The sequence below is a fragment of the Ambystoma mexicanum genome, chromosome 1p (assembly GCF_040938575.1).
Source record: "Ambystoma mexicanum isolate Mex_15411 chromosome 1p, UKY_AmexF1_1, whole genome shotgun sequence".
Lineage (NCBI taxonomy): Eukaryota > Metazoa > Chordata > Amphibia > Caudata > Ambystomatidae > Ambystoma > Ambystoma mexicanum.
The window spans coordinates 1,485,289,950-1,485,434,128 of record NC_090921.1 but is presented as its reverse complement, the minus strand read 5'-3'; positions in this window follow the sequence as shown (position 1 = coordinate 1,485,434,128).

The window sequence follows — 144,179 nt, the reverse complement described above, 5'->3', positions numbered from 1 at the left end:
AAAGTTTGTATAATCTGATATTTGGTGATTAAAAAGAGATATACAGGTGGTAGGAATATATTGCATGGAGCCTGCACCAGCTCAGCCTTTCCAGATATGCAACATGACTATCTATCCGATAAAGCTGAATACTGTACATATTGAGCAGTGACTTTTGCAAGGCCATTGGTTAACCTATGCACGTGCATCTTTGCACTTCTTGCAAACCATCAAAATGAAGTTTTGCACTAATCTGTAGTAAAGCCTCTGGACTCAGCCTCAGATCCAACGTCAGTTCCCCGGAACAAGAAGTTGCATCGGCTTGGCGAATACTCCGATGTACCCATTTTATGATCAGTAAAGCCTGATGTTTGTTGCCGTATTCCGGATATCCCTCTGGGAATGTCCTAGTGGAATGTGTAGAGACTGGGAGACATACTAGGAACAGACTTAGCGATTTTTAAAAGAATAGGAACTCGCATCCTCATCCACCTGGGGGATCTTTGCAGTGCCTAGAGGGGGCTGCACAGAGCAGGCGTTGCACTCCATACCATGGAGCCTGGGATGCGCCTAGAGAACACAAGCACTGCCCCGTTGATGGGAAGGCAGGAGACCCTCATGACCCTTATTCAATACAAGGCTCATAGTTGCAAGATTTCCAGCAGAAAGTTCATTTAAGTACTCCCAGCCCCCGTCCGCACCCCCAGCTTCACTGGAATTAAAACTATTTAAACAATTTCTTCACTGGTGAAAGTTCACTTTTTGGGAAAAAAAACCATGCCGAGTGCAATATTAAAGTGATGCAGTTCTCGCTCAGCCCACGTGACTGCATACATGGTCATCTTCCCTCTAAATAATGTGGTCTCTCCTGCGCTCATCCTTCACTCGGAGGATGTGCTGGCGAGTCAGTCCGTTAGTGTCTTTCTCTAGGTCACAAGTGAAATATACTGCTGAGTGAGCAATGGTAAACCAGCTGTTGGGAGAACAGGACTGATAGGTTTGAGATTATGATGAATGGGCTTCATTCTCTATATTGGCGCTTCCTGGTTCTGGGGACGTCACGTTTCCTACTACACAACAATGACTGGTATGTTTTATGGAACCTGGCAACATGTAGCCTAGACTTGAATTTTAGACTTCGTGATTTTGGGCATGTACATTTTTGGGCGCCATTTACCTGTTTGGTTTGGTGAAAGAGGGACGTGTCCGGGGCGGGGCACTACTCAGATCTCTGCATTCAGTAGTGGAGGGATGGCAACTAAAGACCCTCCTTATGAGCCTGGTACGCTGACAGGTTTTTACTGACCGCCGGATTATAGGTCCTGAGGTATTTATCGCGGTACATATTGCATTATTTGGACATTTGCATCGGCTACTACCATCTTAAACTTAACTGCAGGGGTGGGCAAAAAAATGAAGATTTGACCTTCCAAATCATTTCACAAACGGATCTTAACAGGATTGGACAATTTGGTAGCATTGTTAAATGACAATCAAGCATTCTTCTGCTTCACAAACGACAACATCGATGACACGCTGTGCAACCAACCAGGCAATCATGGCATGAGCTTTCAGCCTGCAATATGCGAATACCCTGGGCATCCACGGAATGGCCTTCATTTAATTGCAGAATGTCTTTTGAACCAAAATGCATCGCACCTAGCTCTTCATTGCTCTGGAAATTCGGTAGTAAGTTGTCAGTGACGCATACAGTAACATAAGTTATCACACATGAGTGGGTGCCAATGGGTGCTACCAGCCATCTGGTTTTCCTAATCAAAACTGGCTTATTTTTTACAAAGGTAACAAGCGATATATAATGCTATATCAAACATGGCTCTTCATTTATTGCATATTTGTATGACTCAACATCACAATATCGGTGGGGTTTCTCATTTATTTGGTCATTTATGCGCTCCCCAGGAGCTTATTACCGAAGCTGCCCAGTGGCTGTTGTACAAGGACGCCATTTTAAGACTTGGATGGAAGTTCTGGATGTGGGCCAGGTTGACTAAGGCACAGCACTCCAGTCGCCTCCTCCCCAACAGGGAACATTCCCCTTTTGTTTCTATTCAGCGGCTCTTATTAGTGTGGGAGGAGTGGGAACGTGTGTGTCTTCATGCAGACAGTGTGACATCTGTGGTTCCCAGGAAGGGGTGGTGCACTTCACAGCATACCAAACAGAGGGTAATACGATGTGCACAGATGCAAATATGATACATATACAAATGATAGTGTATGGCAGAACATGAAATGCACAACTATGTACTGCATGCAACACCATACAGTATCATCTGTAGGAGAAAATCTATCCCTTTCTCTAGAACCAAATTAGTTTACTCACCGCTGAACTGTTATATGGAAGAACGCTTTAACCCATTGAAGGAGTTCTTACGGTAGTTTCCAGTTTGGCATAGGGCACTCACAGTTTTACGTTTTGCTAAAGGAATAGTTACTTGTGACATTAGATTAAATAATGTGTACACAGAACTGTGACACTGAATACAGGACCCTGTATAATATTAAAATGTAAGAGTGTAAGAGGATATATAGGTCGGCGATAGCTGTTGTATAGTTAAGGTGATCTGGAGACACATAGGAACCCCTCAAAATTCTATTGTTAATACATTTTGATTCGAGTAACGAATTTGGCCAAAATTTCGAAAGTGATTAAGAGTCTGCGGCCCCTCAGACTGCAAAGTTTCATAAAGATTTGTTAATAAATCAAAAAGTTGTTTAGCATCCCCAAATTCTTTTTTTTTAAAGTGCAAATTTTCCCACAGACAAAAAAGGTAAATTTTTGCGAAAGTGCAAAACAACTTGGCCATGAAGCGTTGACTCTCACGCCTTGTGTGTTTTACGGTTATTTCATGCTGTGGTTATTTTAAATTTGATGGAGAAGGGGGTTGACCCTTCTCCAAAAATTATAGTTATATCTCCCATGGTGCATTGCAGGATCATGGTTTTAAGAAATGAAACAACCACCATCTTGTTTTTCTCTCGATGCGAGAGATAGTCGAGGCTGGGGTTTTGGGAAAATGAAACACAGTAAAAAGCTATTTGCAGGTCAAAAAAACATACAACTGCCTTCAGGGTAGAGGTGGGGGTGGCTAGAAAACACTGAGTGAAATTTGGGAGTTGGAGGGAGGTCCAGAGACCGAGTTTGCAACACAAAGCTTTCTGTAGCCTCAGCTTTAGCTGCCATCTGAAAGCAAACTGCATCACTGAAGCAGCATGATCTCTGTGGGTGAAAGGGATAGGGCAGGAGGCTTTCTGGGAAGTTGGCACAGATGTGGGGGGCACATTCTGTTTCCAATATTCTTGGGAAATCAGGGTGAAAATCAATGGCTACTCAACTGCCATCCATGTCTCCCATTCATGCAGTAACCAAGACAGACTCTGCTTAGCTTCAAGGTGAGGAAAGGGCCAGCCCCCGCAGACCATGGGCCTCATTACGACCCAGGCGGTAAGGGGTTTACGGCAGCGTAAACAGCGCCGACCCTTACCGCCTGAGTACGAGGTCCCTTAGCGCCATGGCAGATTTAACACCTGCTTTTAGCAGGTGTTAAAATCCATGGCGCTAAGGGACCATGGAGTTAATTACGCCACCGTAATTTACGGTGGCGTAATTAACGCCTTCCCCACTCCCATTATGCCCTATGGGGCAAAAATGGGAATGGGGAAGGGTAAATGGGGATTGGGGACTTACCGCCCCGCCAAGGTCGGAATGGGGCGGTAAGTCCGCCAACCACCATGGCGTAAACTACGTTTACGCCGTGGTGGTAAAGTCACGGCCCAGGAGGTAACTTACCTCCTGGGTCGTAATGAGGCCCCATGTTGCCTAATAAATGAGCCAAGCTTACAAGAACACTTAGAGGAATGGGCCAGCCCTTTTATTGCTCTGAAGCTGAGTAGGGTCAGCCCCGCTTTGAAGCTAAGCAGCATTCAAAGCTGTAATCAGTGGCCATGGCTGAAGGCCATAGCTAGTGCCCATTGGTATGTTAGAATATACCGTCTGCGTAGCTCAACACTGTGGCCACTGGCGAGTATTGTGTTGAAGATCATGGCTAGTGGCTGGTTAGTGTATATAATATACATTGGGCACGACAGAAGGCCATAGCTAGTGGCTGGTTAGTATTGTATAATATACAGTGGGCATGGCTGAAGGCCATCGCTTATTGCATTTTATTATTGTAAAATATATAGTGGACATGGCCAAAAGATGTACAAACTGCTGAAGGTCAAAGGCCATGGCTAGTGACCCATTTATATGTTATAATATATAGTGGGCACAGCCAAAGATAGTGTCCACTTGCGTGTATTGTGTTAATGTCCATGGCTAGTGCCTGACCATTGTATATAACATACAGTGGACACGGTTGAAAGCTGTACCACTGATAAAGGCCAAAATCTATGGTTGGTAGACTGTTAGCGTTTTAAAATATTTAGTGCACATGGGTGAAGGTTGTCACCACTGTCCATAACTGAAGGCTATGACTAGCACCCATTCATGTGTTAAAATATATTTGGACATGCACACTGACCATGGCTCAAGGCCATGCTTAAGGCCAGTTATTGTTGTAATGAAATTATTGTTTTCACCAGTGATGGCATCAGTGACAGCATAGGCAGTGTTCTCTTTGTTTTGTGCAGTTGAAGATGGATGTGTCTATGGCTATTGAGAAGCAGAGCATGTGGATTTTGTAAGATTATTCCATTTAATCATTGAAAGTGTATGCTGAAAATCATGGCATCTTTGGAAGTATTGGATTGGTAGAAGTGGTATTTTTGTGGCATGCAGTTTGTGGCTTAAACTGGGCAAGCTTGTTCTCATACTGTCAGAGTATGGCTCACTTTAAATGTCCAGACATTGTAATTGTGCATTGTGGAGGGGACAGTTTGGGGTATGTGACTCCAATGTATTTGCAGGTTACCCTGAAGTATTTTGTGAAAAGCCTAATGGAACTGTTTCCTGCTGCAGTGATATTTTATTCTGAAAACTTTTGATTCCACAAATGGAAGATTCGAGGCAGCTTGCCAATAAAGCTGTATCTGCTTTTTTATATGCTGCATATTTGTAATCTTTTAAGAATGACAATATAAGGTCTGATGGTGTGAATCGTTTTTTGTGAAGAAGGAGTTCATTTTACCTATTTCGGAAATACGATTTATCTTTACAATGTTAGGAATGCATTGAAAAAGTTCCTGTAAGAAAATTGGGAAAGGGAAGATGTACATTGTATAGTATGAGTGGACATAAAAGAAAAAAAAGAAAAAAAAGGTGTTTGTTAACAAACCCAAAACAACTAAAAACAAGTTATTTCCAGAGCCACCACTAAAGAATAAATAACTGAAATTTAGTTCAAAATCACCCCTCCACCCCTTTGAGTGGCTGCAAAGTCAGCAGACACTGTGGTAGTCCACGGATGGCACGTGCACATCCAGGTCTTTTAAGGATGCCTGACATGGAAAGGGGACTGTGGGGATTAACCAATCAGGTTTATTGGGTGTGGTGTACAGGAAGAGAGGGTAGCAGAAGTTTTGTTTGCAGGAGTTCTGAGAGCACTGAAAAGGGCTATGGCTATGTCTTTGAGGTGGCAGAGTGTATGAATTTTGGGGGACTCTTGTATTCATTGACTTAAGGTCTATGTTGAGCACTGTGGATTCAGTGAAAAGCTTGGATTCCACCAATTCGAAGTGTCATGGTAATGTAGTACGAGGGATGAAGTCAGCGGACGTGCTCCCATTTTGTGAGTATATGGTTCACTTAAAACATCCAGACATCATTGTTCTTCATTGAGGAGGGAACAGTTTGGGGTACGTTACTGGAATTTCATTGCAGTTTGCAATGAAGGAGACATTTGTAAAGTTGATGGAAATGTTTCCAAATTGCCAAATTATTTTTTCTCTAATTCTTCAGAGACAAATGTGGATGCGGTCAAATTTATTTTCTCCACAAATGAAAAAAGAAAGGCACAATGTGAATAAAAGCTGTGTGTGCTTTTTTGCGAGATGTTGGCCCGACATCTTTTCATAATGTGAACATCAAATTTGATGTTGTCAGCATTTTTCAGAGAGATGGGGTGCATTTAACTGATGTGGGCAACCAGAGTTTTCTGCAAAAAGTTCAGAATGCATTGAATCAGTTTTTGTGAACAGATAATAATTACGTTATGTAGACGCTTTGTTAGTTTAGTATATAAAACAAAATCTAAACATATTTAAAAGTCAAAAAGACAAAAAAGATTTGTTTAAGAGCAAAAATGTTAGTGTGAAAAGCAATTAAAATGATTTTCATGCCCATACCCTAAACCTGGAATTTTGTAGGTGTCCGCAGTCTACCACACTACCCACGGGCTATGCATGCTGCAAAGGGGCCGGTGACTTTTTTCTCACTTCTATTTTTTAACTGGGAAAGGTGGCTCCTAAATGAACCTTTTTTAGAAATGTTTTGGTTTAGTATTTTTTGGGAGAGGCAAGGTAAGGTATGGGAGGGAAGGGGCACCAACCACAGAGATGAAGGGGCCCGTGGACAGAGGATGATGTTGGATAGCAGTGTTTCTCGTGTTCCTTGACCACAACCTCGAAGGCACTTGAAACTTCTCCCCCTACAGATTGGTGTTTCAATATACAAACATAGCACTGTGACCCTCAAAAGATAAGGGTCAACAGCATTCTGAATTACCTCTGAGGCTGCCGCTGGGATCCTCTTCCCCAAAGGAGTATCATTTGTGATAACAAGAGAATTTCAATAAGATGACATCAACCTACTTTTAACTGATAAAGGTACTGCCTTCCTCAGATCACCTGGGTGGTTGGACTTGGTGTGGCGCTGCATGGAGGTGGTGGCATAGGAATACAGCTAGTTTTCCGAGGCAGGAGGAATGGCCATAGCAGATGCCATAATAAAAGGTTTCCAAGGTGGTCTGCAAAGCAGTTGTCACTCTTGCTGCTCTCTGCCGGATAGCTAGGTTGAGAATGAGGAAAAGTAATGGGAGGGTCCCTTCTGTGGAACTGTCCACGGCAGGCGTGCTGTTCACTGGACTACAGAGTAACAAATAGGCCTTGAAAAGTGGTAAAAGAAAAGTGGTAAAGAATTGCCAGATCAATCGAGAATGGGTCTGGGAACTGTGGAAGGGTAAAGCTTCTGCTTGAAACACAGTAGATTGGCTGAAAATGCACTTTTTAACTGTCAGTGGAGCGTGGACAATGTTCGTGAACAGGACATCACGCTGCATGGGTGCATTCACATGATGATGTCTGGCAACATATGCGGCCCTGGCGGCTGTCCCCGGACACTCTTTGGGCAGAATTCAGAGGGTGCATGCACTTGGGTGTCCGTAGAACAGGTGTGGTGTCCGCTGACTAATTATAAGTGTGTGATGCTTAACTGGACATGTCCGGACATCGCGCCTGTCCGGGGGCACTTCCATTTTGAGTGCGGACACCCCAAACAGTAGTAGTGTCCATAGACTCATAATTGGGCTTTAAAAAAAGAAGAAAACATATCACACAACAATATACAACACATTTATGGTAAATAAATGCATTTATTCATGAAAGAGATGGGGGCATTGGAATGGGAAACATAAATTGGAAGATTAGGAATTTCTGTACAATATTGATCAGGGAGGAAGGGAGTGAGGTTTCATTAATGCGTCTTTGGGAATTTGATGGGGAAATTGCTGGGGACAAGAGAGACAGGTGCAAGAAGGACAGTGATACGGAACATTTTTAATGACATGATGTTTGACATATTGCAAAAGTTCCTCAAAATCATTATTTAGTTAATACAATTTTGAAGACAAGTTCATGACTTGATTATGGACAGTTGTGGATAGGGCTTCTCTTTGTGATTCTTGGGATTGTGTATAATTAATTTGTGGCATGGTTTCTTCATGAATACTATATAATGTAAGAACATTCTTTTTTATTATTTTAGTAAGGTATTTACAAATTACATTATTTGTTTACAGTAAAATATGTCTTGTATACCATAAGAGATATTGTAGTCACTCATTTCTTCTTTTGGGAAGTTCTCCACTAACCACTCAAGTGTGTTTGCCTTTTCTGTCAAAATAAAAAAATGGTGGTTTTTTTGTAATAATACATGTTTACATAATGAATGCTAATAAAGAAATAAATACAGTGTACTCACTGTTTGGTGAGAGATTGTTTTAGAAAAAGCACTTGTCTATGTTACGCTCTATGAACAGTTGTATTGAAGTGATAATATGAGTGCACACTTATGGTTTATGCTTGGTGCATTTCATTGTATTGTGTGTTATAAATCAACAATGATTTGTAGATTTTCAAGTAATTATTTGTACAAAAACGTATATTTTGGTGCAGTAAACATAAGTAAGGTTGCTTTATGTATATGTATTGGTTGGTTGATGGGTAGAACATTTTCTAGTCTCCCCTGTCATGTCATCTTTGATGTACGGGGTGTTAGCAGTGCACGGTGGTGGCTCAAATTATGGTTGCTTAGATTACCATGACTGATGAATTTCAATTGTTTTTCGGTTTTACTTGTAACCGTAACAACCCTTGACAACGTTATTTCACTGAATTTGATCGGTTTTGTGCAACTGAACTATAACGTCCCTTTAACAACATTTTTTTCACATATTGTTAAAGGGCCGTCGTTATGGTTAAGTTGCACTAATAAAACCATTTGTGATATCATCTTTGATTTCCTGGGTCCTTGGTGTTAGACTTTGCAGTGTATGGTGTTGGCGCTAGTTATGGGTGCATAGCAAACCATATCTGGTGCATTTCTGGGGGTTTTCGATTTTACTTTGTAACCATAAGATTATCTTAACAAAAGTTTTTTCACTGAACATGATAGCTTTTTATTAGTGCAACTTAACCACAATGTCCCTTTATCCCTTTAACGATCAAGGTATCGGCAAGACAACTCAATGATCATTCATGCTATGCAAAATTGGAAGAAGATCCCACTGCAGGTATGAATATGAAACTTTTTGACTTGCTTAATACATACAAAGACAAAGGATTTCTTGAGGATGATATGTGCAAGTATTTACACCCGAAGTTCCCCGTTATGCCCAAAATCTACTTTCTACCCAAAGTGCACAAGAGTATGAGGAAACCCCCGGGACGTTCCATTGTGACACTTTATGGGGCATTATATGAGAATACCTCTAAGTTTGTAGATGAGACTCTGGTGTCTTTTGTGACTACACTTCCATCTTACCTGAGAGACACCAAAGACTTTTTGAATAAAATTAATGGCATCACGTGGGAACGTACATACTTGCTCACCACCGTAGATGTGGTATCCTTGTATACCTCCATCAAGCATAATGATGGCCTGCGGGTGTGTGAATATTTTCTACATACAAGGTCTATGAACATTTTATCACACAGTCAAATGATACTAGACATGATCCACCTTTGTCTGACTAACAATTGCTTCCTGTTTAACAGAGAATTTTATGTACATCTCCAGAGCACAGCCATGGGGACCACATTTGCCCCTCCTTACACCAATTTGTTTATGGGTTGGTGGGAAAAGTTTGTTGTTTGGAGCACAGAGAACAATTGCGATACAGCCAAATACTACTCTGGTTGCGGCATATAGATGACTTATTCATTATTTGGGACGGAACAAGCTCAGAGTGGCTGGATTTCGTCAAGAAATTGAATACCAATTAATTAAATCTCCAGTTCACAGAGAGCCATAACAAGACTGCTATCGTGAATCTAGATATTCTTGTTAAAGTGGCTCAGGAAGAACTTGTCACAGAACTGTACAGGAAGCCGACAAGCTCGAATATACCGCTACACGCTAAAAGCAATCCTCCCACCTCCCTTAAATGGTGTATACCATATGGCAAATTTATTAAAGCAACAATACAAACAATACAAGTAAAATGTACATTTATCTACTATTATATATTTACAAATGTAAAATCAAATTTTTCAGACATTACAGAATATTATGATTATGGAGTATACCAAATACTGAATATAACTGTTGTGATGAATCCGATGATGCCATCACCTCTATCCTGGCAGTGACCTCTCCCCATGTGGCCAGGAACGGCAGCTGCTATCTGATCTTGAATCTGGTGGTGGCTATATGAGGGAGGATCACATGGGGGGAGACAGCCTCTGGGGGAGTGGCAAGGCACCATCGGACAAGGCATGATATTCCCCTTCCTCTCTTGAGGATACCCCATCCATACCCAATTTAACTTAATGACATATTGTTACCCTCCCCTCAACTCCCTAGGAAGGGTACTGAAGAACTTCTATCAAGAGCCATATGTGAGCCATTAAGATCTGACTTACTCTGTAAAAGTCATGAAAATTACTTCTCAGACTCTACCTACATGTTATTCAAAGCTAACTTGCACTTAAAGACTTCTGAGAACACTTACCCAGACTTTACATGTAAAACATCAAGATTGGACTTCCATTCCAATAACTGCAAGAATACTGGGACAAGGAAAATGAGCCAAGTAATGTAGAGAGGACAAGAGCAAGAACACAAACCAGGCTCTAGTTCTTGGGAGAGCATACCTATGGCAGTGACATTTAAACAGCAGAAGCAGCTGACTATGGCACGCTGCTGGTGGGAGAAAGCTGCTTCTTTCAGTAAGGGCCAAGAGACTGTCGGGCTACAAGACGTTCCATGGAAGAAGAGGAAAGCTGACTGCAAGAGAGAACACACTGCGGGAACGCCAGAAGACAACACAGGGCTCCTTGTCGTTTGCAGGTGTGGATCAGCAGTGTTTGCCTTACCGAGACCTGGCACGAAGCAAAAGAGCCCTGCAAGAAACACAAGAGGCACAGAAGCCGAGGAACGAAGGCGGCAAGATGGGGAGAAATGCTGACTGACTGCCCTGGCTTACAGAGAGAGGAGCAAGGTACGCCAGCAAGAACCGGTGAGTCCACGGAAGGGAAGCAGGGACAACGGGGCATATTGGCAGATAGGCCAATGGCAAATAATTGTAAAGGAAGCAAATTAAGTCCTTGAAATTGAAGGAATCAGTGACAATTTCGTTAAAAGGTAAAACATATGAAAAATAAGAGATTTTCAAGAATGTGAAAGTATGTAATATACATTTAAGAAAAGCCCAGGCAAGATAGTGTACCAGGCATACACAGTATTAGATAAAGCAAACACAAGAAGATATTAATTTTGAAAGTGTGTGCATAGCCCACATGAAGACAGTCCTGGAAGGAAAGTATACCAGACAAAGGAAAGCTGCAACTGTGTGCATTTAAGAAAGTCCTGGCAGGAGAGTAGACCAGGCAGTTACTGGTGTGTTTAAGAAAATCCTTGCAGGAGAGTATACCAGGCAGTTGCAGGTGTGTTGTAACAATATATTAGGAGACCACCCTTAACATGGGAATTTGTTCCCGCCCCCCAGTTAAAGCACCCAACAAGATCTTATTTTTTGTTTGATTCTGCTAGCCATGTCTATGACTCAAATACAGCCATGTAGATCTCTCCCTCTTCACCCCCAATAAGACAAAGAACCAGGCCGGGTTACAAAAAAAAAAATATTTATTAAATAATAGTTCAATGAATATTTGCATCAAATGATTACATATGCCACTTTCTCTGTGGCACAAAGCAAAGCTTCAATACAAAAGCTAACCATTTCCTGATTTCACTTCTGGGTCTTATGTACATGGAACACATGCCAAATAAACAGTTCAACCCTCCTGTCCCACAAAAAACCCATAATGTCAAAATTAAACAATAACTTGGGGGCTCTGTTGAGTAGCCAATTAAAATGGCTGCTTAGCCTTGGAGCTCCGTACTACAGCAGTAAATCTAGAAAGAAGGTGGTGGCCCTGCTTGTTTAAAATCACTGAATCCACGGGCCTGAACAGGTAATGACTGAGGGCACCCGTCCCCCAAACCCACCCACTGATCCACGAGCACTGGAGAGCCCGGGGCACTGAGTCCAACGATCCATGAGAGGCGGAACGGCACTGGAGGACGAACGCTGCTGTGTTATGCTGCTGGAGGGGACTTGGCTGGGTGGATTCCAGTGTGAAACCCTGCGTCCTTCACTGTTTTGGAGTCCCAGACTTGATACTCATGGATGCCCCCACTGACGACAGGGAAGCGCGCAGCACCGAGAATCCGACAACTAAAATCCTTAGCAGATGCTCCTGAGAGGTACACTCCTAGCATATGAAGTACTGCGACGGCAACCCGCCAGCCGCACCATCAGGGGTGAGGAGGCTCGCTCGGACCAGTTTTGATGGTGGAAGGGCACAAACGAGACCAAGCGATCGTGAACAGAAGCGATGTAGTGCCGGAACAAACATTATCCATACACACGATCCGTCAGCAAGGACTGGGACTGATACGCTGCTTCATATTGCATCTGGGCTACGGCCGATCTGAGGAGGTCCCAACCGGGTCGGGATCACTTCTCTGCATACTCCAGTGTGCGCCGAAAATGAGCACTCAACAGGATAAAGGTGAACCTCCCAGAGCTACCCTAATTTACTGCCAGTGCTCTACTGCACTAACATTTACCCCAGCTACCTACCTCCATGTGCGAGGCAGGGAGCCCTGTGAGTCCATCACTGGCTATCGAGATCCCACAGCAATGGCTGTGAATCTCCAACCGTGGGGCGCGCACAATCCTGAACCCTACACTGTGCAGAGACAACTGTGGGGAACCCAGGATCATGGCCCAACTCTGCGCCTCACTGAAATGGACTGGCGTTCTGAGCTATGCATCCTATGTCCGGTAACTCACCAGTCCTCATAATCAGACCAGTCCCATGGCCCCTTTAGGAGTGCCCTAGCCCGGTCAACAGAAGACAAGTTCCCCATGTGACCAACGTAACGGGCTGCTCTATCCCAAGGCCCACAGAGGATATGGGATTTCCTCTCAAATCTTGTCATCCCTGCTGGGCGGAACCTACTCACCACAATATCACAGTGCGCCCCTGGGCAAATAGCTCAATAGACTTAAACATACTCATTCACTTATAACTGGAAACTCTTAATGCCAGACCTATAAATGCGCTCCAGATTGCTGAGCCATAAATGTGCACAACCCTCCCACACACATACCTAGTGTAAGCACTCACTCTCTATAGAGTGCCAAGTCATCTTACTAATAGGAAGCAAGCACGCTCTACATGCAAAGTGAAGCCCGACCCAGCAAATGGTCTCCAGAGGGCACAGTGGACCTGGCCACCTGGCACCGGTCCCCCTATAAGTGATCACGAAACGACTATGCACCCTCTGCAAGGGGACACCATCCTAGTTCACTGAACTACAGTATTGCTGCCTAGTCAATTATGGGATATCCATCTGTAACAGGAAATAACAGGAGCACCAGTTGCGCTATACAGAGGAGAAGTTAGGTGCAAACTATTAAAGCACTGGCGGATGGATGCTGTAGAATGTGGGCTACACCCATCAAGCACACAAGTAAAAATAAGGTAGACATAACAAGATACACCCTCGACCTAACAGATGTCGCAACAGGTAAAGTTCCTAAGCTGGAACATCCCGGGGCTGGGAAACTTTCCTAAGTCCCATAAAATAATTGCCTACGTGCAAAGACAGAAAACTATCATACTATTTCTGCAGGAGACACATGCAAGGGAGAATACATGCCGCAACATAGCCCCCACGTGGGGGGGTGAACAGATACTCCACATCATATTCCACCCAATCTAGAGATATCGCCATAATTATTCATAAATCCCTGAAACTTGCGGAGAAATGGACCCACATTGATCCCAAAGGGCGATATATAATAATACACTGTTTCCTTGAAGGGTTAGAGACCATACTTGTAAACACATATTGCCCAAATACGGACTCCCCGGAATTCTTTGTCAATTTACAGGATATCCTGGCGGTATACCACAGGATACCCAAATCTGGGGAAGCGATATGAACTTAATACTGGATCGCACACTAGATAGGACCCATAAAGCCCTCCGCCCACAAACCAGTTCGGCCCGCCAACTACTCTCTATCATGCAAATGTTCAACCTCCGAGATGCATGGAGGAAAATATACCCCTCGGCCAGAGAATTCACCCATTATTCCTCAGTACACGATATGGCTTCCCGAATAGACCTCTTCTTAATCTCCAGCTCTCTAATTCGGAAAGTACTTAAGGTCGAAACTAAGCCCAGCACATCGTCTGATCATTCCCCAGTCCTGTTAACCCTGAAATACAGAGATGCTCCTGAGAGGCTCACGTGGAGATTCAAATCTGAAGCGCTACATGACATAGTGTTCTGACCTGACGTACAAAATAATACAGACACCTTCTTTACAACCAATAGGCAGATGCCACGTCCCAGGACATTGGATGGCAGGCCTTTAAGGTGTACATTTGTGGCATGTCAATATCAAGGGAGACTGGAGTGCTCAAATGTATCAGGAGGGACCTTGATCTGAAAGTAAACTCAAAAGTCTACAAGAGGAGCACTCCGAACCTCGGACCCCGCACTATTGGCCCAAATCCAGGCTGAGCTAGAGAGATTTAACGCCCATGCGGCTAGAGAAACCCATTATTTTACCCATCCCACTGCTGCTAGAAGATATGGAAAAGGAGATAGACCAGGTAAGACCTTGGTGAGAGTGGTCCAAACCAACCGCGGCCTTGAACAGGTGGACTGCATACTAGACACACAGGGAAACAATAGATGAGCGGACTCTGAGGTGGTGACAGTGTTCAGAGATTTCTACCACAAACTATATACTGCTCCTCCTTCCAAAGGAGACCTAAAGATACAGGCCTTCCTCCAGAAAGTTACGTTGCCCCCTTGAACCTTCAATCCAGAGAAAAACCTGAACTCCCAATCACGATAGAGGAAATAGTAGATGTCATCTTAGCACATTCTAAAAGTAAGGCAACAGGGCCCGATGGCCTGACAGCTGAATTTTAACAGGAGTGTGCAGTTACACTCTCACCAGTTCCCCTGCAGGGGTGAGAGGAATCCCTGGGGCACCACATCCTCCCGGAATCCCTGAGAGAAGCTGTAATTATGGTATTAATGACGCCAGATAAAGAATGAATTTGGCTCATACAGACCCCTCTCCCTTATAAATAAATTATAAATTGTGATACTAAAATATACGCCAAGGTCCTGGCCAATAGGCTGCATCCATTAATTCCTCTTCTGGTACATACCGATCAGGCTGGATTCGTACCTGGAAGTTCCACTTCACTTAATATCAGATGGTTTTTTAATATAATCCCCAGATTAGACCCGGAAGCCCAAGCAGTTGTGTTCACAATTGATGCCCAAAAAGCTTATGATATGGTTGCCTGGGACTACATGTCCCAAACACTAGAAGCGATGGGAATAGGACCCAAGATGCAACAATACATCAAATTATTATACACACAACGTTTGTCTAGGGCCTGGGTTAACTTGCACACATCTTACCTATTCCAGTTGAAAAGAGGAACCCAACAGGGCTGCCACTTTTCCCCTATCCTCTTCGCTCTGGCCATAGAACCAATGGCGGAGTACATTAGGGAATACCATGGACAACGGGGAAAAAGTCTGACGGGTCAACCTGAAATCATCTCATTATATGCAGAAGAGGTTATGGGTTTCGTAAAAGACCCACTGATTAACCTCACCCCGATCATACCAGACATCACCCACATAGGCGAGCTCTCAGGCTTCACAATCTATGCTTCAAAATCAGTAATATTCCCTCACACCAATAACACACCTAGCTGTCAGGAGTTGCTCTCTCTTCGCTGGGCACCCGACCAAATGAAATACCTGGGGTCACGATATTAAGATCACATGACTCGCTAAAGTGGGACAACTACGTCACTCTTAGGACATATACAGAGTCCAAAATGGGTACATGGAAAACTCTCCCAATATACCCGGCCACCAAGCTTTCACTGACCAAAATGATTTTGCTCCCCAAGATGTTTTATGTACATACCACCGTCCCGATCTGGCCTGGGAAAGCTTATTTTACACAACTACATGGGCTGCTCGTCCAATTCCTCTCGCACTCCGTAGAGGTCCGGCATCTCCCCCACTACAGATCAAACTTGAGGCATTGGCAGCAGGGGAATCAGACCTTAAAATGCTAATATTATATCAACACTATCGAGGGGACATCCCATTAGACCTGATTATTTCCACACTGCGGGCATGGAGAATGTTGTTATCGCTCATGGGCACCGAAAAAAACCTTGCTATCGTTGACTACCCATTTGGAAATTCCCTGAACTCAAAGTGACATGGGACAATGCAATCCAGTTAAAATGGGGAAACCTAGGCTATAGGAATCTCGCGGATGTCTTCCCAGAGGGGAAATATATTACTCCTGCTACCTGGAAACCAGGACATGGCAACACTAGTGGGGACCAGCTGAAATACTACAGAATGCACTCGGCCATCTCAACTAGATGGTCATTTTACCCAAATGAGCCCTCAGAGACTGCCAGTTTAGCCTACATCACCAACTCTGGGGACTGCAAAAACACCCTGTCCACACTATACAAGATGGTACAGAGCACTGCCTTGATCCCGGCCTCAAAAGCAAGACTAGGTTGGGCCTTGGGAACTTGACCAAGAACTAACAGATGAGCAATGGATCAGAATGTGTACCCACACTAAGAAAGTTTCCATTAACTTCAGGTTTAAATGTATAAAATTCAAAATCTTGAACAGGCTCTACTGTACACCTGCTAGACTCTCTAAAATGACACACTCTCAGACCCTTTGTTGCCCTAGATGTAGGCATTCTTTGGCAGATCATCTGCATATGTTCTGGGCATGCCCTAATTTAGGGGATGTTTGGTCCTGTGTAATTTGAACAATAGCGGAAAAACAGAAACCCCATTAGAGCACGGCCCAGTGGGCCCACTCTTTGGTATATGGCAGACAATCCATAGTAAGTATTTTCGTACATTCAATAACATCGCCTGTATGATAGCCAAAATAACTATTCTCTTGCACTGGAAAGACAAACTCCCCCGATATGAAGGAATGGTTAACTGCGTTGACCTGGTCCCAAGAATGTAAAGACATGTATACATCCACTCTCCCCCCTAGATCTAGACCTCGTGACACTTGGGTAGGCTTTCGCTCTTTCCTATGTGACAAAACTGTGAATTGAAAACGTATGAATCAGAGTTTTGTATCTCCACAATGTGCTAGTTTGACAATCTGTTATGTATTATGTACCATGAATGAATCTCTGTAACATGTTATTGACTGTACTAATGACTGTATTATGGGACATGGTCCCACTACTGGTGCTGCACCGCTCTGCCAGAATTAAATAAAGGTTTAAAAAATAAAACTAAACAATACCTTGAAACATTATAAGATCATAAGCATTAGCATTCCTTGATAAGGTTTAGATTTAAATCAAATGCAAACGTTTTCTGTTTTCAAAAGCAATTTCACACATGCAGCGCTTTATATGTTCAATTTACCTGCACACCTGAAAATGCTAGCAGTTTTGAAAGCACTACATACTTTTAAGAATATTTTGGATTGATAGAACCCTTCTTCCTTCTTGACCTTGAAGCAATATATAATCTCTCGTCTATTAGGGTCCCATTCCCACTCTCAGGACAGGGTGTACATCTTTCAATTAGAAAATACAATTGGTTTCATTTAACAAATCGCTTCCCCAGCTAGCACCAAAAACCCAGACTTCAGCACTCCTCTGAAAAAAGGGATAGGTCTGATGAATGGTGACAGTTATGTATTTAGTTTGTGGACAAGGACAGCCCTCTCCTTTAGGGAAGTTTGGTATTGGCAAGAAAAACAGGAATACTCACCTATTTTAAATAACTATAACGTGAATTAGTGCTAGGAAAGAGGGCAGAGGTTTCATACTCTCCCAAGCCTCCCCTGTGCTCAGTGACTATATGGGAATTCATTAAATCATTAATCAGTAAAATATGCTAAGGGTCTATTCAGCTCCCCCACCTGATAATCAGGGGGAAGGTATTAAATCAAGCAGATCCCCACACTTGGTGCTGTTGGACAAGATACTTACATTGGAAATCTCTGTGGTTGATGCTCGGGGAAAAAACATCAGCATTTCTGGACCCTCTATTTGACAGATGCTGGGATCCTCCTTGCAAGGATCCCAGCATCTGTCTCTCCCAATGGCTGTCTCCCAGGAAATGTTAACTCTCCATCCTGCTTTCAATAGTTGCACCCAGATTATGTTTATGCAGCAGTCATAGCAAGGTTAAATCCAGCGACCTTCTTTCTGCATTCACCAAGATGATGTTTTGGCAGTTCTTTCTCCTTATTCACTGAGATTGTGTTTAGGCACGTCCCCTTTAGTATTCACACAGATGGTTTTTAGGCAATTCTCCCCAATGTGTGATGCCTTTTTACCCTCTAAGCCTCACCTCCAAAATATTAGAATCAGGAGGTGCCAAGTTATTAGTTTTGAATTTTCATTGGACCCTGATGGTACTCTTCTCCCCAAGACACAACCCCTTCTGTCCATAGACTCTTGGAGTTCTGAAAGTGAAATCCTGGGCAGAAGGAACACACCTACTTATATTAAAACATTTTTACTCATGTAATTTTGCACTGAAAAAGTCCTAAGTGACAAAAACGTGGGTTTTAAACATAAACATAACAACATATATATATTTTGATTCAGCTAATCATACTGGACTTATTAAAATTCCCACTGTATCGGCAGGAGGTTGCAGGCCCAACTAGCAATTTTTCGCAGTTTACTCACAAATAATACAAGGTATTATCACCATCTTTTACAGTTATATGATTCACTAAGCAACCACCTCCCCAACTCTCTGTTTTATGAGATTTCAGAGGAGCTAGAAATACAATTTAGATTGGTATAGAATTCCCAAAAGTCTGATTCTTATGGAAGTGGTTGCATCACAACTGCCTCGGGATAAGCTTTAAAATTATTTAAGTATAATGATACAAAGGTTATGGGGCAGAACTTAATTTCTAATATGAACCAATGGTCATATATCTACATAGATATTATTTTGACCATCAAACAGCCCCCGAGCTATCATTTCTTATCCGGGGTTTCAGTTCTCTTGAAACATATGCTCCAAGCTCTAATGCTTCATTGTCGACTTATGCCTTGGGTAAAGTCATTAGCGTTTGTTCTCTGAAGGCTAATGGGTGACCGGCGGCTTATCTCACAGAACAGGTCCCCATAAAACTCCTTAGTTCCTGCATGAGTGTTCTAAATAGAAACTGACCTTCTCAAGAAATAGAAACGTAACGTCATGCCTCTAGCAACAGCCATATTTGGGAAGGTTACATCTCTTTGGGCAAAGAGGCCTTTTATTTATTTTTAATAAATTTGCATCTTGCCCTCACTGTTCATTTTTATCCTCATAATATGTTCATTTTGGCAAGGGACGTTTTGTTTTCCCAAGTATTCATTTGTAGCTGTAAAATGCACACACAATTAGACATCACAAGTCCTGTGTTTGCAAATGCCATGCTTTACATGTAGAATAAGCCTATAATTGTTCCTGGCTGTGTCAATAACATGCAAGAGCCTTTTGAATAAGCGTATTTCTCTTTCTTTGAACACAGCATTCCTAATGTGGAAGCTTCAAATGAAACCCTGCCTTTTCGCTCTGGCATTCACAATTCCTTGCTTCCATTGCAGAAGTGCATGCATTTACATTCACTAGAAACATTTGGCTGTGTTGCAGTTTTGAGGCTGGCTTTTTGGTCTGCCAGTGGGCCTTCCCATGACAAGAATGTATTTCAGTACATTTGGGCCTACATGGCCTTTCTGTTCATTTTATCTTGGGCTGAAAGTATCCCACAGTGTAAAAAGAGTGCTGTGGCAGGAGAGTATACCAGGAAACTGCATGTGTGTTCACAAAAGATAGCCCTGGTAGGGAAATGGATCAGGCAAGGATACACTGAACAGTGCATAAGAAATATATCACCCAAATAGGTCCTGAGAAGGATATATCAGGACTAGACAAAGGCTGTGGAAACCATAGAGAAGAGGAGTGAAAACCTGGCAGGGGAGTACACCAGGTATACCAATGCAAGTGTGTTCATATGAGAAGGCCCCGGTAGGGAAATATACCAGGCAAGAACAAAATGAACAGTGTATAGAAAATGCATCACCTAAATGGGTCCTGAGAAGAAATATCAGGACTAGCAAAAAGGGCTATGCTGATAAAGAAAAGAGGAGTAAACCATGTATTCTACAATGATACAAAGTCACAACCAAGTTCTTTTGTGTACTAGTTGTAAGAAAAGAAGAGTGAACACCTGGCAGATACAGACTAAGAGCCAAGTTATTTTGTGTACCAGTTGCGTTGTGGATCAAAATAAACTAAAGGAACTGGTTTCTTTGAATGTACAAATAACACACAGGGATTTGCCTCAACTTCACATTACCTCAAAAAGCGGGTATGTGTCCTTTCTGTTACCAAAAAGTACTATAACACACAAAACAGACTTAGGAACAAGAAAAAAACTTCACCAGAGCTATTTATTATGTTGTACAGTTAATGCAACCCTAACTCTTTCCCTGCAGGGGGTGCACTGAACTGCCCCTGCTTGATGTTACTAACCCTAAATGGATACTGATATGCCGACTGTCGGCAACATTTGCATGGAGACTATTCATACCCTATATAACAAACATGAAAAACCATATTCACAGTGAGCTACCACAATAAATTTCATACATCTGAAGTTCGTTAATCCACACAGCTAAAACCAAGACAGTTACGGAAAAAACCTTTTCCCGGCTGCACCCCTGGATGAAACAGACAGGTCACGTGGGACTCGGCGTCACACTCTTCGACAATTTAATTGCCCTCCGTGAGGTGTGTCTGGTTGATCCAGGAGTTATTTATTAAAACATTTTGTAAAAATACATGTATGTGTCGCACAAATTCTCCGCACAAAAATGCACTTTATATTTAATTCATTTCTTTACAAGTGCATGTACCATTCTCTTGTGCATGACTGTTTAACAACTTTGTAAATAAGGAGCATAAACTCTCTGAGATGGATTCAAACAGTTTGTGTTTAAAAGTGCATAAGTCCACTTGTGTCACTCTAAATAGGGTGACATCTATATATCTGGTCGACCGGTTTCAATGATGTCTTGCGTGTATCATATTCTTCAGGACCCAATATTGCTTTTTTAGACCCAATCAGCAAGCCCCTTAGAGGCGAGATTGCGACATATCCTATGGAAAAACGGGAGAATATCAACAATGACTTCTCTCATATGTGGGAAAAGGGATACGACATTTCTTGATGACTCTTATTGAAGGAATCAAGTAATTTTTACTTTCCAAAAAACTCAGCTAGTCAATTTGTGACACTAAAAAGAGGCTGTATTCACCCTGCCCCATCACCAATGAGTGCACGATGTTGTTTATAAACTGATAAACTCATACCTGTCCAATTGTTTTTATATGCAAGGAACAGCACGTTCGGTTTCTGTAATGTTGCCACTTTCAGACAAAAGAGTTGGAAAGCCTGAAAGGGTACTGTATCTGCAACATAAGAGCACTCATGTTGTATTAGCTGTATCTATACTTCCCTATTGTCAGATCGCCTTGTCCCCAGAAAGTATTAATTTTTCTTATCCCCATATTTATAGAACTATCGTTTATTTACCTTTCTACTTGTAAACGTCCCTTCGATAAGGAGAGCTTGTTGTAGTCTCGCAGCTTTGTTCATAACATTTTATGAAGGAAGTCCTGCAAAAAGGCAGGGAGATTGTAAACCATAGATCACAATCCGATCTAACATACCCCCCATTATTATTGATATCTATCTGTCCCGGGGCACTAACACCCAGTGATGAATACAATCACCACGAATGGCCCGCTTGTTAACTGCTCCAACTAGTTAGGTCCTCCTAGTGCCCCATCGAAGGTACTTATTTGAGCCTAGCTGCTCGTGTTTTGGTGCAAGAGTGCATTACGAGAAAAGCCCCAAGCAACCCGTATCCATTTCATTAATGTGGGCATACATGCAGTCTAAATGGCCAGTCCCGCAGGTTCTTACTTGTTGGGATCTCAATTCCTGAACACGATCTCTTCCGTCACGTTGTTTGCTGGTTCCGTGATTATCGCGAATGGCGTTCCTCGCGGTAGACACTAATGGAAAGATCTGCGTCTGCCGTCGGTGTAAACACGGAAGAGTTGTATTGCTGACAGCCAATGGGGGACCGCGACCTGGTCACGTGTTCCGTCGGCCATTTTAGGTCAGGAGACCGGTAACATATCGCGGCCATCTTGAACTAGTCAAGCACATATGGGGAAACCAATTCTCGCGGCACTCAGAAGCTCTGTGGTGATCCCTACACATAATATACAAAAAATGTGAAAACCTTTTTTGAAAATAATAGTAAATAAGACTTCATGATGTAAATGTGTGGAATGCCCAGGATGTGGTGGTGAAAGGAAGGAGAGGTGGGAGCATGGGGGCAAGGGTGCAAACAGAAAGGAGAATTACGGTTGAAAACCGATTGATAAGAATGATGTATGTTTCTTGTTATATCGGAAGGGGAAGGAACAATTGGGGGACGAAGCAGACAGGAGAGGAGACAATCACCCCTTGAGTAAACAATGGGGAGGGGGGAAACGGGGGAAAAAACCAATGGTAGGTGAAGCTGTGGTATTACATCTACTTCATCAGAGCTAGTGTGTTCCACTGAATATCTTCATTGAGCCCATGTCTGACTGTATCCAGGCGGAAAATCCACTGTTGTTCTTTCTTTAAGAGAATGTCACGGAAATTGCCCCCTCTACGGGGTGGCCATATTTTTTCCAAGATTGTCCATTTGAAATCATTCTCTGTATGATGTTTTTCATTAAAGTGGAGTACAAGTGGTGCAGTGATTTTTTTGGTCCTAAGACAGGACTTATGTTCAATGAGACGTTTTTTAATTGGGCGAGTTGTCATCCCAATATATTTTAAATTGCACGGACAAGTGATTAAATAAATAACACCTTGGCTGTTGCAATTAGTTAGATGTCTCTGCATCCATGGTGTCTTCCACCCTATATCTACGGATACACTTCTTGTTGTATGTTTGCACATACTGCACATCCCGCATGGTGTGTGTCCCACCGCAGACGGTGTATTCCAAAGAGTGTTAGTTTTTTCACCACGCTTGGGATCTAGCAGGGTATGGACCAGGCGATCCCGAATATTCCTTCTTCGTTTGATCGCAAAAGTAGGTACTGGCAGTTCCAATTTGCCAGTGTTTAGAATGGGCCACAGTCTCTTAATTTCTCTTTTTAGAGTATTAAAGATTGGAGAGTAACTTAGAACTGCCACTATAGACGTCCCTTGGGCAGGTTTTCCATGTTGTTGCAAGGTGGTGGTCCGTGGTATATTCCTCGCCCGTTTTCGGGTATCTCTAACAATTTTGTTGGGATATCCTCTTTGCAGCAGTTGTGATTTTAAATCTCCCGATTGTTGTTGATAATCGGCAACCTTCGTACATGTTCTTCTGTATCGTAAGAATTGCCCAAAAGGTAAATTATCCCGTAAAGCTCGCGGGTGATAGCTTCCATAGTTTAGTAATGCATTGCGGTCCGTAGATTTTTTATAGACCTTTGAAACTAAACCACCGTCTTCTGCTGATATTTGAAGATCTAGGAAGTGTGTTTCCGTTTTACTGCTATCTAGGGTAAATTTCAGAAAGGGGTTTTGTTCGTTAATCCATTGATGGAACTCCTGTAGTCTCATCTCATCTCCCTCAAAGATGATAAAAATATCATCAATATACCTCCGCCATGTTTTGATGTTATTCAAAAATGGATTGGTGGCGGGATAGATGATTTCTTTCTCGAAATGGTCTACGTAAAGATTCGCCAAGCTAGGAGCAAATGTAGCTCCCATTGCTGTTCCGGAGATTTGTTGATAGAATTGTTCATTGCACAGGAAGAAATTTTTGGTCAATGCTATTTCTGTAAGAGCTGTAATAAATTCAATGTGACCCCTCCTGAGGTTGTCCTTGTCTAGAAGATGTCGTCTAACCATATAAGTCGTCTCCAATTGTGGTATACTTGTATACAAGGATTCCACATCCATGGTTACCAGCCACTGATTAATGCTGTCAAAAGTCAGAGTGTCAATAAGGACAAGCATTGCCGTAGAGTCCTTTATATACGAGGTCATTTTTGGTATATCATCCCGCAAGAACCAGTCCACATATTGGGACAAGGGTTCTAGGATAGATAATATTCCTGATACAATGGGTCTACCAGGAATTGGTAACACACCCTTGTGGACCTTAGGTAGGGCGTAAAATGCAGGAATTCTTGGGTGTGGCTGTGTGAGAAAAGCAGCTTCTTTACTAGTCACTAATTCTTCTGCTAAGGCTTCTTCTATCAAGGGAGCAATCAGGTTGCAGATGGCTTGTGTGGGGTCTCCGGGCAATTTGCGATAACTTCTGCCATCTTTCAGGAGATTATCAACCATGATCTCGTAGTCTTCCTGGTTCATAATCACCGTTCCTCCACCCTTGTCAGCGGGTTTAATTATGATAGCATCATTCTTAGCCAAGTCGTTTAGTGCTAACAATTGTTCCTTAGTACAATTGTTGTTGATAAATGGCAAACTTTGTTCTAATACTTCCAATCTTTTCATTAGGGCTTGCTCAAAAGTTATTGACTCTGGGGTGTTATTATGTGGCGGAGGAATAAACTTGGATGGAGGCCGGAGTCCGGTATCTGCCGACTGTTGTAGCTCCTCGTGATCTGAAAAGAACTGTTTCAACCGAATTTTCCGCATCAGCTGTGTAAGTTCTATGCGGGTCTGGAACGGGTCATACCTGGCTGTGGGGATGAAAGATAAGCCTTTCTGTAGTATTTGTTCTTCAGCAACAGTCAGTTGATGTCGTGAGAAGTTCATAATTAAAGAAGTATTGGCTGTGGAAAGTTCTGCCCCCTGTTGCTCCGCGTCACTCTCGGCGAAAACATCTGCCACCTGGGCCTGCCTCGGTTGCCCCCGCGTGGACCTAAAAAATGGGGCGCTTGTTGTTGTGGTTGCATAAAGCCCCCTCCTTGATTTCCCTGAAATCCCTGTGGGTTGAAGTGCACCTGTTGTCTTTGGCGACCTTGTCCTCTATTATCTTGTCCCTGAGAGCCGCTGTTGGTGGACCCATTACTAGAATTGTTGGAAGAGGCTGAACTATTATACCTCTGGTTTCTATATCCACCTGGTGGATTAGCTAGATAAGCATTCCTTCTCGCTAGTTTAGCCTCTGGTGTATAGTATTCATCAGTTGTATAGGGGTAAATTTTTGCATGTTCAAATACAGAAAGGTCTTTTTTCAGTTTAAGGATTTTCCTTGTCGTATTAATTTCTTTGAATTCTTTAAGAGAGCTATCTAATGCAGCCAATTTAGACTTAAAGGACTCAATGTCAACCTGATCTTTAATTGCAGAAAGTTTGGTTTCCAGATCTTTTACTAGATTATCTGCGATGGATTTTGCAGTGTTGATTATCAAAATAAGCCAATCACGTGTACATTTATTTGCGATAAATGACCAGTCCTTACGGAACTGGAGATGTTCCAAGAAAATCCGTGGTTCGATCCTGATAATGAGGCCATTTGGGGCTGCATGTGCCCGAAGATACTCGGTCATAAGTGCCCCATGTAATTCGGCCCTTATTATTTTTTTCTTCAGGATCTCAACCTCGTTCCATTCATCTGAATCTGTGTTTCTTAATCCTGGTACATTCAACCCCAGGAGTGAAGGATTGGCTAATATTCCTTCGACCAAATCCTCTGCATAGGCCAGATAGTTCATATCGGCCATCTTTAAATATTCAAATGGTATTGAGAGATGTTAAGAACTTGTAGCTCTCACGGGACGGGTGTGGGTGAAAAAAGCCTCTAAATTCTTTAAGAACAATTCTTCAACAGGACTGAGACCCAGCTCGTCCTGCATTAACTAGTATAATTCTAATCCCAGCAATGGAACCATTGCACAAAGGACAAATAACACACAGGGATTTGCCTCAACTTCACATTACCTCAAAAAGCGGGTATGTGTCCTTTCTGTTACCAAAAAGTACTATAACACACAAAACAGACTTAGGAACAAGAAAAAAACTTCACCAGAGCTATTTATTATGTTGTACAGTTAATGCAACCCTAACTCTTTCCCTGCAGGGGGTGCACTGAACTGCCCCTGCTTGATGTTACTAACCCTAAATGGATACTGATATGCCGACTGTCGGCAACATTTGCATGGAGACTATTCATACCCTATATAACAAACATGAAAAACCATATTCACAGTGAGCTACCACAATAAATTTCATACATCTGAAGTTCGTTAATCCACACAGCTAAAACCAAGACAGTTACGGAAAAAACCTTTTCCCGGCTGCACCCCTGGATGAAACAGACAGGTCACGTGGGACTCGGCGTCACACTCTTCGACAATTTAATTGCCCTCCGTGAGGTGTGTCTGGTTGATCCAGGAGTTATTTATTAAAACATTTTGTAAAAATACATGTATGTGTCGCACAAATTCTCCGCACAAAAATGCACTTTATATTTAATTCATTTCTTTACAAGTGCATGTACCATTCTCTTGTGCATGACTGTTTAACAACTTTGTAAATAAGGAGCATAAACTCTCTGAGATGGATTCAAACAGTTTGTGTTTAAAAGTGCATAAGTCCACTTGTGTCACTCTAAATAGGGTGACATCTATATATCTGGTCGACCGGTTTCAATGATGTCTTGCGTGTATCATATTCTTCAGGACCCAATATTGCTTTTTTAGACCCAATCAGCAAGCCCCTTAGAGGCGAGATTGCGACATATCCTATGGAAAAACGGGAGAATATCAACAATGACTTCTCTCATATGTGGGAAAAGGGATACGACATTTCTTGATGACTCTTATTGAAGGAATCAAGTAATTTTTACTTTCCAAAAAACTCAGCTAGTCAATTTGTGACACTAAAAAGAGGCTGTATTCACCCTGCCCCATCACCAATGAGTGCACGATGTTGTTTATAAACTGATAAACTCATACCTGTCCAATTGTTTTTATATGCAAGGAACAGCACGTTCGGTTTCTGTAATGTTGCCACTTTCAGACAAAAGAGTTGGAAAGCCTGAAAGGGTACTGTATCTGCAACATAAGAGCACTCATGTTGTATTAGCTGTATCTATACTTCCCTATTGTCAGATCACCTTGTCCCCAGAAAGTATTAATTTTTCTTATCCCCATATTTATAGAACTATCGTTTATTTACCTTTCTACTTGTAAACGTCCCTTCGATAAGGAGAGCTTGTTGTAGTCTCGCAGCTTTGTTCATAACATTTTATGAAGGAAGTCCTGCAAAAAGGCAGGGAGATTGTAAACCATAGATCACAATCCGATCTAACATACCCCCCATTATTATTGATATCTATCTGTCCCGGGGCACTAACACCCAGTGATGAATACAATCACCACGAATGGCCCGCTTGTTAACTGCTCCAACTAGTTAGGTCCTCCTAGTGCCCCATCGAAGGTACTTATTTGAGCCTAGCTGCTCGTGTTTTGGTGCAAGAGTGCATTACGAGAAAAGCCCCAAGCAACCCGTATCCATTTCATTAATGTGGGCATACATGCAGTCTAAATGGCCAGTCCCGCAGGTTCTTACTTGTTGGGATCTCAATTCCTGAACACGATCTCTTCCGTCACGTTGTTTGCTGGTTCCGTGATTATCGCGAATGGCGTTCCTCGCGGTAGACACTAATGGAAAGATCTGCGTCTGCCGTCGGTGTAAACACGGAAGAGTTGTATTGCTGACAGCCAATGGGGGACCGCGACCTGGTCACGTGTTCCGTCGGCCATTTTAGGTCAGGAGACCGGTAACATATCGCGGCCATCTTGAACTAGTCAAGCACATATGGGGAAACCAATTCTCGCGGCACTCAGAAGCTCTGTGGTGATCCCTACACATAATATACAAAAAATGTGAAAACCTTTTTTGAAAATAATAGTAAATAAGACTTCATGATGTAAATGTGTGGAATGCCCAGGATGTGGTGGTGAAAGGAAGGAGAGGTGGGAGCATGGGGGCAAGGGTGCAAACAGAAAGGAGAATTACGGTTGAAAACCGATTGATAAGAATGATGTATGTTTCTTGTTATATCGGAAGGGGAAGGAACAATTGGGGGACGAAGCAGACAGGAGAGGAGACAATCACCCCTTGAGTAAACAATGGGGAGGGGGGAAACGGGGGAAAAAACCAATGGTAGGTGAAGCTGTGGTATTACATCTACTTCATCAGAGCTAGTGTGTTCCACTGAATATCTTCATTGAGCCCATGTCTGACTGTATCCAGGCGGAAAATCCACTGTTGTTCTTTCTTTAAGAGAATGTCACGGAAATTGCCCCCTCTACGGGGTGGCCATATTTTTTCCAAGATTGTCCATTTGAAATCATTCTCTGTATGATGTTTTTCATTAAAGTGGAGTACAAGTGGTGCAGTGATTTTTTTGGTCCTAAGACAGGACTTATGTTCAATGAGACGTTTTTTAATTGGGCGAGTTGTCATCCCAATATATTTTAAATTGCACGGACAAGTGATTAAATAAATAACACCTTGGCTGTTGCAATTAGTTAGATGTCTCTGCATCCATGGTGTCTTCCACCCTATATCTACGGATACACTTCTTGTTGTATGTTTGCACATACTGCACATCCCGCATGGTGTGTGTCCCACCGCAGACGGTGTATTCCAAAGAGTGTTAGTTTTTTCACCACGCTTGGGATCTAGCAGGGTATGGACCAGGCGATCCCGAATATTCCTTCTTCGTTTGATCGCAAAAGTAGGTACTGGCAGTTCCAATTTGCCAGTGTTTAGAATGGGCCACAGTCTCTTAATTTCTCTTTTCAGAGTATTAAAGATTGGAGAGTAACTTAGAACTGCCACTATAGACGTCCCTTGGGCAGGTTTTCCATGTTGTTGCAAGGTGGTGGTCCGTGGTATATTCCTCGCCCGTTTTCGGGTATCTCTAACAATTTTGTTGGGATATCCTCTTTGCAGCAGTTGTGATTTTAAATCTCCCGATTGTTGTTGATAATCGGCAACCTTCGTACATGTTCTTCTGTATCGTAAGAATTGCCCAAAAGGTAAATTATCCCGTAAAGCTCGCGGGTGATAGCTTCCATAGTTTAGTAATGCATTGCGGTCCGTAGATTTTTTATAGACCTTTGAAACTAAACCACCGTCTTCTGCTGATATTTGAAGATCTAGGAAGTGTGTTTCCGTTTTACTGCTATCTAGGGTAAATTTCAGAAAGGGGTTTTGTTCGTTAATCCATTGATGGAACTCCTGTAGTCTCATCTCATCTCCCTCAAAGATGATAAAAATATCATCAATATACCTCCGCCATGTTTTGATGTTATTCAAAAATGGATTGGTGGCGGGATAGATGATTTCTTTCTCGAAATGGTCTACGTAAAGATTCGCCAAGCTAGGAGCAAATGTAGCTCCCATTGCTGTTCCGGAGATTTGTTGATAGAATTGTTCCTGTGCAATGATCTATCCCGCCACCAATCCATTTTTGAATAACATCAAAACATGGCGGAGGTATATTGATGATATTTTTATCATCTTTGAGGGAGATGAGATGAGACTACAGGAGTTCCATCAATGGATTAACGAACAAAACCCCTTTCTGACGGTGGTTTAGTTTCAAAGGTCTATAAAAAATCTACGGACCGCAATGCATTACTAAACTATGGAAGCTATCACCCGCGAGCTTTACGGGATAATTTACCTTTTGGGCAATTCTTACGATACAGAAGAACATGTACGAAGGTTGCCGATTATCAACAACAATCGGGAGATTTAAAATCACAACTGCTGCAAAGAGGATATCCCAACAAAATTGTTAGAGATACCCGAAAACGGGCGAGGAATATACCACGGACCACCACCTTGCAACAACATGGAAAACCTGCCCAAGGGACGTCTATAGTGGCAGTTCTAAGTTACTCTCCAATCTTTAATACTCTGAAAAGAGAAATTAAGAGACTGTGGCCCATTCTAAACACTGGCAAATTGGAACTGCCAGTACCTACTTTTGCGATCAAACGAAGAAGGAATATTCGGGATCGCCTGGTCCATACCCTGCTAGATCCCAAGCGTGGTGAAAAAACTAACACTCTTTGGAATACACCGTCTGCGGTGGGACACACACCATGCGGGATGTGCAGTATGTGCAAACATACAACAAGAAGTGTATCCGTAGATATAGGGTGGAAGACACCATGGATGCAGAGACATCTAACTAATTGCAACAGCCAAGGTGTTATTTATTTAATCACTTGTCCGTGCAATTTAAAATATATTGGGATGACAACTCGCCCAATTAAAAAACGTCTCATTGAACATAAGTCCTGTCTTAGGACCAAAAAAATCACTGCACCACTTGTACTCCACTTTAATGAAAAACATCATACAGAGAATGATTTCAAATGGACAATCTTGGAAAAAATATGGCCACCCCGTAGAGGGGGCAATTTCCGTGACATTCTCTTAAAGAAAGAACAACAGTGGATTTTCCGCCTGGATACAGTCAGACATGGGCTCAATGAAGATATTCAGTGGAACACACTAGCTCTGATGAAGTAGATGTAATACCACAGCTTCACCTACCATTGGTTTTTTCCCCCGTTCCCCCCTCCCCATTGTTTACTCAAGGGGTGATTGTCTCCTCTCCTGTCTGCTTCGTCCCCCAATTGTTCCTTCCCCTTCCGATATAACAAGAAACATACATCATTCTTATCAATCGGTTTTCAACCGTAATTCTCCTTTCTGTTTGCACCCTTGCCCCCATGCTCCCACCTCTCCTTCCTTTCACCACCACATCCTGGGCATTCCACACATTTACATCATGAAGTCTTATTTACTATTATTTTCAAAAAAGGTTTTCACATTTTTTGTATATTATGTGTAGGGATCACCACAGAGCTTCTGAGTGCCGCGAGAATTGGTTTCCCCATATGTGCTTGACTAGTTCAAGATGGCCGCGATATGTTACCGGTCTCCTGACCTAAAATGGCCGACGGAACACGTGACCAGGTCGCGGTCCCCCATTGGCTGTCAGCAATACAACTCTTCCGTGTTTACACCGACGGCAGACGCAGATCTTTCCATTAGTGTCTACCGCGAGGAACGCCATTCGCGATAATCACGGAACCAGCAAACAACGTGACGGAAGAGATCGTGTTCAGGAATTGAGATCCCAACAAGTAAGAACCTGCGGGACTGGCCATTTAGACTGCATGTATGCCCACATTAATGAAATGGATACGGGTTGCTTGGGGCTTTTCTCGTAATGCACTCTTGCACCAAAACACGAGCAGCTAGGCTCAAATAAGTACCTTCGATGGGGCACTAGGAGGACCTAACTAGTTGGAGCAGTTAACAAGCGGGCCATTCGTGGTGATTGTATTCATCACTGGGTGTTAGTGCCCCGGGACAGATAGATATCAATAATAATGGGGGGTATGTTAGATCGGATTGTGATCTATGGTTTACAATCTCCCTGCCTTTTTGCAGGACTTCCTTCATAAAATGTTATGAACAAAGCTGCGAGACTACAACAAGCTCTCCTTATCGAAGGGACGTTTACAAGTAGAAAGGTAAATAAACGATAGTTCTATAAATATGGGGATAAGAAAAATTAATACTTTCTGGGGACAAGGTGATCTGACAATAGGGAAGTATAGATACAGCTAATACAACATGAGTGCTCTTATGTTGCAGATACAGTACCCTTTCAGGCTTTCCAACTCTTTTGTCTGAAAGTGGCAACATTACAGAAACCGAACGTGCTGTTCCTTGCATATAAAAACAATTGGACAGGTATGAGTTTATCAGTTTATAAACAACATCGTGCACTCATTGGTGATGGGGCAGGGTGAATACAGCCTCTTTTTAGTGTCACAAATTGACTAGCTGAGTTTTTTGGAAAGTAAAAATTACTTGATTCCTTCAATAAGAGTCATCAAGAAATGTCGTATCCCTTTTCCCACATATGAGAGAAGTCATTGTTGATATTCTCCCGTTTTTCCATAGGATATGTCGCAATCTCGCCTCTAAGGGGCTTGCTGATTGGGTCTAAAAAAGCAATATTGGGTCCTGAAGAATATGATACACGCAAGACATCATTGAAACCGGTCGACCAGATATATAGATGTCACCCTATTTAGAGTGACACAAGTGGACTTATGCACTTTTAAACACAAACTGTTTGAATCCATCTCAGAGAGTTTATGCTCCTTATTTACAAAGTTGTTAAACAGTCATGCACAAGAGAATGGTACATGCACTTGTAAAGAAATGAATTAAATATAAAGTGCATTTTTGTGCGGAGAATTTGTGCGACACATACATGTATTTTTACAAAATGTTTTAATAAATAACTCCTGGATCAACCAGACACACCTCACGGAGGGCAATTAAATTGTCGAAGAGTGTGACGCCGAGTCCCACGTGACCTGTCTGTTTCATCCAGGGGTGCAGCCGGGAAAAGGTTTTTTCCGTAACTGTCTTGGTTTTAGCTGTGTGGATTAACGAACTTCAGATGTATGAAATTTATTGTGGTAGCTCACTGTGAATATGGTTTTTCATGTTTGTTATATAGGGTATGAATAGTCTCCATGCAAATGTTGCCGACAGTCGGCATATCAGTATCCATTTAGGGTTAGTAACATCAAGCAGGGGCAGTTCAGTGCACCCCCTGCAGGGAAAGAGTTAGGGTTGCATTAACTGTACAACATAATAAATAGCTCTGGTGAAGTTTTTTTCTTGTTCCTAAGTCTGTTTTCTTTGAATGTACAACAGAGGGATGATAAATCCAGGGGAAGGGGACCATCCACTGGAGCAAGGAACTCTATCCTTCTGGAACTTTCGTGTTGGAGTTACATATTTTCCTTTTTGAAGATTTTCTTAATTATTCAAGGCCAAAGACATTACCCTTTTCACCGTACAGTTCATTTTGTTAGAAAGTGATGTCAAAAATAGTACTTTGGACACAGGACGTTTTACTTTGGACATTTTTACATCTGACTTACACTTAGATTTGTTTTAGGTAGGGAAACACCTCTTAGTGCAGGAATAGAGAGGCATTTTCCAGACCTCTTTTCGTTTGTTAATAAAAGTTTGTGGCCAAAACCATAGGTCTCTGTGGCCGTGTCTAATTCCTGGGTCCTCACACTGTACACCTTAAATAAACAATACACTTCAACACCTGTTAGGCACCGAAGCACAACAAGCCAACAAAGGGAAACATTTTGTCAAAACTTAGTAAGTAAACATTACCTTCTTTTTTATTGTAAACATTTACTATAGACATTTAATATATGTATCCCCCTTTCTGAACAACTAAAAATAGCCATTATATATTTAGATAGGAATGGAAAGCACACTTGAGTGGCTGGAGGAGTACTTCCCAAAAGATTATATGACTGAAGAAGAATGTATTAATGGTAAATACATTCATATATATTACAATGCACTGAAATAATATTAGTTAATCATACATTTTAAATATATCTTTCTCATTTTTCTTATACTTCACAATATACAACATGAGGAAATGCAGTAGAATAGTCCCAATGAGCCTATTGTACATAACAACAACCAAGAAGTAGAAAGTCTTCAAAATCAAATAACCAAATTATGCACACAAATGAATGAACTAACAATCAAGTAACAGAATTATCAAATTATGTCAAGAATAATGTGATACGTTTCTCACTGCCCCACTTGTACATGTGACCCTTCCACTGAACAATCACCCCAATCCTTTCGAGAACATTTTTATAACAAACGTTATGATATAATTTCTATCCCCAATTTACCCAATCATAATAATTGATCACATCCAAATTCACCAATTTCTGTTTCTCACTCTGATTCCCCATACCTTTCTTAAAGTATTTCAATGTAATTTCTATGTGAATATATATAACAAAAATTAAATATCTTTAAATTGTAAATTTGACATCCACGGACTATAAACATGTTTGTTTCTGCACATTTGCATCATGGTGACGTTACTTGGATGTTCGGCATCCGTGGATGCCCTTCTAGCTTGCGGCCCCAACTATGCACTTTAAATTAGTTTGCGAACTTCATTGTAGGGTAGCGAACGTCACATTGTATGCACATTACGTCATTGGTCACATGATGGTTTGCAAGCTTTGCATTGTGGCTGTGGTCACTCACAAACCTCATCATGTGATCGCACCCGTGCTTTGTCTGCGATCATTATCTATGCAGCGTGGACATCTTTAAATCCCATTTTTGGCCACTCTAGAGACTTTGAAGTTGAAACATTGCCCTTCCACACCACCTACTAGTATTGTTAGTCATCCTATACACTTTCTACAACTTTTTGTATGCTTTTTTTTTGTGCCAGAAGTCTGCGGTCTCGTTGCGACAAAGCGGACGTCTCTGGAGATTGGCATTTGGCCGTGCCTGTGCAGCATGATGATGCATACGCGATCGGTGTCTTTGCTCCACAGACATTTTTAAATTGAATTTGACAACACTTTAGGGACTCTCAAATCCAAGCTGTGACCTTCCACAGCTGCTAATATCATTCTACCTTGATCTCTAAACTTTTCACAACTTTTCCAGCTCTTTTAGAGACTATCGGGTTTGCGGAGAAGAGAATAGTCCGCAGACAAATCCTCCAAAGGAACCCACCCACATCTTTTAGTCATTCTCATTCTGGCAGACCATCAGAGAAGAGGCAGTTGTCTGGAGCCTGGCCATCGCTCGTCCACAGGAACTTACACCACCTGAAAGACCTGAAATCTGCTGTCTACAATTCAAATAACTTGGTACTAAGAAATTGTATTTCTACAAAAACAAAAAATTACTGCTGTTTCTTTGGAGAAAAGGACACTCAGCACCATGACACTGTCCACGGATTGCATACTAGTTAGACATAACTTTAAAGGGTGCCCTTCTCCTCTTTCTTTTTTCCATATTTCCAGGTTTTCTGAAGGGTGGAATCTTCAGAATCTGATAGGGTACTGCACCGGGGTGACACATGTCCTGCTTTGGAGTGCCTCACTGTAGGCTACTCTCCCCCTTCCCCCACTATGGGATTGGGTTTGAGATTGTTCCTTGCAAACCTGATGACTACAGCTACCAGAAGTCCTTGCAGCTGAATCATCATTGATTGTCAACACCTGCACTTGCTGTGAGCTGCAAGTTAAGACTGCCTCCCTGACAATGTGAAGAGCACAGAAACTGGTAGGAGGAGAACACCAGTGGCTGAGAAGGTTTACTGTGCAGAGAACTGGAGTGTGCCCCTCTCCTCTTTCTTTCTTGCCATATTTCCAGGATTTCTGAAGGGTGGAATCTTCAGAATCTGATATGGTGCTGCACCGGGATGACACTTGCCCTGCTTTGGAGTGCCTCACTGTAGGCTACCAGAAGTCCTTGCCTCAGAATCATCATTGATTGTCAACACCTGCACTTGCTGTGAGCTGCAAGTTAAGACTGCCTCTCTGACGATGAGAAAAGCACAGAAACCGGTAGGAGGACTGGAGTGCGCCCCTCTCTTCTTTCTTTCTTGCCATATATATATATATATATATATATATATATATCAATATCAAACTCTGATGTTAATCAGGCCAGGCGAGCGGCACTCTCCATGTTAAAAGGACGAAAACAATCCATCCGGATACAGTGTCTTCTTTAGCAAAGTCAATCTTTATTTAAATCCATAAAAACAACACAGCTAAACTGCTATTTAGCAAATATAAGCCATAAAAAGTAAGGCTCCCCAAAGTGTGAAAAAATGTTGACAGGTTTCGCGGCAAAACTCGCCGCTTGTTCACAACCACAGTCCCAGTTGCACAAGTGTGTTGTTCTTAAAAAGACATTCAACCTGCAAACAAAACTGCCAATGATTGGCCATGGTGAGATGAACACAAAAAACGGACCATTTTCTTAAGGTGTTACATTACTAACTGACTGGTAAAAACCATCCCACAATCATGGAATGGTTTTGCCGTCGTCTCCATGCACCATGTTCTAGTAAATTCAATCCAGGAGTTTCGACAGTGACATGTCTGTTTGTGCATTCTGTCGACTGAAATACAAAGTATTGCATCCCGCATCTCGTGATTCATATGGAAGATTAATTTAGTTTATTTATATCTTTCCCATCTCTGTGTAGAAAAATGATGTGAAACTATTTATCCGGACCCACGAGATGCAGATATGCTGTGCAACATGCATTACCTTCAGCCAAATGATTATCGCCCGTTTAGGGTGCACATTACAGAATCATGTGCCATCATTTGTTCTGCACAGTGCAGAAGACGGCTCGAAAGTTATTATCAATGGTATCTAAATTGGTTCTCGTATTTTGACTACAAATAAACTAAAGTAAAATGTTTATCTATGATTTACAATGCATTAAAGCTGGAACTGCATTCATTAGCTGGCATGCAAAGCATTTATTGTTCCCACTCTGTGAGGTCCATATACGGTTCCTTAGAGGTGTCCAATGCTTGACGCATAATGTTACTAAAGTGCATAGTGCCAGAACAGTTGTTATGACTTAATCAACACTCATTATAAATATTACAAAATGTAAAATTTATAAAACAACATTAAAATCCTAAAGTGCAAAGTGTTAATAGCAGCATCATTCTTCTAAAGTGCAAAGTGCAAATCTGGCAGTCATTGCAGAAGCACTAATAATACAACATGTTTTAGTAATCCAACATGTCGAATAACTGTGTCTCAATTAAGTCATCTGCATAAACTCCCCAATAGATGTTGAAGGTTATTAACTCCATTATGTTGAAGTGCCTAGTGCCAATTGTCATCTATTTCAAATAAAGAAGAAAAATCCTTTCTAAAGACCAATATCTGCTCTATTTTGCATTGTCATTTTATCATAGTGCCAATAGCCATCTCACCAATATACTTGGCCAAAAAGCTTTCCACCCTTGTCAACCACAAACTAAAGTGCAATATCCAAGAAAACAACCACCATGTTAAAATGTGAATATAAAAAAGAGAATAAAAACACTGTATATCAAATAATCCCTGTGCAAAACACTGATGCTGGCAACCAATTGTTCTGATGGAAATATGGTCTTAGTATTTCTTAACTTTGTACTCCATGACCACGGTTGTTGAACATGAATTGGGATCAAGTACTGTTCATAAAATGAGCTAAAAATCCTCCTATATGGTCCCATACAGGGTGATAGTGTTGCTTATTGGCCCAAAAATGTGTAGAGTTCCTCATCGATATTGTGACCGTTGGGAGATTTGCTCTCAAAGTCCAAAATGCACCTGGTTTCTTGTTGTCGCAATAATTTTTCTTTGTCACCTCCTCTTGGTCCAGTGTCTATTTTCTGAATGCCAAAGAAACCAAAGCTACCCATGTTCTTGTTATGATATTCAGAAAAATGTTTGGCCATCGGGTAATTCACATTGCTGTTAATGATGCCATGTGCATGTTGTTGGATGCGTATTTTCAATTTATACTTAGTGCTGCCTATGTACCATTTCTGGCAAGAACAGGTGAGTACATAAACTACATATTCTGTTTCACATGTGATGGTCTCTGATATTTCGACCATTTGTCCTGTGACAGGATGTTTAAAGAAATTGCAGTTATTGGCATATTTACAAATGTTGCAACGTGTACATTTGTGAAAACCTTTCTTAGTATTTCTCCAACAATTAGTTTTGCTGCTTTCTTCAACTTTCGGCATATAGCTTTGAACAAGGGTGTCCTTAATAGACCGATTTCTTCTGTATGTTATTTCGGGCCTATTCTTCAAACTGGTGCATAGGTCCCTGTCCACCATGAGGATTTGCCAATACCTATGTATGATTCATTTAATGGATGACACTTCAGTATTAAAGGTGAGAATGAGGCGTGTACTCTGTTTCTGTGCCTACATTTGCTTTCTTGCTTGATCCTGATATGAGGCTTAGTCTCTTTTTTGATCTTACCTATCAATAACATAGAGTGCCATAATACTTGCATGTCCACTCTTTATAGAACTGTGAATGTTAGCATGTCCACTCTCAGACAGAAGCGCCAAATCTAGACAGAAATGTGATTGTTAGCATATACCACACTTAGATGGAATTTCAGAAATGTGACTGTTAGCATGTGCCACACTTAGATGGAATTTCAGAAATGTGACTGTTAGCATGTGCCACACTTAGATGGAATTTCAGAAATGTGACTGTTAGCATGTGCCACACTTAGATGGAATTTCAGAAATGTGACTGTTAGCATGTGCCACACTTAGATGGAATTTCAGAAATGTGACTGTTAGCATGTGCCACACTTAGATGGAATTTCAGAAATGTGACTGTTAGCATGTGCCACACTTAGATGGAATTTCAGAAATGTGACTGTTAGCATTTGCCACACCTAGATGGAATTCTCAAGCTAGGTTTGCGCAAAATCTAGGCAGTAATATGATTGTTGGCATGTGCCACACATTTAGACGGAATTCTCAAACTTAGCCCGCGTTGCATCTAGATAGAAAATATGATTGTTAGCAAATACCACACCTAGATGGAATTTCAGAAATGTGATTGTTAGCATATGTGACTCTTAGCATGCACCTCACTTAGAATTATAAACATGGCTTGCGCGGCATCTAGATAGAAATGTGACTGTTAGCATGTGCCACACCTAGATGGAATTTTCAGAAATGTGACTGTTAGCATATGTGACTCTTAGCATGCACCTCACTTAGAATTATAAACCTGGCCTGCGCGGCATCTAGATAGAAATGTGACTGTTAGCATGTACCGGACCTAGAGGGAATCCCACAATTGCAAGGACAGCAATGCCAACTAACCAACCAGCTAACAATTCCATCCATCTGCATACACCTCTCAAACTATAACCAAACACAACCACAAGCCTTAAACGCAGCAATCCGCACAAACTTCACAACAATGCAACAACAAAACAAACCACACATAGACTTGCACAACAGCACACGACGACTACGGACCATAAAACACCCCAAGCCCAGCCGACGGAACCACCGGGCTGAGGCTGCCAACAGCACATCACTGCTCTCTTGCACTTTTCCAGCTTATTCCTACTAACCCACCCCCTCTCCTCCCCTTTTCAGAGCCGCCAGAGCGCCAGGGGACCACTTCGGTGGTGATAGTGCGCGGTACAAATGACCTTTAACATTAACATTACTATTAACATAGGCCCTCTCTATCACCTTCTTCGGGTACATTTGACGTTTGAAACCTTGAGCTGTAATTTTGCTTTCCGAGTCAAAAACTTCGAATGTGCCTTTGTTTCTTCTGAGTCGTATGAACTCCCCATATGAGACACTCCAAATTAGATTTTTGGGGTGTCCACTTTTTGCATGTAGTGGGGTGTTACATCCAGTGCTCTTTCTGTGTAGCTCGCAAGTTACTTTGTTATTTACAATTCTCACATTTACATCTAAAAAAGTTATTAACGTGCGACTGTGCATTTCCGTAAATCTCAGATTGTTAGAGTTCTGATTCAGAAGTTTCACAAAGTCCAACCATTTCCTTTCTGTGCCTTTCCAAATTATAAACAAATTGTCTATAAATCTTTACCACAGTACCACATTGTCTGTGTACTCGCGGTTGCAATCTGCCCATACCTCAAGTTCCTCCCATGCTCCCATTGTCAAGTTCGCATATGAAGGCGCAAAGGTTGTATATATAATAAAGGGTTTGTGTAAGCGCTGGTGCAAACTATAAATATGCTCAATGGGCTTTTCAATCCAGCTTGGATTTTTTTACCCAATGACCCAATTATTACTACTGAATACAACAACAGCGTATCACACACGTGTTGTACCAAACTTAGTACATACAGTGTACTACTTATGAGGGTGAAATAAAATAAACATGTACAACTGTAACTAATTATAATTTGCAATGTATGTCCTATAACTGATTATATTTTCAGACAGAGAAGTGCAAATGATACCCTTCTCCTCATAGTCAACTAAGTGTCCATACCTAATGTGAGCTTTATTGCAATTTGTAAGCCCAATAATCATATCATTCAATTTAAGCCCAAGAACCACATTATTCAATTTACAATATTCATATTAATTACATAATCACTTTGCACATATTTCTCTGGCCATGGCCACTACTCTTTAGCCGTGCTATAACCATGTTTTACACTTTAGAAACAACCAACATATGTATTTGTATTACATACACATATATATTACTCACACTGACTACTGTGAGGAGTCAGAAATGAGAATCGGACACAAGCTTGCCATGTTTTTGATTAACGACTTTCTGCGGAAGTGCCTGTAGAAGTGTGTCGGCGTGAGCTGTGTGAGCTGCTGCCCCTCTCACCTAGTCTGGAAAAACTTATTTGGATGCCACTGGGTCCTCCCCTTTTTTCGTGCATCCTCAAGTACAGGCGTGCGCACTGCGGAAGTGCCTGGAGAAGTGTTTCGGTGCGAGCTGTGTGAGCTGCTGCCCCTCTCACCTATTCTGGAAAAACGTATTTGGATGCCACTGGTACGTACCTCATGGACTTGGACTTTCATGTAGAATATTACAACTATGCTTAACAATCTGCCATCCAACTGTTTAGTCATTCAATAACACTAACAGTGTTGTTTTATATTCTCCATTGTTAGGCTCTGCCCCTTTTTTCATGCATCCTCAAGTAAAGGCGCGTGCGCGCGAACTGCGGAAGTGCCTGGAGAAGTGTGTCGGTGTCTGTGTCCACGTCTACTTGTGCTGTGCACCGTGCCCAATCTCATGCTTATGCTGCTTTAACTGTTAGTTCTGGTCGTGGTGTCGGCCCTTTAAACAGTATCGCTTAGTTTCCTTTGGCCTGATCTTAAATATACTCTCATTCAGGCATAGCCATGCACATTTGTAGCTGTAACCCTGCAGAAGTTATAGCAGACGGAAAATAGCCGCCAGGTGCTCCCTCGCTCCTCACCTCTACTGGTGTCCCGATTGGTTGTTGTGCTCTATACGAGGTGAAGTGATCCGACGTGAGGTGAGGCGGTAGCTTTATCCATCTGGTAGGCCACCTCGCATTCTGTTTAAAAACATAGAATTTATTTTTTTCGGTCTGTCTGAGCATAGTAATAACATGTGATTGTGCAGTTGCAGATGGTAGAGCACTAGGATTACGAAAATGAGCAGTTGAAAGCACTAGCATCCGTAAGCCCTTTTATTCACTGCACTACTATTCATTTTAGATATTATATTAGACAATCCTTTTACTATCTTGTTTTAACCTTTTAGCTGTTGTATGTTGTATGTTGTATGCTGTATGTTATGTTGTATGAAATATCATTGTTGATATCATTGTCAAATGCCGAGAAGCGGTGTATGTCACCTTCTTAGAAAATATCTTTTAACACTCTAAATACTAGCCTGGATAATGCGATGCACATGAGTTCATTTTGCTATATGTCAGAATATCACAGATCTCTGTGAGTTGATGAGTTATTTGCCTCTGTAGCGTGTTGTCTGTTGCATTTAATGCACCATCCTTTTGCATAGTGTGTAGTTGGCCTTGAATAACCTGCAAATTACTGCAAATTGGTTTGTATTGGTTTGCATATTTAGCAAGGGCTACTAGCATCCCCTCTCCATATATCGCATGCTCGCGTTTTCCAAACTGGGGCGGGTCTGCGTGTCTACTATGGATGCGTATGAGAGGTAGATTCCTCTCCATAAAAATCTTCATAACAGACGGTTATGTAATCCAAAAATGATATCTAATCCAAAGAAGTGATGCCAACATGTAAACAAATCACTGAATAGTACAGTAAATTGCCAGTGGTACCAATGGACACCATCACCCTAAACTCTGTAAAAGATGCGCTTGTCACTGAACTGACTACAGATCTGGGCTGTGTGAGTTCAAAACTGCTAAGTGATGTGTTATATGGTTCAGAACATAAAATGCCTCCTATGAATAATGTAGTATGTGAAGGGAATGTTGAAATTGAACAACTACCTTGTGAAGTGATTGGCTGAAATGGTGTAGTACCCTTCACCCTACAGCTAATATCTTTTTACCTACTCGATGTGCTACCACATCGAATGTCCATGAGTGTAGCACTGGTTGCATTAAAGCTCTAGTCCATGACCACCCAATAGCAGTGGTGAACCATCCTATTGACTTACCTATCTCACCATTGGACGACCCAGATGTCGAATACATGGGTCTTGACCCGGATCGATCGATAATGGAGGCAGTTTCCACCCCCATGTTTTTTACGCAATTAAAAGTGCAGGATGACCTAAGCGGTGTGCCCGGTATTAATGCACCTGCCGATACACCTCACTTAAGTGTTGCTTTAGTTAGTCTATCCCCAGCTCTGACTCCTGTTGTCGGCGATAATGATGTAATCTTGGTCGAAGCCTCATCTGGAGAGTCGACTAATACAAATAAACCCATCAAATCGCAACACCACAAGGCTACCAAATCAAAACTGAGTAAAACAACAATATGTGACAATAAGAGTATTAATACACAACCGACCCTCCCGGCCATTTGGGCTAACATCCCATGCATGCCCGTAGAAAACCATAGTTTGCAAACAAGTTCTAGACCTGAAGTGCCAAAAAAAATGCTACCTGCCCTTCAATTAGTGCAATTGTACCAAGAGTCTTCGCCTACACCTTTGAATAGATCAGCTCTGCTATGTATTTTTAAATCTATAGTACCCCTGAAAGTTATCTCATCCTGTGATATACACTTAGTCAATCAGGTTGAACTAAAAAATCAGTTCATATCAAACATATGCTTTGAAGTAGAAGCCTCCCTAAATTATGTCTTAAGCTTTGAAGCTGATTTCCTTTGACTGTACTATAATATTTGTTGTGTCAAAATCCTGCTGCATAAATCGGAAACTGTAGTATCATCAAGTGCCACAAGTGTTACCAGTGCTGTGAAAAAGTTTCATATTCCTGTTCAATCTGGTTCTATTCCAGCTTCAGATAGGACCAATGTTACTGGTAATAAAATGACTACTAGCTTAAGGCCTGACTTGATCAAAACGGTATGTCCACCAGCTATGTCCGTAGCTAATGACATCCCTGATGGCTATTGGCAGTGGCTACCTGTAGCATTTAAACCTCATGTTGCTGCAAACCATCAGTGATGTGATACAGTGGATATGCTCTACTCTTGGAACACCAGAGGGCATACCCATTTATTTGAGAATGATGGCCTAGTGAGTAAGATGGAAATATTTGGCGTGGTTGCATTGCAGGAAACATGGTTAACAGCCGAAGTGCAATTAGATGGTAGAAGCACAGTCCACCAGACGGCGACCCAAGGTCCAATGGGGAGACCAAAACGAGGCCTTCTTGTATCTGTCCTACCACTGTGGCGGATAGTAAAATTAAATCAGTCCTCTCAATATATTCTATTAACCAAGATATCATTGTCATCATTAGACATCATCTTGATAAATATCTATGATCCACCAAATATGGCCATGACAACTGAGAACATTAACGTTGTAGATACAGTGTTAAAGAAATATAATCAGCTTCTGCCGGTTTGGTTAGTCAGTGACTTAAATGGGTTAATTGGCAATCTTCCATTAGTGAAGGATTTCTCACTTAATTTTAAGTCCTCTGTGTTAGCCCCGAAAATCTCCAGCAGGCAGGGATCAAAATGGCACTCGCTGCTGGCTGCCCATGGGATTGTAAAACTGAACGGTATAACCCCTAGCGATCCTCTAATGGCTTTCACTAGAATTGAGGGTCACTCAGCATCGACTATCGATTATGCTCTCTCTAATTTAAGTGGGCTAAAATATATCAAGGATATGTGCTCGGTCATTAGACATGAAAGCGACCATGTCCCTTTATGTTGGCTACTAGCGTTGCCTACGCTGAGGCATACTGTTAAGGATTTCGATGAAAACGGCCAACTATCGCTTAATGAGGGGCTGAACCGCATCTGTTGGCATCAGCGCAATATTAATCAAGCTAATATTGTAGTATCTGCATCACTACCACGCTTTATACAGACAGGTCCTGGTGGGGCTAACAACGTTGAGGGTATGTTGTCCAACTTTTGCTAAGATCATGCTCGCAATTAGAGAGAAGGTAGTCGAAAGATGATCTTATATCAGCACTGTCAGAAAAATCAAACATGCCTAATAGACGGCGTGACGGTTTCGATAATACAATCAATGATGCCAAAAAGAGGATGCGAATAGAAATACAGGTGATTCTAACAGAGAAGGCTCTCAGCATCTCTCCATCTATGGTAACCTCACTAATTAAAATGGCTAAAAAGAATTATAAAAAATGGCTAGTGCAACATAAGATGGTATGTGGAGCAAGATTATGGCAACAAATTGCTGAAAAGGCCCTCACCGGTGACTCTATTGGTATATGGCAACTGCTCCAATCCTCGAAACCATGTTCTTTGTCCATTAACTGCATCACTGAAGCTGAATGGTACAGTCACATCAGCAGTACCTTAGGATGTAATGTGTTGAATGAGGACATATTCCAAATACCTTCTGAGCCATGGTTCTGTCAAGCAAGCATGCTAGACATATTGATGATCAACATAAACCTAAAAGAATCACGTGCCACAGGGCCCGATGGTGTGTGCAATCTACTAATGAAAAAGTAACCAGAGCTTTGGGCCACTGCACTGCACCAACTATTGGTTCAAATAAGCACGATAGGCACTATCCCAAAATCCTGGCAATCTAGCCATATATTAACTGTCCACAGGAAAGGTGCGTGGGATTGCCTGAGTAACTTCCGTATGTTAGCAATACTTGATACATCATCTAAGATATTTGCTTGTGTCCTTCTGCAGGAATTGAATGTGTGGATTAGAGACAAAAAGATATTACCACCTAATCAAATTGGATTCCGCGAGGGGTCTAGCACTGTGCACGAATTGTTATTGCGTTCCATCCTGGTTGAACATTCCTGGGTGAAACATCATCTCGATGTGTACTGTGCGTATATCGACTTCTCTGCAGCGTTTGATATGGTGTACAGAAACCCTTTATGGAAGAAGTTGCATGTTTGGGGTATCCCTATGGTCTCCTTAGGATGCTTATTTTGCTACATACCGACACCACGGTGCGGATCCGCCTAAACGCAATGGGTAAATTGTTAGCCTCTATGATGACAACCAGTGGTGTAAAGCAGGGTTGCATGGTTGCCGCAGTACTACTCAATCTATATCTGGCGGACATGCAGTTGATCTTATTTTACTGGATTACACGCCTGCTGGTCTCCAGCAAATGCTTGATGCCCTTAGTAAATATTGTGCTGACAATGGATTGTCGATCAATATCGAGAAAAGCAAAGTGATGTCTTTCACAAAAAAGTGTCGACCTAAAAAATAAATGTGGACACTGAATGGTAAAATAATGGAACAAGTGACGACCCACAAATATTTGGGCATAATTGTAGATGACCAATTAACGTGGGTCGCTCACTGGACTTTGCTTCAGGAGCAGTGTCTAACATCAACCAACGCCTTGAGCATATTTATTGGTCGCAATAGTGGATACTCAGTTTCAGCAGTATTGACCATATACTTAGCAAAAAATAGATCGATACTTTTGTATGCCATCATTATATGGGGCCACAATCTAATTAAACAGGTGGAGTGTTTTGAGGCACATTTGTTACATAAACTGCTCTGCTTACCAATGAATGTAAGTGTTGAGTATATTTACTTGGAATTTGATTTACTTGATATTACATATGCATTTATCAACCACTGTGTGATACTTTTTGAGAAGCTAAATAGACTTGAAATAGACACAATCACGACACCATATGTTGCAGCGTTCTTGAGACTGGATGGTAATGTTCAGTTGATATCACGGGCAAATTAAAATTGCTCCACATTTAGTGTGCTGGCGTGCTTAATCATGGACAATTCAGTATATATAACATGAGTTATGCTAAAACGAACATTTAAAGAAGTTAGTTATGAACAACAGTTAACTAACTTAGCTACAAAATCACATAGTAGCATTTATATCCAAGAACAAATCCCTAGATGCTCCACTGTTATGTTATGTTATGTTAATAGATTTATACCGCGTCAAAGCCCATGGGCATCCAGACGCCGAGAGCAAGAATACTGTAGCAGGAGATTGCCACGGGATTACTCTGAAGAAAAGAGATAGGTTTTTAGTTGTTTGCGAAAGGTAAGGAGGTCTGAGGTTTTGCGCAGGGATGTTGGCAGAGCATTCCATGCTTTAGCTCCTTGGAAATGGAAAGCTCTTCCCGTACCTCGGGCGCGTTTCGCTCGATGTTGTGTAAGAAGATTGGCGTCTGCCGACCTGAGATTTCTCTTTGGCCGGTAGATGCCAATGATATCTTTGAGGTATGCCGGAGCGTTGCCAAAGATACATTTGTGGCATGTGGTCATCACCTTAAATTGAATTCTATTTTTTACCGGGAGCCAGTGTAATTTTTTTCTGGCTATCGATATGGATTCGGAATACTTCATTTTAAAAATGATGCGGATGGCCTTATTTTGGATTTTTTGTAACTCTTGGATATCTGCATTGCTTGCTCCACCCAAGAGTGCGTTGCAATAATCAATGCGAGGCAAAATAACGGCTCTCACAAGTTTCGTGCAATTTTCGACCGAGACTAGAGGAGCGATTTGTCTAAGCACTTTAAGGTAATAGTTGGTACTGATAGTAATAGCTGCAACATGGGCTTGGCAGTCGACATTGCTGTTCATATATGTACCCAGAGTTTTCACTTTTTGAACCGTATTGATAAAACTACCATCAATAGTGAAACCTATATACTCTTGTCCCAGCTTCATTTGTGCCTGTCGTGAGCCAAAAATCATAAGCTCTGTCTTCATAGCATTCAGGCATAACCAATTGTTAGACATCCATTGTTTTATCGATTTATAGACTATGTTTATTGCGCATTGGTCTAGGTCATATTCTCCGGTGATATTAAGGACCAGTTGGAAGTCATCTGCATAGTTACAAAAGAAGGTCTGTGAGAGACCTAAGTCGTAACATAGAGGTAATATGTATATATTAAACAGCAATGGAGATAGGCAAGCCCCCTGGGGCACGCCACACGTAATGGTTTGTGGCCCAGAGGAGCTGTTTCCCCAGTGTACACGTGACTGACGACCCTCAAGAAATGCTCTCAGCCAAGTAATAGCATTCTCAGAAAGGCCCCCAACAGACTTCATTCTGTTGAGTAAAATGTTGTGGTCGAGCAAGTCAAAGGCTGCCGATAGGTCTAACAACATCAGCAGCCCTGACTTGCTACTATCTAGTCTAGAGAGCATATGCGTCTGCAAGTCCAGGAGCGCGCTTTCAGTGCCGTGGTTGCTTCTGAATCCAGATTGCTTAGGATGCAAGATGCCAGCCATCTGGACATGAGCTTGAAGCTGGATAGTAGCTATCTTATCGATAAATTTTAAAAAAAACAGGGTATTTGTGATAGGCCTTAGATTGGCTGCATCCGTAGGGTCAAGGCCTGCTTTCTTCAGCAGAGGTGAGACTGCTACGTTTTTTATGGTTTTAGGAATTTCGCCTGTTCTAAAAGAGGCATTTGCGAATCTACAAAGAAAAGGAGCAAAAAGCTCTTTGTATTCTAGGATGAATTTGGACGGAAGTAGTTCGCCGGGGCAGTTGGTGGGATGCATTGACTTCAGAATATTAAGGGTATCAGCCACAGAGGATGCTGTGAAGGAAAATCCCAAAGTGGAACCTAATGAGGCATCTCTGCTAGATGTAAAGCCGAACTGAGTTTGGGATGATTGTGCAGAAGCATAATGTGTCTCGGTGGGCATAGAGGGCGAGGTCACTGATATCTCGGATTTAATTTTATCTTGGGCTTTCAAAAGTTTGGCTGCGAAGGCCTTTTGTACCCGTTCGCAGTCATCATTAGTAGGATTTATAGGGAGGCAGCAGACTTCTGGTTTCTCCCAGGATTTGAAAAGACGAAAAAGTTCCTTCGTCTCATCTCCGGCTGAGCTGATTTGGTCATTGTAAAAGGCTTTTTTTTGCCTCAACAATTTCTGCCTTATATTGTTTCTCTTTTTGTTTCCAGATCGCCAAATTAATGGAGGATCGGTCTTTTTGCCAGGTATGCTCGGCTTGTCTTTTAATCGCCTTAAGTTCCGCTAGCGAGGGAGAGAACCACTTGTGGCGATTTGGAAGATCTCTAACTGACTTATCTTTCATGGGAGCGAATTTGTCGAGCATTTTAGTGATCTCTTGGTTATAGTTGTTTATAAGTGTTTCCGGATCATCGGAGTCCGTAGTATTATTAATTAGAGTCTGCATACATTCGGCCAGAATCGGCTGAGAGATGTTTTTAAAGTTTCGAGCTTTCAATTTGTATGTGGGTACGTGCTTCCTATGTGTTAAGGCGGGAAGTTTTAAAGTGAATGAAATGGTGAAGTGGTCTGACCAGATACATGGTCTGGTCATCACATCTTTAATCTGAATATTATTAGTGCCAATCCAATCCAAAATGTGGCCTTTACTATGGGTAGGTTCCACATTTTGAATAGTGATCTGATTGTTATTTAACATTTTTTCTAAGGCTAGGGCTTTTTTGTCTTTTTTATCATTTTTCCAGCGATTAAAATCTCCTAACACGACCAAACCAGTGTTGGTGGTCGTCATAGGTGCTAGTATGTTGATAATATCTTCGTTGAAGTCCTCGTCAACTTCAGGGGGCCTATAGAGGAGAACTAAGTTCACTCCGGCCTATATTAATGCATACCTTGTCATGAAACCACACTACTGTCCCCTCTGGACATCCTGGTCCATACGGCAATGTACCATAATGACCCCCAAACATGGCGGACACAGCTCTTGGATCTGTGGTCTAGCTCCTGGGTATACCAACTCATCTAGATAAGTGCGGTATGGCGCGTTCCTGAAGTGAAAAAAGGGATTCGCCTTTAACCTTGGTTGGTTTGGAAAAAGTGTTTAGAGTTTCCTCAAGGACAAAGATCTTGGTTCCAGAGGGTAGTTCCCTTCACCCGGATTTGTCCTTACTCCTTGAGATTTCCATAACCCATAGTTCTTCGGGGCCTCTTCTGGCCAAACACAACACTTGTACAATCATCCTTTGACTTTACAGTCTTTGAGCCTCACTTGGCTGAGTACAACACTTGTATGACAACTGTTTCAGAACTTTGGTTTCCTTTCAAGAATAGTTTTGAACCTCTCTTGGCCAATTGTAACACTTGCACACAACACTCTCTGTCTTCATTCAGTCTTCTTCAATTGCCTGGTTTACTTCCCTGCCAGGACTTTCCTATACCCACTTAACTTTGCCTGGTGTACTCCCTTGCCAGGACATTTAATTCACACACTTGAGGTTTGCCTAGTGTACTCCCTTGCCAGGACTTTTTAATTCACACACTTGGGGTTTGCCTGGTGCACTCCCTAGCCAGGACTTTTGCTTCTATTCACATGGGTGTTTTCAAAACGTGTCTGTATTTGATAATGTATCTTTCACGATATATTATCTTTCTTCTGCTTGCTTCGTATTGACACTGTGCACAACCACACAAAAGCAAAGGGTTTCTTTGCAATTCAAATTCCCTTTAACTGGATCCTTCTTTTTTCTCCCTTTCATGCAGGTAATGTTCAGTTACACACACTCAGCATGTTCGCCAATATGCCCTGCGGTCCCAGTTCCTCTCATGAGGACTCATCGCCTTCTGTGGGCATCGATTTCTTCTCTCGCAGTCGGTCAGGGAAAGTTTTCTGCTTCTCTCTCTCTCTCTAGCGGTCTCCTTTTCTTTGCTCGCTGATACTCCGCAGCTTTATCTCGACACAACTGCTGTCCTGTTGGCTTCCGTAAGCAAACTGCTCCTCTCCTGTGAGTTCTCTACTTGCTCCTGGCATTCCCACAGCGCCTCTTGGTTCCACAGTTCCTTTTTCACTCAGCGGCAAGATGATTGACTCCATCATGCCGGTTCTGGCTTTTCGACTCCCTGCTCTGCACAGAGAGTTATGACTCTCTTGCCAGTCGCCACAGCAGCTGCCCTTCATTTTCTGTTTGGGCTGCTTAAATTTCCTGGGCACAGGTGTATGCCGGGAAAGACTAGACCGCTGACTAGGTTCACAGTCGCTCTTGTTCCACATTGCTCGATTGTTCCTCTTCTTCGTCTCAGTATTTTGTGAATTCTGGGAACACAAGTCCATTGTAAATGTAAGACTCATGGAACTTAGAGGAGCACTTCCAAAAGGTGTTGATAGTAAGTCATCCTTGATGGATTGCTAAGTGGAATGAAAAAAGGTGATTTCCACCAGATTGACAAGGGTGGTTCACAGATTTAACTTAGGAGGTTTCCCTGTTCTTCATGCGAAAAGGAGTGCAAACATGGCAATAAGCCATGAGGGTCTCAGGCACAGGAGGGTTATTCGCAAGGAAAAATGGGGGATACCATGTCTCACCCGATGGAGTCATGACAACTCCCTAGAGGCCATCTCCTCCCATGTGGTCCACCCTCATATTGCCACCCCAGTGTCAGGATCAGGATCAGGTAGTGTCTGCTGTCCCCTGGCCACATGAGAGAAGGTTACCGCTGGGAATTCCATGATGACTTCACTGGATACATCACACTACTTTTATGAAATATGTATAAATATACCCAGACCCCGAACACCTCCCAGTCCAAATGCAGACAAATGACTGCAGACTCGGTGACAACCTCACAGCTGTTTTTCACCTATAACAATGGCTCCATATTTATGTTTTTAAACTCCCCCACCCTTCCCAGGCACTGTTTCAGACACAAAATAACCCCAAGTGTATTTTCCAGAGTTTTTTCAACCGTACTGTCTGCGGACTAAGTCATTAGATTGCGGATTGGCTATTTCAAAAACTTTGACGCAGCTCATGTTTACAATAAACAATCAGCGTGTGTGTTTGGTGTCCGCGAACACCACACTGCCCCCTGATTAGTCTAGAGGTGTCCGCAGAGACCGAATCAGGAAGTTTGCACATACATTTTGGCCATTTAAAAAAAATTCTGCCGGACGGATTTGCACTAAATTTGCAAAAGCACGCTTTTGGGACCAGGCCACTACTCCTTGCACAAGTTTGATGCCCCCTACAACTTTGCTGCTGACTCCAGATAAAACATACCATACTTCACAAAATCCTTCAATGGTGGCCATATCATTTTTTTAAAAATGTTAATTGAGGATTCGTTGAATGGCGCAAAAGTTATAAGCCAGACAAAAATGGTTCTTCCTATTGGTTGAGGAACTTAACCATAACTGCACGGTCGCTACCGCAGACCTTGTAATATATTCAGTAAAAAAAGCCTTAGTTAAGAGAGAGTTAAGATGATCAGATTTAGTGCAACAAACCCCCTGAAATTCAGCAATCACGTTTCCAGCAAGCCCATCTTAACTGTGCGCCCGCTGCTGTGCAGCTAATGAGCACAATGGTGACATCACAGATGAAATCACTAATAACATCATACAGGACATCACTGATGAGATGAATAACTACATCAAATGTGACATTAAAGATTAAATAAGTTAGAATATTTTTTTGGCATCGTTTGATACACATTTTGTTTGATTAGACTTAGCAATAATAACAACATAACATGGAACAATGCACTGTTACAGAAGTACGATATGATCACACGTGGCACAAACCTTTGTAGTATTTACACACTTATAAAGTTTGCAATAAAATATGTAACATTATACAACGAGTTTGAATTTCATCTATTCGTAAACAATTCCAATACTTCATTGCAGGGAAAGTACCTGATTCTGGTAAATCTGTTTCAGTTATTTCAAACATAATATAATACGTATATGTAGTAGTAAATCAAAAAAAAGAATAGATAGACGTAGAAATATGTTTAATAGTAATTGTTATGAAAATAGTCAATGTTCGCATTTAAATTTGCAATTCTCCTTACTATAATAACATTACATGAGCATATTCTTTCATAAATTACAGGTTTTATTAAAAAAAGAATCACCTACAAGTTTGTGCCCGTGTGCATCAGTAACATATACTACATAATTACATTCATAGAAAATAAATGAAGATTTGAAAGTAAATATTTTATCATAGACATGGCAATTGGATTACTGATATTTTTAGGCATTTCATTTGAAAATAAATTATTTATTCCAATATCACAGATTACCTTCCAAAGTACATAAATGCTTACATAGTATTCTTCTTTGTAATACTGTCTGTATGCAGTTAGAATTGCATACCGCTTGTTACATTTAAAGAAACAAGGAAAGAATGCATTGTACTTTGTAAGTATGAAATATGTACATATCGATATTAAAATGTATGAGGTGATCGGTTACTGGAGGATATCAGCCATCAGCTTTTGGTATATCTTTAGTCACCGTGAGTGGGATGGCTATACCCAGACGTGGATCCCGAGCCTGGGCCTAGAGATCCAAGCTACTCCTCACTAATGATGCCAAACAAGGTCAACACATATCTGGGGATGCTTGTTGTCTCATGCAGAAGGGATGTGACCTAGCCGTTCGGTCTGGACTGCCCCAGTCACTCCTATAGGAACGCTGAATGTTTTCAACCACAGCTCTTCGATGGAATGGCCGTAGGCGCAATATAAATACCTAGAGCAATAGCTCTGATACGGCTGTTCTGAAAACTGCACTTTTTCTCTGTGGGAAAATGAATATGAGTAGGCTAAACACAGCGTTTTTATGTTTTCTTAATCTTTTCATTTCCTAACAAATTGTTCCCAAAATGTCCAGTTCGGGAGCAGCACTTGACAAACCTTTTGTTTTGAAAATTGAATCTAAATCCATCTAGCAAGGCAAAGGATATTAGCAGTATTCATTTTGGGGAAAATGTCTGCTCTTTTATTTCTGAAACGCCTATCAGCTACCATGATGCATTCTGTGACACATATATAGCTATATTTTGGGAGAAGGAGCCATCCCCTTCTCCGTCAAATATTATAACAACTACTGAATGGATTAGTCATTTTTTTGCTATAGCTGTTCATAAACTGCACTTTTTCTCTACGGGAAAATGATTGGCTTGAAAACAGTGAAACTGTGGTGTATTGTTTTTTTAATAAACTTTTTAATTTTATGACATATTGTTTCCATGTGCAGTTTGGGGTGGCCAATGACAAACCTCTTGTTTTGGGAATGTCGTCCAAAGTCAAAAGTTACTAGCAATAGAATTTTGTTGTGAAATGGCTGCTTTTTCATTTCTGGAAAGCCTGTCAGCCTCTCTTATGCATTCAGGGACACATATATCGCTATAATATTGGGACAAGGGGGCACAGCCTTCTCCGTCATATAGTTTAACAACTACTGAATGGCTTAGCTGCTGACCCCTCCCGGAAATCGAGTCAATGCTTCGTGCACAAGTTGTTTCGTACCTAGTCCAATTCCATCCAGCAGTTTGTGCTGTGCGCTCAAGTAAAAAGTGACATTTTCCGATATGTGAAAATGAATGGGGACTAGCCAGAAACTGTGTTTTTTTTGTTTTCCTTAATTACTTCTTTATTTTTTATGAATCTTTCCGGAAAATGTATGGGTGGGGAGGGGGCTGTAAGTATGGTTTTGTCTGCTAATTCTCAGCCATATCCGTCGTACGAGTCAAACTTCATCAACAATTCATTATTTTGATTTCCAATGAAACACAATACTCAACTTAACTATAGAGCAGTGACGGCCACACTATAATATTCACTGAAAAAACCTTATTGAAGTTGCACAGATTTAACGCAACCAAACCCTTGAAATTTTGCGAATAGGGGAGCCCTTGACCAGCTCAACTCGGCGCGCTCCCCTTGCTGTCCCGCAAAATGCTTTGTCCCACATATTGCCATTTTGTATGTCATTGTGAATCACTTATCTTATAATATATATGTGCTCATGGGCATTGCAATGTGAACACGCCAAGTTAAGCAGGTCATGACTTTCCACAACTTCTGAATTTCAAGGGTTTCATTGTGTTAAATCTGTGCAACATAACAGCAGCTTAACTAAGGTTTTTTTCAAGAGGTTTGTTATTCCATAGCTTTTTTATGGGCCATTAGCCATGGCATTTAGTCATATCCACTGCACAAGTTCCTCCAATATATTTCTTTTGGATCCACTAGGTGGCCATGGCCTTTGGCTGTGGCCACTATAAATGTCTTATGGGTCCATTAGCCATGGTCTTCGACCCTTCCACTTTCCATATTGCACCATTTGGTTCATTAAAGTAACCCAGTAACCATGTCATTTGGCTACACCCATTACCCCCAGCTCACTACAGCTGTAAAATTCCACTTTTTTGTTTTATTCTCATTTTTTAAATCACTCTTTTAATTTTTGTCCCATAACCGCATTTATATTGGCAATGTACTACAAATACCCTGGTTTTCTGAAATGCCCGCAAATAAATGTAGTTATCCGTAAAAAGCGTACAAAATCCAAAGCTATTCCCTGCCCCCTCCTGGGCACTTACCTTGTGCCCCAATCCTCTTGGCATTCTCCCCCCCCACTCTCTTCACGTCCTTTTTCCCTCACTAGCCCTCTACATTCCACCCCAACACTGGTTGTTTTGTGTGACTTACTTTCATTCCCGATCCAGTTTTCTACTATAACCGTTGTTATCCCCAATATAGCCTTCGTTATGCACACATTTGAGCTCTGAACTTGGTCCGCAGCCCCCCTACTCCCCAACTCACCAATTTTTCAAGGTGTCCTCTTTCCCTCTCCCCCACCTCTAGCCTGATGCCATTTCATCCTTTTAACTCCTCCAAATGGCATTTTGTTCACATTATCGTTCTCATCGTATAAGATATTGCAGCTTTGCCATTTCTTTAAGCTTCTCTGATGCAAAGCACCATGGGAGATCTAGCTATAATTTTGGGAGAAGGACCACCCCTTTCTCCGTCAAATATTTTAATAATTACTGGATGAAATCACCCCATATCCCTCCCGGAAATCGAGTCAATACTTTGTGCCCAAGTTGATTCCAATACTATCAAGCGGTTATTGCTGTACACTTTGCAGAAATGTGGCTTTTTCTGTATGGAGAAATAAATGGGAGTAGCCTGAAAACATTTTTTTTTTTTTATTTCTTAATAACTTTTTCATTTTTTGATGAATCTTTCCCAAAAGCTTCAGAAAGATTCTTTGAAGAATAAAAAAGTTATTGGGCCTCATTACGAGTTTGCCAGTACAGTAACAACAGTACCGGTAAGGTTACCGGTACCGTTGTTACCATAGGCAAACTATGAGTTCTGGTCGCTGGTGCCTTTGCAGCCGCCAGGTCTGACCTGGTGGCAGTACTGGCACACGCAAGCAGAACATTAGGGTAGCACCGGTACCGTTATTAATGGTACCGGTGCTACCACCCACCCCATTCCCATTGCGCCCCTATGCGGCTCAATGGGAATGGGGAAGAATTTTTTCCGGCGCCAAGGAATTGGCAAATACCGGGTCCGGTAAGGTCATAATGACCTGGTAATTGCCCATTTTTGGGCACCGGAAAGAAATGTATACCGGTGACAGTCGTGCCTGTAATACAGGCATGGCTACCGCCAGCCTCGTAATGAGGCCCATAATGAAAACAAAAAAAACACAGTTTTGGCCTCTTCCCCATTCATTTTCCATTAGACAAAATAGGTCAATTTTTGCCGGACTGCACAGCCAAAACCGCTGGACAGATTTGGATCAGGTCCAAAATAACTTTTTTTTTTGTTTGGGGTTATTCTGTCTAGAACTGTTTTCAGTATTTGACAGAGAGGGGGGCCTCCATCAAAATAGATAGCTATATCAACGGTAAATTGGGAAGAAATTGGGTGTTTCTAAATGAAACACCTGCCATCTTTCTTTTTGTCGATGCGAAAGATAGACAAGCTTATACCCCAGGTTATAGGTGAGGGTATCATAAAATGCAACACAGAAAAAAAGACTTTGCAGGTCAAAAAACCTGCAAATGCCATCATGTTAGTGGTGTGGTGGGAACCAAGAGGAATTTGGGAGTTGTAAGGCGGTTACGGACCAAGTTTGCAACATGAGGCTCAAACATTTTTCCCATACCCAAGTCTATAACCTCGTAGATAGCCGCAAATAGCCAACATCTCAAAGCAGACTGCATCAATGAAACACCAAGTGTTGTGGGGGAATGGGAGAAGACTGGGGAGGTGAGGAGGCTTCAGGGAAATGGGAGGAACTGGCCCTGATGATAGGGTCACTAAGTGAGGTCCTGGGGGGAAAGGCATATTTCTTTGGCCATTTTTCTGATGTTCACACCTATAAAACTACACATACCCACAGCTACTTGTAGTCCATACCAAAATAGGCATCTGGGACTCCCAGCCATGCAATAACCGGGAGGAAAGGGCCAGCCCCCTCAGGCCATGTTGCCTAATAGCTGAGCACAAGTGATAAGACCACTTGGGAGGATAGCTGAGGGGCAACATGCTCGCCTTGGAAGCAAAATGACACAGAGCAGTGCAGGTTTGATCCCCGGGTCCGCGCTCAGAAACCTCTCGGTATTAAGCGCGCTATAAATAACCAATCATATCATATAACTTAGAGCAACATGGCCAGAGGGGGCCAGCCACTTCCTTGATTTGAAGCTAAGCAGGGTTGCTCCCCAATACTACAAGGATGGGAGAGAGTCCACAGTCCTGGATGCCGTGTGTTTTCTTAGTTTAAAAATCTTGGAACACACTTAGAAAACATTCGGCATCCATATTATTTGTTTTTAAACCATGCTGCTGTCAGTCCTTCAAAGTATTGCATTCTAAAGGTCAAGCTGCCATGAGCCACACATAAAAAGAGCAGCTAACCTTTGGGCAAGGAGCTGCTAATCCAGCCAAAGGGAACTCCTAATATATTCTTACATTTGGAATGTGACCTTCTGCCTATTGAAGACATTATATCTCTCAAACCACTGCTATTCTCGATACGTGTGTGGACTTATCCAGCCTTATCAGATTTCAGATCAATGTTGATAGCTTTTATGTCACTGGAATGCAGTGGCTCAACTCTGTGGCTCAGAAACCTAGAATTTTGGTCACATAAACTTGATCTTATAAACCTGTGGAAACAACCACTGGCTACGATCAAGGGATGTTCGAACCTGACCAAGGCAGCAAGTCTACAGGACTGCAGGAAGACCATGATAGTGTCCTGCCTTAAACTCTCCTGCAGTCTCCAGTATCTAGGCCACAAGGAGGACTTTGGTTTCAAACCCTACTTTGACTTAATACCACCACCCTATGCACGCTCACTTTTTCTGAGCCTGAGAGCAAGAACCCTGAAAATTGTTCCTTATACTATGAATTGCTCCATTAATGACACAGCCATCTGTTTGATTTGTGGTGCCTTAAATGAGACTGTTTCCCACTTTATCTGACTGTTCCCTGGGCACGAAGCTCTGAGATCCAAATACTTACTACCCATGTTTATACTAACGACATATGCAGCACTACATTTCTGCTCAATCACTAGTGGGCCTCTCGTAGTACAAAATGTGGCTAGGTATCTGTGCAGAAATCCAGATGTGGACCCATTTCTCACTATTCTTAGAGAGGCACAGCTCCACCCTACTGATGAGGTCTAACCAGACCGAAACACGTGTCTGGGGCTGCTGTTGGTACTCTTGTTCAGAGCAGAATTGCCTAGCATTTCGGTGCTGGACCGCCCCAGGGCAGGACAAAGACTGATATGTTTTGGATATTTCTCCTCTGTGGAAGATATTGAGCTAAATAATCTGAGTAAGGCTCTTGTACCCGGGACTAATGTCCAGCAGAGGGACTCCCAAGACCCACCTTGTTTTTTACATTCGTATATGTACACAGCATGGCTCAGGAGAACAAGAGTTTGATAAAATAATCGATAGTGATATTTAGCTTCCTGTTTTTTTTATCCCTTTTAATGTTTTTTATCTGCTACATTTAAATGAACAATGTATACATTACAATATGTGCTTTGGGGGTTTTAACAGCTGAATAAAGCTTGTTTTGACTGATTGTTTGATAATACATGTAGAACTTCAAATCCAGCTTGCATGTGTGAGGCAAACTAGAATAACCTTTTGTTTCATATACATATATATGTATCGATGAAACACCTTGTTAAAGGAACGTTATGGTTAAGTTGCACTAATAAAAACATATGAAATTCAATGAAAAACCATTGTTAAATGGACATTATGGTTACAAGTAAAACCAAAAAAAAAACAGAAATGTGGCAGTTTTGGTAAGCTAAGCAACCATAACTCGTGCCACCACTGTGTGCTGCTAAGAGAAACACCCAGTACATGAAGGATGACATCACAAATGTCATTGATGACATCACTGAGGACATCACATATCTGAGTCACTTGTTTTTGTTCACTGGCATGTCTAGGCTAGTTTTAGGTTTTACTGGCCATGAGAATTTAAAAAATTGAGAAGGTGCAGAAAGGCTGTTCTTTTCTCAGGAATGCTGTCTTCCTCTACCTCACCTTCCTCAACCAATACTGTAACCACACAGCCTACTTCTGTGGGACACATAATCCGACCCGCTACCTTGCAAGCAATAAAAAAGGCTTTTGACCCATATCTTTCGAGAAAAAAAAGTACTCTGCATATACTGCAACGTACCACTCTGCAGGGGGAGCAATTTCGAAGTGCTTTTGAAGCTGTCATCAAGGAGCATGAGGAACACCGCCCCATGCCTTAGATTCACCACAGCTGTCCACCTGCCCCTCCATATCTTTGTCGGTGCCCCTTCCCTCATTCCCTCATTTCCCTCCCCACCTTACTTTCTGGCCTTTCCTGCAAAAAAAAGGTTCCTTTAGGAACCATCTTTCACAGTTAAAAATAAAGAGCTATATACTCCATCTACTTTACATGTTTCTGTAAAGTAGTTAGATTCAATAAGATTCTCCAACATTCCCATTAGCATGTTCTACTATGCTAATGGACAATTGTACACTAGAGAAAAAGAAAAAAGCACAGAAACAAATTTCTGTCTGAAATTCTTCTCTCTAGTGTACAATAAACACCATGATACAGTGCTGTTTATAACTATCCACAATCTCTGCATTCCCCTGTCTAGCCCATGCCTTATTAGAAAACCTGGATTGCTCAAGCACACCATCACACAAAACAGCCCTTCTACTCTTTTTACTGTTATGTTTGTAACACCCCCCCATTGCCTGCTTGAAACCATTCCCACATATATCTACCAATCATTTAAAAAGAAATTACATATTACCTATCAACATATTAAACTTCCACCCACCAACAGCCACCTAACATTGTTCTACAAAGCTTTTACATCTACATTTCCAGTACTTATACAAACATTGTTTGCATACTGCTCCTTTAAATGCACATAAGCATTGTGCATTGACAGAAGTGCAAAAATAAAAGGGGGAGTACGGATGGACAAGTGCTCAAGAGAGCCCGGGAGGGAAGTGCCAAGGGATGCCAAGGTGGGAATCCATTAGATAACTGCTCGGGCAGAGGAGTCCCAAGGGTGGGGTACATCTTAACTGTAACATCCCTTTAAAAAAGTTTTTTCTGTCAATTGAATACGTTTTCATAAGTGAAAATGTTTCATAGTGTTACATCACTGTATATAAGTTATTAATAATTTATCTTTTAACATATATGAAAGAACAATAAACCTCCTTTAACAAACATATTTTTTGCAATGCATATTTATGTGAGTCGTTATCAGCAGTGCATATTCCAATAGGCAAATCCGAGGAGACATTGGTACTTGCTGAAGGCCAGTCCCTCTGCCCATAGCAGAAAAGTTAAATCACTATATTTTGTACTTACCTTTCAACAATTTCAAAAAAGTAAAATACAAGACAGATTTCCAAAAGCATCCTTTCAGGTCCTAGTTGATGCTCCTTGAGCAACTTTGCTGCAATACTGTTCAGCACTCCGGGGTGCAGCCGCAAGCAGATTTTTCTTTCCCATTTTAACCTAGAGCTTAAGCCATGCCGCATGCTCCAATAAGTAAAGAGAGTAGGCGTTTGCCCTTGCCGAGGGCCAGGCCCATGGTCTATGCACCAAACATTTATCACCATTTTTTTTGAAAAGTTATATCACTATTTTTTGTTCTTACGTTTTGACACTTTCAAAAAAATAAAACAGGACAGATTTGCTGCAATTCCGTCCAGCAATCCAGGCTGCAGCAGCAAGCAGAATTGTTTTCCCTATTTCAATTGTTGAGGACAAAGTGGTCTGATACCACCCTCCTTTCCATTACCCCTGTGCCTAAAGCCTGTGTGAGCCAAGGGGGGAAAGACCCCCACCCCCACTGTACCTGATCTTGTGATGTAATATAGAAATGTACCTGTAAACCTAACCCACCACCGAGCCCTAGATGCCATTTTGTGTTTCAATAGATGCCATCTTTTTACTAGGCCCAGAAATCATCCCCCTGCAAAATCCATCTCTCCCCATACCCAACACCTCACACAGCACAGAGAGCCCAAACCCCAGCCACCTCCCTTTTCCTCAGCAGCTTCACACAAGCCCTGTTCTCACGGAAGTCCAAACATTTATTATTGCTGTTGACCTGCATCATTTCCCCAGACTGCACTCTCTGCAGATCATGAGATCATTGCAAAAGTCCTAACACGAGTGCGCATCCATCTCCACTAAGCTGCAAGTGGCCTTTCAACTCCCACCTCCCCAGGCCAAACCTCACCATTTCCTGACCCCTCGCCCTCTTTCGTACTGATAACCATCAGACCCCCTCATGTTGGCAATTCCAGAACAACCACCATAGGCCTAATCCTAGCCATCAGTATATCCTCTCAACAGAAACACATGTCCCCATATATCATGAAAGTTCTAAGCAAGGGGCATGGCAGATCCAGTATCTGGGGTGGGCACCTGAGGTCTGGGACAAAGGTATCAAAGAGGACCCCAAGTGGAAAGGTCGGAATGCCAGTATATTACCCATTTTTTCTTAATGCCCTGCTCATGTAAGAATTCTTATGGCAGCCATTTTTCTTATAATTGTTAGTTGTTATTGCTTAGCTTAGATAGAGAGGACTACATAATTGTTGCCCTGACCTTCACACCGCAGAGAGGAGTCAAGTTGAACCACTTGGGCATGCAGCAACTGGAAAAGCCAAAACCAATTAGCATCCTACCTGCCTTATAGTATCAACTGTTCCATAGGGCCCTTTCCAATCAAATGTTCGGATTTGTACCTTATGTGAAACGTGAACGATGATACTGTCTATCCTTTTAATGTGCTGCCCGTGTATTGCTTGACAGAGCACTCTCAGGCAGCAGAGTTCTTTTGTCACAACTGAACTTAAGGGAGGAGGATTTCAATCCCCTCTCCCGAACCACAGAAGCTGAATGGATCGACCCCTCCCACCATGGTTGGCACGGGCACCTGGATGTTTGAATTACAGGTAGCCACGTGGCAGCCAATGGGGGGAAGAAGGAGTTAGGGAAAGGGGATGGACAAATAAAGGGAAGGAAGGGAAGACAACAACACATAAACAACAAAAGACCCCTACAATTCCTGACTAGATAGCTTAATACTCCTGCAACCTGACCTGACTCTATCTTCAGTAATTAGTAAAACATAGCATAACCTTCATACCATACATAACTCATTATACATGACCTCCTGTATGTTAGCAGTCATGACGTAACGCCACACTACACAAATCGTGAGCAAACATGGATTAACACAACACAATGCACATAGAAGAGCGCTTTTCTCCATGTGGAAAAGCTAATAACTGGAAATGCGGATTAGTAGGATGACTTAAAGCCATAATACACTGATCGTGAACAGAGAACATTGAGACATACACATGCCTCACAAACATGGATTAACATAATACACTGCACATAGAAAAAATGAATAACTGGAAATGCGGATTAGTAGAGTTGTTATTTCCCTGGTACTTAGAAGTGAGGAAACAATGTGCCTGCAACCAGACTGGCATTTATCTTGCCCAAAATCAATGATTTATGAGACTTCACTTAACTTATGGTCCGGACGTTTTCCTTATTACGTCCGGACATAAATGCTTGAAGCTTCTGATTTACTCCGAAACCCGGCCAAACAAACAAACAATGAAACACTTAACTGATGGTCCGGGAGCCTACTGTGGCTGACCCGGACCTGTAGCTCTGGAGCAGATTAAGGAGCGTGCACCGCCGCACCCCGGGAAATTGCGACATAGCCGGCGTGACTCCTTCCCGCCGCCAGATTACACCTCAACGTACCTTCTTTTTTCGGCACAAAAAACAATGGGGATGAGACTGGCGATGTGGAATGTCGAATGAATCCTTTCTTTAACATATCATCCAAATACTCTCTCAGATGTTGATTTTCGGTTTCCATTAATGCATAGATGGCAGTTTAGCCCCGGGTTCTAACTCTATAACACAGTCATATGGTCTATGGGGAGGCAATTGTTCCGCTCCTCCTTTGTCAAACACATTTACAAACTCTTGATATTGAGCCGGAACCTGTAACCCCACAGCCCCCACCGTTTGCACTGTCCCTGGCTGATCTGCCAAAAACAATGCAGGACTAGCCTCCTCCTCAATGTGACCAATGCATTTTGGATTCTCAAAACAAATCTCTCTAGCTACCCAATCAATTCTTGGATTATGCTGAATCAGCCAAGGAATTCCTAAAATAAGACCAAATCGGGGAGCTGCAATTAGATCCAGTACAATGTCCTCCACATGTCCAGACTGACACCTCATTTCTATGGGTTAAGTTTACTGACAAATGGGTCCTGAAATTAAAGGCGACCCATCCACCGACTGCACCCCTTCCACCTGAGTCTTTTCTCGCAATGGCAACCCCAGTCTTTTGGCCAAATCAATGTCAATAAAGTTTCCAGTTGCCCCTGAATCTATCATGGCTGACACCATCTGTTTTGCACAAGCAAAAAATAAAGTTACCAAAATATACAAATGAGAATTACCTTTTCGTGAAGTATTTGCTACCCAAGTGGGGAACTTTTCAACCACTGAGCCTGACACCTGTGTTCCCCCTAAGGCCGGCCCAATCCTTTTCCCGACTCGCCTTGGCTCTTATCTCCACCACCTATCTTCTTGGGGGTATTTGGACAAGTACGAATATAATGTCCAGGTTGACCACAGTACAAACACAAATTATTAACCTTCCTCTGCTCCTTTTCTGTAGCCGATAAAGGTCCCCTCACCCCTCCAATCTGCATAGGTTCACCTTCACCGTTTCTGTTCACCCTTCCTCTATCCAATCATACAAAAGGTACCACCTCTGTTTTTTTCCTATCTCCCTTTCGTTCATTCATCCTATGATCCAACCTTAATGCCAAATCAATCATAGCTGTACATGTGTTGGGCTGAGGCTCCACCTGTGCCATAGCGACTTTTAATTCTTCTTTCAATCCCTGATAGAATAAAACTGTCTGTTTATTTTCTGGCCAATCTGTTTCAATTACCAGTCTATTGAAGTGTGTCACATAAGAAACCAAATCTCTGGTACCCTGTTTTAGTGCCAATAACTCCTTGTCTTCTGCCAATGACACTTCCCTTTGGTCAAATATTCGACCAAATTCTGCCAGAAAATTATCCCAATTATACAATAATGGATCATCTTTCTGTACCAATGGCATCGCCCAAGTGGCCGCATCTCCTGTTAGATATGAAATTACAAAGGCAGTTCTTGCTTGAATAGTCTCAAAGGCCGATGGTTTACACAGGAAATGTAACCTACACTGGGTCAAGAACGTCATGTATTTTTTTGGGTCCCCAGAAAATCTTTCGGGCGCAGCCAAGGGCACACTACTGGGAGCTTGAACCACAACAGTGGGCGTTCTTGTTCCTGTTCTACCGGTAGAAGACCCTGCTTCCTCCAAAGGAGTCCTTTGTGCTACCAATCCTTGCACTTGATTCTTCAGAGTACTAGATTCCTGTCTAACATGTATCAATTCCACCTGAATCTCCTGTAGTGCTTTTAGCACTTCTGCTAACGAGGGAGGGTTATCCATTTGGCCTGGGTGGTTCAGTAATCCCGAAATCGGGGGCTGTTGATTCTGTCACAACTGAATTTAAGGGAGGAGGATTTCAATCCCCTCTCCCGAACCACAGAAGCCGAATGGATCGATCCCTCCCACCGTGGTTGGCACGGGCGCCTGGATGTTCGAATTACAGGTAGCCACGTGGCAGCCAATGGGGGGAAGAAGGAGTTAGGGAAAGGGGATGGACAAATAAAGGGAAGGAAGGGAAGACAACAAGACTTAAACAACAAAAAACCCATACAATTCCTGACTAGATAGCTAACTACTCCTGCAACCTGACCTGACTCTATCTTCAGTAATTAGTAAAACATAGCATAACCTTCATACCATACATAACTCATTATACATGACCTCCTGTATGTTAGCAGTCATGACGTAACGCCACACTACACAAATCGTGAGCAAACATGGATTAACACAACACAATGCACATAGAAGAGCGCTTTTCTCCATGTGGAAAAGCTAATAACTGGAAATGCGGATTAGTAGGATGACTTAAAGCCATAATACACTGATCGTGAACAGAGAACATTGAGACATACACATGCCTCACAAACATGGATTAACATAATACACTGCACATAGAAAAAATGAATAACTGGAAATGCGGATTAGTAGAGTTGTTATTTCCCTGGTACTTAGAAGTGAGGAAACAATGTGCCTGCAACCAGACTGGCGTTTATCTTGCCCAAAATCAATGATTTATGAGACTTAACTTAACTTATGGTCCGGACATTTTCCTTATTACGGACATAAATGCGTGAAGCTTCTGATTTACTCCATATCACTGCCGAAACCGGGCCAAACAAACAAACAATGAAACACTTAACTGATGGTCCGGGAGCCTACTGTGGCTGACCCGGACCTGTAGCTCTGGAGCAGATTAAGGAGCGTGCACCGCCGCACCCCGGGAAATTGCGACATAGCCGGCGTGACTCCTTCCCGCCGCCCGATTACACCTCCAGCGTTGCTGCTTCGCTCCTACCGCCGCCGCCGCCCATGCTCTCCAACATTAATCAACAGCACATGAGCACGGGCGGACGGCCGTTAAGAGCCCAATCCCTAATTGCAAAGTGCCGGCAGCTGAGTAACGACAGGCCCAAGGAACTACACATTCCCCCATGCCTGCTGGGAATTGTAGTGGTTTAGATATGCCGTACCTGCTTCCTCCTGCACCACAGGCCCTTATTCCTGACACTTTGTTTGCTTTATTTTATATAAAGTGTTGTTCTTCTTTGCAATGTATCTCTTAGTCTCATTTCCTACTGGGGTGTGTCCGTTATTTTGGTCAATTGGAAATCACATGCTTTTTCCAGGGTGCAAGCCTTCACAACCTAGAACTTTGAGCATGCGTCATGCCCCAATAAGCATCTCAGAGTAGGTATACGTCCTTACCAAGGGCCAGGGCCGTTGTCCATGCACCAAACTTATAGCACTATTTTTGCTGCTTACATTTGGACACTTTGGATAAACAAAACACAAAGCATATTCACCATGCTTTCAGGTACTTGTCAAAGCCCCTTGCACAACTTTCCTGCAAATGCATCTATGTTTTATTTTTTGAAAAGTGTCAAAATGTATGTACTTAAAATAGCCATCTAACTTACCTCCCAGTTGACAAAATCCATTCAGACTCTGCAGGAAAATTACAGGTTAGGTATAAAATATTTCTAAAATCTTTTATGTACATTTGTCAAACAACAACAAAGTTATAAGTCATCTAAAAATGTTGAAACTCCCCCTCTATTTTTTCCCCCTCTTCACAAAGTACCACCAAACTTTGCAAAAACATTCAAATCTGGGTCTTACATCTTTTTGCAAACTGTTGTGCATATTCGTGAAACGGCATCAAATTTATAAGCCTTTTTCAGATATTTTGGGACCCCCATCTAATTTTATTCCCTCTTGGCAAACCAGCACCACACTTTGTAGAACCATTCAAGGTGACGACTAGAATCATATCCCAAAATGTCACGCAGTTTCATTGAGTGGTGCCAAAGTTATATGCCATCCGAAAACTGCTTGCGGTTTGGTTGGCAGTATAAAAATACTATGTGAGTGGAAGTGGACAGAGCTGCAGGAGGCTGTGTTACGTTTGTGGATTTTCCTTACTACCTACATTTTTGAATGCATGGCTATATTATGGTGCAGGGGTTGGGTAGGAGTGCCGGTGGCTGTATTACATTCGGGTTCTGGTACCTGGCCACATGTTTGCATGTATGGCTGCATAAAATTGCGGTGGGTGTGGCCAAGGCCTAGGCTGTAGGCCGTAACCCATGCACTGAAGACGGTAGGCCTTGGCCACACCCACTGCATCGTTATGCTTATATATATACTGGTATATGGATTTTATTTTTCAATTGTATAGAACCGTTACATTTGGTGCAATTCATGCATAACACTGAAGCCTATTTTACAATATTAATAGAGAGGTATGACATGTTTCCATTTCCGGCCACCATGCCGCTACAAAAACAAAATCAGGCGGCACCGTCTTACCATTTCATCGTGCATTTCAAATGCTAAGCACTCAAGTTACGTAGAACATCCTTTTACGTACATCGAGGCAATGAATGTACAGCTAACACAATATATACATGTACCTTCACGGCCCCTATCTACTATTTATATGTGCAGTGAGTTATGAATCAATGGTGTAACTTGGCAGACTCTGTGTGCAATGGCTGCGCATACGTGGGTGTCAGGGCCATCTTATACCCTTTTGTGCCTTTGGGGAAGGACCTTTTTGGGCCTCTCCTTCATGAAAGAAAACAAATTCCTTTACAACTTCTTCAAAGATTGTACATGCTTTCTAATGTACAAAGCACAGTGACCTGAACTGGTTGTGTCGCCTGTGTGGTACATTACGGCTATTGGTGTGAACTTTTTGTTGCCAAATGACACCTGTCCGTGTGTGAAGATAGTAAGGTTACAGTTACTTTTTTCCCCCCATCTTCATTGTACATTGAAAGCATTCATATTATGTATTGCCAATGCGACTCTATTTGTAAGGTCGAACGAATATCGGAATTGGAATTCCTACATAATATGCTATGGTTTGCATTTTGTACCACATGTTGAAATGGAATGGAATCACAGTTAGGTATACATACAGAGAGAAAGCGTTTGTTCGGGACGTCTTGCTGAATAACATGATTGCAGAGAGTGCATGTATGTTTCCACATGTAGGAAATCAGAAAGATTTCATTTATGGGTATGTTTTTGATTTCCAATGCCTGCAGTAAGTACATTACCACTTCCTGTGGATTTACTTGTCTCTTTAACGTGCATTTTCGATTCCAGCACAATAGTCCAATCCCTGCCTCATTTCTGAGCCCATGTAACTGTTTCCAGGATATTGTGCAGCATTTCTGTGCACCTGTATTATTTGTAAACATAACTGGTGTGAGCCGATTTAATAAATGTTTTAAAAAATTAGTGCCATTTGCAATACACCATTGCTTGCTACATTTGCATACTAATTTACAGTACTTGTACAGGAAAATCTGAATGAACCAGGCAGTTTTGTGTGTGAGTACTATTTGCTTAGTACACTTTGTAAACAAGATTTCTTACAGTACTAAGTTGTTTTGCTAACATGTTGAGATGGTGGAAGGTGCTTTTGCTAGCAGGTCCAGAAATGGAGGCTAACGAATGTCCTTATTCTCCTGTGTATTTGTGCACTGGACAGGAGTTCACAATTTGTAGTATTTTGCTTTTTCCGTTGTTGCTGACTTTTACAAGGTGCTTGAGGAACTGCTGCAATGACTTCATAGAGTTGTGGCGACCGTTACAAATTGATGTGCAAGGAGATTTGAAGCTCCGCCACATTGGTTTGGTACCATAGACAGTGGCATCTAACTTAGCTGGGGATATTTCTAAAAGCAGTGTTTCTTATTCCATTATGCTATTGTGTACCTTTTCATACCCTGGTATAGTGCTATGTATGGCAATTTCCTTTCTTTGCTCTTGTTTGTATAATGTATCATTGAAATATGCCACTGTGCTGGTGGTGTGCCTCCACTGACCTGTATTGATGTTGTGAAGTTATCTATGCTAATATTGCGTTTGCTTCTAACTAGTGGTGGTTGTTTACAGAGTCATTTTGTTAGTGTCTTCATTCTCATTGAATTTAATTGAAAGATTATTCATTTTAAGAGCATTGCACTGTCTACAACAGTTTCCAGGATTACTTCTGTGTGGTAAGGTTTAACGGTTGAGCGTGATTTCTCCTTTTCACTTCTGGAGGATCTGAAGGACGCTGTGGTGGAAATATTTTGTAAAAATACTTTTTTGGAATGCTTCCTTGTTGTGGCATTAGCATTTGCACATACTCCATTACCAGTAGTGGCAGTTGCACTCTTTTCAGTACCTTTATTTTCATTTCTACATTTTGATAGAGGCATTACATTCTCCTTATTGGTAGGTGCTTTCGTTTTCCTTTGTGCCTGTATTAGCTGTTCGCTTTCAACTTTGTGTACAAAATCTGCTAGGGGTGCATGGCTACTTTCTGTGCTTTTAGGTACAGCTGGGCTACTTCTGTGTTGTTTTCTACTGAGTTCATTTTTGTTGGGCATTCTGTAGCAGCTGCTGGAGAAAGGAAAACCAATAAGTCTGCACATTTTGTGATGTATATGTGTGCATCTGTGCATGAATAGATGAATATGAGAGTAGGAATACAGATAGACTTTTTTTTGCATTTATAGAAAATTGTTGATCATTGTATGAATTATTGCATCCCCTGATGAAGAGAATTGATCTCGAAACGCATTGGGCATATCCATCATGAAAAATAAATCATCTTTAAGAACAAATTTATTATGAAATTGTACCTGAATTGTTTGGTTTAAAGCCTTCTATAAAAAATAGATATTTTGAATTGTATGTAACCAGTTTACTTAATTTACATTGAATCTCTGTTATTTGATATAAATACAGTGAGCTTTTTTAGCCATATATAGTGCGCAGGGGACGCGAGTTCCCTAAGTGGGAACTTATCTTGTCTTAGTCTGTATGTACAGCCCATATGCCAGGGCTGCCAACTTTCTCCCCTGCACCTTGAATTATCCTAAATACAACTCTCCTTGTTCCAAAGAGAGTTAAAAATTCTGCCTATATTAACTAACGTGCTACAGATAGCTCAGTGTGCTTGGTGTTTTCACTTTTCATTTTGTGCTAGATCTGCACAGGTATGCCCTGGAAAGGGACTTTGATGGCAATTTCGATTTGGAAGGAGGTGAGGCTTTGTGGTGCAGTGCTGATGTGTGCAATTTTGGCATTGTGCTAGCACTTTGCAGAGAAGTGGCCACTTTCGCAACTGTTGATGTCGTGGTGCACTATTGCGACAAGCATTTGGGTTGCATGGCTTGGTCACATTTGTTCCGTCAACTAAAGAGGTTGATGAAAGCAGTGAAGCAGCTTTTTGCCACTGCCAAGGTGGTTTTCTCTTCGATACCACCAAGAAGAGTATGGGACAAGCTTTTTGCCACTGCCAAGGTGGTTTTCTCTCCGATACCACCAAGAAGAGTATGGGACTATCCCAATATACTTTGTCCCCAGCCAGAGGTCAGAAGGTGTCTTATGAAGAAAAGCATGTGTGGTTTTCTGTGCGCTGCTGGGATGTTCTTCTGTAACAATGACATCATTGATTCTCAAAGTCTGAACCTTTTCAATGCAACTGTCATTTTTTTGTCCGCCATTGGAAATGGTATGTTGTTTCACGATCTACAGGATGCGTTGAAGAGGTTATTGTAAGGATGTGAGCAGGAGAAGAAAACACACACCCCTATAAAAAACAAAAAAAGGTGTTTGTTTACAAGCACCAAAAAAAGACTCTTTTCAGAGCCACCACAAAAAATGGGAAATGGGAAATGTCTTCACCCACCTCCGTACACAGCACAAGGTGTCCGCGGATATCGCAATATTTGCAGGATCTCACGTGCCACATCCGGGGCGATTGAGGATGCCAGGCATGGAAGTGGGACTGTGGAGGCTAATGGATTGGCCAATAAGGTTTCTGGGTGTGATGTGTAAGCAGAGAGTGCAGTGTTGTGAACTTGGCGACTTTCTCGCTATATTTAGTGAGAAATCATGCCCCCTAGCGACTTTGTACTGTAAAAGTGGCTAGCGCGAAATCTACCAACTTTCTTCCATCGATTTGGAAACTTACACTTTTGTCTATTGCTTTCCATTCCAATTGAAAAAAGGCGTTACATTTCTTGCTAGCCATGCGGCTAGTAGTTGACCATTGTTTCTGAATAAATACTCTGTAAAGTGCACAGTTTGCATCACATTTCATCAAAAACTCACAGTTGCGTACTAATTAAAAAAGTCTGCCACAAAAAGAAGGAAGAGCCATTTGCAACTGTGGACCCCTTTTTCATTGGTGCCGAGACAATTTTATGCCCCAGTCCAACCATGACACTGATCTAGTAGGGGTTTCTGCACATCAGAAGCAGGGAAGTGAGGTGCTTTGGTGTAGCAGTGAATTGTGTCAGTATTGGAACAGTGAACCTTTGGGCGCTTTGAGGTTCCTACAGTGTTGAAACCTGTAGAAATATTTAGGACTGAAATAGTTTCTGGTTTGGAAGCAGACAAGGGCTCTGCAGAGGAATTTTACATGTGTTTACCTTTTTCCTGAAAATCATAAAGACGCAAAATATAGTTATTACTATTTCTAATAGGTATTTACTTCTGGCTATGACATATCGACATGCATGTTGTACTGCACTTATGCATTATGTTATGTACTGTCATCTGTAGGTCATCAGACCACGCCCCACTTAGCTTAGGCAGCTGGCTGGGGGAAAAATTGAATCAGAGGCTATAACAACATTGCCCTCTGTAATTACCCATCATGCACATTGCCAACTATGCAAATTAGGGGATGATGTTATTTAGATACTTCTAGCTACTTTTAGGACAGCCAATAGCTACTTTCCTTACTGAGGAGTCAGCAACACTGAGAGACTGTGGCAGAAGGTCTGTTTGTAGAGAGGAATGCAGAAGCGTGTGGTTATGGTTGTGTGCTTCAGGAGGCTGAGTGTATGGGTTTTGGGAGACTCTTAGATACATTTGTTGGAAGTGCATGCAAAACCGTGTGCAGTGGCTGCACATTTTGGATTCTATCATATGCATGTGCACTGTTATGGAATACGTGCAATCAAGTGGCTGATTTTAGTTCCTCTTTCTGCCACATTGGTGATGCTCAATCATCCAGCCATTCTTATTCTTCATTGTTGAGGAAATAGTTTAGTACATGTTACCAGAATTTCTGTGCAATTTAGGATGAAGGAGGCACTTGGCTAGCTCATGGGTATGTTTCAGAACTTGTGAGTTATTTTTTTCTCACATTGCGCAGACAGATGTGGCTGCCTTCTTCTTGCTTTGATGCATAAATGGAGAAAGCGAAGTGCAATGTCAAGAAGGCTGTTTGTGCCTTTTTGTGAGATGTTCCATGTCGTACTTCCACAATACCAATATTGCGTTTAGAAGCATGATCATTTTTCCCACATATCTTACTAATGCTGGTAATCAGCTTTGTCTGCAAAAAGTGAGAAATGCATTGCTGCCCTTTTTTGCAAGTACAGCAAGTATTTTTCTAGAAGGTGTGGCTCATTTCAACCCTTCAAAACACACTCAAACACCAGAAAAAGCCTATTTTTAGAGCCAGGACTTTTTCCAGGAAACAACTACTATGTTTTTGACTGAGCTACCACTCCCATTATTCATCATGCTATTTGTCAAACTTATCAGCTGCGTGTCAGCCTGCATCGTTTCATTGGCAATTCTATTTTTGAACTTTGAAAGGTGGCTCTGAAAATAACCTTTTTTAACTTTTTTAATTTTTTGGTTGTTTTGTATATTTCTTGGTCTTGTAGCACATGACACAGAAGGAAAGGAAGGGAAGGGAGGATAGAGAAGGGGCACGGGGCACCAACCACAGAGATAAGATAAGGCACCTGCACAGAGAGGAAGATGTTGGGTGGCCCTTAGTTAGGTAGGGGACACTCATGTGCATGGTCCCTGACCGACCGCTCAAACAAACTTAGAAGTTGCTCCCACTTCATTCTCGTTCTCCTCTGGATGTATATGTATATCACCATGTCTGTTTCCTTGCCCAGGCCCTTCCGAAAGAGGTGGTGGTGGTAAGGGTCAGGGTGCGGGTGCTGGTGACTTAGAGGCATTAGCAGCAGTAATGGTTGCCATTAGTTCCGAAGGTAATATAGCACAGTAGAAATGATGAAAAAGCAATTCCAGCACGAAGCAACGTGTCCCCATACTCTGTTCTGCAACTATACAAACTGAATGCAGCGCACCTCTGGGGTGTGGCTTTTTGTAGGTCTGTTGTGCAGCACTTGAAGTCAGAAAGTGGGCCTAAATGTTTCAAATAAATAGTTACATGCACAGTGGCACAGTGTGAGGCGTTTGGAAGGGTGTACTTTCACACAAACACTCATTATATTGAAGTTATATTGCAGAAAACACTACTTTTCCAATGCCCTGGGGCTCAGAGTGTGTCCCGCATATAAGGGTCTACGCGCCACGTGGATGTGCATACTGATGTTGTGGATGTTCTCCACTTGACAGCTGTTCTCAGGACCTGTATTCAGCGGAATACTTTGTGCGCATGTGCATATGTGTCCTACGAACATGCTTGACCTCCAAGGACTTACTAAAAGTGCCACACATGTCCAGGACCATTTTCGCACAAGCTGGTTGTTTGTAGGCTACAGCCAGTGAAATGTTCGTGTGCACAGCTGTCCATAGGACATGGGAGGATGCTTCGAAGTACTGAAAGTACATCACAACTTTTTCCTACCATGTTGCACAGGGCCGGTGTTACCAGGACACTGAGGATGACATATGCATGCGCATAGCTGTGAGATCCGTTACCGGCTTCCTTGCGTAAGACTAAGGATCTCTTTGCTTTCCGGAAACAACTGAAAACATATCTCTTTAATTAGTATGTATTCCCGATAGTAGCTGGGTCACTATACCTGTCTCTCGGCGCCTGGATGCCTACGGGCTTTGGTGCGGTACAAGCATAAATAACAATAACAAAAAATAAATAACAATAACAATCGACAGTCGTACGCTCCCACAACTAATTAAAGGTGCATCACAAGATGCGGACTTGAAGCCAGTACTGGCGTGCTACGGATACCTGCATTGCGATTGCGCATACGCTGGGCAGGTGCCGTGTCTGTAGGAAACCTCAATTTTGTTTAACTGCAGCCATCCTGGACAGTACTGTGCACTACAGACTTAAAATGGAATTTTAAGACAAAAGGAAAAGCCATTCACACACCCAGCAACACTTTACATCTACACCTTTAATTTCTGACAAGGGGTACCTGAAATGGATACATAAACAGGGGAATTGTGGATTTGTACACGCTCGTCATGAGGGGAGGCAAGGATTGAGGTCTCATCACAACGTCTGTGCTCACAGGGATGTTTTTGGGGATGGTGGGCTGGGAAATGGGGAAGGGGTACATGTGCAGGTGGGGCAGTAGTATTTAATTTTTCCCATAGTATGTCCTTGCATAAAATCATTTAATGCGGCAAAATTGTTTAGCAATTATTCAATTTTGGCAATTGTAACTGCCCCCGCAGGTTTAGCTGCCTACAACATAGGTGATGTTACTTTACACCGATTGCTACTCCTTCGGCTAGAACACCAAACAAATTAGACTACTACAAACTTTCAGCAGAAGCGGCTATGGAGCTACGCCGAATTCTGAAACAAATGAATATGCTCCTAATAGATGAAGTGAGCATGGTCTCCAACATAATAGTGGCTTTGATTCACCTGAGATAGCAAGAGGTTCATCCTTAAAACGAACTACAAAGAACTCTTGGGAGGAAAACACATTATTGTTTTTTGGAGATCTTCTTCAATTAAGGTCGGTGAAAGGTGCACCTATTTTTAAAAATGTAGGACACAATCTGTGCCGTTATACACTTGGCACCATAGGAAATGTAAATCTCTGGCAACATTTCCAATACAGAGAACTTACTCAAAGCATGCGTCAGCATGCAGACCTCACGTATGCTAATGTTTTGAAAAGCAAGGATTGGTGTGCTGTCTAAGGAAGCACAATCTATCTTAAATAGCTGACTCATCCATGAGCTATACAGACATAACACATCTGCTATTGATGTCATGGAACAATTAGCACACAAACATGTAAAATGTACGTTCTTAATACCAACTCTAGCAAGCTGTGCACAATTCAATGAAACAATGATGAAAAAAGAAATGCAACCAATAGTGCAAATTAATACCACAGACAAACTGGACGTGCACGGTATGGCAGTGCCCATGTGTCAACAAGCCACAGCACGACTAAATAGCTTAGAAAACAGCTGATTTGGAGAAAATGTTAACATTGTGTTTAATCTGTAGAGTAATGCTAAAGCGTAACCTTGAAGTGGAGCAAGGTTTAGTTAATGGAGCACTTGGTACAGTTGTTGGCATCCAGACATACCCACGTGACAACAACATTCAGTTTATCAACATCCACGTTGACATACTTTCAAAAGTTAAAAGGATAGGACACTGAACAGACCAATTCCTTCTTTTCAAAGACACTTCTGTACGCAGAGAACAGTTTTGTCTGTCTCTTGCATATGCAGTTAATATTCATAAATCACAAGGTCTAACCTTAGATCAGACATTGATTGACATTGGCAGCATAGTCTTTGAAGAAGGCATGAGTTATGTCGCACTGTCATGCCTATTGTCATGATGCCTGCCTCCAAGGAGCCAAACCAGGCCCGGCACCCTCAGAGACAGACACCATGCATTCAAGGGAAGTCCCAGCAGCCCCAGATGGGGGCCCTTTGGACTCAGTCCTGGCGCCGTTGGCATCAGGCTCATAGGGGACATCAGTCCTGGCGCCATCGGCGCCAGGCTCATATAGAAGTAGGTTGGGAGTAGTGCTTGGTGTAAACTTACCTGTGCAGACCATGCTGCAACTTCCAAGACTGGAAGGAACTATTTTTCTAGGGACTACTTGATCTCTAGGGTGTGACCGGTGGAGGAATACATATTTCTGGGGGAAGAATACATACCTGGAACTACTTGAAAGGCTATTTAAGCCACACGCAAGCAGCAGACCACGCTTCGCGTTGTTCTGCACTTAGCAGCTGGACGCTCACCGTGCCTGCACCTGCCTTGGTCCTTCATCACGCCTGCCAGCATCCTGGAAACACCTAAAGAAGGAAAGGGAAGAGAACAGGTGAAAACAAGAACCTTACCTGATACATCTGCACTCCGGATTCTGCACGCCGACGATCCTGCAAAGAAGGCAAACATTTTAAAAGTGCATCGCGTCGCGCGCAGCACGCTGCATTTCACTCACCTGCATGTGGTGTTTTCGAGTCTTGCGACGTCCATCCGGAGCTTCCACCCCCATCCAGCACCTATTGGAAGGAAGGAGAAAGAGAGGTGAGGAGGGAAACACGAATCTAAGTAGAACTTACCTGTGGTTCAATTCCCTCTCCGCCTTCGGGTTTGTGCCATACCTTCGGCATCTCAGCACCCCGACCCCTAAGGGGAAAAGAAACAGACATTGTACTAGTGAGAACATGTGAGAACATTAGCAATACGCTCACTCAAGACTTACCCATTTGCAAGAGAGACACAGCAGCTCTTTTCGGGTCAGCGCCTTACCTCCGGCATTGCCGTACCCCGGCCCCTATGGGGAAAAAGACATTGGACATTAAAGGAGATACTTAAAACTGCAAAGGAATCTCTCATCGGAATTCTTACCAGAATTTGGCTTCATCCAAATCGCCTGCAGCCCGGAATCTTCTCCAGCACCTGCGAAAGAAAAGAACAGATGAGTGAATATAAACCCAAACTTGCCATAAACATTTGCGGTACGACGGGAATGGACAAACTAGTTTAAACTCATCAATCCAGTGAAGTAACTGGAATCACAACGCGCCCCTGCATTAGAAGCAGGATGGAGAGCTCGTCATTTTGGTCCCTAAGGTGAGTCTTCGCAGGGAATCCCAAAAGGGTTTCACTGAGGGAGAGAAGGGAAGTGGGAGGTCGGAGCATCACCCGCAGACTATTAACCGTTCCTTTTCACACACAGTGGGATATTCCTCCGAGCCAGAAAAGCCAGGTTGGGGAATTCAGTCCAGTCCATCTTCCGGGTCTTACGCATCTCTGCAGAAGAGGTCACAGCAGTCCCAGCCACGCCCGCGCCTCCGTGGGAGCCAGGTGAGCGTTACACCTATGTACACTTGAAGGACTATTTGTAGTCAATTTTGATACAAAGTTAAGGCTGACATTCCTTGCATCATAGAGTACAACAGACTACGTGCACTCTACACACCCCATCTCAAAATGTACCCTGTTCATCAAAAATGAAAACTTGGTAAAAGAAAACTAGTGAAAACACAACTTATAAATGATCTCCCGACAGTACCACTTTAAAGCAGCTGCTACTCCATCAAATATCACAACCACAGAAGGATGTAGTGACAAGGCAAATGCATATCTAACTGCACAAACAAAGAGAAGTACCGCGTCAAAAAAAGTAAGTGTAGTTCCATGAAATGACTCAGACACAGAAATGTCCTGTCCATTTAAATTTTCCAACACCACTGGTGTAAATTGCTGTGCAAATGTAGCGATCAATATTCTAGTCCAATTGCCACCAAATGTTGAAAACATTTTCTTGAATGGCGGGGACCAGTTGGGTCTGCAAATGCTAGTCCTTCATAGAAATGCAACAAACAATCCTGACAACACTTACAGTGTCTCATGAATAAGGCAGGAATTGGACTACTGTGTGGGGATGGTGAGATTCACTATAAACACACAACAAGATCACCAAGTTAGTCTAATGTACTTACTGCAAGTGCTGCAAAGCAAAACCATACCTATAAAATAAATCATCCAGATTTCATACATGTGGAAACATACATGCACTCTCTGCAGCCATGTGGCACAGGAACGAGACCCTAATGAGCGTGTTGTGTATGTATCCATACCTAACTGTGAATCCATTCAATTTCAGCAGATGGTGAAAAATGCAACTCATTGCACATTATGTACTACTTGCAATTCAGACAATCGTTCCACCTTACAGATAAACTCACATAGCCAATACATAATAGTAATGCTTTTACGATACAACGCAGATGGTACCAAAAACAACTGCAAGCTTACTAGCTTCACACAGGCAAGTATCACTTAGCAAGAAAACCTTCACAACAGTAGGCATAATCTACCACATGGGTGCCACAACCACTGCAGGTCACTATACTGCATACATTAAAAATAAAAGTGGGTGGTTTAAATGCTATGATACTTTCCATTACTATGAAGCAGAGATGACAAGCCAATCTTGCAAATGCCTACTTAATATTCCTGAAACCAAAATGTACTCACTGACCTACAAAAGTAGCATTGACTACTGCCCAAAAGCCACCAACAGGTATGTAACTGCAAACAAAAAATAACCTTCAGCCCTGTGAAACTGAAACAATTTAGCATACACCAACTGGCCCGTGAGTACACCAGTTGCACTGCTATACAGTGTTTCCCCAATGACCCAATGATTATAGTCACAGAAGCAACAACTGTGCAAAAAAACACGCACATCGTTTCACTCATAGTACTTAAAAAGAAATGTACTGAGTGTGAGGGTGTACAAACTGTCCTCACTGACCTGTAAAACTACCAACTGTTAGAACAAGCCAACGGCTGTCTAACTATGCCCATAACACTGCAATAAATACACAACTGCATCTAACTGCACCCATTATAATGCAATGGTACTTGGCAATAGTGGAAAATGGAAATACGCCAACAAGAATGAACGTGCTTGAAAACATACACTGCAAAACTGTGCAACTGTAAACAGTTAGAATATGCCAACTGGTATCTAACTGCAACCATAATACTGCAATATTACTTCCCATTATTACACAATTTAAAATCCACCAGCAAAAATAAAAGTGCTTCTGAGGAAGCCCTTCAAGACTTAGCAAGTATCAACAACCAGAAAAGGCCAACTTGTATCTTAGTACACCCACACTACTACAATCTTACTTCCAGCAGTTAAACTGCTAAAATCAACATTCAGCAATCAAACTGCTACAAAACATACCCTCAACAACTGTCAAACTACCAACAATTAGAGTATGCCAACAGGTATCTAATTGCCCCCAAAATACTGCAATATTAGTTCTCAATAGTACAGTACTTAGAAAACACCAACAGCAATCAAACAGCGTAAAGGGATACTGTTAAAAAGAGACAACAGATAAACAGTTAGAATACACCAACTGGTATCTAACTGCAACCATAGCACCACCACTTCTGAAAAGCAAAACATGTACACCATTTCAATTCCTCCGACTGCAACAGTGCTTATAACAGCAAAATCAGAGATGTGCTCCTTAAACATTCCTGTAAGTTCTGCACTGGTGTTCTGTCACTGTGTATACAGGTATACAGTGCCTCAAAAATATGCAGAGTGAGTATACGCTTATTGGTGTCATGCTTCTTTGTAATGGGCAAAATGCATTTCTATACACATGTTTGTGCAATGCTTTTGCCAGTGTGCACATTCTTGAGTGCATGGCCGTATTATGCTGCAGTGGTTGTGGCCAGCCCCTAGACTCTTGGGTTTATGGGCTATGGCCAATAGCCTCCAGTCATGCAGTCTAGGGCCTGGCCACAACCACCGCAGCATAATACGGCCATGCACCCAAGAATCTGTCCAGAACCCCAAGCCACACACATAATCCACACACCCGAGTCCCTGGTGTCATGCTTCTTTGTAATGGACAAATTGCATTTCTATACGCATGTTTGGTCAATGCTTGTGCCACTGTGCACATTCTTGGGTACATGGCTATATTAAGATGCAGTGTTTGTGGTCAACCCCTAGACTCTTGGGTGCATGGCCTACGGCCTATAGCTTCCGGCCATGCACCCAGGATTCTAAGGCCTGGCCAAAACCACTGCAGCATAATACGGCCATGCACCCAAGAATCTGTCCAGAGCCCCTAACCCATACACATAATCCAGACACCCAAGTCCCTATCCACTTCTCTACACATAAAATGACTCTTCTTACAACCAGTGTGCAGACTGTCATGCACCCAAGACTCTAGGGCTAGGCCACAACCATTGCGCAATAATGCACCCATGCACCCAAAAATCTGGCCACTGCCCACAACCCACACACACAAAATACAGGCGCCTGAGGCCCTGCCCACTTCTCAATACATACTCTTATAGTGCTTGCACCCAATGAGCATACTCTAATTCCCCAAAAGTCTAGGTGCAGTCCACAACCACCACAGCATAATACAACCATGAACCCAAGAATCTGGCCAGTGGCCACAACTCATACAGATAAAGCTGGTGGCTGAGAGCATGTCCACTTCTGTACACATACTATTACAATTCTTGCACCCAGTGGGCAGACTCTCATACACCCAATAATCTCAGGGAAGTCAAATAAGGCAGCTGCCACATGCCCTGTCCACTTCTCTACATATACTATTGCAGTACTTGCAACCAGTACGCAGACTCTTGTCACCGAAGACTCTAGTGACTGGCCACAACCACCACAGCATAATACAGCCATGTACCCATGAATCTACCCAGTGGTCACAACCCACACACATAAGCCAGCTGCCTGAGACCCTGTCCACTTCTGTACACATACTATTACCGCACTTGCAATTAGTGGTCAGACTCTTGGGTGTATGGCCTCTGGCCATGCACCCAAAAGTCTAGGGGTTTGCCACAACCACCACAGCATAATACAGCCTATACAAACACCCTCATATCATCTACATTCCACTCCCCTACTCTAATGAAGCCTCCATGCAGTCACCAGATAAGTTGTTCACCTGAGGACCTACCCGTGAACGGCTGTGGTATCTTCGGTCTGCCGCGGACACAACACAGTCTTCTTCAATCTAAACAAATTCATCATATGAACCATCTTTCACTCCCCCACCCTTTCCAGCCCCTCTTCCCAACACCAAATGCACCAAAACATGTTTCCCAGCCCTTTTCGCCGATGGGCCATCCATGGATATCCATGAATACAACATGGCGGGCATGTCAGAAAAATATGACACCCGTCACACTTCCCTCCAGCCAATCAGTGGGCACGTTGTATGTCGCGGACATCACGCAGCCCTTGGGACCAATCGGAGCCCACTTCGCGGAGCGAACAGGAAAATGGGTCCGCAAAGCAGACTCAGATATCACACATTTTTTGGCACCTAAATTTTGTATGTTTAAATAAAAAAACTACTGGATGGATTTACACCAAATTTACAATAGCTTTTGGGACCAAGCTGCAGCTCCTGCTGCAAATTCAGTAAAAATCCGTCCAGCGGGTTGGGCTGAAGGTGTTAGCAAAATTCTTTTCCATTGCGTCTATGGTAAAAAAGAAAATTGGGAAACCTCCCTATAACTTTGCCCCCCCTTGAGGAAACCTCACCAAACCTTCCAGAAAAATTCAGAGTGGGCCTTATACTTGTTTCACAAGGTTTGTGCGGATATGTCCAGAGGGAGCGAAATTATAAGCCACCCAAAAAGTGCTCTTCCTAAGAGTTAAGCAACTTAACCATAAGCACATGGCCGCTACCGCAGGCACTGTGATATATACAGTTTTACAGGGCCTGCGGTAGTGGCCCTGTAGTTATGGTTAAGTTACTAAATGTTAATAAAACATAGGTGGATTTCCAGCAAACTTGTGTAAGGAGCATTGGCAAGGACCTTAAACAATGGTTTTGCAAATGTGCCTGTGTTTTATTTTTTGACAAGTGTTATAATGTAGGTACAAAAAATAGTGATATACCTTTGGTGACTGAGGTATAGCCTGTGGCCATGGGCAATGATCAGATTGTCTGGGTCATGGCATAAGGTAATTCCCCAGACAATCTGGCTACTGCCCATGACCACGAGGATGACAAATGGGGTTAAAGTGGCCATGTCCACCTGGGACCAGCTATGTGGTAAAGTTATTCGAGTTATGGGATAGGTTTGAAAGAAGACAAAAAAATCTGTTTGTGGTAATATGGTCATAGGGTTCTTCGCCTTTCGTAGGCTGCCATGCGAGCCCGGTTTGCTAATGGCCTTCATCCGCCATTGCAGGGGCTGGACCGGGGGATAACGGTACAGAGCCCTCATTATCTGCCATTGCTTCACTTGGGCCTTTAACTTGGGCTGCCGGGCCGTTATACCCGTTCCAGTTTCTGGAACGCAGGATTAACGCCACATTATTCCCATTATAATAACATAAAATGCTAATGGAAATGTTGGAAAATCTTATTGAGTCTATGTACTTTACTGAGAAATGTAAAGTAGATGGAGTCAATAAAATTTATTTTTAATTCTATTTTTTAACTGTGAAAGGTGGTTCCTAAAGGAAACTTTCTTTTGTTTTTTTAATGAATTTTTTTTTTGTTACTGGAAAGCTTAGAACGTACGGTGGGCAGGGAAATGAGGGAAGAGACACCAAGCACTAATATAGAGGGGCAGGTGCACTGGGGAAGATGTTGCACATGTTTCTGATGATCCTTGATTACAGCTTCAAAAGCACTTCAAAATTACTTCCCCCTGCAGAATGGTGTGTTGCAGTATATACCGAGGACTGTTGTCTCACAAAATATGGATCAACAGCTTCTTTTATTGCTTGCAAGGTAGCTGGTGGGATGTTGTGTCCCACAGAAGTAGGCTGTGTGGTTACAGTTTTGGTTGAGGAAGATGAGGTGGAGAAAGAGAGCCTACTACTTGCTAAGAAAGAAACAACCTTTCTGAGAGCATTGCAGTGGTTGGATTTGGTGTGGCGGCGCTTGGAGGTAGTCCCATAGGAGTACTGTCCAGGTAGTCTGTGACTGAGTACTCAGTGCATTTCACTTTGGTAGCTTTAGCCTTTGGTACATTCCCAACAGCGGTAAAGAATTGCCACACCCATGATTCTCTCTGGGTGCTAGAGGTAGGCACTTCCTCTACCTTATCTACTTGGTCCTCTTCATTTTCTTTGGCAGTATTGTGCTTTTTTTGTTGTGTAGGTCCTCCAGCTGGTGGTGGTGGCTCTTGGGGAGGAGGGATGGCAATAGCGGATGCCGTTTTTAGGATAAATAGCAGTTTTGGTAATATTCTTCCAAGCATGTGCTTTGTACTAGAATTTTAATGGATAATGAGCAAGTGTAGGTGTAGGAGCTGTGCAAAGATACATTTTGAGCTAGAAAGTGGCTAGATCAGTAGAAAATGCAGTTCCGAAATGTCCTCGAAGCACGTTCATGATTGCAAAGTGAAGACGCCATTGAGGACACGTCATCATGCCGAGAGCGAGCGCATGGTCACGTGGCACTGTCCGGAAGGTCCGTGATGACGTCAGACATTTGCAGACGTCGACGGATGCAAAAACTGTGGAAAAAGTTGCAAAAAGTGTGCAGAAGTATTAAAAAGGATGCTAGAAGGTGGACATTTCAGAGTTTTAAGGTGAAACTTTGTAAATTGGACAGAAATGTTGCTATATTGGGGTAAATATGATATTAGTAAGTTGTAGGAAAATAGCATGCACTGGCTACAACCATGAAATTGACTGAAAAAACGTTGTTAACGGTACGTTATGATTAAGTTGCACTAATAAAAACCTATAAAATTCACTGAAAAAATATTGTTAAAGGGACATTATGGTTGACTTTTCACTAAAATTAATTTTACATGTGATGTCATCAATGACATTTGTGATGTCATTTTTGATGTCATGGTTGTTGGTATTGGCAGTGCACAGTGGTGGTGCAGGCTATGGTTGCTTAGCTTACCATAACTGGTGAATTTCTGAGGTTTTTCGGTTTTACTTGTAACCCTAAGGTCCCTTTAACAAAGCTTTTTCATTGAATTTCATAGGTTTTTATTAGTGCAACTTAACCATAACGTCCCTTTAACAAAGTTCATTCAGTGAATATATTTATATATGTATAAAATGCACCAATATGGTTTATGATCTCCTATGTTCCCAGTGCTCACAGTGAGCTCTGAGGGACTATTTTCTGCCTTTTTGCTGCATTGCATTCTGGTATTTGTAATCCCCCAGTCAAGATGGGGGAGTAATGCCCCAATTGTACACTTTTTACCTGACATAGTTCTTTACGGATTTATAAGTTTGAGTGACATTATGGTATCTATACATTTCAAGTTTTCATTATAAAGTAGAGTATTGTTGAAAAACAGACATGGGGGTAAGGAGAGGAAATGATAAAAGGGCAAGTAAGGCATGAGTCGTTGCCCAGGATGTGGCAAACGAGCTTGCAATCCTGGACACTGGGGCAGTAATTTTCCCCTGATTGTGGCTGCTTTTCAGGGCACAAGAAAAGGACACATGTGGATGGACAGCATAACATTTTCCCCGATTTTGGATGCAGCCCCTTGTTTTTTTTTTTTAGTTTGGCAAGCTTGCTGAAGTATTTGGATCCCAGGATTTTACTCAGGTTGTCATGTTACCAGTGCAGACACTTACCCACAAAACCACAAGCACTTGTTTCATATCGGGATTTTGCTTTCCAGTGAATATTTTACTACAGCTTGCTGGGTTTAAAATGTGAGCACCTTTTATACTTTGCAACCATATTTATTGGACAATTTACTCTCGCAGGTTATTTCTCTTTCATTACTTTTTTAAAAGTCCAATATTATTTTATCTGCACACTTTCTTCTAAGGGGAGGTTTAATTTAAGTACATTTGTGTATTTCATTTTAAGATATATGTTCACTTACTGCGAGTATATTCATGGGTGCCAGCTTTTGATTTTCACCATGGGGGCAAAAGTACCTGCTCATAAGCTAGTCATGTTCTTCCCTTTTCCGTGCTGCTTGAATGCGGTTAGTTGAGGGTGTGCAATTGGTATAGGAGGTCAATTTCTTAGGATCATTTCCTGCTACCAGCCTCCCGGGGTGTGGGTGGGACCCACGGTGTGCAAAAGACAGACACAGAAAACTAGTCGCGAGTATGCTGTTTTTAATCACCAACCTTACAGGCTTCCAAAGAAAATCTCAGTTTGGTCCTGCAAACATCACAGTTTGATACATGGCAACAGATTGCGCAATCATTTTATGTTAATTTAGTGGTGGAAGTGGAGCGAAATGGTCTGTAGTGTCTGTTACAATCTTCAACTGTAAGAGGCGTGAGGAAGAAGGGAACCCTACAAGCAACCCCTCTAGCAGGTTTGTAAACCTTCACTAATCAACAACAATTCTTGTAGGTGAAACACTGTTTCAGGGGGGTAATAGAACCGTCAAGCAACAACATCAATCTAATTAGATTTGTCAAAAATGCATCTTTTTTTTAATACAAAATGGTTAAAAACTTTATTAATTCATATGCTGCATATAACCGTGCATAAAGACAGTCACCAGAAAAACAAGGGTTTTTCTAAACTAAAGCAACTGAAGTGTCACATGCTGTGCAAAAACAATTCACTACGTAAAACTCACATCAAGCACACCATTTACACTTTTACTATTCCAATCATTCAAATCTATAAAACATCATACATCCCAACATGTTTCTTTCCTTTATCATCTATTCCAAACAGTGCTAGGAAATTGCTCAGGGGCTAACTGAGCAATGTACACAAAATGCAGTTATATACAATAAGGCATCAACCGGTTCACAATGCACTTAAGTTCACATCAAAATAGTGATTTTTCAAACTTGGATGTCAGTCCTGTGTTGTGGTCTTGACTTGAACAGGGTATTTTACCTGCCTCTGAAACAAAGTAAACATTGGTGAAATATTACCATATGTTGTTGAATTTAAATCTAGTAAGCACTAACCATCTCATTTGGTCGTGCTGGTGCATGCTAATTACACCACTTAAAATATGGGACACAGGACTCCTAAACTAGATTCGTTATTAACACCTCTTTAGGAAAAAGGGACACTGTTGTTCATGCTATCAGATTTAACAAATATGCATTCAGTTGGACTGCCTATGGTTAAAAACTTGCAAGTTGCCCAAGTCTAAAACACGCTCAAAGATAGCCCTCAGTTATAAGGACTTACCAATTTCAGCGAGAATGTATTTGTGGGTTTGAGAGACACTGCAATGTTAGTGTTGAAACAGGGTGGCAGGTCAATGGACTCCAGCACCTGATATTGTTTTCTTTGCGTGATAGGCTCTGAAAACTCCGAAGAGATCAAAAACAGGTAATTCATTTCATCAATATAAGGCTATTGAGACACAGAATGTGTGTACTGTTATTCGAACTGCTGTTGTGTTCATAACAATGGAGCAGACTTATCTATTACGGTCAAATTCTTGCATGCTCTTATTTGTTGTGATACAAATTAAATGTTCAGTAGACAAATATGACATAGGGGGCACGACGTGCGGCAGATCAGGACTGTCGTGTTGATGTTGTCCTTTACAAATATTAGATAGTATCTACAAAGGATATGCAAAATCAGGGCATTACTATGGTGACATAAGTTCTGGGCATTTTTGCCTATAATTAACGTGTTGTGCGGTTTCCTTCTGATGAGAGAGAGAGTCCAGAGTTACCTGTGTAATGGATTGAAGTCGGCTCTTCTCTCAGCCAAAGTTTACAGCCTCGCACAATGTTCCACACGTTTTTATTGGCGCAGAATCTGTAGCTTGCTGGGCTTCACCGTTTACGGGAGTACGTCTGGATGCATGAGAAAAGAAAGATAACAAGCGCCGGATGAGCTTGCATCATGATCATGGTATTTACTTAACTCAGTTCAGGGATAGTCTTCTTACCATTCTAACGCGTCGTTTCACCTGCTGTCGGGTCCCGTATCACCGTCTGCAATTAAGCTTTTCCTGTGCTCTCGCGTTCACAGTTGGATGTGGTGAGGTAGTGCCTGACGCACATCATGTACTAACTTCCACTCCCTTCAGTCCCCTTTTGTTATCCATGCAGCTTGCCTCTCCAACATGGGTGCTCATTGCCTCAGATACCGTACAGCTTCAAACAAACAGAAACAAACATCAGTGAAGTTCCTGCAGTGCATGTTCTAGTTGTGTTTGTTTGTTTGTTTGTTTATTTGTTTTATATAGCGCTCCAGACCCTGGGGTAAATGGGCACTTAAAGGACAGGTTACATAGGTACAATATACATAGATTATGCAATAATGCAATTGTAGAGGTAATATGCAATATACATTATATACAGGCAGGGTAGTTAGGTCGCACGGTTAAACATTTCTAAGGTATGTACAGTATATACAGTTTGTAGTGTGCTCAGTCTATTTTAGGGTTGGTTTCTTCAAAAGCCAGCTAATGACTAATTTCCTAAACAGATGGAAGGAATTGGTCGATTTGATGTTCAGTGGCAGGTGTTCCAGAGTTGAGGGGCAAGGACAGTGAAGTTCGAGCCACCAGCTCTTTTAGAGGTGAATCTGGGCACAGTGAGGCAGAGGGTATTGGAGGATCTAGTGATTCTTGTGCATGGTTTCAGAGTGAGTTTGTTGGTGAGATAAGGGGGGGCTAAGTGGTTAAGGGCTTTGTAGGTAAGGCAGAGGGTTTTTAAGTCAATTTTTTGTTGGATGGATAGCCATTTGCAAGGTATTCTAGTATGGGAGAGGTGCTCTCTTCTGGGAATATTTAGCGCTGCTCGCAGCGCATTGTTTTGTAGGATCTGAAGTTTAGTCATTTTAGCTTGGTTGGCACCTAGGTAGAGGCTGTTGCAGTAGTCAAGCTTCGATTGTATGAGGGCCCTGGCCAAAGTGAGGCAGCTGTTCGAAGATAGGAAAGGTCTGCAGGCCCTAATTAGTTTCCCAGTGTAGGCTGTGGCAGAGGCGGTCATGTTGACTTGTTTGGAGAATTTGGTGTTGGCGTCAAGGTCGAAGCCTATGGTTTTCACGTTTTTAACGACTGGGATGATGTTGCCATCTATGATGAAGTTGGAATACTCAGGGCTAAGTTTCTGTAGGTTGCGAGGGGATCCAACCAGGAGGAGCTCAGTCTTCTCATCATTCAGGCAGAGGCTGTGTGTGGCCATCCATGCCTGAATGGTGGAGAAGATTTCGTTAATCCTGGTGGAGTCTGTATCGTAGTCTATGGTGGTTTGGCAAATTGAGGGATGGATGTCATTTCTTTCCTGAATGTATTTCATTGTCGCACCGTAGTGGCAATAAGAACTTACTCTGCCAGTATATCAGCATTCTTCTGTTGGCACTATGTGTATTTCTCCATATGGTCTTTTGTGGCAATAGCCATAACAAAAAAATGAGGTGGAGGAACTGGGGTCGAAGGCCAGAAACAAGAGGGGAAAGGCTTGCATACTGTTTATACAAAGCACTTTATTTTTTCAATTAAACCTTTCCCAACACTTCTCGGTAGAAAAATCAAGTGCTTATATTTCTTGCGGAGCACGATACTATCACGATTACTATCCATGCCAGGTCTTAATTTGTACAGAATTGACAATTCAGTTCCTCTGGTGGTGTACCGCTTCGATCCAAAGTTCAACCATTGGGGCATTGGCTGTGTGATTTTTAAGACAACTTCTGTGTTTGCAGATCCTTAACTAAATTTTTCTTTCAGTCTTTCCAATGTAGATTTTACTACATCGACACCATACAACGTATATTACAATCGATGAGTTGCAGTTGGTGAATTGGGTTTGCTTCCATGGTAGAGGCATTCCAATGTTGACTTCTGTACTTTTGGTAGTGAATCTGCAGCACATACAATTTCCACAGGGATGATGGCCAGTAATTTCCAGCAGGCCCCATTCCTCAGACAAGGTCTTTTGTTTCATGGGTCTGAGGCTCATGTCATTTCGTGTCAGATAATCTTTCAGATGTTTGCTCCTTTTAACGGCCACTATTGGTTTCTTTACAGATTGTACGATTCTTTCCATAATATTCCAGTTTTTGGAGATCATTTTTTTGGTCGCATTTGAAAGGTGGCTACACGTGTTTACAAAAACCAGTTTGTCATCTTTGACTTTTGTGGATGGTCGATCCTTGTATTCCAGCAAAGAATCTCTATTGTTGTTATGTGATCTTTTCAGTGCTTTAGATGTCATATGAACAGATAACCGCGTTGTTGTAGACGTTCCTTCATCTTATTTGCCTCTTTTTTTGTGTTGGATATTCTTAGTTGGATCCACTGTGATGGTAATGTCCAGGAAATTAAGTTCTTCTGTGTTGTAATTTGATGTAAATTTCAGGAATCTATCCTAGGCATTGATCCATTGAAAAAAAACTCTGTATCTCTCCTATATTGCCATTCCAGATGACTAAAAAATTGTCAATATAGCACCTCCAGGCTCGTATAAGTTTGGCATAGGGGTTATCAATATTCAAGATCTTATTGAGTTCAAATGCCTCGACATAGAGGTTGACTATACGTGGTGCCAGGGTTGCTCCCATCACTGTGCCATGTGTCTGCCTAAAGAATTCCTCATTAAAGTGGAAATAGCATTTGGTGAGGGTCCTTTCTACGCACCAGAGTAGGAAGGAGATCGGTATGGTTGTGACAGTGTGGTCCTGAGGCAGTTTCTCTTCAAGCATCTCAATTGATGCCCTTTGTGGGATGCTTGTATAGTGGGCAACTACCTCCAGCCCAAGTAGTATGTCCTCTGAAGGGTCAAACCTGACTCCTTCAATTTCTTTGATGATTTGGGTGTTGTCTTGTATGAAAGAGGCCATTTTGTGTACCAAAGGTTGTAAGAAGGCATCTGCAAAACGTGACAGTGGTTCAAGTACCGAATTGACCCCTGAGACTATTGGTCTGCCTGGCGGGTCTTGCATTGATTTGTGGATTTTTGGCAACGTGTAAAATTGGGGGACTTGTGGTTTGTCCTTAATGAGGAAATCAGCCTCTTTTAAAGAGACCCAACCCCTTTGTTTTGCTTACGCAACCTTCAATGAAATTACTTTTTGGAGTTTCATAGTGGGGTCATCAGCAAGGAGTTCATAGCAGTTATGGTCTAGTAACTGTCTATTACACTCTCTCATGTATGCGTCTCGGTTTTGCAATACAATTGCCCCTACCTTATCAGCTTTCTAAATTACAATCGTCCTGTTAGAGAGTAATTTTTTCATCGCTGTGTTTTCTTTCTTGCTGGTGTTGTTAAACATGCTCTTCCCCTTACATTGTTCCTCAAGAAGTTTCAGGTCATGTAGGACCCTACTTTGGAAATCTTGGGCATCTGCACGTTGTACTCGTGCAGGTACACAGAACAACGATTTGTTGTGGCGGTCTGGGTCTGAAGCTTCAGGCACAAGTTCCTTATCATGAAAGACCTGCTGTGAAAGTATTTTCCTCATGAATTTAAAGAATTCCTGATGAAAGAGGAAGGTAGTCGTGAAAGTTGGTGGGTACAAAACCCATACCTTCTTTTAAAATCCTTGTTTCTTCTTCGGTCTGGACATCAGAAGACAAATTTACCACAATGCCTGCATGCTGTGTGTTATCCGAGGTTCCAAATCACAATCCTCCGGGTCCCTCTATAAAAAATGCTGGTCACCATTTCCTCTTTTCACTTGATTGCCTCGGTTGCTGTTCCTTCCAACCCCATAGTTGTTTCTTCTTCCTTGTTGACAATGATTGTATCTGCCACAATTTTAACCTGCATCTCCATTGTTGCTACCAACACTGGAACTAAACAAAGTGGTTCTGACTCTAACTCTCCTCTTCTGTGCATCACCAGAACTATTGGATGCTTCATCTTGTTGGTCATTTGGATGGTAGTTGTCCTGTGTGTAGTGAAAAGCTTTTTCATGGGTGAAGTACAAAAGCTCCCTGTTAATGCCACTTACTCTGTCCCGTAGAGTTTCTTCTTTATAGTTGTTCAAGTCCATCGATAATGTATCTATTCTTTTTTTATATAAGCTCTAATGGGACCACCTTCTTAATGTCTTCCTCTAGCGTCTTCAGATCTATCAGTTCTTGTTGTCGAGGAAGAGTCTTGGTTCATTGCGCACCACAAGTCCTTGTGGAAGTGTACCTTTGCGTAAGTATTCGAGCATTATTGGCCCATGTAGCTCTGTTCTTATTACCCTCTTCTTGAGTTTTGTTAGTTCATCCCAATTGATTATGTTCGTAGCTACTTCTGTTGACCCTCCCAAGATGGATGCCTTATGGAGTGGGTCAGTGACATATTTGTCATCATAACGCTTGTGTTTTTCCACTGTCATATTTGGCAGGCTGGGTCTGATCTGTAAAGTAAAAGTGGGAGATGGATGGAACAGGATGGGCTAAGGGGAATACAAACCCTGTGTCAGTTAGTGATCCTTCAGGGTCCTGAATTATTCTATGAGCAAATGTGCTCATATTCTAATTTGAGTCCTGAGTCCTGTAGTGTCTGTGGTACACTTTGGCATCAACTTTCTGGAGCAATTTTGCATCTGACTTTGCTATATTTCAGTAGGCTTTGATTGGTCATTTTACTTAAAGGTATAACATCACTTGTTTCCCGTAGGACATAAACAGTTTCAAACATGTCAAACATGGTACCAGCAGCGAGGTGGACATTACATTTCAAAAATGTGTACAGCAAACAAGGGACCTGCCAGGCCCCTATAACACCAATTCTAACTAAATGGGACCTGACATTCCTCAAAGCAGACATTCTTCAGATAATCAAGAACGCCAGCGACTCAAGGGCTCCTGGTCCTGATGGTTTGACCAATGTAACCTTAAAACAAAATATGGAGCTATGGGCGGACTTTTGTGAGGAACTCTTCACTCGAATCTGCAGAAGACAAGAATCTCCAAAGTCTTGGAAGCAAGCAATAATTGTGCCTATCTTTAAAAAAGGAAACCGGCTTGAGCCAAAAAACTATCGACCTATTGCTCTTTTAGACGTACTGGGCAAAGTGTATGCAACAATGTTGCAACAGAAACTTTCACAATGGATTGTCGATACTGGCCACCTGGATGAAAGACAAACAGGCTTTGTAAGAGGGGTCGGCTGTGGCCTTAACCTCCTTGCTGAAAATGGAAGCGATTAGAGCTGGGAGAAAGGTCTATCTCGCTTTGATAGACTTTTCCCACGCTTTCGATACTATCGATCGAGAGCTACTTTGGACGAAAATGTCTAACTGGGGGTGTCCCGAGAGTCTGCTAGCTGCCATCAAAGAAATCCACTCTGCTACCACCATTAGAGTGCGCCTTGACCAAGGTGGTTTGCTTACAGAAGAAATTAACACTTTTCGTGGTGTCAAACAAGGCTGCCCCCTGGCGGCAATCATCTTCAACCTTTTTCTCTCAGACATTGGTTTCGCAATAAACGAGCCACGATCGTTTTCTCCCACGATACACAGTTCTGCATTAGGATGGATGTTGTATGCTGACGATTTGATCTTGTTGGATTCTACCCCAATCGGCCTCCAGCGCAAAATAAATGCAGTCGAACGTTACGTGGAAAACAACGGTTTGATCATTAACAACTCAAAAAGCGAAATACTAACACTACAGAATTTGCAAACTGGATGCCACCAGAAAAACAACAAATTCAGATGGCACCTGGGAAAGGAAACACTCATTAAGGTGGAAAGCACCAGATATCCTGGGATGCAAATTAATACAAATATAAACGATAGCCCCTGGATGGAGCTCACGAAGATGAAATGTCGACACTTAGCCTCCCAAGCCTCAATCTTAAACAAAAAATATGGAAAGTTTTCACTCAAGCCTGTGATAGCGTTCTATCAGCAGAAGGCTGTACCAGCCTTGATATACGGTGCAGAGAATGCCTTTGGATGCCCGGCGGACTTTTGGTCAACCCTGGAACATATTTTTTGGGTAAAAATTCTACACCTTCCGAACAGCACCCCCACATCCTGCATACGTTACGAGCTAGGCATGATCTCGCTTGAAGCCCGGATCATGTGGAACACCTTGGCCCTTTTCAGGAAAACTGTGTTGCCTGTAATAGCACCTCAATTCAAAATACTACGCAATCCTGGTAATGCTAGTCCAGACAGTATCCTAGCGTTGTGGTACAAAAGATGTCAAGACCTGCTAACCACTCATGGAACGAATATTAAAACTCTTCAGGACAACCCAGAATTGGTGAAGAAAAAGATCTGGGAAGCTGATTGGATTCAAACTAGTGAAGACCGAAGAATGACCAAAGCAATGAAGGACGCTCCAGCTGAGGCACGAGCATTCAACACACTACAAAACTACGTAGTTTTGTTTCCGGATAACGTTAAAAGGGCAACATACATGAGATTTCGCCTAAACCTATTCAGAACTAAAGATCGGACAAAGAACTGGACAGGAAACGTCGTCTCAAACATTGTTTGTAGATACTGCATAACCTGTGATGAATCACTTAAGCACCTTGTCTTATTCTGCCCATTCTTTAAACTACAAAGAACTAAACACCTGGGACAACTAGTATCTGAGCACTCAATAAGGAATGCAGAAGAATGGTGGCAGTTGATGTTCTCTGGCTCCAACACACAACTGACAAGGTTGCTAACCGTGTTTTTGCAGGAAATTGAAGGAAGCCTGGAGTCGAGGGACACCGAAGATGAAGGCTGATGGTATAGGCTCGTATGGATCTTTATCAGCTCATCCGATGTCACATACGAAGGCTTTTCTGGCCCTAGCTGTGGATGCCAGATCTCTCATGATTGTATCCTGAAATGCGATTTCATGTATGTCTCTGAATGTGGAAATGGATGATGTGTCTCCTTATCTCCTTTTTCTTTTTAAAGGTTTGTATAAACCAATAAAAAAAATAAAAAAAAAAAAAACATAAACAGTTTCTGAAACACATGATTTGTATGCTGATCTGCAAGACTAAGTAGTTTCCCAAATTTCACTGAACCTCAAGTTATATGTTGCCATCTCGCCTTGCTTCAACCAACTGCCAGGTTTTATTTATAAAACCCCTTTCAACACGAATGTTAGAAACTGGATATTCCTACCATTTAAACTGCTGAATCACCACATACTGGCTTCTGTCCCTGTTAGGGAGAATTCTCTGTTTAGGCTGAATGTCCTAACCTAGTGAGTCCCCCAGCAGCTTTGCTGGATTTCTGGAGTTTGTTTTTTCCATCCTGCCAAGAGTGAGACTCTTTTTCTCCCACTCTTAGGCATGAATGTGGTCAATTCCTTTGAATGTCAATGTGTTTTATGGGCTATGGGGTCTTTTACTCCATAGGGTCTCATATGTTTTGCTATGTGTGTTACAATGCACCCTCCGTGCCGTAACACTGGGGCGTCCTAGCGGACCTCCACCATAGACTCCATACCCGGGGACTGACTACTGTCTCCCCGGGCATGTAAAGTCACCATTGGCTTTACTAGACCTAAATTTACTAACAGAACTAGTACAAACCATCCTATTGTGGGCGTACTAGTAGGGGTAATTCGATTACGCCTGGGTCTGTTATTCGAGGGGGCACTGTCCCGTCCCCCCTCGTCGAGTTTTGGCTGGTGGCAGTGGAAACTACTTGTTATATTCGACCCCGAATATAACCCTATGGGATTCTTCCCATTGTTGGAGGTTAATACTTTTTCTCGTTAATCTCTAACATACAACCGGTTTATTTATCTTCAATAAATCTATCGGTTGGTATTTTCTGCTAGAACTCGGTTTTTAAAATGGCATCTGTGTTCGTCTCTGTGACTCCTAAAGCAAAGGTTCAGCCCTTTGTTCCACTTTTGGCGGGCCTCTACCCAGAGGCCCTCCAAAGTGGTGCCATTCTGTCTGGGTACCACAGGGGGTGTGGGAGGGGATTTAGGCACCCTGGACTGAGTTGCCTTGCCAACTCAAGTCGCACTCTGGTGTGATTGGCCCAAGTGGTGAGCCACCACGCTCACCACTTAGCGTGTTTTGATTGACAGCTAGGCTGAATGAATGGGGGTTTTCTGCATAAAAGCAGGGCTTTTGGGACTGGATCTTCATAAGTCGCCACAGGACCTAAGAATCTGACGAGGGTAAAGCTGAGCCGACCTGCAACTACGACACCTCCGGTGGAGCCCTGCTGAACAGACTCACCACTTCCCGACAACAGAGGAGGTCTCCCTGCCGGAGAGTCTCTTCCCCTGACTGGTGGGAACAACCAGTCCCCTTTGCTTTTTCTTCACTCCAGGACGCAGTGGTCGAATTGCCTGTGCAGAGCACCTCGGCAACCGGATAGCCACTACCCCTGTACCGCGACCAAAAGGTGGTGCCTTGTGACGGAGCACTCCACGGCTGGTCTCTTCCCTGGTGGTGCAACTTTCCTTCGACAACGAGATCATCTCTTCTCTTGGCAAAGACCCGACGTGCATCCACCACCAGGAACAACTGCCCCAGCCAGAGCTGTCTCTCCACAAACAAGGTACTGTGTCCGCCTGGCTTCCCTTTCTGCCGGATAGAGTGAGGTGTCTTAATCCTCGCCTCTCCACTGGGTCGCCTCCAAGCTTTCTTAACTTTCTATTCTGAACTGGTTCAATCTTTCCATAACAATTTGCGATAAAGACTCGAAGCGCATTTCCACTGAGACACTTTTTTGGGACATATCGCCTTGCCTCTCTCCGAGTGGGCCTGGCCTCTGAACTTTGTGATCTGCCGTAGACCCTGCCTTACTTGCCTTGCATTTGTTCATAAAAGTGTTGGTGCCGAGTGATTTCATAACCTGCCTTTTTCTCTCCCGTCCTAACGAATACTAGAGTGCCATCTAGGTTAAAGCATACACCTCTGTCTGCAAATAAGTGATGCCGTTGAACCTAGACTTGTCGTACTATTGTTAGGGGGATTGATCTTTTTCTTATAGTAATTGTGATTGAAGTTGTTCGCCGTATTAGTGCCCTAGTGTTTTTCATAGATGTGTTTTTATAAATAAATAACTATATATCTTTACACCGAAGCCTTGTTCCGTGTTTGCTTGTTCTACTGTGTAGATTGCCCTATTTTGTATACTCCACATATTGCCTAACTCTTCTTGAGGGAAGTCTGACTGCTCAGCCACAGCTACCAAGTGAATCTGTGTGGTACGGACTGCTACCAAGTGGGTTTACTGCCAAACACCTGTAGTCCTAAATCTTTTGCAGTTGTCCCAGAGGGAACTGCACAGGATTCCGCCTAACAGTCCCATGCACTCCCTTTTTGCACATGGCACTATATTTCTGTGTTTTCAGCACTTCTAAATCCTCATGGATTTTTGAGGCCTTTATCCATCTTTAATGCAATGGCTGCCTTTGCTGACCTAAATCCCATATCAGAAATCAATATTCTGCGTTAATTATTTTATGCGCAATGTAAGCATTTCTTTATGTTACATATTGCCCTGAATAAGATTGTCCAGTGTTACCTATTTCTAATGTACCTGGCTTTAATAATCCTCTGTCACACCTCGCTCCCAACATTGTTCTCTGTGGAGGAGATGGAGGGATGTGGGCTTAGTTTCACAAGCTTCTTCCAAGATGGCGCTGGGTGTTCCGTGCACCTCTCTAGTCGTTGGTTCTTCTTCTTTGTCTCCTGTTGCTACGCCTCGTTGTGATACAGTGCGAGGATATGAGCTGTCTGATGCAGGGACCTGGCGCGTCGCTTCTCCTCTAGCATATGCTTTGTGAGTTTTGCCTTCTAGAGTACTAGACACTTTGTTTCCCTTCCTGGCAGGCTATCAAACCCTTTCTTTTTTTGGCTTTCCACAGACCCAAACCTCGCCCCAGCAAACTTATTGCCTGGCTCCCTCTCTCTCACCGGCTTCTCGGAATGTGGTGTACTTTGGTAGGCTGTGCCTTGTTTACTTCTCGCTCCTGCTCCACCATCATGCGCATTCTAACTTTCTACTTTCTCTCCCAGCAGTTGCACTCCTCCCCCCTTGAACCGCGGACATACACAGCTACTCAGTCTTACCATCACGGTTGGTCGTCAGTGTTAGCACTTCTATATTTCCCTCTCATCACATGCACCATCTCACATGGACTTCCATTTCTCTCAGGTGGTTCCGATTTCTCCACAGCACAACCGATCCAGATTTAGATGCACCCTGTGAAGGGTTCTCGGTAACACTTTAAACTCCTCAAACATGCATTGCACTCTCTCACTTTCACGCACACATAAATATCTCTTTCTACCCTTCCGTCATATCACCTACCTGCATTCCGGATTCCGGACAAAGTCTCTTCCGGGCAACAATACTATATCCCCTTGCAGAAGCAACGCACTCTGTGTCAAGAAAGCTCGCGGCACACGCTGCTACAGCCCTTTCCGATCAAGGCTATACCGAAGAGTTCCGGCTCCAGGATTTTTTCTTCCCATGGTGGGTTTTCCCTGGGGTGCTTGTCCTTCCTGGGTCTTTACATTTAAAAGGATCCCGGTGAGGGTGCAAGGATCGCAGCGGACCTCTCGTATTGATATGATGTGATACAGCATTTATAACGTGCCTATACACAAGTGTTTCAAGGTGCAACGAGACAAGGGAGGCGGCACAGAGGGAAGACCGAGACAACGATCCTACTAGGCCAGTTGTCATTCAGATCGCAAAAGTTCATGGAAAGGAGGAAGGGACAAGTGCAGGAGGTTAGGGGGAGGGGACCGTGCAGTGCATGGGATGAATAGAATAAATAACAATAAGTCAAGGTATGGCCAGCTGGTGGCAAGTGCAAGGGTAAGTGCAGAAATCAGGTGTTAAGTGCTGTTTATGGGACTGTGGGGCTACATAAAAACAGTCACCAAGTGCGGGGGTTGGCAGGAAGGCAGTGCAGGTGTTGTGTGACTGGCAGTTTCGGTTTCAGCCAGGAGATTCAGTATGGGAGAGAACGAGAGAAAGCAGAAGCAAAGAGAAAGGTTTTGAGGTGCTTCTGGAAGCAGAGATGATTCTCCTCAAGTTTCAGGGAGGTAGGGAGGCTGTTCCAGAGGGAGGCCCCAGCCGAAAAAAGAGATCTACCACCAACTCATTGCTTGGAGAAGCGACTGACCCTGAGGGAGTTGGAGGTGGATGAGTGTAGAGCTCGAGAAGAAAGATCTTTAGCAAGAGAGAGTTGAAGGTATTGAGGCCCCAAGCCCCAGAAGGCCTTGTGGACAATGCAGAGGGTTTTTAACTTAATCCTTGCAGCCACTGGGAGCCAGTGCAGAGATTTCAGTCCTGTAGAGATACGATCCCTGGGCTTAAGGCCAAGGACAAGTCTCACAGTCCTCTTCTGGATGAGTTGCAGAGGGCGGAGAGAAGATGCAGGCAGACTTAGAGGCTGTTGCAATAGTCCAGCCTACAGAGAACCAGAGCTCTGGAGACAATGAGCTTCTGGGGAAAGAAGAGGAAAGGAAGAATACTTTTGAGGACATGAAGATGGTAGCATGACTTCTAAGAGACGTCAGAGATATGAGGAGAGAAGGAGAGTGTGGAGTCAAAGATGACACAAAGGTTTTTAGCCTCGCAGGTGGGAGGAGGAGGAGGGCCAAGAGAGGCTGGTCAGAGAGTAACAGGAAAGGAGGGAACGGGTGTGCCGATGAGGAGAATCTCAGTCTTACTGGTATTAAGGCCGAGATCATTGGCAGCACTCCACTCCTGGATGGCGGACAGACAGTCAGAGATGAGAGTGGGAGAAGAGGTGGCTGAAGGTAGCCTGCAAATGAGCTGAGTGTCATCCGCATAGCACTGAAAGTTGGGACAGAGCGCAACAATGTGGTGGGCAAGAAGTTCCAGGTATTGGATGAACAGCCAGGGTGAGAGGTTAGACCCCTGGGGAACACCACAGGTAGAGATAGAGATAGAGGAGACTAAGGACCGAAGTTGAACTTGGGAGGGTCGATCAGAGAGGAAAGAAGTCAGCCATGCCAGGGCCTGACCGGTGATACCCAGGTTATCATGGAGATGGTTGAGCAGGATGGCATGGTTGACTGTGTCAAAGGCAGAAGAGAGGACATGTAAGATGAGGACACAGGGGGTGTTGGAATCAAGGTTGGGGAGCAGGTCTTCACAGATGTTCAGGAGAGCAGTTTCTATGCTTATGGCAGCTCTGAAGCCAGACTGATGATCATGGAGACAACCAACAGATTCAGTGTGTAGATTGAGCTGGGAGATGACCAGCTTTTCCAGGAGTTTGCCCAGGAAAGGAGTGATGGAGATTGAGCAATAGTTAGCCGGGCAGGATGGGTTGGCAGAGGGTTTCTTAATAAGAGGGTGCACAAGGGAGTTCTTCAGTGGGGAAGGGAAGACTCTAGTGGTGTAGGAGTGGTTGCAGAAGTAGGCCAGAGCAGGAGCCAGGGAGTCAATGTGGTCCTTGATGGTTTTGGAGGAACAGGGATTAACCTGTTTTGATGAGACTTTCATAGATCAGACTTGTCTAGAAACCTTGTCTGGAGAGAACAGCGGAAAGGCAGAGAAGGAGGGAAGAGAGGTGGCTGAAGAAGGGCCAGAGGAAGAGCAGGGAGTAGAGGGAGGAAGGGGAGAGGAGGAAAGAGAGGACAGGATGTCCAGAGATTTAGAGATGAAATGAGAAGCCAGTGCATGCAGATGGTCTTGGAAGGGACAGGAGAGGTACAGACTGCAGCAGGATTGGCCAGTTCTTTGCAGATTTTAAAGAGTTCAGTCGAGTTGTTAGATGCCGCAGAGATGCAGGCTTGGATGTGAGTGCTCTTCTTGGTGAGGACAGAGAGCCGGTATTTGGAGCAGGCGGCAGGCCAGTTTGTCAGAGGATGTTCCAGAAGCACACCATTTCTTCTCAGCCACCCTGCACTTGCGTTTGAGGCTGACGAGGTCTGAGTCGTACCTAGAGTTGCACTTGGCTTTGGGCTTCAGGCAGATCCTCATGACAGAGGCAAGAACATCGAGAGTATCAGATATATCAGAGTGGAGCATGGAGAGGGCTGAGTCATGGTGTGAGTCAGCCAAAGGAGGACGGGGGTGAGAAAGTGATGGCGAAAGCCTCGACTGACACACGCTTCATGGGTCGGATGACTGAGAAGATGGGTGGCAGTGCTGGAGTTGGCTGGGCCTGAGGGGCAGAGAGGTTAAGCTGGGAGTAAATGAGAAAATGATCAATCCAAGAGAGAGGAGTGGTGAGAGGGATAGAAAGGGGAAGATCTGAGGAGATCAGAACATCTAGAGTGTGCCCTGCTGAGTGAGTCGGGCCAGAGGGGAGAATAGAGAGTGAAATAGAGTCGCAGAGGTTGCGAAAGAGTTCAGAAGAGGGACAAGAAGCATCCAGGTGGATGTTGAAGTCTCCAAGGAGGAGGAGTTGAGTTGAGGAATTCAAAAGAGGAGTAGGCCTGTGTAGGAATCACAGAGGCAGGAATTCACTCGGGGAAGATCAGGGCTACACCCCCTCTGGAACGATTGGACCTGGGTGCAGAGAGGATCTTGTAGCCATCAGGGAGGAGAGTGTCAAAGCTCGTGACAGAGCTGGCCGTGAACCATGTCTTGGGGAGACCGAGGACATTTAAGGTCAAGTTCCTCCAGAAGGTGGCAGATGACGGAGGAGTGTTTGACAGCTGAGCGAGAGTTTAGAGTGGCAATATGGCAAAGGTTGCCACCTTGAAAGACTTCTGGGGAGGGTTACAAATCAGAGGTACGCCCAGTGGAGGTGTAGAAGAAGCCTCAGGGTGGGCAGAAAAGGAAGTTGGAGAGATGAGCAAGCTATGGAGGGGGGAGAGGGGACAGCAGGAGAAGAAAGGAAATTGATGAGGCATGGGAAGCGTCTATCGAAGAGGAGAAGGTTTGCCTGGGGGCCTTGGACACAGACGGTACCGTTCCCATAAACATTAATGATGACCTTAGAGGAGTGGGAGGAAGCCAGGAGGTTCTCCCATCGGGTGCCACCATTAATGGGAGAGGAAGAGAAGGGAGAGGGCACTGAGACCATATGTAGAGTCCATAGGTCTGGCGAGGGAACGACAAAGCGGATGTCGCTGAAAGTTTGCCTGGAGAAGGCACTGGTATAGGCGTCAGCAATAGGGAGGCCTGGGTTGGAGACCAGGATGTCCTTTTTAAACTTCTTCCTACCAGATTTAGTGCGGTGAGCAGGATAGTCGATAGAGAAGCAGTTAGAGAAGATAGGAGAGACAAAGGGCACCATAGAGGAGGTAGGGAGAGGAGACAAGAGGAAGGGGAAAACACTAGGGCAGGAGACAGGGCACGGTGCAAGCAGACGAGACAGAGAGACGAGACAAGTTGACAGTTGGAGAAGACAACTGACACTTAGATTTTCAAGGCTTTCACAATGCAATTTTTTTTAAACCGGAGAAAAACACAAGTTTGAGAGTCCTGAATAGAGGGGAAAAGGCCTAGGTTTCACAATGCAATTTGTTTTTAAAGCCAGGAGCAAAACACACCTAAGTTTGAGAGTCCTCAATAGAGGGGGAAAAGGCATAGGTTTCACAATGCACTTTTTAAAACAGGAGAAAAACACACCTAAGTTTCAGAGTCTTGACTAGAGGGGAAAAGGCCTAGGTTTTACAATGCATTTGTTTTAAAACTGGAGAAAAAACAGTCTAAGTTTGAGAGTCCTGAATAGAGGGGAAAAGGCCTAGGTTTCACAATGCACCTTTTAAAACAGGATAAAAACACACCTACGTTTGAGAGTCTGCTATATGGACAGGAGTATGCAGGGTAGCATGTGGGTCAACCCAGGTTGACGGCTGGCCACTGGCTTCCCCTGCTGACACCTGCATACACAACCAGGGGTCGCCTCTGTGGGAGCTGCCCTTTGCCTTGGGGCCCTTAGCCACAGGGGCTGCAGGGCAGAGGGCTGCCCCGGGAGGGTCAGTAATGATCCAAAGTAATGAACAATCAGGGTGGTGTGTGGATTGGGAGGCGGGAGGGTGGGGAAGAAGCGGAGGGGAAACAGAGAGGGAGAGAAAAAAGTTGTGCCAAGGGGGCACAAAGAAACAGTTAACTAAATTTTAAAGGCACCAGGAAAGACTCACCAACAAGATAACGTGCGTACCAGTTTAGCCCAGGTGAAAGTGGTGAGCGCTGTGTACATCGGGCCTCTGGGCCCAACAAGGAACTCACAGTAACCAATAAGGTGGTGGGTGGGTTGGGAGACTGGAGGGAGGGGGGAACAAGTGGAGGGGAAACACAGAGGGAGACAAAACAGTGGGGCAAAGGGGGCACAAGGAAACAGTTAACTATATTTTAAAGGCACCACGAGAGACTCACCAGCAAGATAACGTGTGCACCAGCTCAGCCGAGGTGAAAGTAGCAAGCGCTGTGTACAGCGGCCCGCTGGGCCCAACCCGGAACTCACAGTGGCCAATCAGGGTGGTGGGTGGGTTGGGAGGCGGGAGGACGGGAGGGGAACAAGTGGAGGGGAAACACAGAGGGAGAGAAAACAGTCGGGCGACAAGGCACAAAGAAACAGTTAACTACATTTTAAAGGCACCAGGAGAGACTCACCAGCAAGATAATGTGCGAACCAGCTGAGCCCAGGTGAAAGTGGCAAGCACTGTGTACAGTGGGCCGATGGGCCCAACACAGAACTCACAGTGGCCAATCAGGGTGGTAGGTGGGTTGGGAGGCAGGAGGGAGGGAGGGGAACAAGTGGACGGGAAACACAGAGGGAGAGAAAACAGTTGGCCCAAGGGGGCACAAAGAAACAGTTAATTCAATTTTAAAGGCACCAGGAGAGTCTCACCAGCAATATAACGTGCGCACCAGCTCAGCCCAGGTAAAAGTGATTCAACTGGTGGTGGCATCTGATGCAGGTTAGTGCTGGCAATGTACTCCTTTCTTACTTGTTTGACATGGGTGGCTCACAGTTAGCGACACCATAGAAACACGTTGCCTGCCACAGCGTGGATCAAATGCAGCAACTGGTGACAGCTGTGCAATCCTTGACCCAAGAGGTACAAGGGCTTAAACAAGAGAATGCCTCCCTAATACAGCAAATTCCTCACAACCCTCAAAGCTCTGAAGTGCCCCCCAGGACCATTGCCAGGGAGCAGATTTGATGGAAACCTGCATACGCTGAAAGAATTTCTGGAAGCTTGTACCGAGAAATTTTCCTTTAAGGCAGCTTATTTTCCCACAGACAGGGACAAGATTGGGCACATGACAATCAGATCCTAGATTCATATCCAGCCTTCGTTAATAGCCTAAAATTGATGATGAGTTGACACGAAATCACGATTTCTTCCCAAGAGTGTCTATTTGACTTCAAACAGGGTACCCAAGATTTGCTCATGTACATTACTAGGTTTAAACAAATGGCAGCAGACATGGCTTGGCCAGACAACACACTCATCACTCTTTTTCATAGGGGATTAGTCAATGGCTCAAGGATAAGATCTCCAGAGTTCCTCGTTCAAACAACTTAGCAGAAATGATTTCCCTGTCAATGCAACTTGACTATCGTCTTCAGGAAAGACATCTCGAGAGGAAGAAGATACGGGTGAGCAGAGCTCCATTAGATTCAACTCCTACTCCTTCCAGAATAGTAACCCTGGAGGAACACATGCAACTCGGAATGGCATAAGTCCTTTATCGGCTGAAGAATAGCAACATAGACATACGTCAGGTCTTTGTATGTACTGTGGTTTCAAGGACCATATAGTCCGGGAATGCCCAATAGCACCACCTCGCAGGCAGGGAAACTCCAACACCCGTCGTTGGGGGAGCCACGATTCGGGATATGCCAACAGGCTCCTCACCCATGGTGGTTTTGAAAGTAGAGATCCAAGTCAATAATCTATCATTACAGAATATCCTCACTCTAGTCGAATCAGGGGCGGCAGGGAATTTTATTGATGACCGCTGGGCCCGGATGCTGAGCATCCCCCATTGTTCTAAGGAAGTGTCCATTCCGGTGGAAGGAATTAATGGTAGCCCTCTCACTTCAGGACCCATTAGGGCACATACCTAGCCCCTCCAGATCAGAATTTCCTTCATCATAAAGACATAGCATTTGACATTATAAGAGCTGGACATTACCCCGTTATTCTGGGCCTTCCTTGGCTTCGCCTTCATAACCCTTTCATGAACTGGTTGGCTGGTTCCCTGTTCTTAGGTTCCGAGCATTGTGTGTCCCATTGCCTCTCACAGGGAACATTAGGGTTTCACATTATCTCTCCTGAAAATGAGCAAATGTACAGCACCACCCTTCTAGTCCACGTCAGAGAAGTACCCGAACCCTACAGGCAGTACAAAGGCATGTTTGATTCCCCCAATATTTGCTTCTCCCCCACATAGCAGGGATGACTGCACAATCTCTTTACTCTCAGACCAACCCATCCCATTCAGACGTATGTAAATCTTATCGGAAAAGGAAACAAGGTTCCTAAAGAAACCAACCTGCGGAATGGGTTGATTATCGCAGAATCTACATCCCCAGCTGGAACCTCCCTCTTTTTTATTCCGAAAAACACAATACGGATGAGCTTCACCCTTGCATCGACTCCAGGGGATTGAATCGGATAACCAATCCAGATGGATACCCTATGCCTTTGATTCCGGACATTCGGGAGGCAGTTAAGGGTGCTCAGCTGTACACCCCAGCTGGATCTACGTGGGGCATATCATTTGATTCAGATTAAAGCTGGAGATGAATGGAAAACGGCCTTCCGTACTCCGTACGGACACTTCGAATAACGGCCGTATTCCAACAGTTCATGGACCATGTATTCGCAGATCTGTTGCTGCATTTTGTAATCGCCTACCTTGATGATATCCTGGTCTTCTCTTGCAACCAGACTGAACACACTAATCATGTCCAGACCATCCTCGCTAGGTTGCAGGACAACCATTTATACTGTAAACTTGAGAAATGCAACTTCAATCAGCATCAGGTAACATACCTTGGTTATGCACTTACTGCCCAGGGGATTTTCATGGATCCTGCAAAGGTCTCCGCTGTTTTAGACTGGCCATATGCTTCCTCAGTAAAAGAAATACAGTGATTTCCAGGGTTTGCAAACTTTTACAGGAAGTTCATACCTCATTTTTCTCAGATCATTCTTCCTATAATGTCTCTACTGAAGAAAGGAGTGGTATTTTGTTGGTCTAAAGAAGCTCAGCACTCCTTTGAAACACTAAAGGCATTATTTTCATCTGCTCCAATTCTGATCAGTCATGACCAGAATAAAACTTTCATTTTGGAGACTAACATATTGCACCATGCTCTAAGGGGCTGTACTCTTGCAGGAAGGTCTTGCGGGGGTGGAATGCCCAGTCGTGTATGTGTCCAAAACATTAGTCTCTTCGGAGCTTAACTATTCTGTGTTAGAAAAGGAACTACTCACAATAAAAAGGAATTCAAAGAGTGGAGACACTTACTCCATCGAGCAAAATTCCCTGTGATTGTCCGAACAGATCACCAAAATCTGAAATCACTTCAGTACGCTCAAACACCAAACAGCAGACAAGCAAGGTGGGCAAATGTTTTCTCTCCATAAAATATCACCTTCACCTTCATACTCGGCAAGACCAATCTCCGAGCTTATGCACTTGCTAGGAAAGAGACTTGTCACCGCAGTCAATTCCATTGGGAAAACACTTCCCTAAAGCCCTATTTGTACAGGTCATCTCAGACTTCCTGCACAGAATCTGGCTATATACTAGAGAAAATGAAGCATTGTGCCTACGGATTAACTCCAAATACCCTCTAGTGAAAGAACAGGGCTGTTACTTCCGAGGTGAACAATTCTTTCCCCCCACTTCGTCTCTTCAGATGGAGGTATTATTAACGTGCCTTGATTCACAGATGGCAGGGCACAGAGGAATAAGCAACACTGCAGAACTTATTCAGTGACAATTCTGGTGGCCTACACTGCTGCATGACATCAAGGATTATGTTGCTTCTTGCGTCACTTGCCTTCAGACCAAGACTCCCAGAGCCTCCACCTTGGGAGAGTTGGTAAGAATGCCTATTCCGGAAATACCGTGGCAAATAATATCAACAGATTTTATTGTGGATCTACCACAGTCTGGTAAGCATTGACTATTTCATGAAATTGGCACATTTGATCCCTCTCCCTGGGATTCCTACTGCGGGCTAGTATCGCAAGGATATTCATACATTCCATATTCTCCCGTCATGGTCTCCCTGACACCATTCTCTCTGACCATGGTTCTCAGTAAACCTCTTGTTACTGGTGACAGGTCTGTGTCAGTCTCCACATAAAAAGAGCCTTAAGTTCCGGATTGCATCCGCACACAAATGGGCAGACTGAATGCCTCAAACAAACATTGCAAGGGTATCTGAGGTGTTTCATCTCAGCCGCTCAGGACAACTGGGTTGAGTTGCTCTCCCTTGCGGAATTCACATATAACAATTCCAATCATTCCACTCTCAAAACCAGTCTGTTTTTCTGCACGTATGGATATGATCACACCAGTTTCCTGACCCTGACACCTTCCACCACTCAGTTTTCTGATATCTACTCATTGGTTGCCAATATCCAAATGGGACACAAATCCTTGCACACCGCTCTATTGGAGGCTCAAGAACAGGTCAATCGGTTTGCGGATCAGCATCGCTTGCCCGCTCCTTCTTTGTCTCCACGAGGTTTGTTTGGCTATCTTCCCGTTTTTTGCCCCGACATTTGGTGCAATCCAAATTATCTCCCTGCAGATCGAACATGGAAAATGGATACCTCAGTACATGCCCCTAGATTGGTGTGGACTTTCCAATTCCATTGGCTGCACCCTGGAAAACCGGGATGTGTGCCCCTTGAGAGGGGGCATACTGTCACACCTTGCTCCCAACATTGGTCTCTGTGGAGGAGGTGGAGGCATGTGTGTTTAGTTGCACAAGCTTCTTCAAAGATGGCGCTGGGTGTTCTGTGCACCTCTCTAGTCTTTGGTCGTTCTTCTTTGTCTCCTGTTGCTATGCCTCATTGTGATACAGTGCAAGGATGTGAGCTGTCTGATGCAAGGACCTGGTGCATCGCTACTGCTGTAGCATACGCTTTGTGAGTTTCGACTTCTAGAGTAGTACACGCTTTGTTTCCCTTCCTGGCAGGCTATCACCCTTTCTTGTTTTGGCTTTCCACAGACCCAAACCTCGCCCCAGCAAACTTATCACCTGGCTCCCTCTCTCTCACCGGCTTCTCGGAATGTGGTGTACTTTGGTAGGCTGTGCCTTGTTTACTTCTCGCTCCTGCTCCACTATCATGCTGCGCTATCCTGCTCATTCTAACTTTATACTTTCTCGCCCAGCAGTTGCACTGCTTTCCCTTTGAGCCGCTGTCATGCGCCGGTTCTGGAGGCTGTGGCAACGTTGGAAATATCTGTAATAGTACTGCAGATCCTCTACTCACCTTAACAGTCTAGTCTTCCACCAAGATGGCTGCCTGGTTATATAGGGAGGCGGGGACATCCATTCCCTGCCTTGTATTCGTCTTTTGGGGAATTCGCCTGCTTGTCCTCTGTTGTTGTGTTCCATCCCTCTCATTGCTGTTTCTACACTCCATAGTCTTAGTTTCTTCTATCTGACTTTTGGGTTGCTGTACCCTTCGCGGTTCTACGACTTTGTTTTGTTCGTCCTTTGCCCGTTCTGGGACTCTTTCAGCTCCCTAGCGGTCTCCTTTCCTTACAGTTTCACTTTCGCCTTCGAGCTTTCACCTTCTCTTATGCCGTCTTACCTACTTTGCTTTGATTTACTATTTATGTGCATCGCACACAGCTTCATCTTTCCTTAGGGGGATAGGCTTCTCTCCTGTCATCGTACCTTCCTTTCTGTACTCTGAACGGCTTCACCCTTTCCTCTTGGGTTCTTTCGGCATTGCTTGCAGTCTTGCACTTGCGCACCTTGCGCACTTCTACTGTTAACCTTTCCCTCTGGTTTATTCAGAACTGTTTACAATCTTGCCATCGCGCACCTAGTGTATGCCACTGTTACTCTTTCCTTTCGGGTATTCAGAACTGCTTACTATCTTGCCCTTGTGCACCTCGTACACTCATACTTTTATCCCATCTACTCTGTGGGGTTGTTTAGGTACCTTATTTACCAGGGTGTTTGTCAAGGTATCTGATCCAGTCTTGCTGTGGCAAGGCTCTATTCGTTTCACTTCAATCCGGAGTGCTGTTGGATTCAGGAGTTTCACATCCCTTCTAGAGACTACTACCAGTATTGTGCACATATGATGAACTGTATTCTGGGATAAGGACTGCTGCTCTTCTGCCATCCTTCTATACTCGGACATCAGCACCTTTCGGTTCCTCCAAAGACCCATACCCCAAGAAAGAACAAGACCATTCACCATCCAGGGTTTTTTGTGCCTTCAAGGTTTTTCCCTGCATTAAGGGTTTGCTCCCCAGGGATCCCCTTGCTTGGAGTTTCTCCTCTGGTCGCCATGGCCTACGAGGGAGCTCACCCTTACCTTCACCAAAAGAAGGAAAGGAAATCTAAGGAACCTCGAAAGCCTCGCAAGAAGGATTCGGAAGCCAAGGACAGTCCTATTGAAGAAACAGGTGAGTAGGACAGTCGGGAGGGATCCCCAGGGCTTGACAGAATACAACACCAAACTGCACCCATGGCCTCATTGGAGCAATACCAGGTAATAATGCCATTTAATGTAATGTAATGAGTGTAATGCCATGCAAAGATTGACAGCGGAGGTTCAGAATCTCCATGCTGAAAACTTTGTGTTACGGCAGCAGGTGGTAGCCAGAGATGACCACAGAGGTGACCTTCCTCCTACTACATTTCCTTTTGGCAAATACGATGGTAACCCCAAACAATTGAAGGAAGTTTTGGACGTCTGTTCGGTGTATTTTTTATTCAGGCTAAGGGCACTTTAAACCGGCAGAGCTAGAGTGGCGTTTATGATTTCTAATCTCATCGGAAATGCCCTATCTTGGGCCACCCCTTTGGTTACCAATTCGGACCCATCTGTGAATGATTTTGACCAGTTTGTGTAGAACTTCAGGTCCCATTTAGATAGACAAGAGGTTCAATATTCTTCTTACAAGGCCATGCTAGACATTCATCAAGATTCGCAGGACGTTCAGTCTTATGTCTCTCACTTCCAAAGACTCTCCGTGTACTCTGGCTAGCCAGACTCAGCTCAACAGACGTTATTCCGGCGAGGTTAAAATGAGGATATTAAGGATGAGTTGGCCAGGGTGGCAAGACCCAACACCTTCCAGGAGCTTGTCACATTGGCATTGCAGATCCAATATCGACTGACTGAGACACACCAGGAGTGGCGAAGAGGTGGAGGCTACCCTCCTTTACCTAACTTACCTGTGGCAACCAAGGAAAATGCAGCTCAAGAAGAGCCATTGCAGATAGGGGCAGCATGGGGACCTATGCCCCAGGAAGAAAGGACGAGATGCAGAGAAATTGGTCTGTGCATGTACTGTGGGCCATCAAAACACCTGTTGCGCAACTGTCCTGAGGTACCACCCAGACGCCAGGGAAATGCTCAACCCTGTTCCTAAGCAGGGGAGCCAACAGGGAGAGTAACAAAATCCCTGCAGCAATGCCCAACCAGTTACTAAAGACGACTGCCAGCTGATGGTTTTCCAAATCACCTTTTATATCCCTCCCGGTCCTACTTTAAAAGTCCTGGCAATGCTAGATTGCGGAGCTGCTGGTAACTTCGTGGATGTCACCTGGGCCGAAGAGAACCATACCAACTGCAGCAGAAGCCAAGGTTACCTGTGGAGGGTGTAGATGGCAAACCTTTATACTCTGGACCCATAAGTATGGAAACCAACCCTGTTCAGGTTAGTATGGGAGGTCACACTGAAACTTTGGTCTTTGATGTAATTAGAGCATCCCACTTCCCATTAACTCTGGGGATAGCATGGTTGCGTCTACACAACCCCCAGATCGATTGAAAGACAAAGAGTTTGCGGTTTGCCTCCACCTATTGCAGCCAACACTGTTATGAGGTTCAGGATGCTGAAGCACAGATCGGTAATTCTGTTACCCTATTGCATTCTACCATATCATTGATACCAATAGCCAAACAAGCCTTTTTGGAGGTATTTGAAGACAAGATGCCTAAGCTTCTACCTCCTCATCGACCAGAGGATTGCAGTATTGAACTCAAGACCAATGCACCCGTGCCATTTTGCAGGATGTCCCCCTTGTCCCTGCCAGAAAAGAAGGCCCTGAGAGAATATCTCAATGACAACTTACAAAACGGGCTGATACAGGAATCCAAGTCACCAGGAGGGGCTTCTCTTTTTTTCATATCCAAGAAGTGCACATGGGAATTGCACCCTTGAATAGACTACATGGGGCTAAACCAAATCACCATATGAGATCAGTACCCTATGCCCCTCATCAGATACATACTAGAGGCTGTTCAAGGTTCCCGAGTATTCACCAAGCTGGACCTCAGGGGAGCGTATCATTTATTAAGAATCAAGAAGGGGGACGAATGGGAGACGGCTTTTAGGACTCTGCTGGGGCTATTTGAGTACAGAGTCATGCCTTTTGGCCTGGTAAATGCTCCAGCGGTGTTCCAGAGGTTTGTTGACAAATTATTTTCGGATCTCCTCGTTCTCTTCGTAGTCGTCCATTTAGACGATATCCTCACCTTTTCGCCCAACATAAAGGAACATCGTCTTCATGTTATTCCTGCGTCTTAAAGACCATCAGCTACATGCCTAACCCAATAAGTGTGTTTTTGAAGCTTCGGTAGTCTCTTATCTTGGGTCCAAACTGTCCTCAGAGGGGGTGAAGATGTATCCCGACAATGTCAAGGCTATTGTAAGCTGGCCGGAACCAACTACAGTCAAAGAGGTGCAAACGTTTTTGGGGCTGGCAAAATGTTACTGCCGGTTCATCCATGACTTCTCAGACACAGTCTTACCCATTACCTCCTTACTTAAGAAGGGAGTGCCTTTGATGTGGAACCAGGATGCTCAGACAGCCTTCCAGAAACTCAAGGATTTGTTTACCTCTGCCCCGATTCTGATACAACCTGACCAATCGATACCATTAATTCGCAAAGCAGATGCATCGGGGGGGGGTATAGGAGCCATCCTCTTGCAGAAGACCCAAGATAATCTGGAGCACCCTGTAGCTTACCTTTCCAGGACTCTAGGACTCTTACCTCCAGTGAGAGGAATTATTCTGTCTGGTACAAGGAACTGTAAGACATCAGACAGGCGTGTGAAGAGTAGAGGCATCTACTCCTGGGAGCAGCACACCAGTTCCTGGTACGTACAGACCACTGAAATTTGAAGTTGCTAAAACAGATGGAGTGCATCAACTCCCGGCATGCCAGCTAGGCGTATTTTTTCTCACTTCGACTTTGCTATTACCTACATTCCTGGCTCCCTCAACACCGTCGCCGATGCTTTGTCATGCAGTTTTGGAGAAGATACAGGTGGCTATCAAGGCAGCGAGAGGTTGTTGCAGGAAAAGACATTCTTGGCCGTGATAAACCCTTTCATGCAGGCGGTACAAACAGGAACCAGGAACAATCAGTAATCCGACTATCTCTGATTCCAGTTGAATAGAAAGGTAGATGTTCTGTTTAAGGGAAAAGCTCTGTACCTACCCACCGAAGCCCTTCAGAGTAAGAAATTAAAATGGTGTCATGATCTTCCCCTGGCTGGACATAAGGGACAGAAGGCTACTATAGAGTTGATATCCAGATACTTCTGGTGGCCTAAACTCAGTCAAGACGTCAGGTCCTACGTGTCCTCTTGTCCTGTTTGTGCATACAACAAAGTCTCTAGAAGCAAACCTCAAGGTCTTTTTCAACAGGAGACCCTTCCAACCAGACCCTGGGAACACGCCTCAATGGACTTTGTTGGTGATTTACCCTTGTCTAAGGGCAAGACGGCAATCCTAGTCACAGGGGATTCTTACAGTAAGATGGCACATTTCTCGGCTCTTTCCGGGAGTGCCTTCTGCTTCTAAGACAGCTGCCGTATTCCTCCGAGACATAGTATGACTACACAGTCTCCCCCGGACTTTCGTGAATGACTGCGGAACCCAATTCACTTCCAAGTTCTGGGCTTCCTTGTGTGAGCAGTTAGGTATTCAACAAGCCTTGTTGTCTAGGTACCATCTGTAGTCGAACGGCCAGACGGAACGCTTAAATGCCAATCTTGAACAATACCTCTGCTGTTTCTGTAACTGAGAGCAAGATGACTGGGCGGATTTCAAACCGATGGCTGCATTTGCTTACATCAATATATATCACACTGCCATCAACATGAGCCCTTTTAAGTGCACCTATGGATACGATCCCCAACATCTAACTTGGACAGGATACACTACGTCTAGATCCCCACTGTGGACAGTCTTCTTTCTGAACTCAGCCAAGTCCACAAGGATGCCTTAAGGTTTCTGGAGGAAAACCGCAAGGGGTACAAGAACCATGTGTGGTTGTCAATGAGGTTGTTGCCACGATGGATCCACTTGGGCAAATTCTCCCAGAGATATATCGGTCCGTTCCGAATCTTGCCCAGAGTTAACCCGGTAGCGTTCAAACCAGTATTGTGCACATATGATGAACTGTATTCTGGGATAAGGACTGCTGTTCTTCTGCCATACCTCTATACTCAGACATCAGCACCTTTTGGTTCCTCTAGAAACCCACACCCCAAGAAAGTACAAGACCATTTACCATCCAGGGTTTTTTGTGCCTTCAAGGCTTTTCCCCTGCATTAGGGGTTTGCTCCCCGGGGATACCTGGCTCAGAGTTTCTCCTCTGGTCATGGTGGCCTCTGAGGGAGCTTGCCCTTGCATTCACCAAAAGAAGGAAAAGAATTCTAAGGAACCTTGTAAGCCTCGCAAGAAGAAGGATTCGAAGCCAAGGACAGCCCTATTGAAGAAACAGGTGAGGAGGACAGTTGGGAGGGATCCCAGAGCTTGACAACCGTGGATCTACTCAGCTATGCAGCTACTCAGTCTTACCATCACGGTAGGTCGTAAGTGTCAGCACTTATATATTTCCCTCTCATCAAATGCAGCATCATACACAGACTTCTATTTCTCCTAGGTGGTTCCGATTTGTCCACAGCACAACTGATCCAGATATAGACTCACCCTGTGAAGGGTCCTCAGTACACCATTTAAACTCCTCGAACATTCATTGCACTCTATCACTTTTACGCACACATAACTTTCACCTTCTATCCTTCCGTCAGATCACCTACCTGCATTCTGGATTCCAGACAAAGTCTCTCCTGGGCAGCAATACTCGATCCCCTTGCAGAAGCCATGCACTCTGAGTCTATAAAGCTCACCGAACACGCTGCTACAGCCCTTCCTGATCATGGCTATACCGAAGATTTCCAGCTCCAGGATTTTTCTTCCCATAGAGGGTTTTCTCTGAGGCACTTGTCCTTCCTCGGTCTTTGCAAATAAAAGGATCTGGGTGAGTGTGCAAGGATCCCAGAGGACCTCTCATATTCAACTGGTGGTGGCATCTGATGCAGGTTAATGCTGGCAACTTACTCCTTTCTTACGTGTTGGACTTGGGTGGATCACAGCCTCAATTGACAACACTCCTGATTTTCATAATGTTGAACAGGAGGGAGGGGTATTGGCCCTAAATTCCATATGTACCTGTCTGTCACCAGAGAGAGAGAGGCTGCACCTCTACAGATGTATCACAACAGTCACCAAGAAACTGACCGTAAAACAAGGGGATTGTAGCTTAACCAAAGTGTGTTATACTTAGAAAATACTTTAATCTCACTGCTCATTGCCTACAAAAATTGTGAGTTCTCAAAGCCTGTCATCTTCTATACAAAATAATATCACTGTCATCACAAGTCAAAATCAGTCTTTGTTATTGATTAACATCTTTAAGCTATGGTTGCATTACAGTGGATTTTGAGCTTAACCTCTCAAACCTGAGCATAAGTTATTTTTGCAGCTGGTCAGGAGAGATATTACCCTATTTATGCACACAATGAAACAATAACAGAATATTTGTGCGTTTACTCTGGAAAAAACAGTTATCCATGATCATTTGCAGTGGGCACACGGGAAAACACTGATAAACACAGATCCTGAAATCGTTTTAAAACACTGGATAAAGACCCCCAGAAGTAACAAAAATAAACACTGAAAATAGGAAACCCTCATTATAATTATACCTGTGTCTATGGCAAAACAGCAATACATTTCTTTTACATTAGTTTGAACAGATACAGTGAGGTCATGATGAAAAATCACTGCCATGGCTACAGGCCACTTCTAGTGGCCTGCTAGTGTTTTAAAATGGACAGTGAGTATGGCCAAAGACTGTGCCCACTGGCAATGGCCAAAGGCCAAGGCTAGTGACCAGATGGTGATTTAAAAAATACAATTGGCATGGTTGAAGACCATGGCTAGTGGTCTGGTAGTTGTGATGAATCCGACAATGTCATCACTCCTTTTACCTGAGATTACCTCCCCCTTTGTGGCCAGGGGACGGCAGCCAGTACCTGATGCTGACCCTGGGGTGATTTGAGAAAGGACCACCTGGGGAAGGTGACCCTCTGGGAGAACAGATTACATCAATGGGGAAAGCCACATTCCTCCCATTCCATTCTAGGGATGTTTCCTCTATCCCCCAGACCGTAATGGCATATTGTTACACCCCTCCCCAACCTCTACTGTTATTGCTCCCCAAACTCCCATTAGGGATAGTACATTGAAAACTGTTATTGTTAATGTTAAAGGTTATTTGTACCGCACACTATCACCACCACAGTGGTCCCCTGGCACTCTGGCAGATCTGAAAAGGAAAAGGGTTGGGGGGTGAGTTAGTGGGAAAGAGTGGATAGGTGCAAGAGAGCGGCGATGTGTTGTTGGTAGCTTCAGTTCGGTTAACCGCTTTCGCTTAGCTTGGGAGTGCTTTCCGGTAGGTAGCCTTCGTGTGCTGTTGTGCTAAGCTATGTGTGGTTTGTTTTGTTGTTGCGGTGTAGTGAAGTTTGTGCGATTTGTTGTTCTTTAGGGTTGTGGTTGTGTTTGGTTCCAATTTGAGAGGTGTATGCAGAGTGGTAAAATTGTTAGTGGATTGGTTATTGGCCTTGCTATCGAGAAGTGATATGTGCTAAATTTCCACGTTCTTTCTAGTGCAGGGAAGAGACAGGAAGTAGTGAAGATCACTTCCAATGAGGCGCAGTATCCATTTCCTGAAAGCCTTATAGAAAATGGTCACAGAAATACTGACATGGGAAAGAACAACAGTGTAATGAAGATCACAAGGACCGGGCAGGCAATTCAGCGGTCTAGTTGTTGAAAAATGATCAAGCAAGTCGGGAAGTTCAAATAGGGGCTGACTTGGAGAGGGAGAGTAGAGAGCTGCTGTTGTCGAACTGCAGCGTAGAACGTTACCAAGTTGAGCACCAAGCTGGGGAAAAACAAACCCAGTCAGGCAACCTGAAGGCAAATCCAGAGCAGGAAAGGAGAAGCCTGTGTGCAGGTGGTTCACTGCTGAGAGAGAGAAGCAGGATCTGTGCAAAGTGAAAGGAACCACAGGGAGAGAGCAACGCTTGATAACACTTGACAGGGTGCAAAGGGAGCCAGTACACCGAAGCAGGACAGAGCAACAAAGCACCGGAGGCAACCGGTAAGCCCTGGGAAGGAAAGAGGGTTACCTAGTTTTCCAGTGTGTGAATACCGCTTCAAAGAAGTAACGGAAACCTTAGCGAGGGAAAAACAGAAACCAGCGGTGAAGCTAATGTACTAAGAAAGTAAGTTTCTTCTTGAAAACACAATGAAAACACAATGAGAAGTGAACATCAAAGCCATTAAAGAAGCGAAAGTAATAATACAGAAAGCTACAAATGGATTATTAAACCCCAACCTTAAAGAAAGAGTAATTTGTGTAATAAAGTTCTGTATCAGGTGAAGTTAAGCATTTTTTAATAAGTCCTGCCAGGAAAGTATACCAGGTGAAGTTAAGTATATGTGTAATAAAGTCCTGGCAAGGAAGAATACCAGATGAAGTTAAGCATTTATTCATAAAGTTGTGGCAAGAAAGTATACCAGGTGAAGCTAAGCATATGTGTAATATATATATATGTGTAATGTATATAAGTAATGCCTGCCCCCAGCCAGGAGGCAAAGCCTTGTGCAACATTTGCTTCCCCACCAGCACAGTGAAGTTTTAGGGATGATAAGATGGCTGCCGCTGTGATTGCAACAAAGAGAAGCAGCTTCGAGGCTCCATGTAGCCTGATTCCTGATTGGCCGCCCTGTGCAGTTAAGGAAATGCTTGCTCTCAGTCGGGTGGTCCAGCCAGCCTGTATTGACGGCCTGGATAAAAGGCCATGTATGGTCTCAGCCTGTGCATTGGAGTGTGAGCGAACCCCTGAACCCACTATCCTCCTGCAACATTTGTTTCCCCACCAGCACAGCAAAGTACTTGGGAATGATAAGATGGCCGCTGCCATGATTGCAACAAAGAGAAGCAGCTTCGAGACTGTGTAGCCTGATTCCTGATTGCCTAATGTAAGGAATTCATGGTGGCAACAGTAAAGACATACACAAGCAATCACAGTTCAAGGGTGTTTATTAAACTGTATGCAGATTGGAAAAATGTCTAATCTAAATCTAAATCTAAGATGGGAATAAGCTTCGACCATCAAATGAAAAATAAGGCAGTCTTTTTGGCGTCTTGTCAAAATAAAGGGCCTATAGTAAAAAAAAAAACATATTGCCAAATCCTTACAACTATATACAGAAAGAGTTTTGGATAGAGTTTTCAAAAGAGAGCATTGTTCTCAGATAATATGTCAGCATGTGTTTGCCAGGGGTCTCCCTTCCCCACGTTTTGAGCATGGGATAAAGTGGCACTTCTGAGCACAACACATGCTTGCGCATTCTGCAGCACAAGCCGAGAGTTTTGTATCAGCTGTAAGGTTCTTCAATGGCCAGGTCTCATTTACTAAAAGTCTCTTGCCCAGGGCCTGATGTTTTCGACAAATAAACACAATGTTCCTTTGCACGTATACTTTCGGCGATGGATTCACCCCTGGGTCCCCTTCCTGTGGGTGCTGACCCTTCACAAATCATATTCCATAAATCAAATAAAAGTTCCCTTTCTCAATGAATTTTGGGTGATGGCTTCACCCCTGGAGCTCGCTCGTTTGGGCTTGGACCCCTTCAACAATATGCTTTGTCACCTTCACGTGTTGGTGAGTGTCAAGTTCACCACGGATCTCACTCACTTGCTTTTTCCTTTGACATTCACAGGTCTTCGGGTGATGGTTGTACACCCCCTGGGTCCTCCTCTTTTGGGCTCAGACCTCTCTCGACTGTTAGCCTCACTCCGCTGTGTTCACCATGGCTTTCAACACAATCTTCATCTGTAACACTCACAAATCTTAATGTCTTTTAAAATAGTTTATTCTGAGGACATCCCTCTGCCGGGTTCATGCTTGTCAACACACTGTTAATCGGAACTTCATACTTCACCCGCTTTGATCGGCATCCCTCGTTTTGCGGGTCTGAGTCCAAAAGGGCAAGGTTGCGTCTCTCCTTGTCAGCCTTTTCAATATTTAACGCGTTTCTCCTCCTTTTGAACTGCTGAGTCGGGATAGCTATTTCATCGTGCTGTCTGCCTTGCTCGCCGTGTGCTTTCGTGCTCCACCTTTTATCGATTTAGAGAAGGGAAAGGGCTGTCAGCTGTGTGTGATTCTGGTCAATTGCCTGACCTTGCCTGACCTTTGTATTGGGACATATCAGGTAAATGGCTCTGGTGTTGGTCTGTTGTTTTTCGTGTGTATTTGAAAGTGTTCATGTCGGAAAAGAGGGGGGCAGTGTTTTCGAATTTCCTACGTGGCAGGATTGGGAAAAGGTATTAGAAGAAGGGGGATACTGCTTCCCACCAGTCAATGTCCCAGTCCCACTCCCATTCCTCAAGCACCCCCCCACCCCCATCCAGGTGATCCTCCTTCACTGGCACACCCCCAGAAACTGGATCCAATAGTGATGGCCTTGTCCCGGCCACCTGGATGACTGATCCCTGGGGACTAGCTAGGGAGACACCTTCAGGTTTCTCACACTACCCTGGCAGTTATGGAAATGCCTGCCCTGAGCCGGGAGGCGCAATCAGCCTGTATCAAAGGGCTAGAATAAAGGCCATGTATGGTTTCAGTCGGTGCATTAGAGCATGAGCACCCTCCTTGACTCCCCAGCCTCCTGCAACATTAGCTTCCCCACCAGCACAGCAAAGTGCTTGGGGATGATAAGATGGCTGCTACTGTGATTGCAACAAAGAGAAGCAGCTTCGAGGCCCTGTGTATCCTGATTCCTGATTGCTTGCCCTGTGCAGTTAAGGAAATGCCTGCCCCCAGCTGGTAGATGCTGCCGGCCTGTATCAAAGGCCTGGATAAAAGGCCATGTATGGTCTCAGCCAGTGCACTAGAGTGTGAGCACCGCCCCCCCCCACCCTTGGATCCCCTAGTATCCTGCAACATGTGTTTCCTCACCAGCACAGCAAAGTGCTTGGGGATGATAAGATGGCCGTCACCGTGATTGCAACAAAGAGAAGCAGCTTTGAGGCTTCATGTAGCCGGATTCCTGATTGGCCACCCTGTGCAGGTAATGAAATGCCTGCCCCCAGCCAGGAGGCTCAGCCTGCCTGCATCGAAGGCCTGGATAAAATGCCATGCATGGTCTCAGCCAAGCCTGCAAGATGCAAGTAGAATCTAGCTGCCACACAAACCCCAGTACAGAGGGACCCAATCAATAAACCATCCAAGGTAAGCCTGTCCTCAGGCCCAGAAATGTATAATATACGGCTACATGTGATAACCTCCCTCTGATGTTAGCTGCGTGCAACCCTGTATCACCATTGTTTAACTCATGCCTTCTGCCTGCGCCCCCATCTGTGCACTCCTCCTCGCCACCCCATGTGTCCTGATTCAGCATAGTCGGACTGGTGTACTCTGTATGTCCTGCAGCACACCAAGAAAGATAAAGGCCATGCTGCTGACACATACACAAGCGCCACCGATGCTTATGCACAAGCGGCCAGCCCTCTTTCATCCCACAACTACATCTCTCTCCCCTAGCCTGCTGCCCAAGATCCGCACTGTACTGGAAATGGCAAGAGATCCTTTAAAATCTCACTTGTTCTCTGCCAATATAGCGGACCAAATGCCTTGTGCTTATCCGGATAGAAATCACATTAGTTATCCCTTGGACTCTTGGACTCAAAGGCCTCAATGTGCTACGCCATCAGGGAACGCTAACAGAGAGTTAGGCGCGTGCACCCAGCCTCCACCCAGACCAGAAACAATAGCCTAGGCGTTGTATCAGTCAGGGCGCCCCCCTTTCCCATCCTATCAGAACTACACTAAGGAACCGCAAGCTAAGGGAAAATAGTGACACCTTTCTTAAAGTTAACCCCAGAAGGCATAAAGCCCATCAGTGTCCAACAGTCATTTTGTCTGACTAAATCCAACCAACCACAGACAACCACTCCAAACCCATTGCCCAACTAGGCTACCCATGACAGGAGATCACCTGTCAGACAGGTCACCAAACATGCTATATGCCTTCCCCTTAATTCCCAACATCACCATTTTAGCAGCCCAGTCAGCAGTACAACCCCAGCTAAAAGGAGCCATAATAAATGTGAGGTCTTGTCCAGCACATGCCCTAGACATAAACAACCTCATCACCTCACAAGACCTTAACTTGTTAGCCATTTCTCAATCCTGGTTACACTCTGCATCTGGGCCAGCCCAGTCCCTAGCTATGCCTGAAGGATTCTCCATCCTAAGAAGCGACAGGCCAGATTCTAGAGGCAAAGGCGTTGCACTCTTCTTCAAAGTCTCCCTCCAAATAAGACCATCCATTACTATTATCGAAGGTAACTGCAATGCACTATCGGTCAAATTATCCACTGACTCCCTAACTATCCACGTTATCGATCGCCCTACAGGCCCTCCTGCATCCTTCGAGGAGGAGCGCCTCCATTCCATGAGGGATAAAATCAAGCCCACCATCAGAACTGTTTTGTTAAGGGACGCAAACATAGGCCTTAATGACCATATGGATCATAAGGCCACATCTTTGGCCAACTCACTCCATGCCTTGGCTTTTGAACCTGCATGAAGTCCCCCACCCACAACAAAGGTTGCACCCTGGACTGGATTGCTGACCTTAACAGTCAACTCACCATCGCCTCCAACTCCCCTTGCCCATGGTCAGACCATCATATTGTGACTTTTACCTTCCCACCTACCAAGCAGCCCACACATGCCCCTCCACCCCTTCCACCAACCTGGTCGCATAGCTCACGCAAGATGATTAAAGAAAATATCATGCATCTACTCTCGCCACTTTACCCTGAACGCCTTCATTCTAATGATCCAAGTGTTGTTGCTGACATGTAGCTGAGTACACTGACAACAGCAATTGATACTGTAGCACCTTTTGCAACCCGTAAGGCTAAACCCGCAAGACATATCAACTCATGGTTTACCTCTGACCTCCAGGAGCTGCGTACCAAGAAATTCCTGGCTGAAGCCACGTGGAAAAAAATCCCCATCAGATGCCCTTAACATACTGTTTAATAATATCTCCAAACAATCCAAACATGCTATCCTGGCAGCTAAATCTGCAGCCTATAATAGCAGGATCACTAACGCCAATCCTAACACCCAGGAAATATTCAAAATACTTACTGCCCGATTCATGGAATTATTTGCGTGAAAAACGCAGATTTGCGTGCCTTGCTGCCCGAAAATCCCCATACTTCAAACAGGGATTTTCGGGTAGAAAGGCACGCAAATCTCCGTTTTTCACGCACATAATTCCACAAATCAGGGTGTTAGAGAACTGGAAACCCCATCCTCTCCCCAAGCTACCATTACTAAAGATGAGACTTGGTGTACTAAAATCCAAAATTCCATGCTAGGTAAACATAATTCCCTACACCTGTATATTTACCCTAAACAGGCATCTATCTTGACGTCCGCCAGCTGTCACCTCCCACCACCTACCACCTCAAACCTCAATACACCGGCATTCTATTTCAGAGAGTTCATAGAACTAGAAACCTCCAATGTTCTCAAAAGCCTCAAACCATCTATGTGCAAAGGGGATATCTGCCCAGCTACTGTCATCAAGGACTGTTCAGAAGCCCTAGTCCCATTTATCATGAGGTTCACAAACGCCTCTTTTGCCTCAAGCCTTCTCCCATCCAGCCTAAAAGAAGCCTGGGTCCTCCCCTTGTTAAAAAATCCCACTCTAGATCCAGCAGGACCCAATAACTATTGCCGAATAAAAACAGTCACTTTTCTCCTAAAGATCCTCCACATGGCTGCTTACAACTAAATACAGCACTTTCTGGAAACTAATCACATTTTAGGAATGCGCCAATATGGCTTCCGGCTAGGACACAGCACTGAATCAGCCCTGCTCGATTAAAAAAAACAAAAAAAACTTGATGATCTCAGAAATGAGGCAAAGCCAGCCCTTGTCCTCCTCCTTGACCTCTCAGCAACCTTTGACTTGACTGATCATAAAATACTATGCCAGCACCTTAAGGCTTCTCCTAACATCTCCCTGGAAGCTACAACCTGGGTCACATCCTTCCTTGAAGGTAGATCCATGAGAGTGTTTGCATAATTGTCTAGCGCCCCTTCAGTACCTAGCTCCTGTGGGGTCCCACAAGTATCCTGTGAATCCCCCACCTTATACAATGTATTCACCAAACCCCTCTTTGACCTGCTGGACTCCATCAGCATATTGTGCACCATCTATGCCGATGAAACACAAATCCTCCTCCCCCTGTCAGGCATCTAACATGACGACTTTATGACCCTCAACAAAACCTATCTGACAATTCTGGCATGGATGGCCACAAACTGTCTCTGCTTAAATGATGTCAAGACAGAGCTCCAGCTGGTTAGCTCCCCAACAGTGCTAAAGAAGTTCAAAAACCAATACACCACCTTTAATACAGACGCCTACAGATGCCCGTATCAACCTTAGTGAAAACTTTGGACATCCACCTGGATGCCACCCTCTCACTCTCATGACTAGTGAACTCCATTGCCTCTTCAGCCACCTATACAAACAAATTGATTAATGCTGCCAGACAATTCCTCACACCAACCAGTTGGCTCACTATTGTTTGAGCAATCATCGGATCAAGGCTCGACTACTGCAACACCCTCTTTGGCTGCAAACCAAAGCAGAATATTAGTAAGATGCAGGTGACCCAAAACATTGTTTTACAATACGCCCTCAACATTCCTAAACAGAGCATATCTCAACTACAAGAAGGGAAGCCCACTGGCTCCCTATTCGAGAAAGGATAATCTTCAAAACTCTCTCCATCACACACAGATGTCTGTCCCACTCAGCACACATCTATTTGTCACAAGTGCCAAACCTACTAGACCAGTAAGGTCAGTCCACTCTCACCGCCTTAGCCAACCTAAATTCAAATGAGCTAGAGGAGGGGGCTCCAGCTTCCCAACGGTGGCAGCAAATCACTAGAACTCTCTCCCACCTGCAGAAGATCCATACTGGGCCTTCCTTAAATCTTTGAAAACCTGGCTGTTTGCCTAACACTGGGGCCTTGTCATGAGAACAATATAAACCACATGTATATATAAATGTATTAGCTCCATGTCTCTGCATTACGTGTAACTGGTCTTGCTACAGCATCTTGATGCCTCAAGATTAGATGCTTTACAAATGTAAAAAAAATCCTGGCAGGAAAGTATACCAGGTGAAGTTACGTATAGGTGTAGAAAAGTCCTGGCAGGATGGTATACCAGATGAAGAAAAATATAGACAACAATTGTAAAGAACTTCAAGGAAGGCCTTTGAATTCATGAACTGTTGAGAACAAGGGCAGAAGAAAATAGAGTATTTAAGAAGATACATACCCTTGGGATTTGCTAAAGTTAAAGATGAAGAGAAAGCATGGGCAAGGGAGTTGATGCCCCAAGAGAAGTGGCTAGCCCAAGGGGAGAAAGTAATCCTTTTGGAACTTGATTATTCTTTTTGAATTGGTGAACTTGATACAAGGAAACTGGGAAAGGGAGCTGTTCCCTGGAACTGTGAACATTGGTTATTGGAAATCTTTTTGTTGGATTTGACCTTTTGTGTTGAACCTGAACATTTGACCCCTCGTGAATCACACGAGACAGTATCCTTTGCAAAGTGGAGTTATTTAGAGTGTGAGAGCCAGAATAGGATTACGGACACAGGACATACTTTTGTTTGGACATCTTGACACTGGACAGACCAATTAGTTTTTGGTTGAGGTAGGGAAATTCCTCTTAGATAGGGATAGTGAGGTATTTTGCAACCCCCATTTCTTTTAAATAAAAGTGTGTAACCACCTATATATGTCTCCTCTGTGTCATCAGCTTATTCCTGGCTGCTCACATAGGATGTCCACTGGCCATGGCCAAAGGTCATGGTTAGTGACGAGGATGTGATTAAAATAAAACTGTGGGCATGACCAAAGGCCATGATTAGTGGTCTGGTAGTGTACTAAAATGTACAGAGGGCATGGCCGAAGGCCGTGGCCACTTGTCATGGGTGAAGGCCATGGCTAGTAGTGCAGAAAAAATCTATGGAATAACAAAACCCTTGGAATTCAATTAAAAAACTTTAGTTAATGATCTGTTAAGGTAAGAAACGTTTCGCAGAAAGAAAACTGGAATTCAACGAATTGGGGAACTCAGGACTGGCTTAACTCAGCGCATTCCCATTGCAAAGCTGAAGAGGAGAAATTTATTAGTAGAGAAGGGATTCACAATGCCATACAAAATGTCATTTTTGGGGATATAGTACTATGGGGGGAATCAATGGGAATGGGCTGAGTTAAGCCAGTTCTGGGCTCCCCAGTGCAATGAATTTCCGGGGTTTTGTTGTGATAAGTTGCTTACCTTTACTGATCATAAACTAACATTTTTTATTGAATATATATAAATATATATATTCAATGAAAAAACTTTGTTAAAGGGACATTGTGGTTAAGTTGCACTAACAACCTATGAAATTCAGTAAAAAAACATTGTTAAAAGGACGTTATGGTTAAAAGTAAAATTGAAAAACCCCTGAAATCCGCCAGTTATGGTAAGCAAAGCAACCATAACTTGTGCCATCACCGTGCACTGCTAAAACGAACACCCAGGACATCAAAGATGACAACACAAATATCATTGATGACACCACTGATGACATCATCTTCACCTTCCTCCACCTCATCATCTTCAAGTTTTCTCACCATCTAATTAGCTGACGCGTCCCCATGTCTGCGGACCACGCAAAAGTCAACACATTTTTCTGGCCAACCTGACATAGATATCAGTAATTCTTTTGCCTTACATTTTGGTCATTTAAGAAAAGCACGCTTTCGGGACCAAGCCGCCGCTCTTGCCACAAATTTGGTGAAAATCCATCCAGCGGTTTGGGCTGTAGGCGTGAGCACATTTTTTGACATCAGTGATGATCAGTTGACATAAAAAATCAATGACATTTGTGATGTCATCTTTGATGTCCTGGGTGTTAGTGTTAGCAGTGCACAGCGGTGCGGGCAGTTATGGTTGCTTAACTACCATAACTGTCGAATTTCAGGGGTTTTTCGATTGTACTTTGAACCATAATGTCACGTTTATAAAAAAGAAATTGTGAATTTCATAGGTTTTTAGTAGTGCAACTTAACAACTTAACCATAACGTCCCTCTAATAAAGTTTTTTCTAGTCAATATATATAGCAAATATAAAGCAAAGAGCGTTTGAAAAATTAAGTAGAGCGAACTGAAGAATATACAATCCACCCTTCACATTCTAAAGAGGATATATGTAATTCCATAACATTATTTCAAAACAAACAAGCATTTCTAAGTGTATTGGATAAATAGAAGAAAGATGCTTTGCTCTATTGTTTCCCACAGGACATGGAGGATGATTAGGTGATAGACCCATACAAATATATGCCTCTGAATATAGTAAAATTGATGTATTCAGCTGATCCTAAATTTAGACTTCATCATGAATATATATAATATATCAGCTCTTGATAAAATATTATACATTCGGATTCTTCAAATTTACAGGATAAAGTGTAATTGCAATAGTTCTGCCCCAATCACATTAGGGCAAGTTAAAACCAGATTGATGAAAGATTAAATAATATACTATAAAAGTGGTTAAAAGACAGTTCTTGTAAATAGCCATATTACTTTTCACTTATCTAACAGCTATAATGCTAGGAATTTAGCCCTACACAGCCAAGCTCTGTGAATGTATTTGCTTACACAACACACTATGCTGACATCTGACGTTTGTTTAACATTCAAAAGGGCTTGGTTTGCACAGCGTATAGCAGCAGCGTGGAGCAAGGGCTTTAAATACCACTCAACCCCTATAACCATTACATAAAAATAGAACATGCAAAACTGTTTCTCTATCCAATCTGCAAACCAGACATATAGCATCACCCTGTGCATTCCAATGATTTGTGAACGAAGCAACACTAACAACATTAAGTGGCATCTTTAATTAAAGGGAACACGCTAGGGGAGGAGATACCTCATTCAGATATTTTTCATAACCATGCACTGTTTTACATCGTAGGTACTCCCTGCCTGAGCTAAGCCGCTTGCAAGCCTCCACTAGTCTGCTTGTTGAATGGTCAAGGGCCGCCTTCTTGATCATAACTACACAAAATATACTTATTGTCAGTGGATATGACCACAGGGTGTTCAGATTTAAGTCATGTAGAACTTTTTTAACAGTATATCAAAGAGGGCAATTGATCAGGACGTATCTGGACAAGAAAACATGCAGAGAAATTAATCTGTTCCGACAATTTTTTATCACAAATATTGCATAATTTTATGTAAATTGTACACAGACCTCCTTCACCATTATGGTATAGTAAGTCTCACACCATCCCATAAAAACATACAAATTTGGCAGAGTTCATGACATGTAAAAAGACATCTCGTGATTTATACAGATAAACCTTGTATTGTCAAGGTTTTTCAATGACAAAATATAGAATATAGATAATATGCCTCATTATGACCCCGGCAGTAGCTGTGCCGTTAAAAACGGCATGGCTGCCCCCGGAGTCATTTTTTTTCCGGCGCCCGGCAATGGGGACTTACCTGGGCATTACAGCCCCTGCATTCCCGGTAATTCCCGGTAATTCGGTAATTGGGCACCAGGAGAAGTTACTCTCCATTCCGTTTCGAGTCCCATTGGACTCAATAGGAAGGGGGAGGACAGATGCACCGGCACTGTGTGCAACAGTGCCGGTAAATCCGTCAAGGTCTGCCAGCAGGCACCCGCTCGCAGAACTCGGAGTATGTCGGTCCGGTAACAACGGTGCCGGTAGTTTACCGGCACCGTTGTTACCAGACCGGCATACTCATAATGAGGCCCATTGTCTTTTTCGCCACTTTTGCCACACTTAAACAGAAAAACAAAAACAATAAGACACAACAGTGTTTCGGCCTATGGTATTCTATTAGCTACAATTGTAATGGCCTACTTCAGGACGGGAGAAGTGAAAGTGTTGCCTCATTGCCTGTGGTGTAGATCGTGTTGTGTAACTAGAACATGGTGAGTCTGGGAAGCCTCCAGAGTCTGCACCATTTATGCGTGGTGGGTGGAACAGAGTCTGAGGTATCTCTAGAGTCTGTATCATGTAAACGTGTTGACAGACGCAGAACAAGCTTGCCTCATGGAGTAAAAGATGACTAATTTGACTCCAATGTATGCGCCTCAATCCTCTATCTTCCCATAGATAGCTCAGAGTAGCGAGGTGTCATGAGAAAAAAGTATGGCACGGTGTGTCTGCCCATCTGCTTAACTGCCTTCTAACTTTTTTAACATGCATCATCCATGGTAATAATCTTCCACCCTCCATGCTCAGAATACGGACCACTGATTCCCTATAAGCTACCAGAGTGGGAGATTCCCAGATCCGACACAAGTATTACCCTGATCGTAACTCCAGTTCATCCCCAATTGGTCAGAGATCAAGCTCGAAATGGACAGAGCATTTGGGCAGGTTGAAGGGAGCATTAAAAGATGTTTGATATGCTGGTTTTCAGCCACCTGGGGCTTTTCACTGTTTGTGTAGCCATAAATACCTGCCCCATACAGAGTGACTGCTTTCACTTAAGCTCTATACAATTCGAGTGCTGGGCTTTTTGTACTGCTTCCACTGCTTACAAAAACATTTTAATTGCCCTACTATATTTTACAAAGTTAGTGCAGGATTTGGTCACCTGTTCCGTCCAGTAACCATTGTCTGCAAAGTGAGTGCCCGAGCAATCATAATAGCGAACTTTCTCAAGAGCATTTCCATAATACAGGCAAACTTTATAATAATATCTACACTAATTTAAAAAGTCTAATCTAAATATCAAGTCTGAGAAGGTGGCAGGGCAAACATTTTAGCAAGTAATGCAAGTAACAAGAAAATACTGGAATAGGGTTATATCAAAATTAAAATGTATGTTGCGCAACCTTGGACCACTGATGTGGTTTGTATCTTTAAGCTACACTGAATATAAATGGGAAGAATTTGTTTACTTTTTAAAAGAAGCAAAGGCACGCCTTGATAACATCAACTGTTTAACACCAAATTAACTTTGCGATCTTTATCCAGTGAATATCTCAAAACATTTCCATTATCGTTTCCTGGCCATGTAAACTTTATTTTAAACTCTGAGTCGCCATCATTGGGCAAAGGAACATTACTTTGGAGAAAAGAATACAAAGCCCGAGGAGCTCCTCATATACACAAGTTTTCATTGATAGTAGGTGCTCCATGATTCGGACAGGATAGTTGCTAATAGAAAAATATGTCTCTTGCACAATTCCAAACCATGTCAAAAACCCTGACCTATATGGCAAAGTAATACATCAATGTGCATCTTATTGCAAATTAACATTTTTACCAAAGATGCTGATTTGGCTTCGGAAGGAATAAAACATGCAGAACCAATTATTAATAACCAACTTTCATCCATTAGACACCATGTCAAATAAAAAACTCCCAAAATGGTTACTCTCATATAATTTTAAGTATCTGGTATGGCAACATTCATATCCGATTTGTAGCTGACAATTCAATGGCTTTAACTCGATACGTTAACTGAAAAATGTTACCCAGAAGATCTTTGGGAAGAAATCACTAGTGAGAAGCCACTATTTGCTTGTTTAATTAGTTTAGAAGTTAAAACCATTTCTGGTTAAGAATGAGGCACATAAGAAGCATCTGATAGATTGACAGAAGCACTCCTGTAGTGGAAAAGTGACATCAAGTGCTTTACTCTTGGATACCCAGAAATTAGACGTAAAGTCCTAAAACCTTACCATCAAATAGAAATGTTAGCAGTAATTGATCCAGTGAGGACATTGTAAAAAACATGCTTGAAAACCCCTACCCAGGTAGATAGGACCATGTAGAACACGTGTGTTCACATGCAATTCTTCAATATTACAATTATTGTAAGCATGTACGAGTAAACATTGAAAACTAATACTTTTAAAGTAGAACTACGGATGGTTGCCTAGTAAGAGTTGCAAATCCTAGTTTCGGTAATCAAAAACATACATTTGCTTCATCTGGAACAAAGAACAGCATTGCTATTGTTTACTCCAGCTCTTTTTACCATGGCATGATGGCTCTGAATCACAAGAAAATGGGAATAGCTTTGAAACTGCTTTTACACATCAAAATGTTAAAGTTCAATGCCTTGCTTTCAAAAATGATTTTCATATGCTTGATGAAGAAATGGAACATGACAAGATGTTACAAACAGAACTAGCAAAAGATACACGACAACCAACATCAAATGCAAACTGTAATGGAATGACCCTCGTGTGCCCTTATTGTTGCTTCCTATTTTAGCTTCTTCTTATGCAGTTCACTTAGAGGTTGGCCAGGCTGTTATACAGCATGTGATATGTATTATACCTGTTTGTCTCTGGCTTAAAACGTTGTCTAACAGTTGGAACAGAGTTGCTCACTTATTATTAAACCATTTGAGTTCAAGTGATAATTATTTGAACATTGCATGGATGAAAAATGTGTGCTCACTTTTGACTGGTGGAATTTCCTAACAAAGACAACAAAGCTAGAATAGTTAGTGATTTATTATGAAAACATGCTGAAAATTGTGCCTCAATGCAACAATAAAAAATGAGTAATCTGAACTACTATAGAGTCATGAGCATCTCTAACAAACACACATGGAATATCTGTCTTCGGCATCAACTATTACAAGTAGGCATTGACTGTTGAGGCCAAGATTTCATTTGTTACCTTAGGTAATGCCAAGAGGAGTTAGGGCAAACGTTTAAGCATTTGAACAGTTGTGCCCTTGCTGCTACAGTCAAAACTGTAATGCACTTTATTGTTTTGTCTAATTGAACAGGTTATCCACTCACATACTATAACCCTGATTTAAAACATTCAGGTAGTCATCAATATAGAGTTGCATTTATCCCTTTAAAAATTCCGAGAGAACTGCAGGTTGTACAGGCATGTCACAGTAAACATTATAACCCACAATGTTCACTTTGCACCAAGCGCCAGTAAGCAGATTTATTGATCCACAGGCATTAAATAATGTGGTTAAGAGACCACCCCAAACTTCTGGCCATGATCCACTGAATACTCATGCTGTAGTAGGCTTAATTTGTTTTCTGTCTGGGTGTGGCAACTACCATTTATTTTATACTAATTATGGACTTTTCTTATTGTAGGCATATGAACATATTATTTAACTTGCTTCATGACAGGTGTTGCTTTCAAATATTTACATTTTTCGTGTTTGGCTATTAAGTGTTGATAAAGCAGAGACACAAAGCTTGTTGGTGTTATGTTGTTCTTTTCCCACCTATTGACTGCCCTTGGCCCTGCAAATCTCTATGGCCATTCCTAGCCACTTTTTGCCCGTCCCCACTCAATACACATCTTCGTGCGGTCGTTTTGAGAGCTCTACCAAACAATAACATCACACTTTGTGCTTGAAGTCCCTGCCAGTGTTATTTAAACTAGTCTCCTGGGAGTTAATAGCTTCATTGGAGCTGCAAATGCACTACAGGCGTCATAAAAATATTTAAGCAAGTGTGACGTCAGCCACTATATTCATAAGCAGTGTGCCCTTCACTAAAGTTCTGTTAAAAACAGGCATTGGCAAAGTCAAAGGTTTTGCCTTGTGTACAGGTATTAAAAAGGCATTTCATAGCCACTTCTGTTATATGCGTTAGCCCTCGCATGTTACAGCTGACTCGCATATTGCAGCTGATATCATTAAAGTCCTGTTATCACCATTACAGCAGTGCCTGGCAAATGCCTATTCCAACACTCCACAAAAAACAAAACATGATTCGTTCCTTGATTTTGTTCGCCTTCAGTTCTAAATGTCGGGATTTCAGATCATCAAACCCAGCACCTCCCAAAACTATTTCTTTATATATTTTCACATTGTAGAATACTTGGCCATTTTTTAAATGCTTCGATTTTATGTTTCTTTGGTTGAAATTCCTGCCTTTGTCAGAAACAACCCCGTGTTAACCGCCACTGTTTTACAGACTTGAAAAAATATGGAATCCTTTACAGTCGTTATTATTTCTTCATTTTGGGGTTGAGGAAAAACATCTGTGGTTTTCTCAAGAGTATCTAGGTTTGTCCATTTCAAAGACTTCTTGTACTTGTCATGCCAATCTTGCTTGCCGATTTTTGACTATTTGCCTGGGACTATTACAGGACAAAGCAGCTGATATGGTGATGTTATGTTATGGGTTCTTATACCGTCCACTGTCACCACCCACGTGGTCCATTGGTGCTCTGGCGGATCTGTTAAGCAAGAGGGTAAGGGTGGTGAGTTAGTAGAACCGAGTGGGAGAAAAGAGCAAGAGAGCTGTGATGCGTTGTTGGTAGCCTCCGTTCGGTTTACACTGTTCGCTGAGCTTAGGTGTGGTTTTCAGTTGGTAGCCGTCATGTGCTATTGGGCGGGGCTATGTGTAGCTTGTTTCATTGTTGTGTTGTAGTGAAGTGGGTGTGGTTTGTTGTGCTGTAGAGCTATGGTTGTGTTGATTTCAGCATTTGAGAGGTGTATGCAGAGGATGAGCTGTTTTAGTAGGGTTGGTTAGTGGCAGTACCCTATCCTTCTCCCACGCTTTTCATTGACTGTGTCCCTTCCCCTGTCGTATATTCTGGTCTGCTACACTTACCACTCCTATGTTGTGTGCAGACGAGTCGGTCCTCAATGGGCTATTCAGTGGAAGTACCCTGTCCACCCCCAGCGCTCTGACCAGGTGCTGCCCATATACCTTCCCCCTTGGCACACACTGGTGTGCAGCATCCACCACCCCCACAGGCTCCTCCAGGGGGATGCGCTCCCTGTTCCCCACGGTCCATCAGTTATGACATCGGGAAGACTCTCGCCTCATTTTTCATCTAAGGCTCTCTGTCTGTGGTTCAATGAAGTCGGACCCATCTCTCTTCCCCTGTTTCCTATATAGGAAGGGTACACCTAAGACTCCCTCCCTTTCGGACATGTCTCTTCTTCTCTGCACTCCACTCCGGTCTGGCTTACTCCCCAGTCCTTCTCATGGGAGGAACGTCTACATTTTGGACCCAACAGTAAATGCAGTGACACCTGGACTGGAGACACATCAGTAAATGATCAAAACGCCCACCTTTGAGGTACCTGGATAAATGGAGAAACACCTACATTTGCTACTCAACAGTAAATACAGTGACACCTAGATTTGAGGCACATCAGCATATGAAGAAACAGCTTTGAGACAGTTGGGCATTGGGAGAAGACGCCTAAATTTGAGAGTAAGCAGTCGATCGAGAAACCTCTTACTATGCCATATAGCATCGATTGAAAGCTAATTTATTGGTTGACTAAAATGGGTGTGCTATTTTTATAACAATTTTAAATTGCTAACAGATGTATCACTCTATACGGCCTGATTCACAGAGAATTTTCCAATGGGATTGCACCATTATAAAATGCTTCTTTGATTCGGGCCCTATGAATCACTCTCCAAGCCATTTTAAAAGGTAGCTCTACTCAGATTATCAGTCTCCTTTGAAAACTCATCTGAAAGGTAATAACCAACATTGCTCAGACTGGACGCCGCTTCACTCAGAACCCCCCTTTTATACAGCAGATGACCGCTAATTGACTGTGATGTTAAAGTAATTACTAGCCGCCATACAGTTTCCCTCATAATATGTGTTGATTTAGTTGCCAAATTCTGAATGGGCGTTATCTCTCCCTCGCATAGATTCAACATCTTGTGGACCTCTTCTGTACCTTTACAAATGACAATCAAAGGGCTGTATTCCTCCAGCTTATTCCCCTCTTGCGTTTGGAACTCAATGCTGGTTTGTGCGTAGCAACGCCTTCTTTGGAAAATCATATCTGCAGCCAGAGTTATTGGATACATGCGGAGGGATTAGAGATGTGTTTGACCTCCCCAGTGAACTTTAGGCTTGTAAACTCTATGGCCACTCATCTCCTCTCAGCATATTTTTTGTAATCAAGGCAGTTCTGGGTAAAAATGTTAGAATATTCCTATTCCTATTCTCCACCTTCTATGCAATCCTTGAAGACATCTCCACCACTTTTAGTGTAACCCTCATACAGTCTTCCTCGTTTGGCGCATGTATCCAGCCAATCTATTTAGGTTCGGTGGAAATTTGCTGGACTTTCCTTTAGCTAGAGCTCTTTTGTTAGCCCCAGAGGTAGAAAGGTGACATTAGGCAATAGAGATTACTCTACGCCTCTGTTAAAACCTTACGAAATAGGATGGTTCTAAGCCATTTCTCTGCATCCCACATTTATGGGAATGTGGACCATAATTTCAGAAATTTCACAAGTCTGCAAATGATTTATAATTATAATTTATAATTGTTCTTTTATGACATGCTTAATACCAGTGAGTGGTTTCTAGGCGCAGTATCGGGATTCAAGCCGCGTCGCCCCAGAGCTATCCTTCCTCCCCATTGCCATCATTATAAAATGTACAATGTATATTCTGCAGACATTGACACGGAAAGAAATGGCACAGTGGTGAAATAGTGATATTTTTGCTTCTGAATAATCAGATTTAAGGTCACGTTGGAAAATCATAATTGTCACGAATAGGGACGAGCAAAAGCATTAACTCTTTTTTTTGCAGACAGGAAGCGAAGTTCGGTGGTAGGAAGGGCCCCATGAGAAAGACACATTTTATGTTTACAATACAATGAGATTTTTGTAAAGAAAAGAAAGTAAAGCAGTGTTGTTTTTTAAGCAAAGTATGCCACCAGCATCCGCCTATGGCTGCTTTAAGCACGATGAAAGGGACACGCTAGACTACAGCCAGGAAAGCCCATGGGACATGTTTTGTACTTGTTATTTATGGTACGGAGGTGGGGGCGTAGTCTGGGCCATCCTGTATATTTGTCACTGCTCGCCTCTCTTCCCAGACCCCTGCTGGGCCACCGCTACTGTACTGTTGCTATGGAACGGGCTCTCTGCGCCGTCACTATGCAGCGGGATCCGGGCGGAGGGGGAGACTACGGCTAGGCCCATCTGGAGCCTACCGAGCTCAGCTGTGCGCCTCTCCCAGTAGGCTAGACCGGGGATGGCCTCTGCGGCGCAGACAGGGCCTGGGAACCGGCTCCCTCAGACAGCTCAAGTTCATTGCCACTGGAGGCATTCAGACGACATCGGCGGAAGGAGGGTGGCGAGGTGGTAGGGGGCGTTTGACTCAATTCTCGGCCCGACTCGGGCATTCAGATCTGTCAGCGCCATCCCTGCATACTGATTGCCCCGCCATTCTACTCCTGACATGTGCGGGCATAAATAAATCACCCCCACCGTGCCACCGCGGGACAATCTGTCCCTTAAACTCCATTCAAGTCCAGACAGGACCCATTCTTTGGACCGATTAAAGGCACTGGAGTACTTTGCAAGGGATACTGTTGCTCTGTCAAACTGTAAATAAGACGCACACAAAAAACGGCGAGCAGGATGGAGGCGACCGACCATAGTGCCTGCTGCTACAGGAACCAAATGAATTCATAATGACCACCGTGTACAACGGGCAACAATGCGCAGGGGGGTCGAACGGGTGGACCCACATCTGCTTTATATTGCTCTGTTTGTTGTGCCAAACCCCTACTGAATGGGCATTCAGCGTGTTAAATGGCACTGCCAGGGAGGACGGTTTCTTTTTTTTTTTTACCCTCAGAGGGGAGTGAGACGTAGCTCAGTGGCAGACGAACCTAGAATCGCCCAGAAGTGAAATGCGTGTTTCCTAGCCCAATCACTGCTTTATATCTTCTGTGGAAAAAAACACTCTAAATCCGCACGGTAGAGCAAACAGATAAAAGCGTTCAGTTAAATCCACCGGTTTTTTTATCTCTCTGTGGTGCTGGATGAAACTATATCCCACATGTCTATCTGTCGCTGTATGAAGATTATTGTGACCTGAAGTGAAAAGATCATTCGGAAATGGGATGCAAGGCAAATCATTGGGTCTCATTCTCGTTTGTTCTCCTAAGTCCGATATGTCTAACGCTGACAAAGAATTCACTGTGAACGGTCTGTTTGAGTTGCGGGGTGCAAATGCTGCCCATTCCTTTCCTAAAAACACGTGTAACATTTTATTCTGTACATTTCCTCATCATTCCAACAATAAGTCCAACTATTTTTTTTAAGCGCTTGATACAGAATAGTTACTGCTTTCCAGCGTGCACATGACGGATAATGGTTGTATCTATTTTGGTACTTGGAGAGGTGAAGGGCTGAGTCCAACATGTGACATGCATCTTGCCCAAAAATGTCTGCCGCACATTCTTAACTTGCTGAGCTACCTTACTTCAGTGCAGTGCTTACTGCTTCTTGTGTGATAGATCCATCTTTAAAAGGTGCCTTGCTTTGCCTACTTGAAATGTCCTTATAGCATCACTAATGGCATTCTGTAGTTATGATCAGGTTGGACTACGCACTGGCAGAACATCTTTTGAGATACTTACAAATTTGTCTTCACAAAAACATTCTGGAAAATATATACTTTCAATTCTAATTTTTTATTCGGCTGGTTTTCTCTTCAGTGGGAGCAAAGTTATATAGTTTGTCCCAAAGAAGTGGGCTGATAATGGCAATTTCTTCAAGGGCGTAGCAAAAACTGTTGCCGGATTTGCAACATACCTGCTAGAGGAGCTCACATCTGGTGACTCACTATCTTTGTTGGTCTGGTGAAATCCCATCCAGTGGTTTTTGAAATCCGCGCAACGGGGACTGAAATCCTGTTACAGATAGTTTGGCAGGTGGACTTCATTTGCATAGACACAAGTCCATTGTGTGCGTCTGGTTAGCCAATTCACATTCAGATACCTAGCCTGGGTTTGGGAATTTTGGTTAGGAGCAACCAGATTGGCTGGTGGAAAAATAGGCACCTTCATTGGTTTTGTACTCAGACATTTTTTCCAAAGGGTCGCCAATGTGGCTCAAACCTTTTTAATGTAGATGATTTGCGGTTGCTGTTAAAACCTGTCAATGTAGGGCATATGTCATCCCTTTGGTGGGATCCCAAAGCTAGAGAGTAAGTAGCAGGTCCCCAAAGAGGTGGGATATCGGCTACAAAAATGATTAAATGGCCTTTCAATTCGAAGAACTTTTGGGCTGGTTCTTTAGACCAAGTTCACAGGTCCATGGGTCAGGCCAGGCTCAAGCTGGGTCATGGTGGAGGTAAGTAGTAGACCACGGATGCCCACTGGTGTTCTGGGAGGATCCCTGAACTTGCCTGCAGTCCATGCCCTGTGGGCACCCTCCGTGTCTAGGAGGTAACTGTTCCATGATTGAAAGCCATGTACTAGGCTAACTGGCAACCGGGCATGGCCACAGTGGACTGTCAAAGGTAACAGCATGCACAATGCACCTGGTGCAGCGTTCTATGCAATTGTGTTAATCAACTGTTGGGCTTGCACATTTTTCATTATGAGAAATGCACCAATTCTCATTCAGGGCCCTTAATGTGGTAAGCTCCATCACCATGTGGCTGCCACCCCCCATAGTAGGAGCACACAGTTTAGTGCCGACCAAGAGGTGTGCTTCAAACCAATTCCACTCACAGCATAAATTACATCAGGTAAAGCTGCTTGTGTCCACCACATAGTAGGCTCTCAGAACAGTGGTGTACCGAGCGGGGGATCACGGGGGAAGCATGTCCCCCAGTGGCTCTTTTAAGAGCAAGATTGAGACAATGAGGGTGCCGAGCAGGAAAATAGTGTTCCTGCTCAGCACCCTCTTTTCCCTGCTAGCAGGACACCTTTCCCGTTCGATCTACGGACGGCAGAGTGGCTTTCCCAGGGAACTGACACGTTGCGCTGTGTCAACTGAGCATTACAATGAGAGCCATTAGGCGCTGATGGGATGGAGGAGGGACTATTAGCATGGACGTTTGTCCCTTAAAAAATGTGGGGGGGTATCAGAAGTGAGAAGGGTGCATAATGCTGCATGCTTTATGACATAATGATTATGACTTTAAAACCCAAGGGGATGTGTTAAACTCACATTAATCTGCATGATGCTATTGTGATTTTGCATGCTGAATGGGAAGAATACAACTAAAGACATACTCTTATTGCTCAACATATTTCTATGACGATGTATATAGTGTAAAGTTGGTTTATTAGGAAAGGCTAGTTTATTATATGATGTGATTTGCTTCTAGGGCTTTGCTATAAATAAAGTATTATTTAAGCACCGAAAATGCAAAGAAAAACCTTAATAAATATCAATATCAACTAAACATGTAAATATGTGTTCAGTTGCTTAAATTGTCGATATCCCAGTTCACCACTTAACCAAAGTGTGTGATCCTGGGCAAATCATTTAATCACACTGGGCCTCATTACGACCCTTGCGGAAATGGAAAAATGATGGCGGAAATGCAATACCGCCATCGAACACCGCTCGTTGCGATCATGACCCGTCACCGTAAAGTACGATGCCATTAGCGACACCGCAGTGAACGGCAACGCTAACTGCACCAAGTACGCGCACGCGCGCCTTGCAAAACCGGAATCACCGCCATGGCGCAACGGTACGCGAATTCTGACCCTAGCGGACATGTACTGAACGCCATCAAGCACGTCGTAAAGTACCATTCCGCCATGGCGAGAAATACGGCAACGCGAACCAACCGTAAATGGCCCACTGAGTGCCTGTACTCCACTCCCTGGCCTCATTGCACAACTCCTGGCAGGCGCAATGTACTCACACTATGCAACCAGTGAAATCCACAATTCACCCATGCATGCCAACGTAGAAAAGCATGCAGGGGCTCAAAGCGCCCCGTGAGTGGGCATCCATGTACGGCATGTCACCATAGCCGTACTGACGCAGCACAGGCATGTGAAGGTACAATACATCAAAATGAAAATCAAGAACACATGACACAAAACAACAGTAGTCCCCCATCGCTTGCCACCAGCGCAAGGCAACATCCAAAACAGCATCCTGAGGGGGATTGCACCAGCCCTGTACTCATGCCAGTAAACAAACCAACCATCAGCAGAAGCATGTACCACACAAGTCGGCAGAGTGACTGAGCAGCCAGGCTCATCCCAAGAGGGGCCGATGGGAGCTGCAGGGCACAGATGGCATCAATACAGAAGCTATTCCAATGGACATGACCCCAGTCCCCCTCCAACAAACGCACGCAAACACAGTCACCTGTGACCAGCCACATTCTGAACAACCCATCATTCCACCAATCGACCTGGCTGACAGGCACCAGTCGGCCAAAAGCCAATCCCCCGCCCCTGAACAGCACATCATGTAAACAGTCACAATGGCAGCCCCTATCCGTGACCATACTGTGCTACGTAGGCAAACGCGGCCAGTACTGTACCACACAACTCAACTCAGAAGGCGGAACACAATGCAGATCATCACGCAATACATACCGCCACAAAGCGAAAATCGCCACATCACCTGCAAAGAACAACGCAACACGACAAATATCGGAATACAATTTAAATGCACATCCAAATGACAAAGGCCCCACAGCAATTTGCAAAATACCACCAAAACAACCATCATCACCGAGGGCTGCATCTGCAATAATTGACCGGCTTCCACTTGTGTGACGCCCTGTACCATCATGGCACACAGGGCCTACATCAACGTTCCAAAAGGCAACATGGAAGCGGCAAGAACCGCAGGTCCGTCCCATGAGGCAGGCACTAGTCGAGCTGAAAGGCCGAAATGTTGCACCTAGCCACCAGTACAGCGTAAGGGCATGTGGCCCATTGGCGATCGTCCCATATGATCGAAATGGTGCTCCACTGATTCACCCGAAGCTGCAGGAGTCGAGAGTAAAAACCATCTGGAGGAGTGGCGTAGAGATGGCATCTGCAATAGGGCAGGAGATACCTGTCACCCAAAAGAAACACAAATCAACCGATTGCATTACGGGACTCATGATGCATTACAATCTTCATTCAACACACCAAATCCACACCCATATGCATGCTAGCCCACTCCAAAGGAATATACACACCCCTAAATCAGTATCGAATCATAACAAAACCAATCGAGCTAAATACACCATTGTCAACGTCGGTTACTGTGCATGCGTCCGTCAAGATAGAACCCATGACATGGGATTAGTAACGTGCCTAGACACAAGTGTATGAAGGCGCGTCGAGACAGGGAGGATCCGACAAGGGCAGATAGACGTATGTCCCACTATGGCAGCCTTGCATCACATAACGCAGGGGAAGGGGAGTGAATCAAAAAACCCATGTACATGGCAGACCCTAAACGGAATCATCAGTCCATGCATCCACACATCATTCCCTCATCCCGCAATGAAAACGCATGAATATTCACTCACATAATATGTGAAACTTCCATCGCGTCTGTGCGTAATGCAGTCCGCAAAAACCACTGTGCCCCTGGCCGGATCTGTAGTGTTGTGAAGCAAGATGGATTTGGGAACGTCCTGCCTTATCGTCCACTACGCTATTGCGCATCCCATTCAATTCATATCATTCATTGCCTGCTCGTTATGGGCCATGTCCCAAGGACATTCTACAATAGAACGTTACATTTCCAGCCAGACCTGTGGGCGTATCCTCGCCGCTACTTCAAAACCCAAAATGCTGGCCTTCGAATTCCTCACTTGCAACATTACGTCGAAAAGGCTTCTGTGAACGCTTGCATTCACAATTACATCAATGTAGTGCGGCTGTGTGTCATGATGCTAACTGGCTGCAATCACAAATGGCACGCCACGCCCGTCGGTGAAGTACGTTACTGTGCTGCATGAGGGTCGGCCATCGATCGAGCCCTACATACCACTGACTCTTCACAGGTATGTAAGCGGCTGCAATCATAGCATGTGTAACAATGGGAGCATAGCATGAAGATCAGTCAAAGTACATCACACTGCCATCGGGATTTGATACATGATTCAAATCCCAAGATGCCATGCGGCCAAATGCAGCCTTACGTGCGGGACGTGCTCGGCCAGAAGGGATTGCATCTGCCACAGATTCATTCAATCAGCACAGGTGGAGGCCATACAGGCCGACAGCACATATATTGCAGACCCAAACCCCTCCCACAACCACTCCCACTCCAAAATGCTACCGGCAGGACTAGCGATGTTGGGCCTGGGGTACCAGATAGCACTGCAAGTGCTACAACTACAAGAAGACGACGAACAACAACAGGTACAACAACCGGGCGCACAGGGGAGACGGAGGAGAAGGAGGAGGAGGAGGGCAAGGCAGGGTCAGCAAGGCCCACAAGCACTGCCACTACCACCACGCAGGCGGCCCGCAATCCCACGCCTCCGAGCCGATCCGTTCAACCTCACTGCTGAGCAGATCCACACCCTCTACCGTTTGGACCGGGACACCATAATCGCCATTGTGGACATGACACATGCTGACCTCGTGAGCATGATAGATAGCCCAACCGCCATCCCACCCCTACTGAAGGTGGTGTCTGCACTCCACTTCCTGGCCACAGGCACCTACCAGCACACAGTGGGACAGTTGCATGGCATTTCACAGCCACTGTTCTCACGGACACTCTTCCAAGTGCACGATGCCCTCCTGAAGCACGCCGACGACCACATCACACTACCACGCACGTACCAGGAGATTACCAACGCTAAAGTGGGATTCCATGCACTTGGCGGCATCCCGGGTTGCATTGGTGCCATCGACTGCACCCATGTTGAATTGGTTGTCCCACATGCCATGGAGGTCCAGTACCGCAACCGGAAACAATTTCATTCAATCAATGTGCAAATGGTGTGTGACTCCAACAAGATATTTACGCATTGTTGTGCCAGATTTCCAGGATCTACCCATGATTCTATGGTCCTGAGGAACACAAGAATACCACGCTACATGGAGCGACACGCAGGGCACAGATCCTGGCTACTCGGTGAGTCTCATTCCATGCATGACATCGTGGCCCATTTGATGCGTCAATGACCTTGCAGGGGGGGGGGGGGGCTACTTAGCACTATCATTCCACTGACACCCTTTATTCGTCTCATACAGGTGATGCCGGGTATCCACTGAAGAGATGGCTCCTTACACCAATCCGGAACCCACAGAACGAGCATGAGGAGGACTACAACCATGCCCACTCACGTACCCGTGTGGTCATTGAACAGGCATTCGGCCTACTGAAGGCTCGTTTCCGCAGCCTCAGCAGGTCTGGCGGGGCACTCATGTACAGCCATGAGAAGGTTTCTAAGATGGTCATGGCATGTGTCATGCTGCACAACATGTGCATACGTAGGAATGTGCCCATGCCCCCTGACGCTGTACTGCATGCACCTGAAGATGATGATGATGATGAGGGTGGGGATGTGGAGGCACCTCAAGGAGTCCATGAGGCACAGGATGTACGTGCAATCCGACAGAGCATCATAGATGCATGCTTCTAGCAACCACGCATGGTGCCTATTACACGGAAAGGGGACCTGTGGCACTGTGTGTGTGTAGTACAGGCACATTGTGGACTGTACGCCTATGAAGGCCTCGTACGCAAATATCAATGTCCACACATGTCATTGGATGATAATGAGGTGCTGTATTGTTAATGTGATTTGATTTATACACCCTATGGACCCGCCACCCAGTGAAGCCCAACACACCCCCTCCACCCTACTACCTCCCCCCCCAACACCAGTGTCCAAATATGCATGCTGTCCGTGGGTAGACGCTATTGCAAGCCCCCTCTACGGGTATCAGGGGCACCCCTGCCCGTGGAGCGCAGGTTCCTGCCAGATCTGCGTTGGGGGCTGCCCTGGACGGAACTTGCCACGGATGATGTCTCTGCCTGCTCGCGTCCATGCATGTCTCTGAGGGTTTGTGAGAGCTCCGAGAGCACACGGCGCACAGCAGCAAGTTCAGCACAAACGTCTTTGGACGTCGCATGCAGTTCCCCCCTCAGGCTCTCGGTGCTTTTCTCCATTTGTGCTCTCAGGCTCTCGGTGCTTCTCTCCATTTCTCCCCTGAGGCTCTCACTACTTTTCTCTATTTGTGCCCTGAGTGTCTCGGTGGATGTTTCCATGGCTGCCCTGGAACCCCCGCATTCATTTGCATGGTCCTTGAGTAGCGTGGACGCTTCCTGCTGTTGCTCGATCAGCAGGTCGAGGGACTGTTGCCTCTGCTGGGCCATGGACATTTGCGGTGGTGTGACAGGGGGGCTGCTCAACACATGTTGCCTTGGCACAGGACTTGTGGGGGTTGGCCAGTCGTCGTCTTCAGGGTGCCCCTGCGTGGTTTCGTCATGGTGTAGGGGATGGAACATGCAGGGGGATTGGGAAAGGTCATGGATGGTACCTACGTCGCCAGCACTGTTTTCCGTGTCGGAGCATGCTGGCATGACAGCTGTGTCACCTATGGTGCTGCTACCACCAGAGGCAGTGCCATCAGATACGTTCTTGGGGGGGACCTGTGGTGCTGGGGTTGTGGACTTGCTGGCTGCTGGGGTGCCTGTTGCAGTCCCCTCCAGTGTGCTGCCACTTGATTCCTGCTGCTGCCGTGTCTTGATCCTTGCACCTGAGGTGGAGGCTCTTGGGACGTTGGTCCTGGCCCTCTTTGCAGGCGTGCTGGTAGGGGTGTCCTGCAGCTCGTCGTTGGTATCGGACCCTGTGGTGGAGTAAAGAGGGGCGAGCGTTAGTTATGGGTCTGTCGGATTTGGAATGGCAACGTATCAAATGCATTGGGGTGGTACATGAGGCTGATTTGGGACTGGGCCTTGGAGGTGGTCTCATTTTCGTGTGGATTGAGGATGCATTCATTTGGCTGCCTGCAGTTAGGGGGTGCATGCTGCACATGTAGGGGTTGTTTATGGCTTCTTGATTGATTTGTTTGTTCATTCTGACTTTTAGAGGGCGCTGTCAGGGCAAAGTATGTATTGCACTATGGGGTCACATGGTACTGCACATGTTCGTGGTTTGTGGATTTCGCATTGTTTCTCTTGGCCAACCTACCTGATTCTCCGGATGTCGGCACTCCTTTCTCCATCCCTCCGACTCCCTCTATGCTCTCCATTCCTATGGTGGAGGCGCAGATTTCCTCCCAGGGGGTCAACTTGATGGGCGACTCTGAACCCCCCCCGGTAGCTGTGGCGATGTTCCTGTTCGCAGAAAGTATGCTGCGTACGCGGATCCGCAGGTCGTCCCACCGCTTGCGACATTGCTGTGGCGTGCGGGGTGTTGTCCCCACCGCACTTACGCGCTGTGCCACCAGGGCCCATATGGCCTTCTTGTTGGCAAGGGCCGTCCTGGTCATTTGACTGGAGAAGACGACGGCGGCATTTTCCTGGAGGGTCTCGGTGAGCACGGTCAGTTCCTCTCGGGAGAAGTGTACCTGCCGCTTGCGGTCACACGCTTTCTTGGCTACCTTTCCCATATTTATTTTTTTGACTGGGGTTGCTAACGGGTTGGGATGTGTGTCAGGGTCGGATTTTTATGGTTGTGTTGGGATTCGGATTTTATAGTTGTGCGGCGTGCTGTTTCCCGTTCCGGCCACATGCTTTTACTTCCGTTTCCGTATATTTACGGTGGCCGTAATTTGCGGTGCACGCTCGTTACGGTGACCGCTCATTACGGTGACCGCTAAGATGGGTGGCGGTATTGCACCTGGTGCAGCGTACGGCGGCGGTAAGGGCCGTTTTGGGGTCATTTCCGCCATCGCAGCCTTTCGGATTCCGCCATGGCGTAATGCTCGTGCCCGATGGGTCGTGATTGGCCGCACTTTGCTCCTTCGTGCAATGGCGGAAACGCTATTTACGCTGTTGCGGTCCGGTCAGTCAATTTCCGCCAGGGTCGTAATGAGGCCCACTGTGTCTTATCTTCAGCTCCATAAGTGATTCACTTCATATTTTACGTTAATATATCACGCTATTATAAAAAAAAAGCCTAATGTCTTCAGAGTTGCTCCATATATAATAATAGTGCAATTTAGGTATTTTGCACCACAAAGTTATTTGCCACATGGCTTACTTATGGCAACTTGTTCTAAAGTCACTTCCATGGTGCCTCCAAGTATCAAAGACTAATGATGCTCCTTCCAACGTCCTTTTCTGTGAAGTCACTTCTATTGGTGCAATTCATATGCAAATAAGGAAGTTTACATTTATGGTATGTGTTATTACTTGGCTAGAGTGGCATTTGGGGGCAGGCAGTCTAGCCCTTTCTAACTGTGACATGCCTTTTTTTCTGGGCATCCTGTCTGGACGGCAGGGTTACTGTATGCTCCTGTTTGGTCTGGCTTCCTGTAGAACAGCGGTCTGGAGCATAACCCGGACAGCTGTGTGGCCGTATGCTCCTGCTCTGCACCCTCCATGCACAATGAGGGGCATAGCAGGAGCACTCTCTGTGTCCCACTCAAGGCCGTTGACTGCACTGCAGGCCCAGTAAGGAGCAGAGCCAGATGCAGAGCAGCGGCACACAGCTCCGTGCCCAACTCTTGTCCGAATGTTGCAGGGAGAGGGCACGAGTAAAGTCATCATATTTGGGGCAGAAATTAATGTGTGTCAGTTTACCATTCATTTTATAAGGTGCATTTGAGGGGAAAAGTAGCAGGACTTTTTCATGGCTCGCCACCCCCCCCTACTCTTGCAATGCAGTATACTACCATGTCTCGCAAGATAATGAAATGTGTCCCTCACCCTTTCATTTTCTCACCAAATCCTTGCTTGCCAGCTTCAGCTCTTAGCCAAGCAATAGATAAAGAAATAGCACCTGATGGATGTGCAGATGTCCCAGGACTTGTGGGGGCACATTAAAAAAAATAATTGGGGGGCCCGGTGGGTGCACAGATTAGAATGGAAAGATAAAGGAATGGAGGGAGGAGGTGAATAGCTGCACATTATCAGACAAATCTGCACATGCCTCTGCAAAGGACAAAGAAATGCAGCCAGCAGGGAGCTGAAATACAAAGGGGGTTATTTGGTAACCATTGCTAATTGCATGCAGGGGACCACTACCACGGCACTTACATGTTGCTGGTCACCCTGTATGGAATTTCAACATTCCCAAAGTGGGATGCAAAAGTGAACAGTAAATGAAGGCGAAATCGCCTTTATTCTTCACTTTTACTCTCCTCTTTTGGAGAAATTAACCACTGCCAGATAAAAATACACTTTGAAGGTGATGTTTTATAATTGATTCTAATGGAATCTTCCTGCTATACACCAGCTGTAAAAGCAAGGTATGTTCCACTGGAATCTTTGGTTTTACACTTGCATGAACATCTCATGATCGCGTAAACCCGAATGCTCTTGATAGATTGTGGAGGAGAGTGAAGCGGGGATGCTATTTCCACTTTGCTCTCCTCCTATGCCTCAGGATGGCTGTAAAAGGAAGTGGAGCGTAAAATCAAAGCACAAAAATGATCTGTTAAATGGCCACTGAAAAACTATTAAGCCCTCTTTCTAAGCAGTGTACTAATGTCATCGCAACTGGAGTAGAAAGGCATTAGGGTGATAAGAAAACTACTCTATACTGTAGGAAGGGAACAGCCTGAGGACACTAGAAAAGGCAGCCTGCAACATGTGAGCTGCATGTATGTACTGAATGGATATAGAGAGCCTTATTCAGAGTGATAAGAGGGGCAGCATGGGGCAGCTCCCCATTAATCCCTCCTTATCAGGGCCCCTTTCAACTGAAAAAGTTGACAGGCCTTGACGCAATCTCTGACCATAGCAGAATTAGTAAGGCGGTGAGAGGGCATTAGTGAGCACCTGTAAATAAAAGAGCCAGCCAGCAGTGCGTTTCCTAGTGTACAATGCAAAAAGGGCAC